Raw genomic sequence first — 144179 nt, 5'->3', positions numbered from 1 at the left:
GGCTGAGCGTGGCTCCGAGTGCATCAGACAGCGACTTGACGGGCCTGGGTTGCTGGGGGGGCCAGGTGGGCACGGCTGGCCGTTGATGAAGGTGTCGGCGGAGAAGATAGGCTCTGGAGGGCTGGAAATCTCGGGAAACGTTGTTGGCAGGTTCTTCGGAGGCACCTTGGGTACTGGGGGCAACCCCATGGCTAGCAGGTTGGTCCCCCTGTGGGCGTTCAGCGCAGCATCCACCCAGTGCGTGCCTTTCTCGACTACACGCGGCTGCTCTGGCAGTGGGCCTGGCAGAGGCCCCTCGTAACTCAACTCTCTCTCGGCTGTCTCCCGGTCTATGGGGACGCCACGGAGTGGGATAAACTCCCCACGCACCCACAAGCAGGGGGGTTGCATGTCGAAACAGAGCCTAGTTCCGAACTCCTTGAGAAAGTACCCTCCTAGGTTCAGAGGGTGTGAGAGATTCCGTACCACAGTCACGTGATACAGATGGAGTATAAAAGTGTGTGAAACTGCCATATATAATTCATATAATTTTCCAATTACCTGAAGGGGCTGCCCTTCCTCATTAGCAGTCAGGATTTGGGTGTTGTCTGGAACCAACATGCGCTGCACGCCCATTGCGTGCATGAGGTGTTCAGAAATGACGGCAGACCCTGGTACACGGTTGCCAGAATCTACCATGGCATCAACCTGTACATGCTGGGCAGGGTCAGGAGTAGGAAACCTCACCCTGATGTGGCAGGGGAAGTGGAGGTCCTGCCCTTGAGACAGGGGGGCCTCCCGCTCGGCTGGGGTCGGCAGAAACTTCGGCGGTGGCCGAACCGCAGCTATGGTAGTATCGCTTACCATGGTGTGTGTGTAGACCGCTGGTGGTGGCTTATACTGTAGCTTCGAATCACTAGAGCTTATCAATTATCACTGGGTCAACAATTTTATATTTCTTTTTATCACTTGGTTGACATTTATACACACTTATGTGTAGTTATCACTAGGAGCTCTAGGTGTGATTCTGGAAGCACCGGCAGCAGGGAATGTCCGTCCTGCAAGGGTCAGATGGATGGCGGCGGCAGGGAATGTCCCGTCCTGCAGCGCCGCTGGTTCGAATCCCGACAGATGGCGGCAGGGAATGGCCCTTCCTGCAGCGCCTCGGGTTCGAATCCTGGGAGGCAGCGGCAGGGAATGTCCCGTCCTGCCGTGCCTTTGGCTCAAATTCTGCTATCCGTCGCAGTGGTAGGCCATACTTGTGTGCTGAAGCTTCGCAGCCACACATTGCCTTCTCAGGGAGACCAGCACTTAGCTGTCCGTCTCGTAGGTTTGGCCTGGGTGTCCTGGGGCTTGTCCCAGCTACACTTGCCAATTTAGACTCAGTTTTGTAGCCGTCTGAGCTAAATTATCCGATTACTGTGGCTGCGCACCTAGCGCTACTCCTACACAGTACGGAAAAACGCCGTAAACTGGCGCTTTTAGCAGGCTAAATCTGCTTGCCGTAGGCCAGAGGCCTACATAATGCGTTCAAATGATGGAAAATCGACCTAAAAAGGCCGTCTCACGGGTCAGTTGGCTTCTCAGTTGGCAGCTGACTGTCCCCTTACTTGCAAAAGGGTCCAATCAGAGGTAGAATAGGCTAATTTCTGTAGGGCTCGATTGAAACACGCTGACACCAAGATGTGGTAAGCCGAAGCGTTTCAGCTCACCGGTTGCGAGTTCGAATCCAACGAGCCCTAGCCTTGAAGTATTCTACCAAAACAAACTAGCAGGATTTACTCATACAGAAATTATATATTTAACTGAATACATTTACAATGGATGGTTACTATATATATACAAATAGATTATAACAATAGGTTAGGTTTGAAGGGGGTGTGGGAGACAAGGGCGTAGCCCGCGGCGGTAGACAGTCTGTGGGGGTAGCTGTGGTAAAAGGGGAGGCACCATCTCCCGGTTGTATAGTTGCATGAGGGGTGCGTGATTGCTGCGTGTCCGTGCCCCTCCCCTATTTAGCCAGTCCAGTTTGACCGCTGCGCAACGGGGTCATCTGCGGTCATGAGGTGAATGGTGATATAATAGGATTAGTGCAGAAGGCTTGACATGATAAGCCACTGCGTAGCAACTCTGTAAACTACCCGTCCGTCTGTTGCCGTATTACCACATTATAACCCCCCCCCCTTCCGAATTTCTTTTAGCAAAGCTATTCTTTGAATTACTTTGTCTGTTCGTCTTTACACTTTTTTTGTAAAAGACATAAAAACAACAATAATTAATAGTGTGGCGACTATGGTTTATGATTTTTACCTTTTGCAAGAGTTTAGTAGAGTATAGATAGAACCTTCTGACAACAGTACTGTAAAGGAAGCAGCTACACTAATATCCTAAAATATTTCAATTGCATTTTATGATGAAAAAAAATATGATCGTTTTTAGGGATAGAAGGTTTAAAAGTATTATGTTTCTAGTCGTTTGGGGGTGGTCTAACCCTAAAGTGTTCTTCTAACCAACGTAATTACTACATTTAATTGTATTTTCAACGAGTTCATTTTTGTTCATTTTGGATGAAAAGTATTTTTACCCTTCACTAAAATTAGCTTATACATTATTGCAAAGATTTTATATTATCTATTTAGAACTTTTTTGACTTTAAAGGGAGATCATATTGGAAAAATTCATAGAAAAATTTCGTAGTCTAGGACAGGGGCGTCCAAGCTTTTTTATTTGGGGGGGGGGGTAAAATTTTGAAAATAAACATTTTGGCACCCCCAAGCTCATTTTTTTTTGGGGGGGGGGGGTAATCTTTATTTCATAGAGGCATTTTTTTATTTGGGGGGGGGGTAAAAATTGAAAATCCAAATTCACTTGGGGGGGGGGGGGGGTAATCACCCCATTACCCCCCCTTGGACGTCTATGGTCTAGGAGTTAAAGTTTCCGTTTTGTCTACAAAAGCTTTCTTGGAGATAAAAATAATTATAAATTATACCTAAATGAAAGAAAATTTTTAAAGTTGAATATAAATTTTAACCTTTAGATTTTGTAGGCATTCTCTTTTTACCAAATCAAAGATATCTCCATCTGTTAACCTAATAAAATAGAACAAGATAAAAAAGGAAAAAATAATATGCAGAGGTTTGAGCACATTCAATGTTTGAACATTTCCAGTTTCAAAGCAATATAAGGGGTAAAACTTAACCCAGTAGCTAAGTTAAGACTTACGCAAAAAAGGGTTAATTAGGTATATATCAGTATTCAATATTAATTTCTAACTTTCTAATTTTGAGCATTTTTTGTAGCTGGACAAAGTGTCTAAAAAAAATCAGCCTTGTGACGTCATAAAAATGAGGGATTATGCATCTCTTTCTTTCCCATTTCTCCTCTCATCTCCCTCATTTTTATGACGTCACATGGCTGATTTTTGAGACAGCTACGTATTTTCGCTTTTTATTAATTTGTTATGCTTTCTCTTATGATATCCGTGATATTAGAAGTGGGGGCAAAAGACCCCGCCTTCCCATCAAGAAAGATGGTTAAGCTATGAATTATACAACTTACCTAATATTAAAAAGTGAAATATTCTCCAATCTTGTGGCATAGAGAAGATGTTTCCAACACGACTACAAAACACACAATGTTAAATCCTATCGAATCTCGCTAACCACTGAACCAATATGGTTCTCCTTAACAGTGAAGCCTATTATAGGTCAAGGTTTTTATTTTTTTGGGTGAGGGTGTATTCGCCCTCCCAATGAAAAATGATCTTATCAAAAAAATATGTTTTTTTACTTTTTCATTTTAGAACTCAAATTGAAGAAGGAGGAGCGTCGAAATTTCCACCCTCCCACATTAAGTGCACCTAGAGGCTTATAGGGGTGTATCCGCTAGTATCATATAAAGACGTAAGGTTCTCTGTTTGTACGTAATGATTTCGCTTATTTCACTGAACCCATTCACACAATTTCTCTCAGTTCTCGATTTAAAAGAATTTGCATGCAGGACTTTGGATGGTTGTTTAGAAGCTCTGCATGGATTACAGGACGATCTCACCTAGTTTTTGGATTGTTTTATGCTATTTTATTGCTACATACCCCTCCCATTAGAACATCAAGCCAACGGATGCTTAGGGCTAAGTCGCTTGTACAAGAAAAATATAGGATTAATAACTGTTTCAGTTCCTGTGAAACAGAACAGAAACCCTATAATTTTATATATCAATATCCGCGGAAAACTGTCTATAATACAACCCAATTGATAACTAAACCTGTTCGTCTCTTCTAAATGTGACATCTTGTAAGTAGAGGCTTGTGAGTCTAAATAAATAATGCAATAGTTAAGTATTATATTTTCATTTAAGATTTGGTGATTATTTAATGGTAGGTTTTATTCTAATATCAGCAGAAAGCTGTCTATAACACGATGCGATAAAAAACCTATTGTTGTTTTTAATTTAAATTTTTACCTTGGAAAAACTGAGGACATCTTTTTTGGAACTTCAAATCTCACAACTAAAAATAAATATTTGCATTAAATTTACTTTTTCATCATTGCTCCATGTGTGTTTCTATTGCTTCAAATATTTAGGGTTTTAGAGGTTTAATTAATCTGCCATTGTACTATCTCTTTTGCCAATAATATGTACATTGATAATTACTAAATGTTGCAAAAAAATATATGTTTTTGATTGTCGTCTTGCTTTGTTTGAAAATAAAAAGAAACATATTTAATAACATTTATCTTGTTAGCTATTGTCTCAAGAGATAAAACAATGGATGATAAATTAATATACCCTATTATGATAAACCAAATTTTCTTTTCTGTAGATAAAACTTATTGGTTGAAAAGTTTGAACCAACTATTAAAAATTAAAAATAATTAACCAAATCACTTATGGTTGGTACTAACAAGCATAGTTCATTTTGTTTATCATTATTAGGAGTGTACATCAATTGATCGCCCACCCAATGTCGTATCCCTGGATAAAAGTAAGATTGCAATGGTGGAATCCCCTATTCTTTCCTAGTAGATAATTTACTTGGCATGTTCGAGTGAAGGATAAGCATTGATAGGTTAGGATAGGTTATATTAGGTTAAGTTAGGTTGGATCAGGGTGAACTAACCAACCTAACCTAACATAACATTATCACCCAACATCTCCAATAGGATAGAGAATAGGATTCCAATTGAACAGAGCTGGATCTTTAAATCATTACAATGGTGCGCCAAATCGGGGTGAGCCAACTTTCCACCAATGAGAGCAAAGCATTTTTCGAAATGCCGCGCTGTAATTGGCAGAAATTCGGCGCACCCCGATTTGGCGCACAATTGAAATGATTTCAAGATCCAGCTGAGAGCTAACCTGATTTGGAGACAGAGAGCATAGTTAGATTTGGACAAATTATTGCAAGTTCACCGATATCCAGTGTCTTCAATGTACTCGAATACCTAAGATAAGATAAGATAAGATTTTATTTCCTCTAAGGTGCATATAATTAGGGCGAGTTACTAATAAAGTTTACAATTTTAACTATAGGTTTCTTCCTGAAAAAGATTGCATGTTAATTTAGATACTAGATTTCTTCCTGAAAGAGATTGCAGGCAAGATAATAAATAAATTATTACATTATACAGTTAAATAAATAATCAATTAAATTGTAATTTATTAGCAATTTTAAGATCCTGTAGTACATTTACTATTTATGTACCTAGCTCAGGGTTGTAGTGAACTTCTCCTTCCCCGTTCACCTACATTTTACATTTTACTATACAATTTTATTATATAACTGAACACTGAGCAAGCTGTGAAGCGAGTGGATGGCTTAACCCCGGCCGGGGTTGTTGAACCGCAGTTCTTCGCGGCGCTTACCAAATCGTTTCATAGCTTTTAGAAAATAGTTGTAACAAATTGTTTTAGTTACATATTGACATATATAAAAACATATATAAGACTACTATACTAAGGTATGCTGAATATACCATCTAACAATCATTCCACTAGAATCCATACGGGGTTTCCAAAAATAAGACCAATACAATTATGTTATCGGTGCCATGGAAGTTAGCCATGTTTTTTTTCCCGTTATAGACCGCGACTCCCACCGCCCTAACGTTCCCGGATTAAAAGATTATAAGAACTGAGTAATTTAAAATCCTGTGGGATTCCAATCCCACACTTCTTTGATACCTGTAATTTATTTCCCAACCCGTCACCATATTCCTACATCCCTGATGGCGTTTATTAAATAAGAATAAATTTACATATTTGAGTTTTTTTGTTGGGTAAAAACTAGAGGGCTTGATGGATTTTAGCCACATTTAAACATTTAACATTGAACATTGCAATAACAAGGAATACATATGCGCGGTAGGCGCGCATATGTACCTAGTACGTGAAGTAAAACTTAAATAAAAACCAAAGTAAAAACTAAACAAAAATATAAAAATTTAAGATTTAATAAGTATTTTAGAGAAAAACTGATTTTATTTGTATTTTTGTCAGACGTTACAGGTGGCGATGTACTTAGGTATCCTAAGTTGATCGTGTATTCAATATTGGCTAAGCTAGTTGTAGAGTGGCTTTGCAGCTTTGAAGTTAAAAATCTTGTTAAGTTTGATATTAAGAAATTGTTTTTGCTAGATTCAATTTAAGAAGGCTAAAAATCATTTTTAGAAACACATCAGTTTACTAGCATTGTTCTTCAAGTGAAGGTTCTTTTTGTAAAGATTTGTGAGACGTTAAGACGTTAAGATGCTAAGACGTTAAGACTTAAGGAGAAAGGTTTGGACTGAGGTGAGGATTTGGCGACAGGGACTGGACTAGAGGTAAAAAGAATTAGAGAAAGAGAGAGATGGCAGGTTTGGTGTTCGAGTGGCTGCGCACCAGAATTCTGACCGAGGCAGTCGGTCCCTGGAATAACTTATCTGAGCGTTTAACAAACGCTTCCTTGTTGGCAGAGTTCTACCTCTGGGAGGTTTCAATTGAGGATGCTGTTTACCTCGAAATGCTTAGGATTTATGACGAGATTAATGAGCTGCGCTCATTTATCTTTGTCAGACAACCCCGTAGCTTGACAGGCTGCCTGTCCGGGTTGCGCTCTTTGCGGCGCACACAAGCCGCCGTTCCTATCATCGAGGAACGGCTCATGGCGTGCGCGGAAAGATGCGCTCAGACTCTTAGTGGGCGGCGTCGGTCACCTTACCTGCCAGAGATTGTTGACGCTAATGAGGATTGAATGACTGAGTGATCTGATTTGGGGAGGAACTGACCGACGGTATGGCTGATAGAGAGGAGTGTGAGAAGAGTGGGCAACAGACTAAAGACTATAAGACTGAGTGATGGATTTAATTTAATTTTGGTTGAACCCTATGATATTGATACCTAATTTTGTAGTGAATGAATGTACACGTGAAAAAGTATGTATCAACCTATCGATTATATATTTAGATGAGTCTGCTAGAGCCACCCAGCTCCAATGCTTATTAACCTGTAACTGCAGCAACATATAAAATAAATAAATAAAAGTGTTTGAGTTAAATTTGTTTGTGATAATTGTTGAAATAAATATTTTCTCCAATTTAATGGATTAATTTTTATGTCAACAACCTTTCTGTTGTTGCAGTTGTCAGTAACCTGTATCGCTGTGTCCCAACCTCACGCCTAAGCTTAATACTCAATGACTTAACAATTTAAAAACGCCAACGCTGCTCTATAATAGGATGTTTCCGTGCGTTCAAATATAAGACTTTCCGGTCTCAACAAAAAACTATAAATGGATGACAATGAAATTGGTGAAATTATGGATGATGGAAAAAAAAGATTTTGGTGAAAAATTAATGATGTATGATGAATATAATGAGTATGAAAAACATAATTAAATTTGAAGTTAGAATGTTAGAATGCAAGAATTTGGTGAAGTTTTGTAGAAAGCACTATATACCCCCCTCCCCCCCCTCCTTAACTACCCGGGTGAGAGTTCGGATCTTACAGATCCTATTTTTGGATTTTTGAGTATAGGACATGGATGAATAAAAATATTGATAGAACACTTACCATTTTTAAGTTTGTTATTTTATAGGTACCTATGTAAAATCTATTTGGTTAAGAAAGTGAGTAAAACATTTTCTATTGAATTCTTTTTCATTTACTATTTGCTTTATATTATTGGGGAGACTGTTAAAAATTGTGGGAAAAGAATGAAGGGGTGAATTTAGTAAAAAAGTTCTATTTACTCCATTTGCATATGCAAAGTTGTTTACATTTCTTGTATTATACCTGTGGCGATCACGGGAGATTTCCCAGGTATTATTAAAAATTTCTGGCTGTAAGCCATGTAGGTACCTATACATAAATTTACAGACGTTAAATTTTATTAATAGATTAATGGGCAATATCCCATTACTTTTAAAATATTCTGCTGTGTGTGCTCTGCTAGGTAAGTTTTCTATAATTCTTACTGCCGCCTTCTGTATCTTCAAAATGGGATCTAAAAGATAGGCTGGACAGGCTGTGAACAGAAGGCAGCAGTATTCCACACTAGATTTAATATAGCTTGTATATAAAATCTTTAAGTGTTTCTTATCAAGCAAATGGCGCATGACACGCATAGAGTAAATAATCTTTGAAATTTTTGCATGTACTTTTTTAAGGTGATAAGAAAACTTTAATTTTGTATCCAAGCTGATTCCTAAGTGCTTTACAAAACCCTCATTATTATCATCTACAAGGTTTAACTTTGTGATCTTTTCAGGGATGCTTTCACCTACGTTGTTCATGTCTATGAAGACATTAAATTCCGTTTTTAATTGAATTTCTTCAGGGGTAAGATTTTCTCTGGGGGAAGTAAAGACCATAACTTTGGTCTTGAGGGGATGGATTAAGAGTTCATTTGCGTTATACCAGGCGGTCAGTTTGGGGATGGTTACTTTTGCGAGTTCAATCAATTCTGCTAATGAGTTCCTTTCCATGAAGGTTAGGGCATCATCAGCAAAAAGATTAATAAAAACATCTAGGCTGCAATTTGCGAGGTCATTTATGAAAATCAAAAACAATATTGGGCCAAGGACTGACCCCTGTAATACGCCTATGATAATCTCTTCCAACGTAGATGAAAACAACCCCTTAAAATACACCTTTTGACGTCTATTGCTATAATAAGAACGGAACCATTGTAATGGTAATCCCCTTATCCCTGCATTCCTTAACTTTTCAAACAACAAATTCCTAGGGATCATGTCGAAACACTTCCGTATGTCCAAAAATATGGACATACAGGAATTGTTTCGACCTAGACACTGAGTGATCATATTTGAGAGGTCAAGGACATTATGGTAAGTTGAGATGTTTTTCCTAAATCCAAACTGTCTGCAGTTAAAAAAGTTTTTTTCATCCAAAAAATTTACCAAGCTATCGCATACGTACTTTTCCAGGGGCTTGCTTAGGTTATCAATCAATGAAATACCACGGTGGTTATCCATTTGATTGAGTGAACCTGATTTGTGGAGGACAAGAATTTTGCTTACTTTCATACCATCAGGAAAGACGCCAGATTGGAGGGAAAGGTTATAGACGTGGCAAAGGGGGTGTGCGATAACATCCGCACAACGAGAAATTAAAAACATGCTGACATCATTGATGTCTGTGGACCTTTTGGGCCTGATGTTCCTAATAAAATTTATTACTTTAAAAGGGTAAAGGGGTTCAAAAAAGATTGAGTCTTGAATGGGGGGGGGTAAAAATTCTGCAAAGTTTTTTTCTGTTGTTGGGATCTCAGGTTTAAGGGAGGTTCCAATCTGACTAAAATAGGAATTGAATTCGTTAGCGATAGCTTGGTCACCCTCAACTTTCCTATCCCCGACCTCTAAATATGAACACTCAGCACTCTTTTGATCAAATCCTAGCATATCTTTTAAACAACGCCATAATTTTTTACTATCTCTGCCGCAATTTCTTATACTTGACCTATAGTATTCTAGTTTTGCACGACGTACATTCCTATTATAAGAGTTTCTATAAGAGTTATACAACAGCTCACTTTCCCTTGTTCTTTCCCTAAGAAAATTGTCGTGGAGGGTATGTTTGTGTTCCCTCATTCTTAAGAGGTACTCGTTCATGAAAGGCTGCTGGGGCTGGACCCTAGAATTTTTTTTGACTTTTACAATGGGGCATGAGATGTTATATAACTCAAGAAACTTAGCTATGAAATTACTATAGGCAACGTTGACGTCATTTTGGTTAAGTACATTTGACCAATCGGTACTGAAAAGTGCGTCATTTAGTGAATTAATGTTGTCATCGCCTAGCAATCTTTTTTCATAAGTATCAGGTTTTTTTGGTTTTTTGTTAGCATTAATTCTATACGCATTTATCAGCAACAAGTGATCACTTATTTGTGATGTTAAGACACAAGACAACATAAGATTTGGAATAAAATTACCAACGCCGAAAATGTCAATCAATGTTGAAGTGTTTTTTGTGATCCTAGTGGCCTTGGTAATTGTATTCAAAATGCCGTTGAAATTTAGCGACTCTAGCAGACGCATACTAGGGCTGTTGTTTTCATTAATCCTGAACAAGTCAAGATTAATGTCTCCAACAATAAAGAACGGTAGGTTGAGTGACATAATCCTATCCAATAATTCAAGGTAAATTTCAAAAAATTCATCAAGTTCAGCACTACTTTGATTAGGGGGTCTATAGGTGTTCAACACTAAGAATTTAAATCCATTAAACGAACATTTGAGACAGATAGATTCACATATACGTTCTTTGAAGGAGATATTGTCAAACATTCTTACTACTTTATAATGTTTTTGCACTAGTAATCCCACCCCACCCCCCCTTTGTGTTTTCCTAAGGTTGACATGCCAGTTATAGCCTTCAATATTATACACGTCAAAATTTGCATTGGAATTTTCCCAGAGTTCTTGACACGCAAGAACGCTGGGCCGTATTCCTTTGCAATTAAATTTATCTATACACGCCACCAATTCATCAAATTTAGAATTTATCGATTGACAGTTTAAAGAAAATAAAATTATCAGTTGTTCTCTAAAAGATTTCAATTTTGTTATCGCTTCATTTTCTGACATGTATTGACAATTAATACCAAATTCTTCGTTAAATCCATCAAAATGTTGGCCATATATAGGGTTTAGGAGGTCTAGTGTAGGGTTAAGATTTAAATTAGCAGGTACCTGTTCATTTAATCCATTAGGGAGGCTTGTAGGGTACTGGTGTGGAGTCTAAGTTTATCGCAGGAGGATTAGCACGTATATCAACCAGTGGGAACGACTGAAAAACAATATATATCAGCATACATAAAACATGAATATATTTACAATAGTAATAATAGTGAGATAGATAAAACATTTAGTTAGGAGGTGATGTGCCTCCGCTCTTTACTCTTTCCCCCCCCCCCCGTGGTATTAGCTAGATACAAAAAATCTTTTAATCAATATTTTTTTTATCTAAAAATTGGCATAGGGGGTAGGTAGGTAAAATAGAGTTAAATTCTTTTCGTTTTTAGTTTTCGTTTTTTAATCTTTGACAGACGATGACATGACATTATATGACAAGAAAAATAAACGGATTAATTTAGTAATTAATCAATAAACATTCATAATAAGGACAGTAAGTATTTGTTAACTGCAAGAAAGTACTATCTAATCATTTTATCTTACTGTCGTTGGTTTTCTTTGCAGTTCTTGCAGGCATAGATTTCAGCGGTGGTAGCGGCTGCTGTTTAGGTGGATCCGCTTCTGGCTCTCTGGCTGCTGGGCGGGCTGCTGTTGTGGCAGGGGCTGGAGCTGCTGCTACGCTGGGTGCAGTTGTTGGAGCTGGCATCTGCTCGGCTGCGTTCTCATCCCCGGCCTCAGGGACATCGGCGGCTGCCGTGTCAGAGGTGGTTGCGGACTCCAAGGGAGGGAACTCGTCCATGTTGGCAGCGTTGGGAGGAGGTTCAAAGTTATCCTCAAAATCATCCTCTGTGATGAGGGGATTGCAGAACTTGGAGTTAGGGAAGAATGATCCTCTGTCTGCATAGGGCACGCTGTTGTATTTGATCAGGGGGGGCTCCATTGATGTGCTGAACAGGTTCTCGGTGCCAGGTATTGGTCTTGTCATACCGATTAAAGTGTCGGCAAATGGATTCAGAACTTTTTGCCATCTGGTTCCTGTCTTGATCTGAAAACCCACAGTTTCCCCCATTATTTTGGTACGGGAGATCAGCTTTGTTGAATGCAAAAATGTCTGGACGTTTTTATTCAAACGTGTTGTGTCGTATTGCATTTTTATCATTCTACCTGGAAAATAGGGTGCAGGGGACACACTTTGGCTGGCTGTCTTGTACTGGTTCAACTTAGCTGTGTATTCCTCGAGGACAGGGCGCTTGGATATCATTACCGCTTGGAGGTGGACGCGGGAATGAAACCTGAAGATGGCCTGTGGGACTTCCTTCTTCTTGGGGTTAAACGGCAAATGATGCGCGTACTCGATGACGTCCCCCCAGTACTGGGGGACGAAATCGAGTAGGCCGTTACGGTGGGCTATTTTCAGTGAGGGCAGAATGAGTGTGTTGTATATCGACAGCATGGTGATCTTCTCTCGGCTGTGGGGCGACTGGAAGTTCGTCACCCTCAGGGACCACGCCCTACTACGCTGCTCCCTGCAGGAGTTCTGAAAAAAACGAATAGCGTTTAAAATTGTCATCGTTTTTTGCTTGACATTCGAACTTACTCTGGAGGACCGCAATACTATCCTTAATCGCTTTTAAAGTTTCTGCCGATATTTGGGCATCCTTAAAATTGTCAATTTGCTCAAGAACAGAGATTTTTTCACTAAGTTCGGAGAATTGTTTTTTTACCGCATCTATTTCTATTTTATGGCTAGAGATTGTGTTAAAAACTTCTTCATGTCTTACCTTGGCTTTATTTTTATCGTATTCCTCAAATTTTTTGTCGAAAATCACTTCCATTCTTTCCCAAAATTCGGGAGATGATTGTTCCGGCAACATTTTCAAGCGAGTGAAGCCGTGTGGCTAAGATGGTGGTGATTTCGAGTTCAACTAGCCAATAGGAAGCGAGGAAAAATTGATGACTGCCAATAGCGTGGTTTGTTGTGGACGCTACTTGCTTACTAGCCAATGAGAGAGCGACACTGGTTTGGCCCTCGTGTGATGTGGCCAAGTTTTAAAAATAGAAATAGATAAAAGTTTTGCGGATTTTTATTTCACTTTATTAGGCGATTATTCACCCGGATAGTATTAACGGTTTTACACCGGCGATTTTGCCTAGACGGCGGTGTAAAATATGGTGCCAAAACTATATACGAGTTTGCCCATGGCTACCATATCTTCCCAGTACCAACACGCGGAGGGACCACGGACGTGGGGTAAAGGGGAATTAGTAAAGAGCGGGGGGTGTGCTGTACAGACTAGTACATACACATGGGCTAGAGAGAGAGAGATGTTGTTCGCTCCACGCTCTGAACTAAACAAGCAATAGAGAATCACATGAAAAATAGGTACACCTTATATACAAAGACATAAAAAAAAAACTTTAATACCTTAAGTAATAACCTTTAAGACAAGTCCATACGTTGTACGATCCATTTTATAGCGATAAATGTATTCACAGTTTAGGAGGGGCAAAAAAATCAACTTTATTTTTTTGTTTTTATTTTGGAAGTTTTAAACTACCCTCCACCAAATTAGATAGAACCTATCTATGAACTATTTATTTACTGTTAAGAAGAACAATATTATTTAAAAGAGAAGTTTTGCTAATATAAATACAAATAAATATATTAAAGTAAAAGAATAGAGGAGGTCAAAACTATAAGTAACATTCCCTACTAGGTTAATGCGCTGTCCAGATTTTGTATTGGGTCTTTGAAAACCAGCTGATAGCAGGTAAAGCAAAAGTAAATTTTACGTTTCTGGAATCATATCAATGACAGGCCAAACAAGAGAACAACAGGCAAAATATGACATTAAATGTTTTTTAAAAATTACTTATTGATCTTATAAAGCTGACAATAACATATGTAGATAATCTTAAATACTACACACAAAAGCAGTTGAGAATGAGTTAATTTTCGTATGCTAGCTACGGGCGATTTCTCTTGGAAGGTTTGAGGTACCCTCCCCCAAATAGCTTTAATCATTCTCAGGACCAATGGGAAGCTTCAATATATAGGAGAAACATTCGGTACAGACAGACACACAGACGAACGTCCTGTTACTTTTATAAAAGGATTATAAATATTACCTTAGAATCTGAATATTTTGGCCAACAGGTCCCTTTAGATGAGCTAAAATATTCGACATCTCCACATCACATAGGTTCAACTCCCTGAAAAAAAAAATATTTTGGACGGTGAACCGGACCACGTGAACTAGAGTAGATACTTATTGGCTAGAGGGGACTCTATACTGAGCATTTTTACCTTCTTAAATGTTGTAATTGAAAGGCCAGAAAATTGTGTAACTGTAGCTTGCATTCTATTAAAATGAGAGGCAAAATTCATTGGATATAATTTTTATATGACCCCCCCCCCCCTCCCAGGAATAAGGTTAAACCTTCCTTACCTAAGTGATCTAAAATTTCCAAGCATTGCCATATTATCTGTACCATCAAGAAAGGTCTCGCTTCTGAAAAATATTAATATGTTATTTAAACAAGGATGGCGACATTAATAAAAGCTAAACTTAATAGATTACAAAGTCAGACAAACTAATATTAACAAATATTAAGTATCAAAGCATTTTAAATTCTACATTAAATACTTAGAAGTTTGAACAAAAATTAAGTATAAATCTAATTGAATACAACATGTTTAATAAGAACATACATTGTAAGGCTTATCATAGAGATGCTACACAGGGAAATATGAATGTCGATATTATGTCAGCGACAGCCCAAACCACTTTCATTAAAGAAATTCACATATATGCGACATGACATCTTCAAATTTCATGTCGCTATAATGTCAACTGTATCAACAGGATATAGTCGACACAACAATTAAATCTGCATGTCGACTACATTTCAACAGAAAAAGAAATAAATTTCAGTATGTCATCTTAATTCTACCCTGTTCAAAAGGGATAGAAAAAAAAATTATCGAATTGTATTATAGACAGCTTTCCGCGGATATTAAAATGAAAAATTTTAAGATTAAAACCAGTATTAATATTATGATTTATATTTTAATATTTGTGGAAAATTGTCTATAATTCGATGCTATACATGATTTTTCAGTATGGCTAAGAACTAGTTCTAATCCACCGAATATTAATCGGTTTCGAAGACGTACTGGAATATAATTTACCTGGTATAATTATTAAAACTGAGTTTCTCCAAATTAGGGAAAAGTCTGTAAAGTTGGTCGACAAAATATTCTTCAAATTTCATGAATTTAAGAATAAAAATATGTTCTCTAAGTCGCTTTAATAAAACCCCATCACATGTTAAAAATGCATTGGCCTAGAATAACCATTGTTAACACTTCCGAACAACAAAATAATTGTAAAAATATTCTTCTGTAGTAGTCTATTTTTGGGAAAACTTGGGAGATTATCATTGTCATTTTCCAATATCTTTAAATAATCTTTAGCTGGCAAACTAAGAACTATATTTTGATCATTTTCAAAAAGGTTAGGTATAGCTTCAATTAATATAAAATTATATAGTTTATCAAAACAGAAAACCAACCATTTGGTTTCACAATTGTAATGCGTTACACCTTTTCATAGGCCAAGGCAAACTGCAAACGTCACAAATCTGTTTTAAGATTTAAACCAAAAACCCAGGGATCTAAAGGGACAAGACAATGACCGATAAAAATTGATGTACATCCCCAACGATGTTACACAAAATTAACCCTGCTGTAGATACCATTAAGTGGTTGAAATGTTTGAACACGCAACTTTATGAACTAATCTTTGGGGATATAAATATAATAAACAGGCCAATGCCCCCCCTCCCTCTACCAAAAACCAGTGTTATTCAGTTTATGATTTAAATTAATTGAATATTTAGTTTCCCTGAGCATGTAAGGAAGAATAGTGAAGGTATTCTGCTTGATATTTATACTCTGTAGTGGTAGGTTTGACGGATAGCACTCTTTGCATTCTAAAATAGTATTGGGTTAATTGTAGAAAATCGTAGTTTTTTATTCTTATACTAGCGGCTTCGCCCCTAGCCTCTAGGGGCTTTGCCCCAAGAGGTTTGATCAACCTAATTTTTGTATTTTAGATTTAAAAAGAAAAAGTAAAAAAAAAAATTTTTTTTTTTTGGGGGGGGGGGTATTTTTCATTTTTTGGGGGGGTTGACTTTCTATGTGAAAAGCTTCTTATATGTCCAGGGAAGGTTAAAAACCTTTTAAGGATAGGGTACATCCATCCCCAATCCCTTGAAGATAAATATCCAACAGAAAAAAAATAACCCCCCTCTTCAAAACTAAAAACTAACCCCCCTTCTACCCTCAAGTGCCCCTACATTTGCATAGGGGCAAAAACTGTAGTCAATCCTTATAATAAAGTAAAAGAATCTTTGTCTGTCTGTGTGTCTGTCTGTTTGTCTGTCTGTTTGTTTGTATCGAATGATCTCGCTAACCGCTGAACCGATCGGGTTCTCCTTAACTGTGTAGCTTCTCATAGGTACCGGGAAAGTTTGTAACTATTTTGGGGGAGGGTCTACCACCCTCCAAAGAGAAATCGCCCCTAGAAAAAGAAATACCCCCCTCCCCCCAAAAAAGTTCATTTCTTTTAACTAAAATTAAAAATGGGGGGGGGGGGCAACCCCCACCCACCAATATTTTTTTTTTACTTTTTTTAAATTCTAAAATAATAAATTCGGTTATCAAATTCGACTCTCCCCTCCTCAAGTGCCTTCAGAGGCCTCTAGGGGCGTAGCCGCTAGTATATAATACACAAGAAAATATTATACTATAGTATGTCCAATAAGAATGGTATCTAAAGAATTTACTACAAATTGTTATTATATGTAATACGAATATTTCCTAAGAAACTTATGATATACACTTGTACAGTGTTTTAAAGCGAATCTCCTCTACTTTTAAAATGTGTCTGTAAAGCTCGGATTTTTTACTCCATTGCATTGGATTAGAAACCATTTAAACAAAAACCCATTAAATACTCTTAAATAATATATTTTGAAAACAGTAGTTTTTCTATGATTTTGATACCTCTTGGTACAATTATTGCTATATGGTTAAACGTCCTCAGACAACTAACCCATTATCTGGAAGTCTTAACTGTGCATGGTAATGTGTTGTGCCTGTTTTGTGCCGAGGATTTTATACTATTCTTAAAACCTGACATCTGCAGCAGATGTACACCTTTAGGGGCGTCGTAGCTCAGTGGTAACGCACTGAGTTACGGTGATGAGAGTTCGAGTTCAAGTCCCCATGTGGCAACTCGAATTCTCAGTTGAACATATTTAAACAACTTTCCCTGGTTGTGTAAGAAGGGAGATTATTAAGTGGTTTGGATACTTAATAGTCACGTACATAATATCTGTACAACCCTTATCCCAAGCTCCTCTGCGGAGAGCGTCATTCATTACGGTGACCTAATTTTGGGACACCTGCCATACTCGGCGAGGGTGAGGTAATAAAGAGTAGCTCCCTTGAGACAGCGGGTCAAGGCATAATGTACTTGGGCGTGGAGCTTGATATCCCTCATGGCTATACAAAAGTGTCTCGTCCTTCTCCATGACTACTTAGGTCCAAACACTAAGAAGCTATGGCTACACAAATACACACACATGTACACCTTTGACCATCTTCACATAGTTTTGGCCGAGATTCGATAGTGGAAAAGGTGATTTTGCACCTGAATGAACAAGAAAATGTTGCCATGTTTGTTCTTCAGCCTCCAATTTTGTCAAACTTCTGTATCATGCAAAATTATTCCGGGATCTTTAGGGATAAGACAATGAATAAGAAATTGATAAACAAAATTATTGTTTGAAAAGTTTGGAACCCAAAGAATAATAAGAATATGATTACGTTGTTATAAATCTTTAAGAACAATTGTAATGGGTTATTTACAGTCCAGTGTACCCTCCCTCCTTAAAAATTATTTGCGAGATACTACTGCTCTACAACTAGGGTTTGTCCATACTTCAATCTACTTACAAAATTACGGTGATGATAATTCTTTCTCTAAGAGTGCCTGTCGATCACTGACACCCCACCCCCAATCGTTTTGTATAAAATAAAGGGAAAATAGAGGGTTGGGGCGGGCCGGGGTGGGGGGGGGGTGGGGGATTCTATATCTAATAAAATTAGAGTGCTGTTAGAGAAAATTTGCACATTTATAATTTAAAGTTATAATTTTTTGCGCTGTTCCTGAAGTTTTGTACAAGACATTCAAGCCCGGTACTATCAGTGGACGTTCCTCTGAAATAAAGATTAATGAAATTAATATAGAAAGTCTAGATCATCAAATAACAACACAGTCATTAAATTATTAGTTAGGAAGTTATTTTTGGTTGGTAGGGACGGTTCTGAAGAGATTCTAGTATACAACTTGCTTTGACTGTCGGTCCGTCGGATTGAAACATAAAGTTTAGTGATTTTTATCAGTCCTAATATCTTTTAATTCTTTAAACATTTGATTGACAATTTATTTGTCTGTTCTTTAATCCATGATTTTTTTGTGCTTCGCTATATTGTTATCAAAATGAGTTTTTTGAGTAGTTTAGTGATTTAGATAGATTATTTTAGAATTTATAAGATAGCTTATATTAATATTAGGATACACAAGATTGTTATTGTATGCAAAGTAATTTTTAAGTAACCTCCAATATAAATAGTTTGTAAACTTTGTACTCTTTGGTTCAATTTAGTCTACAATACTTACTTTTAAGATGTTTACAGAATGTTTAATGAACTTTGGAATTAAAAGTTTTAAGATACATTTGAAAACCTTACAAAAGACCTACTGGCTTGTGGTATCATTTAAAATTCTCTAATACATGGGTAATGCATTGGCCCATAAACAGATACAACTATTTACCAAATAGAGTTAGGAATCGAAACAAATGTCGTGCAATCAAAGAAATGGTTGTCTTCTGGTTTGGTTATTACGAACTTGCTCCTCTAAGATTTCCTCATAAACTACAGCCCCAGCATTATACTGTACTAGTTCCTTTAATCCTAACCTCAAATGGAGGATAGGGGAGGTGAAAAATAGCTTTAAGCCATTAAGACATTAAAAAATATTACCTATTCAGACCAGTAATTTACAAGATATTAAGCTACTGGCAAAAAAAACTTACTACTTTATATTATTGGATTGTATTTTGAGGGTAAAGTAAAGTAACGCTATACAAATCCCAATACAAGTTTTTCATGGTAAAGTTTTGAAAATACTTTTAAAAATTTTGGATGGAAATGCAAATAATAAAGTTTATAAGATAAACACTCAACTTATTTTGGGGCAAGGATAATATCTATGACTAAAATTTGAAAATAGCTAACTGTCTTTTCATCTATAGACATGTAAACTCCAAAGAATGATTGAAAATTATACAATAGCAGTTTGATTGCAAATTTTTAAAATGCTTTGGTTAGCTTTTTTCGATTTAAAACAAAAATCATTCTTGTTTTACCTAGCATATATAGATCTCTATTTTAGAGAGAGGAGGGAGAAAATAGACTAACACCATTCCAGGAGCTATTGAGAAACACAATCAATCTATACTGTTTATTATAAAAATTTTATTTTTTTGCGAATACTTTTATCAATCTTGCACTTGATATGAAATCTTGGTTATAAGGATAACAAAGCTAAAATTAGTAGAATACAAAAATATATATTGTTAACAAGCAAAGCTTGTTCTATAAGCCGTTCAACCCTTCTATATATGTAACTGTGCTATGAAGTATAAAATATAAATATTAATTTGTGTAGGTTATAAATATTAAGTGAAGAAATGATCTATCCTCCTGTTAGTAAGATATTTTTTGTCTATTGAGATCTCACTAACCTCTGGACCAATTGAGTTCTCTATTTTAGAAATACCTCACATATTTCCCCCCACAGGATATTATTATAACTATGTATTTATATGGTTTAAGGCAATTTTTTCTGTCGAGCTAGTAAAAATAAAACGCTTACTTAATATTAATCTGTTTCAGTGTTTTCAGCATCCCCTGGGACGTTTGATGTTGGGCCATCAGGCTGCTTAGTTGGCTTGGGGTAACAGGACTTCCCTAGATAGATAGATAAGAATAGCTGGATTACTGCTAATATTGATATTCTTATTCTAATGATTTTTTTTGATGGGATAACATTAATATTTTAGAAGCAAATTTCAACAAATGCATTTTTAAACTGAAAGATTTTCTATAAATAAGGTATGTCGTCAAAAAGTCCAATCTTTTTATAGAAAGGGCAAAAATCTCAATATTGTGAAGTAATTGGTATTTGAGGAGTGTAAAAATATTTTACCCCCATTAAAATTTTTACCCCGAGAGTGAAATTTGCTTGAGGGAGGCAATTACACCCCTTTAAATGTATTGAGGGGGTTGAATACAGCCCCATATTCTGTTGTAGGGGTAAATACTACCCCAAAATATGTTGAGGGGGTTAGTTTCATTTTGTAAAAAAGTACTTACTTAATATATGTTTATTAAATAGTATGATGACATACTGATATTCAAATATTTTGTGGATAGTCGTTTCAATGATCTTTTTATCTATGCTTTCATGGATGCTGTCATTCTTGTATCTTAGATTTTAAAACTTTTGAAAACGCATTAAACTTTCACCCAATATATTATCGCAATTTTTGGACATTTGCATAATTTTATATGTGTAATTTTTGTTGCATAATAGAATATGTCTTACGTATAAACCAAATAATAGGAAATTTAAGTTTTGTTAGATGATTTTTTTTGCATGTGCGTTTGTTTAAATTTTATGATGAGAAAAATAACTTTGTCGATGTACTCAACCGTTTTGTTAAAGTTAAAAGTACATTAATTATGAAAAAATGAAATTACTCGAAAAAAGTCTAAAACCATCACATGACCTAGAGAACTTAATTAGTTAAGAGTCTTAAAAGACATTACATTTTTTTAAATAGGATATATACTGTGATTGCTTGATTAGTTTCTTTATTAGTTTTATTCATATTATGATTCAATAACTTAAAAAAACATTTAAAAATGGAATACCTGTAAAATATTTCCAAGAAGCTTTTGTCCTTCAGAACACTAAAAAATCAATTAAAATCAAAAGATTCTTTATTTTGGATCTTAAATAAAAACTACGCTTTCAAGATACGCTTTTAAATTGATATAATTAATTATTCCAGACATTAAAATCAAATTTCTACCATAGACATGAGGAGGCCAGGGTTAAACCAAACGTTTTGAGCCATGGCACACCCAACTTAAGACAAAACTTTTCGGGGGGGGGGGGGAATAATATGTACTATATTTTTAAAAATTTTGGGGTCTTTAGGCATCCCCAAATTTGCTAACCCGTTAACCCCAACTTCGCCTTAAACATCAATGACAAACATACTCAACCTGCTTACCTGGGCAAAATGAGTGGGTTTCCAACCAGCCCTTCCAATTACCATTCCTCCATGCTGTCCAGCTAATGCTGATAACCCCTAAATTATTATATAATAAGGAAAAATAGATAGGCAATGGTGAATGATTTTTTTGAGCCTATTTCAAAGAGTGTTTAATCAACAAAAATACTCTCTTCAGTCAATCAAAAAAAATCAATTAATCAATGAATATATCTATCTAACAATAAAGCTATCTATTTAATTATATATCTATCTATCTACATATTATCTACCTATGCACTATTCAAGCTATCTATCTTCTTTTATTTATATCTATATTTAGCTCTTCATTTATCTATTTATATTTGTATCTTTTATCTATTTAACTATCTGGCTGTCTGTATACCAATAAATATCAATATCTATCTATCTATCTCTACAATTAGCTATATATTAATCTAACTACGAATCCAACTATTTAACGATCTATCTATCCATCTATTTATCAATAAATCTATCTATCTATGTATCTACCTGGTTAGTGACCGCCCAGCTGCCCTCAATGTCAAGTGATTCCAGTAGCGGACAAACTCCTCCTCCTTAAATACAATGAAATAGCTTATAGTGCCTAATAAAAATTTTTACCTACTGGCCTATCATTGGTTATTTTTATGGTATGACATCATTTTCATTATGTACTATAAGCTGTTTTAAATACAATACATTACATATGTAAAACGAAGTAGACTGCAAACCACAAAAAAATAAGCAAATTCGAATTTATCAGATTTGCGGCTATTATATCCAATCCATTTTCATTACTTGTACTATAAATATGATATGTAGATTAAGATATATAAGTTGGAAGGAATTTTAATGTTAGAGGGAGATTTGAAATCTGCATCAAATTTTAAGGATTTTTTATAAAATTCGTTTTTTGTGTAATTCTTTATCTAAAAGCTGAAATACAACTTAGGTTAATTAATTTTGACCAATAGGATAGGTGGATTGGAAACTAACTGCGCTCTAATTGGTTGAATGATGTACGACACTTAAGCTTCTCCAATCAGAGCGCAGATAATTTTCAATAAAAGATGTCAAAATTAATTAACTTAAATTGTATTTCCGCTTTTAGATAAGGAATTATACAATTTTATAAAAAAAAATCCTTAAAATTTTATGCAGATTTCAAATCTCCCTCTAACATTTAAATTCTTTCCAACTTATATATCTTACTGTAGATGATTCTTTTGTTTACTAATATCTAATATCATTTTTCTAATAAGACAATACCAATGAAGCACAAAATATCCTTAAGGGATAAAATAGTTGAACTAAAAAGATATGCAAATCCAAAGAACTTTTTATTTTATACTTTTCTCCTTATTTTAAAGCAAGACTTTATAAAATTTAGGATTTTAAAGTAAAACCATTAAAAATTAATGGCGCAGCCGATAATGTGACGAACCTATATTTGTTTATTTATTTGGTTTCAGCTGTAAGGGAGTACTGATATGTCACAATTATAATGTAGATGCGCTACCAAAATTTGAAAGTAATTCAGATATATCTGAAAATATTAATATTCAAGGAAAAATAGTTTTAAAAGTTTTTATACAGTATAATGTTATATATGTAAGATAAGTTAAGAAATCTTCTAGACTAAGCAATTTTAAAACTTTTAAGATTTTTAAAACAAGGATAATAATATTTATATAGGAATAGATAACAAAATAGTTAATCATTCTTAATTGTAATATTATAATTTAGACTAACTCTACCCTGAAAAGTTAGGATATTGAAACAATGTTATTTTAATTAATGGAAGTGCCAAACATAATTTGATTGGAATATAATATATTTTAAGTTTTTTCCCATGAATTAAAATTAATCAAATTAAAAAGAGATAATTTTGTTACTTTTTATAGAGAAGCTTCTATTATCGAAATGTATAAAGTATAGAATCGGGATTAGAGAAAAGTATTGAATGAAAATTTCTGTAACATTATTGTTTAATTTAACTAATTTTCTTCTCAATTTAAAAGTCCTGTCACTCTAAAATAATATTTACGTTAGTCCGTCGGTCTGATTTCTTATGGGTTGCTCTTGTGGATGCTATTGAAAAATGAGTATTATAAAAATGTTACTCAAACAATATTCTAAAAACTATATTCCTATCCGTGGATATGTATTATGAAAGTTTGAAAAAGTTCACCACTTAAATTATCATTACATTTTCATCATAAATTTTTCAAGTCAAGGATATGCTAAGATATGAAATTAAGTTCATCAAGATTAGATAAAATTAAACATTTTATCCGTTGGGGGCATTTGGACGTGCCCTAGAATAAGAATGATATAGTGCCCTTTTTAAAATGACTTTTTATATGTTATTTTAGGTTAGGTTAGTTCATATTAAGTTAGGTGATTGCCCTACAGGGTTAGAGCCCCCCGCAGTGGATAGAAATAGAAGAAAAGCTACTGTGAAAAATACGAAGAATCGCCCCAAAAGTTGCGATGTTACTAAAGGGACTATACCCCCCTTTTATTATCAAGGAATTGTCAGAGCTGGATCTTTAAATCATTTTAGTGGTGAGCCAGATCGGGGTGAGCCAACTTTCCACCAATGAGAGCACAGCATTTTATGAAATGCCGCGCTGTGATTGGCTGAAATTCGACTCACCCCGATCTGGCTCACCACTAAGATTATTTAAAGATCCAGCTCAGGTTTCCAGGTTATAACTTATCCTTGTAGTAACGTTTTTATATGATAAATTCAACTTTTAGACTAATCAACCCCATCTCTTTAACTTTTAAGATTTTAATTTACATTTTACATGTAAAACTTAATTTATCGGTAAAATAACGATAAAAGGATAGAAGTAGACTGATAAAACTTTTTTTATAAATATATTTTGTTGTTACAAGCGGCTGGCAAATTTGTCGAAAATAGACAGAAAGTTTAAATTAGCTTTACATTACAAATAAAGTCATTTTGTTTATCTCAATTTGGGGGGGGAAAGATTATTTCATCTTCTTTTGTTGTACATGAAATTGGTCTTAAAATCGTGGTTTCTCATTAGTTGGCTTAAATTACTTTTATTAAATCTTGATTGTATGGAACTATCAGTATCAAATCTTATCAACAACAAAAAAAACTACAGAAAGGGTACTCCATATGGGATGTAAATAAATTTATCATCCATTGTCTTATCCCCTAAGATCCCTCTTTATATTTACCTAATTTAGCCAGAATTTCATCATCAGCAATGGCCGGCAGCACCAAAACTTTAAGCTGCGGAAATTTGTTGAAAATGTTCATCAACAAAAATTTCTCAGAAAAGTGGAGTTCCTGGAAGAAATATATTTTTATATTAATTAGTTGTTACATAATTGTAATTTTAACAAAAACGATTAATTCCGTTAGAAATGCAGTAAACAATTTTTCTGATAATGACAAGAATGAAAACATTCTTAAAAGCGAATCTATGAAATAAAACGTTAGAAACATAAACACATAAAAAAATAACAAAACTTAATGAGCAGAATATTAATTTAAAACAAAAATGTTCATATATAAACTGGTTGCAAAATTATGGTTCTGTTTAGGAACATACTTACAGTTTTGGACATGGTATTAGAGATACTTCGCTTAAATCATGGTATCTTATTGTCTTATGAATCATTGTTTTATAGACCAGATGAATAGGATACAAAAAAAATGTTGTCAAACGATTATAGAGTTGCTACGCTTTCTGAATAATGCCTAATTTTTACTGGAATCATTATTCAATATTTGAAATCGATAGCAAAATTCTAATTTGCCTAAATTATTGAAAAGAAGTTTGTGACGTATGGACGTTCAGACCCTAATTATAAAAAAGCTTTAAAAGTTTACAACGAACGTTAACAAATAAAAAGTAACATCGAATTTAAATTTAAGAAGTTTGTAAAAAAAAATGTTTATTTGTCGCAAAATTGCTTACATTCAAATTTAAATGCTAAGCTCGGACGTAATTACTTTTTAAGATCTTATCTATTTATTAGAGAGAAGTTTTGCTTCCATTTTAGAATAAAATTAAAAATTCATAAATTTAAAAAAGGATGCTATTTTCAGTTTCACAAAAAAAAAGAAACATATAATATTTATTGAGAAGGTACATTCTGTTTGTTTGTTAATCATAATGTAACTTTCAAAGCAAACTAAGATAACCACATTCATTAAAGCGAGGCTAAACAATAAGACAGTATACTGGTGATGCTGTGAGTATTGGTGCAAAAAATGGGGACATGATTCCAGTGACGTCATATTTTTCTTTCCTGAAAAAGGGAAGGGGGGAAGAAAATCTCTTCAAAAGAGATGGGGAAAACCCCCTTTTCTCCCATCCCTTTTTTTTCTTCCCCCCTTCCCTTTTTCGGGAAAGAAAAATATGACGTCACTGGAATCATGTCCCCATTTTTTGCACCAATACTCACAGCATCTATACTGGTAAACGAACATTAACAAGCACTCTCTTATTAATAGAACAGAATATCAAATGAAGTATTTTTGCTTTATTCCTCATTATTCAATCTCTGTTTCCCTGATTTTAGTACATAAATAATTTTAAATTGCAATATGTTAATTAATTCGCTGTAATTTAAAAACAAAAGTTTTGATGGATTTTCTGTAATAAATACAAAAGTTACAATTCTATCTTTTTGATAGCAAGATAATCTAAAATATATCAGGCATTTGTTGAGAATGAAGGTGGTATCTTGAACCACACAAATAGCCAAAAACCTGTCTAGAACCAATACTAAGATTCCCAAAAAAAACTATGCGCAGCCGATTTTGTATAATAGTCTATAGTACAACAATGTAGGTTCTTAGAAATAAAAGCTCAAGGTCCAAGACCGACTGAGGTTTAATGTTTCTTTTTAGAATCTGTAACTTCCATTAGTTTCGAAGTTATCAAGCTGGGACATTAAGAAGAACCCAAAGTTTTGAGCAATGGAAGATAGGGACAGTCCAAAGTCTTTTTCCACCTGACGATATATAAGTATTTTTAATCTTGTTTATGTGTTAAATGCTAGTCTAATGTCTAACTATCACTAATTATAAAATACCCTTATTAATGCATTTTTCTTCTTTAAAGAAAATTAAAAGGTTAAAGAGGGATATAAAATAGAAATTTGGAATACTAACCCCCTCCCCCCTTACCTATAATTAAAACTTAATTTTTGAAAAACAAGATTGGATTGTTATAGTAATGCACGAATAAGTTTCAAATATTTGCAATATCTTGCAAGAAGGAGCAGCTTGGATAGTAGATTCTAAATGTATTAGGAGTACTGTTAAATTTATTTTTATATGTCAACTTTCTACATCAAAGAACACACCGTGTCAACTTAATTAATGAAACATAATAGAAAAAGATAAATCATTATAGATTTATAAAAAAAAGATTAACAATTATTTTAAACAATACAAACAATAATGAGTCAATGAAGAATCCTCAAAATATTTCTTTGGAATTATTTTTTATAGCGCAGCAACTCTAAAACAAGGTATGACCGATATTAAGATAAAAAAGTGAATATGTTTCCGAATCCATATGCAAAGTGAGCATTAAAGAAAATTAGAAAAAAAACTGCAGTTTGCTTACAACATCTTAATACAGAAGTTTAGTGAAATTGTATTTGTCTAATATCAAAAGGATCTTTTATATATGGGGCTTTATATTCTAAAACAAAAATAACAAAAGAAATTATATATTTAGATAAAAACCACCATTATTGCGTCAAAATTAATTAGTTAATTCGAAATATATAAACCTTAAAACTATTTTATTTAAAATGTTTATTGTTTCCCTAAATTCTAATATCATGAATTAAATAACAATTGTATTTTTTCACCGAAATTTACGTTAATAAAGGTACAATTTTTTTTCGACTGAAACCAATTAATCTCATTTTTCGCCAGGGAAAAAATCTAAATAGGTGTCAGCAAAGAAAAATGCAATAAGTAAAATAACAGTTATACTTGACTGGTTAAAAGTTCGTGTGTTGGGGATCTGTTTCGTCTGCTAGCAAAATGCTTTCTGCTCTTTTGAAACGATTTTGCTGTGTTACTACTCCCGACGCTATTGGTTAATTTTCAGATATCCAATTAAGGGATGGGGTCATACAGTTATTTCACCCCTCCCCGTTTCTGTTTTATTCTAATGTCTGAGTAAGGTATATTCTTATATATTTTTTACCTGGAATTGGAAAATTGGCGTTCTGTAGCATGAAAACACAAGATTTCTTACTCCTGAAAAATAATATTTGTAAGCTTTCAGTTTTATAAAAATTTTTTTTTCTTTTTACATTAAAGGTTAAACTCATGCAAACTTCCAAAAATGATGAATACACAGCATTACTTTTTTTAAAACAATCAGACTATCTAATTCGGAGAACTTTAAATAATAAAAACTTTATATGAAATAGTGATAGTCTTAGGGGTGATTTTTTCTATTTTCAAACAACTAAAATCCAATGAAACAAGTTTTTTTTAGAAATTAATATCAAAATCGATTAAAACGACTTTTTCCTTCTTTTAGAGGCTAAAGGCAAAGCCTTATTTGTGATGGCAAAATTACAAAATGCTCTATATTTATAAAACTTAACTTCTATTTTGATTTGAAAATGTAAGCTAGATTACAGCTTCACTTTCATGTTTTAAATATATACATTTGTATATATAAATGTATGCATTGCACAACAAGTATGTCAACATCCATATAAGAAACAGAATATTATTTCAAATCTGAGCAATTAATGTAAATGCATGGAAAGGGGGAAATTAATTCAGTTCTATTGATCCAGCAATTCCAACAAATGTCAGACAACTTTTCGAGAATTTATAATTTATGATAACAACAACACCAAAAAGTGAAAAATTGATGGACACAACAATGCATAGGTCATCAGGTTTATATCTCAACTAGAAGTTGAGAAAATCACATTTTCCCTTGGCATCAAAGACAGACGGACAAGTGGACGGACAGAGTATCGCTGCTTCTAAAATATAATATAATGTGTACAATATCAATAGTAGAACCTGACAATAATGCATTTAATATTTTAATTTTTCTCGCTATTTTATTAGTGAAGCTTTCTTGAAAAGAAGTTAGAATCTATTTCAAGATTATTTCGCGTATAACAAAATAAATCAAAACTTCCATCAATTTTCCTTTTTCAGAAATTATACAGTTTCTGAGTTTGTCTGATTGAAAGGTTTAAATAGAAAATGGAATTAGGAAGAAATTCTTTAGAAGAAATGTTTTGTTTGTCTGCCCCTGCTTCATTAGGCATTTGTCAGGGGAAAATGGAACAGGAAATGACTAAAATAAGAACAAAAGATGGTTCATTTCAGAGAATTTTTTTTATCCCAGATTAATTTTTATTTTCTTATGAAAAACTGCCAATTATAGTATAACATTTGATTATTTTCACAATCATTTCAGGGATGTTTAACATTATTAATATTGGTTTGGATTTAAGCTTTAATAAAAGATTTATGTCTTGGGATAATTTTGTTTTGGTATGTTTTTAGGACTCTACCTATCTACCATCGTAGAGAGTGTTAGAGGAGCAATAGACCTATTCTCTGAGAAGCACAACCTTGTTGCTCTACCGGTTACAGAGATCTTAAGCTTTAGACACAAACAAGGATGGATGGACAGACATCCTCTTACTTTTATTTAGAGCGTAACAAGGATGGTGAAATATGTAAGAGGATAAGGTTCATGCTTGACTAGGATTAGACCAATGACTTTGCGACTATAATTAGTCTAGAATTGTATAAATCTTCCTTTCCTTATTCTTTGTGACTGCGACCTTCTAAACTTTCGGAGGTTAATGAAGGGTCTTACAGTACAGTAAATTTGGTTTTAACTCATGTTAAACAAATATTATAAAGGTTTATACACTAAGATGTGCAAATTATGAGATTCCTAAAACTGAATATTAATGAAACTTTTGGAACTAGTATTTTAGTAGTTGTTTGTCATTTAAACATGTGTACAATGTACATTCTTGGTCTACTGGGTGTCTATTATCTCTAAACTAGAACAATTAGTGACTGGCTGAATAAGAATCCTATAGTCCATTAACCTTGAAGTATGACAGCAAGGTTCAAGATAACATCACTAGAAATCATATTGTCATAATGGATTATTTGATAGTTTTAGAATTTAAATATAAGACGAGGCTTAAAGTAGTTAAGAGGATTTAAAAGGAAAATGTATAAATAATCTAAACTTTACAATCAAAAAATTCATTGATGCTCATTTAAACCTTTTAGGATAAACAAAATATCCACTTATGTAGATTAACGTTGTTAGTAAAATTATTTGAAACTGAAGTTGTGTAATCCCAAAATGAAGATTTTCCCACTGATTTTAAGCCAACCTTATTTTAATTTGCCATTTTCCTATGACCTATTGTATCCCTTTCTTAATCTTTATATTATTATTTTCTTTTCTTTATTTTAGTTTTCTTTTGTAATGCCCCTTATCTATCTTTTCATTTGCTTCTTTTGAAGCAAAACTTTTCTATAGTTATAGTCTGGACGTCATAAGAAGAAGACAATTTACTCTCATTAATCACAGGTCCTCATTTTAACTTAAAAACAGCCATTATTGGCCTATCCTTTAGCCTGAGATGTATTTGATATTGAACAGAGATAATTCTGCTGAGTAAATAAGCAACTCTCAGGTGTCATAAGGGATAAGACAATAGATGATATTTGATTTACATCCCCAATTGATGATAAACATATTATTCCTTCTTATTATTTTTGGTAAATGAGGGGAGGTATCAGTGATCAACAAGCACTTTGTGTGAAGAATTATATCCAATATTTACATTCCCTTCCCCCTAACTATCATAGAATTATCAAGCTTACAAGACTATCCCTGTGTGGGGGAAACTGACCTGACATAATTGAATGAAGCAGGTGGAGAAACTTCATTCTGGCGTCCTGGTGCCAGTGTAGATCTGTCCATACCTGGATAGATAGATATATAGATAGATAGATAGTCCTGGTGCCAGTGCAGATCTGTTCATACCTGGATATATAGATAGATTGTCCTGGTGTCAGTGCAGATCTCTCCATACGTGGACAAGCACAGATAAATAGATAGATTGATATAGAGATGGATAGAGGGATAGATAGAGGGATAGAGGGATAGGTAGATGGATAGATAGATAGATATATAGTTTGTTGGATAGATAGATGAATAGCTTCATTTGTAGAAGGTTAGATAGATAGATATTTTTTGGTTAATTGAAAAATTATTGAGAGGAAAGTTTGAAAGAGGACAATAAAATACAAATTGATAAAATTATTATCAATTTTTCCCAAAGCATTATAGGTTAATTAGTCTATCATTATTGTGGGAATATTTATCCATTGTCCTATCCCTGTATACCCACAAAGTTTAGAACTCACCTCTACTGTATTCATATTAGGAGAGTATAGAATCTCCGCCAGTGAAGATATTAGAATTGGAATTGTGGATGAATTGTACGGTGTTACTCTAAAATGGATATAGATTAACTGGTTATTGTGACAATGAAATTTGTCGTCAATTTAGGTTGCTAATATAATCCTCAGAGATCAAAAAATCCGTTCCTCCATGGTTCTATTAGGTAATGGGTTAGATAAACGCCCCAACAAGAATATGCAAGGTTTAGGTGGAGGAAAAAAACTTTTCTCCAACCCTCTTTTATTCAATTAATTTTTTCAAAATGATTTATGTGGTGAATATGAATAATGATATAAGCAAAGAATCTTTATAATTCAAATTTTAAATTTACCTGGAAGCTGATCTCAGGATGCCCTTGACTGTAGTTTCCAGTAGGTCCTGACGGATCAGAGGTGGTAATATCTCCAACCATTCTCTTAAAACAAGAATAATTTTCATATGCTGTAATAATGTTGTTTACATAAATTCTTGATTTACCAATACACAATTTCCGCTTTGTAGATTAGAATTATTGGGGGGGTTGAGGGTAGTTTTGAAAATATCTTTAGTATTCTGTTTTCTCTTTCAACATTTCAAAACTGTTTCATAACAATATATCTATAAAGGCAGACAATAGTTTAAGGTAAGAATTTCTCTCTCTTTCTCTCTCTCTCTCTCTCTCTCTCTCTCTCTCTCTCTCTCTCTCTCTCTCTCTCTCTCTCTCTCTCTCTCTCTCTCTCTCTCTCTCTCTCTCTCTCTCTCTCTCTCTCTCTCTCTCTCTCTCTCTCTCTCTTTATCTTTCTAATGCTGTTAAGTTTTACCTGATTCCTCTTTCAACAGGTTCTGGAATATAGATTGACTGGAAGTTTAATGTTCCCCGCCATACTGTCTCAATAACCTATGCAAAACAGTAATTTTTATGTGAAAAATGTGAAAAGAAAATATGTTTTTGTTTTTTGTAGCTGTCTTTAGTGCCCTGTAAAAATGGATGGGGATAGATGACAATGCTTTTGGCCTACCTATTCTATTAACATCATAATATACCATCTCCATTTCTTTTCTAGGGGGTTTCTTTCCCCCTTCCCTTTCTCTTTCCCTCTAGAATATGTAAGCAAAATGTTGTGACATTTATCCCCATTTTCCCAGTGCACTAAACACAACTACGTTTTTTTTATCTATAAATGATATCTGCAATTTTTTCAAACCTTAAACGTTAAGTTGCAAACTCAACAAAATTTATCAGAATATTCAAGCTACTTGTTTTTCAGATAACCAAGGGAAAGTGAAGAATGGGTGCATGAAAAAGTAGGTTGGAAGAAAGTTTTCAGTTGAGTTTAACCAAAAGCCTGGTTTCTTGTCCTAGGCTAGAAATAATTTAAAAATGGAATACTTGTAAAATGTTTACCTTCTCTGAAACTTGTTGAACAACAATCTCCCTACAAAATATATATACCCATTAATATCAATTAACAGCATTAAAAAAATAAGGGTTACAAGGAGCCATAAAGAGCGAACTTATACCATAATGGTTAAGTTATTATTTTTATTTGATATTTTTCAGTATCAAAGGTATTCTATAGGTAGGCACTTAAAACAGAAAGTAAATGTGTCCTTAGTCTAAGTGTGCCGCAAAATTTTAGATTCTAGAGATATTGTTACTTAAAAATGAGCTAAAACTTCCAGAGCTACTAAATAATGTACTTTTAAACTAAAATATCAAAACTCTCCCCTTTAGAGATTGTTTAACTGCCCCTCCATTAATACTTTAATATTACACATTTTACCATTTTATAGCTGTTGTATATTTAATGAAACATCCAAAAATTAAATCTAATTATAATTTTGTGTTTGTCTCTCTGAATGTAATGAAAAGGGATTATCAGATTCTATTTTATAATTGCAGATAATTGACATTCCTATTATCTTGTAGGTCAAGCTTTAAATTTAAAAATTTGAATTTAATTTTACAATAAGATGTTTAATTCACATTAGATGTTTGATATACAGGAGTTTTTGATTGGTCAGTGCACTATATGAACAGGGCGTTTACAAGTGGTTTGGCATATCAGGACAAAACTATGGCCAACTCCTTATTCCAGCTTCTTGTTCAAAACCTGCCTACACTACAGTATGAGAAAAAAACAAGTCAGAATATTATTAAACACATATATTTGAGAATGCAAAACACAAAAATATAATCCAAAAGTTTGTGGACCTAAATCAATGGACTATTATTTCAAAATCTGTCTTTATTGCAATTTTAGTAATTACTTGATTAGCTTCTTATTTTTGAAAAAGTTAAGCATGAGAATACAAAGTTCAAAGAGGCCAATGACAGAGAGCCCAAACCAAAGACCCAAACTGCTTCCAAAGTCAATCAAAAAGTTAGTGAAATGATACGTTACTATTTTTCCATTGTATTGAACATAAGTATTGAAACTTAGCTTGATTTGGTTATCCGTTTGGCCATAAGCTCGTATTCTAGAGTTAAATTTCTTTTCAATGCAAGGTTTGGAGCAAACATTTTCAAATGTTGTATCTTCTTGTTGAATAATTTGCATAGCCTTTACATAATAGCCATCAGTTATGGAAATTGTTTTGTTCTTGCACTGGTCCTTTTTGGATAGCCAAGGTGGGTTGCAACCGATTTCAGGTTTGATCCAGTTATGCACTTCATCATCAATACAATTTTCAAATTGATCATTTTCATAATGAACACAACCTCCTGAGGTTCTAGGATCCTTGTTGTTGTTTATGATTACATCAATTACATACCAAACTGTTATTTTTTCACTTGAGACTATCTTTTCACCAAGCTGAGAATCTATGTTCAGAGAAAAATAAGATCTGATGGTCATATCTGATATATAAACTTCCAGTAATTTTCCTGATCAAAATGATTATAATTGAAAGGAAACTTTTAAGCCCTTGAAGGAAATTGAAAACAAGAATTATCACGGAACTAAAATTCTCAAATTGCACTGCTAAATGTATTTACTGAACATAATGAAAAATAGTGTTATTGGTTTAAAAACTTGCCTTGGACTTATTAGAAGTTAAAGATTAGCGTTGCATTTTGAGTATTTTAGTTGCTTTATAATTATCATTTTAAATTTTCTGCTTAAAAGTTTTGCGTTATTTATAATCATTTTGTTCCTGATAAACTGACAATACTCAGAATGCCTGTTATATCATAGTTCTCTAGCTGCCTACAGTATCCAGAGAAGCCAATATAGAATTTTCTCTTTAGATCCTTGTTGTAATTTTTACTGTAAAATTTTCCATCTTTAATCATGCTAACTGCCAAATCTGCATCACCATCCAAAACATATTCCAATAATTCTTCATAAGTTTTGTTCATATCTAATCCCCATGATAATTTAGAGGTGCCATTATCTTTTTTTATGCCCATTAGGAAAGTAAGAGTGTGGCCGGTCAAATTGTATGAAAATCCAAGTTCTTGCACCTTAGATTCATTCACTTGATCTTGCGGACAAATAGTTATAACAGGAGGCTCAATATTTTGCAATATGCCATTTTCTGTGGTGTCAGCTACCTGAGGGTACAACAGATTGAAAGTACTTATGCCTATCTGGTACACAAAGACAAGAGTAGAAACTATGAAAACTAATTTTCTTAACAATTGTTCAGTTTTGTATTTCATGTTTAATGTTTCAATATGAACTAACTTTCTTTAGCCAAGTTGTACAGTTTACTACAATAATTAAATCGATTACTGATATACATTATACATAAATGATAATTTATTGGTTTTTATTGGATTGTAAAGTGTTTTTATAATATTGAGGAACTGTGTGTACCGAAGGATCTTGCTAACCTCTGAACCGATATGGTTCTCCTTTTAATTCTTACAGGTCCTAGTTAGGTTATAACTATTTTGCGGGAGGTTACAACCACCCCCCAAAGAGAAAACGCAACTAAAAAAATTCCCTTCCCCCTAAAAAAACTAAAATTGAAAATGGGGGGGAATATGACTTTTCAGGACGGGGAGGGGAGGGGGGTTGTGGTCGATCAGTGTTATGAGATATTGCAAAAATTATATTATTTACAATAAAAATATTTGACATTTTAGCATAATTTATAATAATCAAACTGTTATTGAAAAATAATTTATTTTCGACAAATATTTTTACCTAAAATTTACAAAAATGATAATACTTAGAAAATTGCGTATGGTAAGGAAACTTGGAAATTATACTAACTTCCTTTTTAAAATCTATTTTTAGTTTGTCATTGTTCATTTTTCCTTCTAATTTATTAAGCTTTGCTTCTATGCATTTTTTTTTTAAATACTAGCGGAGTCAAAAGGGTAGGTAAGGGGCAGAAAATAGCCCTAAATCATTCCAAGAATTGAATTTCAAATCAAATTTGCCTAAAACGATCCGAGGTACTCTGTAAAATTTTTCTATAATGGAGAACTCAATCAGATCATTAGTTATTGAAATCTTAAGCTTCAGACCCCAAAAGCTTAATACTTTGTAATGATGTTAAAAGTTATTTAACAAAATTTCGATAATCATAACTGGCAGAAGATTATTTTCTTGGGGTTCTATCCTCTTGACCTTGTTCTTAAAATTGTAATATTAAATTCAGAGAGTAAATATTTGTCGTTTCTAATCTTAAGAACCTTGAATGTTTTTATTATTTTCAAGATAATCCTTTGGTTTTAATGGAATTATTTATGCACTGCTACCTCAAATTCAAAATATCCGTCTATTCAGCTACCTGGCCGTTAGAACTGTTGAAAAAAATATTAATTTTTTTTGGGCTGTTTATCTGAACAATTAACTACTAATCTATAACTTCATTTTTATGTACTTTTTTATCCTTGTGTTTAGTCTATCCCAGGTTTGACAGATTTATCTTTAAAATTATGTCAAGGGTATTTTATTTTTGAAGAATAATTTAGTTTAATAGAAGATAAATTGTTTTCCACTATAGATATACCAAACATTTCATTTATATCGATTGACAAAGAGGGACATTTTTTCGCGTAATTCTGTAAAGTTGGGGTTGTAGTCAAATGCTCTTATTAAGTCAAACTTTTCTTAATTATGGATCATTTCATTTCTATACATTTGATTATAATTCAGAACACTTCGACTTAATCAGAGCCTTTGACTACAACCCAACACCCAACTTTACATAATTACGCGAAAAATGACCCTCTTTGAAGCTCAATAAGAAGATTCTTTTGGTGTTAAGCATTTTTTCTTAGATAATCGTAACTGGACAAAGTGTCTCCAAAATCAGCTATGTGACGTCATAAAAATGAGTTATTTTCAATTTCATTCAAGAGTTTTCTTTCCCACTTCTCCTCTCATCTCCCTCATTTTAATGTCGTCACATGGCTGATTTTTGAGACACTTTGTCCAGTTACGATAATCGATACCGGGAGCATTTTACCGTTAACTGGACCTGATCCACTTATCCTAGTATCACCTACCTGAGAGTGGCTGGCTGGCTGTGGAATTTTTCTATTACTTCATAAATCATTTTTTTGGTCTGAAAATTTTGGAAAATGTTTTGGTAGATAAGCAAATACTTTACAGGGATAAATGGATGCTAAACATAACCATATTCAATAATTAATAAATTGGGGGGGGGGGGGGGGTAGGATAAATAAGATTATAACCCCCATCCCCCAGATTTTCAGGGCTTTAGATAAATTGCATGACAGGTAAAGTTAAAATTTAAAAAAAAAATAATGGCACAAACATGCAACTTTTAGTTAAAATGAAATGGGATTTATCTATCCTGGGGGGCTGCTGGTAAAATCCAGATAAATCCAAGTGTAACATGTAATATCTTGTGATGTCAATTAGTGGAATTAATAAATACCATGTCATACAAGTGCATTTATGTAGGTCTATAAAAACTAGTAAACTACATTTTTAAGGAAATGTTGATATTTTTTGCATTGATGATTTAGTTACTAAAACCGACAATGTTTTGCCTAAAAAAAGTTGTTGACAGTTATACATGGCACCAAGTGCCCAGCACCTGGAGCGTTCTGATCACTTTGAACGGCTGTAAAAAATATTCAGCTGTAATGTTCTTTTGTTTCTTAGTCTACAGAAAACTTATTTAATGTCATTAAGGTTTTTTAATTTTTTTGTATAATTGATGCTACTCTTTAAGTGTCTGTTCGTTCTTCTGACTATACAGATACACCATAATTATTTAGTAGCTGATCTTATAAAACTATGTAAATTATAGAGAAGCTTTGCTACGTAAGGAAATGAAGTATTCTTATACAAGATGGTATGTCGATATTTTAGAAGGAAAATCAATGATACTTATAAGCTTATAAATATTTTTATTCTATATAATATTCATTAGAGATATGCGTTAAATAACAATAATAAAAAGTAGCCTTGTTCAAAAATGTTATTTAGAAATGAACAGACAAAGTATAAGTTACATAAGACACAAGTAGATTTAAATAATTCAGTAGTTTAGAAATCAAATGTTTTTTCATTATATTATAGACGCCAAGACAGTGATTTATAGATTAGTTTTTGGCCAGAGAAATCTTCACAAAAAAATAAGTTAACTTTCTTTAATAGCAGCCAGATTAATCCAATAAGAGCATTAATTATCGACGGATGATTAGTACTTTTCTGGGAAGTTTGATAAATGTCTTAGGTTTTAGGCTATTTTTCTGCCCTCAACTTGATGTTAAGGGCAAATCAACTTGTCCTATTTAATGAGTTAGTAAGATTCTTTTGTCTGTTTTCTAATTCTTCAACTAAAGGAAGCTTCAAATAGGTCCTAGGATGTTTTTTAAAGTTTTGGGATGATTTAATGCTATTTTCTGCTTTATCTGACCTTCTTATGAAGAACTCATATTTGCTAGGGTCGCAACCGCTAGTCAATATATGAAGCATCTATAAATCACTTAACAAATATTGCTGTTTCCAACAACTTTAGAGAAGTAACTGCACTTTTAACAACACTTTTTAAAGTAAAACATCACATAACAGCGTAATAAGACTGAACAATGCTTTAAAAAGAGCATATGACCGCTCGGCTATCACATTTGACACAATTTTAGAAAGTAAGAAATATTCTAAAGAAAAATACAAGCAGTAAAAACTTATCAACTCTATATCCATATTTATATATGTTTTATCTAAATTGATAATGTTTTACAATTCTGGAAGTGGTTTTCATTTGTTTCTGTTTTTTTAAATAAATTTCTCCCTTTATGCACTTCATACGGAAGTAAATAGATTACTTTTTTAAGTGTACGCGTTTTTAACTTTAAAATTGCTCACTAAAGTCATTTTAAATTTAGTATCACAGAAACATTTTTTGTTAAAAAATACTTGTTATTGTTTTGGATAAAAATCTGTAGAAACCGCCTTTAGTCATATGTTTAGACGAAGTTGGCCTGCTTAGCTACTAGGTAGAAACTCAAGAAAAAAACGGAGGAAAGGGAAAGAGACAAATAGGGAAAGAAGGTAAAAAGGGGAAAGTCTTTTATTGTTGTTGTTGTTTTTGCGCGTCAGTGAAAGGAGAGCAAAAGAGAGCTTTTATCTGAAACTTTTGATACAAATTACCACATGCATGTCTATTTTTAAAAAAATTAAAATATAATGGTTTAAAGCACAGCAAATCTATACATTATATTTGTTTTTTATTGGCTTTTATATATACAAAAGTAATTTATTCATATGTGTTAAAGGGGGGAGGGTATAACACTAAGCCTCTCAACTCCCAATAAGGTAATGATTAAAAAAGAACTTTTGGATTATGAAAAGAAAATGGAGTAGCAGGTTTTGTCGTTTTTTCACAGTAGCTTTTCTCGTATTCCTAGCTCCTTGGGGGGGGGGGGGGGGGGTTCTGACCCTGCAAGGCCTATTTCCTAACCCTGCAGGAAATTCGTTAACATTTACCGTAACTAAAATACGACAAAACCTGCTACTTTGTTTTCTTTCCATGATCAAAAACTTTTTTTTTCAAAACAATTGGGTGTAGGGGATTTCTGTGCTCAATTAAACATTTTGTGGAAAATACTTCTGTTAGGATATAAAGTATAGAATAGTTATTTATGGCATTGTATTATACACAACTTTCCACAGATAGTAAATTATTAAATAATAAGATTATTAGTTACAATTTTGGATTTTTTTTTCATTATGGCTAAGAACAGGTTCTCATTCAGAAGAAATTAATTGGATTCAAAGCCATGCTAAAAAGCTTGTCATTTTTGTTACTACTTGAAATAGTTTACTTAATGATTCTTAGGAAAAGCACAAACTATTATGAAAGCATAAATATTAGTATTTAATTTGAAAACAGTGTTAAGTTGTTTTGAGTTTGTAACTAATTTCATAAGCCAAGTTATGTAAAATATGCATAAACTATTTTCTCAACTTTTCCTTGTTTACCTCACATTTTTGAGCAAATTTAGAACTAACTTTCAAATCAGAAAGTAAAGTCCCAAAGATGTAACAATTCTCATCTAAAATTAATTTTAAATATTTAAGTTGAAGTAATTGTTGTTATGAAACTTACTTAGGTGTATGGATGAAAGTTAGATTTTTGAACAAACTAATCTTAATATGAAATAATACAGGAGCTGTTCAACAGGTTATAAAAACAAACACATTGGTCAGACACAAGGCACCTAGAACAGTGTTTAAAGGAACCCTGCAAGAAATACCGCGCTTTAACTGCTTAAAGCCTGCCACAGGTAGACCAAATACCCAAAATTTGAAGCCTCCAGCTTCAATAACAATAAAGTTACAGACATTTCAAAATGATTCTTTTAGTACAACGGAAATTTTGAAAGATTTCCAATGTACTAAAAGAAAATTTCAATATTAAATTACATCGTCTGGAAGCAAAATTAAAAGCTTATCTTTGTCAGAATTTTAGACTGCCAGTAACAGATAACATTATTGCAATAAAAACGCCCTTTTTTATAGTCAAAATGTCTTTAAAAAATTCGGTTTAAATTGTGTTTGAAAGCGTAAAATCATAGCGAGAAAAAAATAAACTAATGTAACTAATACAGATGCTCAGCTGTGATTGGTTGTTCAGTGGACTTAGCGTAGACTCAGGCTTCTGATTGGCTGGAAATCCTAGAGGCTGGCATTCTCACGCTACAGTACGATCAATACATAGCACTGTAAACTGAATTTTTTTTAACGATTTTGACTATAAAGAAGATTGTTTTTATTGTATAGACGTTATCAGTTACTGGTATTCTAAATTTCTGCCAAAAATAACCTTATAATTTTCTTTCTAGGCGACGTATTTTAAAAAAGAAAATTCTATTATTAGCAATCAAAAACTTTTAAAATTTTTACTGAACTAAAATGTGATTTTGAAATGTCTATAACTTTTTTGTTTTTGAAGCTGGAGGCTTCAAATTTTGGGTATTGGGTCTACTCGTGGCAGTCTTTCATTAGTTGAAGCGGTATATTTCTTGCATGGTTCCTTTAATTGTTAAAATTGAACCGAAATGGCTAGACTCAAGACGTCCCAGAGGGAGATTTTAGCCCCCCTCCAATTAAATAATAATTTTGGCTTTTCATGCCATGGTTTAATACCCTTCTTTTAAATCAGATAATTTTGGAGTATTCAATTCCTCAAAACTATGTAACCTCCCAAAAACTATATTATTTAAGATACTAATTACCCATGCAAATTTTACCCTGGAGGAAAAAAAATTCTTCACACTTTGCGTACCAATTTAAGATTTCAAGTTAAGTGATTATTTAAGCACCCCTAACATAAAAAAAGGCATGCTTGTCAAACTTGTTTTTAAAAATTCAATCCATTGTCTTTTAGTTACTTTCAACTTTTGCAATTCTAAGATATGGGTAAGTTGGAAAATATTAATGACTCATTTCAAATTTTATTTTTTTCTTAATTCATATTGTAACCTAAAAAATTTTAAAAATTTTCAAAATCAAATGTTAATCTCATTATCCCTTTTCTAAAAGTTGTATGTATTTGTTTATAATACAATTGAAATTGTGTAGTAGATATAAAAATGTTGTAAAAAGCGTAACAAAAAGAATCAGCTGCGACCTATTTAGATTTTTATTATGTTAATTTATTTCGCAATAGACTCTGATGTTTTTTTTTAAAAAGACCGTTTAAATCATATATTTGCCAAAGTTCAATTAATTAAAAACTTCAAAATTGTAATGTAAAAGTTTCAATATTTCAGTTAAGATAAAAGAAATTAAAGAAGGGTACGAGACGAAAACATCTTCTACTCGTTCAAAAAGTAAACATTTATTCTATTTTAAAGTTAGTATGTTTTTCAACCTATTTTAAAAAAATTACACTATTCTAAGACATGAAGATATATTTCGATTTTAGCAATCATTTTCAATTTATTTTGTCTCTTGTAGAAGTGAATCAAGCAATATTAGCTTGGTCGTTTTATTTATTTATTCTGAAAGTAAATAAGGTGTAAATGATTACATCTGAAATACGAATTCTATCTGTCTGCCCCTCTATGGCATAAGATTATGTATTTTATTTATTCTGAAAGTAAATAAGGTGTAAATGATTACATCTGAAATACGAATTCTATCTGTCTGCCCCTCTATGGCATAAGATTATGTATCTATTTTCTAAAGTAACTGGATGTCTTTCTATCTTTAGAAAGAAAATATCTTGTTTCATCGACATGTGCCTCTTTACAGAGAAGCATCTCATAGGCCCTATTTTAATGGAGGAAGGGTAACTCCAACCTCCAAAGAGAAATCGCTGAAAATAAAGAGCTGAAGCTCCCCCTTACTTTTTTTATAGCCCTCCACTAATTTCCCCACATTTTAAAGTGCCCCTTGAGGCCTCAAGAGGAGTAGTTGCTAGTAGTTAAGTAAGTATCAAATGTATGAAAAAATATGGAATGAAATTTTCAAAGAGACTGGATTTTAACTAAGTTGGATTTATACATATAATTCTAGGAAAATGATCCTGCCATCTTTCAACTTTTGTCCTGTTTTACAAGAAAGTGCAGAAGACTTCTTAACAAGGATGACAACATCCACAATCATCAAAGCCCCAAAAATCATGGATCGATTGACGCAAAAAAAAATGTTTAAAGAGCAGTGGTCACAAAACAAAAATGAAATACAAAAATCACGAAACCTTACACATATCTCCTATTTTTTATTATTTATATTTGACTGACAGACCAACGGACCAAGTAAATTATAAACTAGATGCTCGTAAAGAATCTTTAAAAAAAACAGCAGTCTATCTTAAAAAAGCATCCAAGAAAACACATTTTTATAGCTTTAGACGACAATCAGCCAAAGGATAAAAAGAAGGGAATTAAAGATTAGCTTTGCTTCTTAAAAATCCCAGCACTCATTTGAAAATAATTACTTAAAATAAACAAAAAAAAGGCATTATTCCCAATCATCCTAGGATTTAAATCATGTAAAAGTTTATAATCTAATTGGTTTGTCTATTCTAGCATGCATTAATTAAACATTAGAGTTACTTGATACGGACGAACTTTTACTAAAAATGTAGAATATATTTGCTTTTAAAATTGATATCAACCTTGTACTACATTTTCTAGGATTATTTAAAGGAGTGTTTAGGATAAAATGGCAGTGATATTTAAATGGGTTAATCTAGGGATATAGTTTTAGAAAGGACATTACGCTTCAAGATACAGGAATAAATATACCTTGAAACAAATATTTTATTTGTCAAGCACTAATAAAACCCTTTGGGATAACCCTTTAATATGGCGTAACACGAAGCTCGTTGTCGGGAAGATGATTGGTTCGAATCTCAACCCAACACTGCGACCTACATAAATAGTTAGAGTAGCAGGAATACTTTGGACCAAAACAGGCGCAACTCACCACTATGCACGGTTAGGACTTCTAGAAAAAGGCCGTGCAATCAAAGTGTTGGTTGTCATGTGGCCATATTTATTATTCACAGCAAATATGCAAGATATGGTTCATAGATGCACCAAAATAAGATCTCGTGGAGCATCCCGTCCACATAGGATATCTTTAGGCGAAATCTAGTGTGATATTTCATATTTTCCTTAACCCTTTTTCGGGTGATAGGATGGAGGAAGGGGGGGGGGGGTTATCATTAAATTCTCCACAGGATCCAGCCGAAATTGGTATATTTTTTAAGTTGTCAAAAATACTAAATTATATTCATTGTGCCTTTTTTTTGTTTCAAAACTCAAAGTAAAATTAATAATTAGCTTAATTAAGCTTCTTTTTTACCTTTAACAGTTGGGCCCCTTAAGGCACTTTTTTTCGGTTTGGGGGGGGGGGCGTTGAACGCCCTCCCCCTATTATCTCAGTTTCTATTAGAGCTAGACGACTAAAATTTTTTTGTGCAAGTCCCCAGTTTAATAAATTTCCGACCTTAAGTGAGTCAAATTCAATTTTCACTTCATTCACCCTTTTTTCCGGGAAAACGGCGGCGGATCTTTATGAAATTTTAATACGTTTTGTAGGCATATCAAAAAAGCTTAACTTTAAAATTTGAAGTCTCTATGTCAAAATTGCGACCACAGGATCATATTAAAGATTTCTGGAGACCTGAAGGATCAGGATCTGCAGGATCATACCTGGAACCTAAAATTGACATGTACACCTGTATTTCATATAAGGAGGTACTACTAGAGGATATTTTAGTATTTTGGTAAGATAAAATGCTTTGTTTAAGTCAAAAATTTGCTCTTTTCCTGGTTGACCATGCCAGGTTTGCTGGCATCATGTGCACGCCAGAATGAAAATATTCAAAAAAATTCCAACTCTCAGTTATGTGTCAGACCCATACTTAAAAAGTCACGCAGTTTGGGCTCTTTATCTTTCATGCACAGAAATAAGATAGAAAAACCGTTAAGGGTTTTTGAGAGGTTTACCGGGCACCAGAAGTACCTGGTACCTACAGCATCCTGCTGACTTTAAATGGCTATAGATGATATGCTACAAAATCAAATAAAAGTGTAGATATTATGGATCTCGATTATAAGGCAAATTCCAAGAAAGGAAAGGGAATAAAAGTCTATGGCTTTACTAAAGTCAAAAAGAAAGAAACAAAATTATGTATTACTTGATGACTAAAAGAAATTTTTTAATATTCTTCAATTGTTGATTTATTTTTTACTATTTATGATGGTTTTCTGGCATTAAAAAAAGTACTTTGATCACTTAAACAGGTTTTAGCCTGCTATCTTTTAATGCAAATGAGAATTGGTTTAATAAGTCAGAACTGAGTTTAATTCTACATTCATATAAATCTAATCTAATTTTATGGCCCACTGGTATGCAGTTAACTTTGCCTTATTTCAGGGCTGTTCCTAATGTCTTTTACTACATAAATATAACTGTATGGTAGTGTGCTAACAAACTAACAAATTGAAATGTTATGATGTCTTATCAGCAACCATTGAAGCAAATTTTAAAGGATTTTCCTTACAAAGGGATTATTAGACATATCTAGATTTTCTATGTCTATAAATAGATAGGATCAAATCTAGTCTTTACATGTCTATAGATAGAGTCAACCTAATCTAAATTAAACCAAGAATAGTTCAATTCTAGTGTATTTTTAAAAGCGAATCTTTTCTATAATTAGGGTCGGTCCGTCCGTCCGTACTTCCGTAACGGATAGCTTTTTTCGTTAATTTTGGCATGTTCAGAATTGTTCTATCAGTTTCAAACTTGCATGGTGATTCCTTTAGTAGTTAGGTACGATTTAGAAAGCGTAGCAATTCAAAATGTCCGTACGTCCATATTAAACAGGTTGATTTTTTTTACTTTTTTAACAACAAATTTTTATGTGATCTAATCATCCGATTGATCTGAATTTTAGTATATTGATTCCTGGGACATCAAAGTATAATGTTATAAGCGAAGCAACTCTATAATCAAGTCCTAAAAATGTAAGTATGTCCATAAACATTAACCTGTATCAAGCAGTTTTTCAACAAATTTACACACAATTTTGCTTTGACTCTTATTGATTGATTGATTAGCCATAGTCTCTTAGGGTTTGGACCTAAGTAGTCATGGAGTAGGCTGAGACACTTTTGTATAGCCACTAGGGCTATCAAGCTCCACATTCAAGCACATTATGACTTGGCCCGCTGTCTCATGAGAGCTACTCATTGTTACCTCACCCTCGCCGAGTATGGCAGGTGTCCCAAATTAAGTCACCGTAATGAATGACGCTCTCCGCAGAGGAGCTTGGGATAAGGGTAGTACTGATATTATGTACTTGACTATTAAGTATCCAAACTTACTCAATAATCCCCTTCTTACACAACCAGGGGAAGTTGCGTGAATGTATTCAACTGAGAAATTCGAGTTGCCACATGGGGACTAGAACTCGAACTCTCATCACCGTAATTCAGTGCGTTACCACTGAGCTACGACGCCCCTTTTTTGACTCTTATACATTTATATGCTGATTATTCAGTTCTGACACTATACAAGTGTTAATGTCCGTTTGTCCTGCCGTTTCAGTGCTTCGCTTTTACGGATGTTGTCATCCTTGTTTAAACTGTTATCAAATGTGTCATGTTAAATTCTATTTGTAGCAAAGCTACTTTAATAAATCGGAATGCTTGCAAGTCCATCGGTCAGCTTAGTGATTTTCCCTGCTTCTATAAAGATGTACACTGTACAGCTAATCTTTTTTGTGAAGATCCAATACCAAAAATACCAAAAAATATAAGTATCAAAACATATATGAAAAGATTCTTGATTCACTTTAATCTATTTTTAATTTATAACCACTGCACTGACAATCTGCTTTCCGTGATTTTTTTATTGGAATACAAGTCTTCCCTAAGGTCCTAAATCAATCAGGATTCAGGACTATGTTAAGAGAACAGATAAATGGAATAATACTAAATAAATTCTCGAGGATTATGGAAAGATAGGATGTCAGATATAACTAAATAATATCTAATTCTTATCCTCATTATCTTTTTTAGACTTTGCTCAAATTTACAGACTTGTCCTTCACAAACCATACGGCTATTACTAGGGGCAAAGCCGCTAGTAATATTTTAATTTTAGATTTATGTCACTTTAGTTAACTTTACAAAATATTAGTTGTCGAACAAGTGTTAATTCATATAAGGATCTGGAAGTGAATTTTGGGAAAGATTTATTTTTCCTTTATTGATCTATCCCTGCATGACTAAGTAGACATTTTAGATAAAGGGGTTAGTAGGATGCAATAATGGATATAGGATATTCCTGGATATATAGACTGTAATCAATTTAGCTTGCTTATATGGACCCCATTTATTGGCCAGTTTGTTCATCCAGTAAAGGGAGAGATAATGGGGTTAAGGGGGATGGATTGTGAGTATTGTTATTTTAGCCAGCTGCAAGCATGATTTTATCAGAGTACATGAAAATCTGCTGCAACATCCAAGTAAAAATATATCGATTGATGCAATTTAAACTTTGTTTATTGTATCACAAATTGATATTAAATTATAAATTGGAAATGAGATGGTTCTTTTTAAAAAAGAATTTTGTAGTTAAATCAACTTATTTTTTAAAAAATCTTCTAATATTATTTTTAAAATCGTCAAAAAGTGTTTATAAATTTTAGAACATTTGTCCACTTTCCATAGAAAAATTTAATATTAAATAAAGCTCTCTGCCATAAGTGTTAGCATTCTGTCACTCGCACACGCCCATAGACCAAAAAAGAATAAGTATTAGACTTCGGATTGGCCTTTTGTCTTTCAAATTAAAAAAAAATGTCTGGAATTTGTTTAATAAAGGAGATGATATTGTTTTGCTGTCAAGAATGTTTTTAATTAAAGGCAACCTATTTGACTTATTAAGACAGTAGAATAAAAGCATATAATAAATAAAAAAAACTGACTAGCATGCAGGAATAAAGATTAGTAAGTATGATGTTGGTCTGTGGGTGATGCACCTCTATTGTTATAATCCGAAACTGGTCTATAACTAGGGTTAGGAAAAAACCACAGAGTCAGTGTCATGCAGACCTATTATGACGCTTAAAAGGGTTGAATAAAAGGGTTTTAGGGTTGGATTAAGAGATTATACCAAATGTCAATTTATGGGCTGGTAATTGCACTGGTACTCAGAGAATTTAAACCAAGAACTCAAAACTTTGGGTACTTTTACTTATTCAAAAGTTACAACCAATAATTTAAATCTACAGATGGGGTAATTTTGTTTAGCATCCTTGGGAATGTATATCAATTTATCATCGATTATCTTATAACTTCGTTTTCCCTCAAAATGACTTGTCAAGCACAGAAATATTTAGAAAAAAAAAGAGAGAGATAGGATTTAGTTTTTGCGAGACATTTTTTTCTGTCTACTAACTTAACCTATATTCCTGAAAGTATCAAAATCCTGACAAGCTATTATGCTATTCTGAAGATGTGTCTGATTCTCTGAATGCGGCTTAACATCATAATTGGTTTACATTTCATATGGTGCTTTCTCACAAAGGGCCAATGGAGTACAGATAACTCCCCCCACACACACACTATTTTTAAAAGCGAAGCTTTTCTATAATTAGGGTCGGTCCTTAGAATTGTCCTATCGATTTCAAATTTTGCATGGTGATTCCTTCAATAGTTAGGTACGATTTAGAAAGCGTAGCAACTCTATAATCATCACCAAAATGTCCGTACGTCCATTTTAAACATGTTGATTTTTTTACTTTTTTAACAACAAATTTTTATGTGATCTAATCATCCGATTGATATGATTTTTGGTATATTGATCCCTGGGACAACAAAGTATAATGTAATAAGCGAAGCAACTCTATAATCAAGTCCTAAAAATGTAAGTATGTCCATAAACATTATCCTGAATCAAGCAGTTTTTCAACAAATTTACTTACTCTTATACATTTATATTATGATTATTCAGTTCTGACACTATGCAAGTGTTAATGTCCGTTTGTTCTACCGTTTTAGTGCTTCGCTTTTATGGATGTTGTCATCCTTGTTTTAATAAATTTTAAAAAGTGGAGAGAGGTTTTTTTTCCAATGCCTAATTCCAGCGGGACCAAAACCTGCGGTAATCTAATCCTGTGGTTCTAAACAGTATTCAATATAACCTAACCTAACCTTCCTAAACAAAGGAAAAACCTCGCCTCCCTCTTTTTTACAATTTATTTATAGTTCTCAATAATGCACTTTGTGTTAAAGCTCCTTTGATTTTAGGGTTCTAGGAATAAGTAAAGCAAGGCAAAAAAATACTTTTATGAAGTAAATGGAAAATACCAAATGGAAAACTATCTCTCTGATCTGCTTTTAATCATTGTCTAAAAGTCAATTAATATTATGGTAAATTTTTAAAACTGAAGCTTTTCTAAAATAAGGGTCTGTCTGTACGTCCATAACTTATTGATCATTTAGGCATGTTAGTATTGTCCTATCAATTTCAAACAAGACATGATAATACCTGTAAAAGTTAGGTACGATTTAGAAAGTGTTGCAACTTTATAATCAGAACTAGAAAGTCCGTACGTCGATTTAATGCATGTGGATTTTTTAGTTTTTATCTACAATTTAAAAGATATAGTTATCCTTTTCAGAGAGCAACAGTTCTAAAAATGTAAGTATGTCCTTAAATATTTTAATCTGTATCTAAGTTATTTTGCAACAGATTTACATAAAATTATATTTTCACTTGCTTTTTTCTTTTCCGTATCCATGGAGGACTGTTTAAAAAAATATTACAAGAAAAATCCGGGCTCGTCAGCCGCGCTAAAGCCTCTAGTTTAAACCCGAATATGTTTTTTACAAAACAGGAATTACCTTAATTGGGTAAGTTTTATACTTCCAGGTAATGTTTGGAATTGTAAACGGTTGATTTCCCTTAGCTTACAGGCACCTGACGCGCAGCTGCCGAGCCTTGGAAATATGATACAAGGAATGTTGAATTTTTAAAAATATTATTGCAGATTATAAAAACAGTATAAAAATAATAGGATAATATCAAATGTTGGTTTTAATGCAATTTTATTTGATTCAACTTAAATATTTTGTGAAAAAAATGCATTTTTATTGTTTTTAAGTTTTCATACTCTTGGGATGAAAAAAAGGATATTTGCATTCTTAGGAGTGAAGCTTAGATTGTCAAAACTCTGAAAAGCATTTTTTAAAGAATCTTGTCATAAGACTGGTTTTGAGCTATTTCTGCGCAAGGTTTGTGAATTGTTAAAAGGACTGAATATTCTTTTTTTTGTTTTTGTTTTTATGCGATATATGTAATTAACTTTAATTAGTAAACTTAGCGCGAAATTTAAATTTTTATGTATCACTTTTAAAAGAAAATTGCAATTTTTTTCCTTTGATGTTACATTACTGCACTTCATTAAGGAAACAGATGCTTTAATAATTGAAATAATAATGCTTCTTTGAAGATCTTATTTATATGTATAATTCCTCATTTATCTAATTTTTAAGAAAAGCTTTTTGATAACCAAGTCTATTTAATAAAGCTTGTTCCAGGGAAGATTTATGGTACTTTTTGATATAATTTATTTGCAGGATGGATGGATAAAAAAATCTTTAAAAAATATTGCATGTTGATAGGAAAGTCAGAAAATTTGCTACTGTATCTTTCACACAAATAAATTAGAATCAAAAATTTAAGGGCTATCTACCTAACAATACCCCCCCCCCCCCTCAAGGAATAAGGTTAATATATCACTTTCAATGTGTTTTTTTTAATATTAAGTTTTGCTTTTATGGATATCAACAAACTTGTTTCATATATTTCCTGGCAACCTTAGAAATTGTTGATAAATTAGTTGGATATATAATATGCAAAAAAAATTCACGCATCTACTCTATATATGAGTATATTTTATCAGTAAGAAACTACTTCGGAGTAATTTTAGGAAAATACTGAAAAAATTATATGTATTTTTTAAGCCATAACTTTTTTATTTTAAAATTTGTTGCTGATGGAATTATTGTTGAGAATATTTTTACATTTCCAACCTGGAAAGTTTTTTATTAGTTAAGTTTACGCAGTATGTCAAACTATGCAAGCATTGCACTCAAGTAAACATAGGAATAAAAAACATTTGATAAAATTTTCAAAGAACAAGGATGACAACATCCATAAAAGCGAAGCTCTGAAATGGAAGGACATTAACACTTGTAGATTGTCAGAACTGAATTAGCAGAATATTAAATGCATCAGTACAAACAATATTGTAAGAAAATTTGTTGAAAAACTGCATAAATAGATGATACTGTTTAAGGATATACTTACATTTTTGGGACTTGTTTATAGAGATGCTTTGCTTATAACATTCTACCTTGTTGGAATAGGAATCAGTTTTTAAAAAATCAGAAGAATCTGGTATTTTTAACATACAAAAATTTGTTGTCAAAAAAGTTCAAAATCAAATGAACGTACGGACATTCTGGTATTGATTATAGAGTTGCTATGCTTTCTAAATTGTACCTAACTACCACAGGAATCATCATGCAAAGTTTGGAATCGATAGGACAATTCTAACCTGTTTAAATTAACGAAAAGAGCTAACTGTGACGGACGGACAGACCGACCCTAATTATAGAAAAGCATCGCTTTTAAAAAATAAAGTCAAACATTGTTGTTCATGTTAATCTTTATTTTATGAGCCGGTAATGTTGAAATTTCAGGGTGGGTGGGGACATGGAATATATATTATACTAATAAGTTTATAAATACATTTTCTCATTAGTTGGCTCAAAAACTTTATTTACATTTATTAATTCTTGATTGATTGGTTCAAACTTTTCAACCAACAATTCCAATTTACAGAATTTCTAAGATCCCTATAAATATAGTATTTATCTATTATATTTAGCAGCAAACTTTTTCGAAAGTTAAAAACCCAGTGATATGATAAATGTTAAGTTTTATACTTGCAATTTAAATACCTAAACATTTCATATCGTCCTTCAAAAAATTTTGCCCCTTTTTTTTCGGGAAATGATATTATGGTCAAGAAAGAGAAGCACATTTTTATGAAAATGACAGTAAAATGTTAGTATATTTTATACAGTTACATCAACGTGTAAAACCTCTTTGAAAACCGCCACGAATGTGTATGTGTTCTCTGAGAGACGGAGCGGAGAAAATGGTCCAAACCAATATCAGTCTTGTGTCGTATGTTAGGCCGAGCGGTCTTGTGTGTTCAAAAGAGTAGGAACGTATTTTTTTAATGATAATATTAGAGCTGGACAGATCAAAATTTAATATTAAGTTTGAATTAGGTGTTCAGAGAATTAATAAGCCTTCTTATTTACAGAAACTTGTTTCTTTTTAAATCAAATTATTTACAATAATATTTGTTGGCTCTGTTCTATAGTTTTTATATTGCATGTTTTTTTTATAAATTTTAACTGGGTATATTTTAAAGTAATAGAAATCGAGTCTAAATCTATTGCAATAACGTGTTTTTTATCATTTCTGAAATAATTTTGAATATTAATATAAATTATTATATGTTATTATGTAAATCCATTAGACCGTTGATTTTATTTAGATTTACATCTTAGCAAATTAAAAAATAATATCTGTGACTATTCCCCCCCCCCCCCCCGCCTCTTGACGAGGGCTACAGAGGTCAGAAAAACAAAACGTAAACTACCCAAAAAGATTATAAAGCTTCCCTGAAAAAAAACAACCCACTCGAACTACCAATTTTCGAGGTATCTGCATCAGACAAAAACTTAACCACTATAATTTATACTAGCGGCTACGCCCCTAGGGCCTCCAGGGACACGGAAAATTGTTTCTTTTTAATCTATTTATAGCTAATTGCAAAAAATGTCCGCAGGTCGGCGTTTTTTTATTTTTGTCGTTTTCTTCTGGGGAGGATGGTGGTACCCTCTCCTAAAATAGTTATAAACCTTCCCGGGACCTATGAAAAGCTACCCTGTTATGGAGAACCCGATCGGTTCAGCGGTTAGCGAGATCATTCGTTACAAAAAACCTGTTACTTTATTATATGGATTTCCCAAGTTCAATTTCTAACTGCCAATGTTATTTTATTGTGCCTGTTTTTGGAACGACAAAAATTCCCTACCCTTACTAATCTACTCCCACATATGACATAGCAGCAGTAGGTATATCTAAGTAAGTGGTCTTTATTTTGGTAAGATGGCAGACAGCTTCCTGGGTAACAAATTGTAACAAAGCTACGTCACTTCTAAAATGTGATGGAATTCATAAGAATAGAAATGGACTTATTAATACATGATAAAATTTTCAGATGGCACGCAATCAAATGCTATTGTCATATCTAAAGAAATAATTTTAAGTTCATTATATTTTACTTTTACTTTCATTTTATCAGAAAAAAAAGTCGGCGCTTTCCCACAAAGTGCCGTTTGGGATCTAACCAACCCCCCCCCCCCTCCTTCCTTTTAGTAAAAAAATCAAAATAAGTGAAGATAAATAACCCCTGCGAGGGGAACCTACCCTGCGGTTTCCTATCCCTTTTAGGCTACTAGACCTGTCCTAACCTGACATAAAGTACTAAAAAACAAACAAACGAAAAACTAACCCTCAACCCCTTATTTTCAATTAATTTCACAATTAGGAGTGGTTGGGTTATCAGTGCTTTAGAGGGTTCTTTGTGATAAAATAGTCTAGAGTATTTGATTTAATAGCAATAAAATTATATTCTAAAGTTGACCTATCAAATTGTCTAATTAACTTGTAGTTTTCTAAATAATGATTACTAATTCAAATAAGCACATTATTATAAACGTAGCCTCTCTAAGATTAATTAACTTAAATATTTCATTCTAATCTAGATGCTTTTCTTGTAATTTTTAAACAGAGGTGAATTCTTGAAAAAAACTTTTTTGGGTCACTGCCTCACTAAAATAGTGAGGCAAAATTATCCCCTCTAAAATTTTAGCGAGCCTTACTAATTTTAGTGAGGCAAAGAATTTTTAGTGAGGCAAAAGTTTTTTAAGAATCCACCTCAAATTAACCTCCAGGATAATTTTATCCAATTCAAAAGCTCAGTAACACTATATTTGTTGGATTTTATTAATTCTATATTGTCTGATTATTTATGGATGTTTTTATTCTTGTTTATACATAGACATTGCAATTTTTTCAGGAGAAATAGAATTTGCCTTTGTGTAAATATGTATCAATTTACATTTCAAAGCAAGTTGAATAATTTAATAAATTAACACAAATATTATGTAACTTAGATTAAAGCAAAACTATGTGATAATAAAAAAATAAAAAGAGCATGACAAACATTTATTTGCAGATTTCAATTTTGTTACATGAATCTTTTTGTCATTGTTATAATATTACAACAGTTCTGACATATCAATTTATCGTCTATTTTATTATCATTACGGGAAAAATAACAATAAATTTTAATAGTTATTTATCGCATTATATTATAAGCAGCTTTCCGTAGATAAAAATGTACATTTCTATAATGTTAGAAAATTGAATGTAATACGATACGCTACATGATTTTCCAGTGTGTCTAAGAACCGGTTCTCATACACTGAATATTAATCGGTTTCGAAGCCATACTGGAAAAACTTCTTCTTCATAAAAATTAGCGGTTGAAATTGACGTTTTAGGGACAGACCGACCCTAAATATAGAAATGCTTCACTTTTTATCCTAACTTAAATGTTTTCTATCAATATTGTCTTAATTCTTGATGGTGATTATTTTTGTTGTAGTATGTGGGTTTGACACTTTTAGTATAGAAGCTACTTTATAATTCACATTGTCCGTTCGAACATCAGAAGATAATTACAGTCCCTCCACAGATTATGACGTCATACGATAGAATAGCAAATGAGTGGCCAGCATACACTGTAATGGTAAAAGTTATGCTGGCCTCTCATTGGTTATTCTATCGTATAACGTCATAGTCTGTGAAGGGACTTTAATCATCTTCCGGCAGTCAGACAATCCAAAACGCCACGTGGGAATGGATTTATTTTTGATTGAATGTTACACCAGTTTTTCATGTTCTCTAATAAAGTGAATGGCGTAGCGGGCTAAAAAAAGATCTCACCCTTTACCCCAGCACCTCCCCTCCTACTGGATGAACGGCTCGACCAATAAATGACAGGGGAAATAGCAAGTTAAATTGACGACAATTATTCACCTGTCATAGTATCCATTCATATGGGAAATGTGATTTTCTTGGTTTCTATTTAAGATAGACTGCTGTTTTTGAGCATCTAGTATATAATTTACGTTGCTCAGTCACACTATAGAAAATATTCTTCATTTATAATCATTGAACATCTGCTCTTTCCTTCAACCATAGTTTTGTGCTGCGCTACTAAACAATGTTTTCATCCTTGTTTATCTTACATTTATCTTTATTGTCTAATCTTAAGTTAAAAGAGAAACACCATTATTTGGACTTAATAAACGACATTATATGGTTATGAATTACATTATATCTACCTTAACTGTTATATGCGTCAACATAGTGCCTCGTCTTCGGCGTTTCTACCTCTTATGGAAGGAATGCCTTGTATCTAAAAAGAGCATGACATACTTAGAAATTGATGCTGTGAGTATTGGTTTAAAAAATATGACGTAACAAAAAAAATTAGCCAATGAGAGTCCACTACGCATGCCGCCATTGGTCAATAACGGCCTCTTATTGGCTAATTTTTTTTGTTACGTCATATTTTTTAAACCAATACTCACAGCATCTTAGAAATTATAATAAAAATCAATCCAGTAAAACTCTAAGACTTTTTTTAAATGGATTGAAGTTTCCCTTTGACTTTTGACCTACTTTCGTTTTCTTTTCATGGAAAAAATAATTGACAGAAAATTTTAATTTTTGGCGTGAAACTTAAGTATTACATTCGATAATGTTTTTCCAAGGCATTATTTTACAATTCAAAGGATCAAAATGTATTTTTTTCTGGCCTAAGGCAATTAGTGTATCTTATATTTTTATTAAAATTACACACAACATCCTTTTGATTGCTCGACGTTTTTTTTTAAATTGATAACTTTGCATGTCAATAAGTTGTGTACTTTATAAATGGCATAAATGTTACTTTTTCCTGCTGAAATAGTGCTAAGAATGGCATAGAAATCAGTAAGTTTAGCCTAGGTCAGGTTAGGTTGAACTGGGTAATGGGAATTCCCACAAGGATAGACACCTTAAGAATAGCAAGAAGATAGCACCCTGGAAGAAACCTAGTAATAGTGTCTAAATTTTTATCTTTGTGACGTAACAAAAATCCATCTGTTTTTTTGGGGTTTCCTTTCCTTCCTCCCCTCTCATCCTTCGATTTTTGTTACGTCACAAAGATAAAAAGTTAGACACTATTACTAGGTTCCCTGGAAGGATAGATTGTAACTATTGCTTTTTCCCTGATTTTCTACACTGCCAAATGTTTGTTATAGGTAAAACCTTTTAGCTAGTAACAATAAGAATAATAAAATGAATGTCAATAAGCTAAGGATAAGACAATAATTGTTAAATCATTTCAATAAAATGTGTCTTTGGTAGCTAGTTGAGGTAACAACGGTTTGTGAAAATATTTGTAATAGTTATTCATCGCATCATATTACAGACAACTTTCCGCGGATATTAAATTATTTAGGATTAAGACCATTTTTGTTAGGCTTGAGGGGCCGAAGGTTCGAGATAACAAAACTGGTATCAATTATATTAATTTTATTTATCATTCGTGTAAAATTTCCGGTGATACATGATTTTTCAGTATGGCTGAGAACTGGTACTAATCCAGTGGATATTAATCGGTTTTGAAGCCATACTGGAAAAGTTTTTTAGAAATTATTGGTTAAATGACAAACATTTTAATCACAATAGATATTGATTTTAAAAAGTTCATGTATATTTTTATCCGCATTAAATATTAATAGTTTTCATTGTTCATTAATGATTAATTTTACTTGATTTATTGTAAATTTTATAAGGAAATAACTTTAGTGCAAACTTATTTTTTCATTAAAGGAAACCTATTACGAATATTGAAATAAAGATCATAACAAAAGTGGTTGTTTACTTATAATTTTTCATTTTTATATCCACGGAAAGCTGTCTATAATACGATTGGATAAATAGCTATTATGGTTTTGTATTGACCTCGTAATATTAATATTTATAGTGTAGACTTCCAAAACGCTTGGGAGACAATTTACATACTAAATATATTCATACAATACAGTAAATATACTAAGTTTGTTGTAGCAGAGTCAAATATAATTTACAGCTGTAATCATTATATAATATGTAGTAACTGGATGTCTATCCGTCTGACTGTGTGAATGTATGTCTATCTAAAAGGATCTAGCTGACCAATGGACCAATAAGGTTCTCCTTCAAACTGAAGCTTCTCATAAGGTTAAAACTATCCCAAGAAAAATCGCCCCTGGAAAAAGTGCCGCTAAAACTAAAATTTAAATAATATTAATAAAGCAATGACATCTGTGTCTTATATCTTACAGACAACATCCTGTAAAATTTGTCCTGTATCTGACAGACAATATTCTGTAATATTTGGCCTGTATCTGACATACAACAACCCGGTAATATTTGTCCTGTATCTGAAAGATAACACCCTGTAATATTTGACAGACAACACCCTGTAATATCTGTCCTGTATCTAACAGACAACACCCTGTAATATTTGTCCTGTATATGACAGACAACATCCTGTAATATTTGTCTTGTATCTAACAGACAACGCCCTGTAATATTTGGCCTGTATCTGACAGACAACACCCTGTAATATTTGTCTTGTATCTAACAGACAACACCCTGTAATATTTGTCCTGTATATGACAGACAACATCCTGTAATATTTGTCTTGTATCTAACAGACAACACCCTGTAATAGTTGTCCTGTATATGACAGACAACACCCTGTAATATTTGTCCTGTATATGACAGACAACACCCTGTAATATTTGTCCTGTATATGACAGACAACACCCTGTAATATTTGGCCTGTATCTGACAGACAACACCATGTATTTGGGCTGTATCTGGCATACAAAACTTTATATGCATAATATTTATCATTATACACGAATATAATGGATTATATTTCCTACTGCAGTAAGAAAAGCAAAACAAGGCTAATTTTTTTTTTAACAAGTTTGGCCTATCATGTCCCTTTACCATTAAATCTTTCATAATTCTTATGTACTAATTCCTTGGCTGAATATAAAGAAAAATAATTATTACCCAATTGCCTGATACCTTCATGCCCCATCATTTACACTTTTAGTTTTCCCATGGTTGTTTATTCATATTTTATTCATACAACCAATGCACATATAGATAGGTAGGTAAATAAAAACAAAAGTAGGTAAATAATAGATAAAACAAGGATGACAACAGTTATAACAACAAGGCTCTAAAATCCGACGGTACGAGAAACGAACATCAAAAATTATTTGCTTAAATATACTTATATTATTGAGCTTTGATTTCAGAGATGAATCATTTATAGAATTGTACTCCTAGGAATCATTATTCTAAATATAGGATAAATCGAATAATTATGTCACACAAGAAGTTTATAACAACATGTTCAAAATTGGCTAAATTGGCTTACGGACTAAACGATTACAGTTGTGCTATGCTTTAGAAATCGTACCTAGTTATTATAGGAATCCCCATGCAAAGTTTAAAATTAATTTATCATTTCAAATTTTTTTATAAAAAACGTGTCCTAACTTTGTGATTTTGGGTCCCGTGATTTTGTTTTAACCCGTTCGTGACGAGCACTCAAAGTTCAAACCAGTTTTGATTAACCTAGCTTTATTATTATTCAACATAATTAAAAAATAAGGTGTCAAATTAAAGATCTTGCTATTTTTGTTCAAAATGGCAATTTTCTTCTTTTATTATGGCGTTTTAGGACCTTAAGATCAACTTAATTTAAAAAAGAACCTAATTACTTCAAAAATAAGAGGTCTACAAAAAACGATTGCATATCTAAATTCTATCTAAAATCATTATACATCTACTACTTACGGAAAACACCGACTAGCTATTTTTTTTAAATCACAAAAGTTAGGACACGTTCTTTTAGTTTTGATAAAATTACAAACAAAAAAATAAAATGTTTTATTATTTAACTAAAAGACTAGTAAGGCTTTACTCAACATAAATCAGGACTCGGCAGCCGTCTAAGCCTCAAATAAGAACCCGTTTGGATGCTTTGCACTTTTTGTTTATACTAGCGGCTTCGCCCCTAGCCTTTAGGGGCTTTGCCCGAAGAGGTTTTATCAAACTATTTTTTTTTGGGGGGGGGGATATTTTTCATTTTGGGGGGGCTAGGGGTGTCCCACCCCCAAGAAAATAGTTATAAACCTTCCCGGGACCTATGAGAAGCTACCCTGTAAAGGAGAACCCGATCGGTTCAGCGGTTAGCGAGATCCTTCACTACAAACAAACAGACAGAGAGACAGACAAACAAACATCGTTCTACTTTGTATTATAGATGAAATGTGGGATTGCCATATAAAGGTCAGGTTTAGACTTCTAGCTTATTTCTTAAAATTGTAAAAGATTGATCTCCACAATGCCTACAAACGGCTGACGTGTGGCTGCGGAGCCCTGACACAAACTTTAATTTAAATAACATTAAGATGTAAAGTTTAATTCTAAGATAAAAACTTTCAAATTTTTGAATTTTTTCAAGCTAAGATTAACTTCTAATAGTGATTCTGTAATTTTTTATGCAGAAAAATTGAGAATATATCTTTCTTATCTTTCTTTATAGTAGATAAGGCAAGTGGCTCCGACCATATATTCTATAAATGAAGTATGGACTTTAGGGTAACGACTATACATTTGCTACGCTTTTAAAATTGTACCTGACTATTAGATGAATCATCATGCATAGTTTGAAATAGATAGTACAGTTCTAATATGCCTAAATATAAGAGCTGTCCTTTACATACAGAGGTACGTACAGACCGACCCTAATTTTACTTTTATTATGAATTATTCTGTAAATCATTTCTCCCTGCATTGCATAAATTTCAGGAAGCTTTCATATAGATTTCTTAAGAATTGAATCAACTTTACATAATTTTTAGATTTTAGAATTTAAGCAACACTACTTAATAAGAAGCTGTTTATAGTGTCTATAAAAAATACGTCATACAATACAAACGACCAATGTTAGGCCATTACACAGATCAAATTACCAACAACAAGTCATTATACATTTTAATTGATCAATGGTAGGCCACTATGACGTCATTTTTATCGGCACAATAAAAAGCTATACTAAAAGTGACAATTAAAAAGCCAATTGACATCATTACATTTAAGAGTTCTAAATTACAAAAAAGAAAATTACAAAAGAGGGAAATCCCTCCAGGGACATCCAAGGGGGGGGAGGGATGATTACCCCCCCCCCCCGTAATGAATTTGGGGTGCCAAAATTTATAATTTTTACCCCACCAAATGCTAAACCTTGGACGTCCTTGTCTATATGATTTAAAGATTACCCCCCCCCGCCCTCCCGACTAAAGTTCTTGGACGCCCTTGAATCCCTCCATCAATCTTAGGGGCAAAGGCAATTGAAGGGGGTGGGGGGATATTATCCGAATACTTTTTTGTTATTTATTTATTTCTTTAATCAGATTTGGGCCTTTTTTCCATTGAGAAAGATTATTTTTTTAAGCCGTCATTGGTATTCTATTTTCATAATATCCGTTGTAAAAAAAAAGATTTATGGATAGGCAAATGGAATATAAAATAACACGCAGGTACGCCCCGAGAGGCCCCAAGAAGCTTATCAAAATTGTTAAAGCTTTGCTTCCAACATAGCATGTATGTAGATATTATGTCAATTACGACCACTTTTTTAAAAAGCCAATTAGTCAACATAAAACCTTGAAAATGCATATTGGTGTAAACAATTTTTGTATTCTGAAGCGCTGAAAAGTGTCATTTATGACATCGTAAAAATACGTCTAAAATCCATCTCTTTTTTTAGGGGTTTCCTTTCCCATTTCTCCTCTCATCCCTCCTTTTTAGGCGTATTTTTATTACGTCACATATATGACACTTTCTAGCGCGTCTAGTATTCTAAATATTGATGTAAATACGTTTTGTATCGACATGTCAGTGCTAATTCACCAATATCTAATCTTTTATTAAAGGCCAGCTATGATAGGGGAAAAGAATGTAGAGTATATGTGGATATTTTGACAAAGGGGAAAATTGGCGTCAATTTATCTTGCTAACATGGAACTCGTTCATTGGTCAGTTCGTGTATCCTGTAGGAGGGGAGGGGATGGGGTATATGGGTTGGAAGGGTGCAATCGTATTTTAGCCCGCTGCAAGTTTTTTATATGAAAATCTAATTTAAGATCTAAGTAATAATAAATCCATTGATAGGGAAAATATTATTTTACCTTCATTGGCCTATCCCTTAATTCCTTATACCAACTGAATAGGTTAGTTACTTGACAATCAAATGACAGGGTTTTTTTCAGATATTTTCAAATTATGTAACAACAGAAATCATATATAACCACACACTCAATCAAAAGGGAAAATATAAAATCTTTTTTAACACAAGGTTGACAACATACATAAGTATTTAAGATCATAGTTGTAAAATAAATAGGACATACAAGTAGATTGACGGAAAGATGAAGAGTAAACGTATATTTTTTGTAGAATATCAATCGAGATATCTATATCTAATAGCAGCTAAGAACAATGTATTTCCCCAATAGAATATTCATCTCAATTACAGCATTATAGACAGACATTACGAGTTATAGAGTAGAAGATCTGAATTTTATTTTCAAAAAAAATAAGGATGACAACATCCATAAAATCGAAACTCTGAAATGGTAGGACAAGCGAACATTAACACTTGTAGGGTGTAAGAACTGAAAAATCAGAATATAAATGTATAAAGTCGTAACTAAATTTTAAGTAAATTTGTTGAAAACTGCTTAAATACAGGATAATGTTTAAGAATATACTTAAATTTTTAGGACTTGATTATAGAGATGCTTCTAGGAATCAATATGCCAAAAATCAGATCGATCGAATAATTTTATCAAAAATTTGTGTTGAAAAAGTTAAAAATCAACATGTTTAAAATGGAATTACAGACATTCTGGTTACAATTATAGAGTTGCTACGCTTTCTAAATCCTACCTGACTACTACAGGAATCACTATGTAAAGTTTGGAATCGATAGGACAATTCTAACATGTCTAAATTAACGAAAAGAGCTAACCGTTACAGACTGACGGGTGGACTGACGGACAGACCTTAATTATAGAAAATCTTCGCTTTTAAAAATTAACATTTTATCTTTGAGAAAAGAAAGAAGATAAAACTATTTTCCACTAAAAGAGTAAGTCTTCACAAAAAAAATTATTAACTAGATTGGGACACCGTTCATTCATTCTTAGTTTTCTAATGCCCATGTGTATATGTGAATGAATAAGACCTATTATTTTTCTATTGATGATTTCTCATAAAATAAAAGCGGTACTGGCGTCCACCCTCCCTAATTTTAAAAAAGATTAAATGATGGGGGGTGGGGATAGCTTTTTTTCCAATGTCTGTAAGGGGTGGAGGTGTCTAATCCTGTTGGGATAAACCATTAACTACCCCCTCCTCTTCCCCCTTGATTTCAATTTATTTCAATAATTGTAATTATGCTCAAGAAGGATAATTTATGTTTTATTTTTTATTACATGGTACCTGTTATTAAATCGTGTCTAAAGTATCTGGAAAGCCAAAATAAAAGACAATTTGGGGCATAGAGTAGATGCTCAATGCTCTCATGGAATCATCACTAGAAAATTTAGTAATATATTTAAAATAGCTTCTGAGGTAATCATGTTTAAAATTAGCTTAGTTAGCTTTAAGGGTAAACGATACGGTCATTGTAAATTAAAAAGTAGCTGCACTACTGCTGTAATGTAAACAAGGAAGATAACATTCATTAATAAAAATCAAACGGACAAAGTAAATTATAGACCAAATGTACAGCTTTAAAAAACCTGTTCAAGAATGTTTGTATGTCTTTTAAAGCCAGACTGACATAACCAAAGTAATAAGAAAGATAGAAACTAAAAGCTCTTAGGAAAGGGATATATTCACACAAAACAATCAGTAATCAGTAAAAATCAGTCCGACTGACGGACAGACAAAATCAATGATAGAGTTGCTTCGTTTCAAAGATTATTACACATACATATAACATTATTGCCTAATTAATGATGAACGTCTGTGATTAAATGGCTTTCTCAGCTTTTTTTTTCTTAGCTTTAATACCTTTAATTGACAATGGAAACAAGTCAAGTTTAGCTGATATGTACAAAAAAATCGTCCAAAATATTTGTAAAAATCCTTTAAATTTAATCTAAATTTTTAAATGTAGTTTTGAATTGACATCTAAAAAGAGCAATCATGTTCGAAAAAAATGGTATGTCTGAATAAATATGTAAATTCATATTTTGTTTGTGAGTCAACCTCTTATTTTTTGTAGAAATATTATATTTGTTTATTATTGTATTATTAATTGGGTAATTAGTGTTCCATTTGTCATTTACGGGATATTGATGTTTGTTTTTCCTACCAGGATAATTACATAATAAATAATGATAATAAATAAGATTTACAGGTATAGGAAAACTTAGTGGCGAAGCTGCTGATAACTTACTTTGTATGATTTTCTGTCTGACAATATTTTGGTAATACCATAAAGGATATTTCAATTACTCGGCTGCTATTAGAAATATAAACTTTTTTTGAAAATTCCTATCACAGATATAATTCTAAAATTTTGGTGAAGATTTTGCTGATCAAAGAGATTCTTCTTTAACTAACTTAGTACGCCAGTCTATCTTTAATGTTTTTTTTATTTTTTAACATTTCCATGGGAAAAATGTGTTTTTTTTCTCAGCAACTATTCAAATAGATAACTGTATTTTTTTGTTAAGATACTAATTAACTAACTTTAGCTGATTGTTAATAAAAACAGACAACAACCCAAATATAGCTGCGCTACTCTTAGTATAGGTTTTATGCCTTTGACAAACTTTGATATAAAATCTAAATTAATTAATCCTAAATAGGTCGCACAAATTAGTTCAATTATTTGCCCATGTTGATTTTACATTAGGCACAAGTAAAAATACAAAATATTAGCCTATGCTAAATTTCGCATCAAAGTTCTGAATCCGATTTATTTTTGGTGGATGCAAACCCGTTTTAAATTATATTTATATCCAAGAAAATGAAAATAAAAATCTTGATTATATAGTCATTTTTATTGGCCGAAGCCTTTAGCAACCACCGAAGGGGGTGTAAAAAATTGAGACTGTACATTTATTTTATCATTTTCCTATCCGTGAACTTCTGTATTTAAAACCATCAGATAAATATACCTATGTTCTAAACATAATAAAAAAAATAATAATAATTTGTTGAATTGTTTCTTATGGGATCAAATCAATGATATTAATTTCCATTTTCATTTTCGTTTCTAAAATTTCTATAAAATCATATATACATTCGCTTAGTTTTCATTGTGGACTTTTTTTATAATCTGCAATTTACCTGTTCCAATATTACTGAAATTAAGCTTATTTTATCCCGGCAAAACTCAATCAGACTAGGGAGAGACATTTCTACAAAACTTGTAGATTTTTAAATATTTTAGAAAGGATGTTGGATGGAATGATTAAAAACCTTCATTTTCTTAAATGAAGTAAATATCTAATTTAAGTTTTTAAAACCCTTATAAATTTTTGATAATTTTAGCAATGGAACCACAACTAAACCCCAAACCCTCCACCACCCTCAAAAAAACTAGATATTTTCCTTGCAGGGAATACTGACACTGCGGTTCTTGTTACCTGCAGATTGCTATCCCTAAAGGGAATTCATAACCTTTACCTAACTTTACCTAACCTAAACTAGGTTTCTCTTAAATTTTCATTTAGGGTTTGTGAAATTAGAGTGAAGTGAAATCAACAGTAAGTCTTATATTTATTTGGTTTAGATAAAGTAAAAGGGGAGTTTCTCCTATGAAATACAGAGAGGGGGGGGGGGAGGTATTACACCCCCTTACAGGATTTTGTATAAAACCAGGAAAATTGTTAACGTGGGAGTTATAAAAGTAATTTGGTATAGCAGCTACGACTATTAATGCAAATTAGTCTTCCTTTTCCCCATATAGTGCTTTAGCAGGAAAAAAAATAATTTCCGTGGATTATAACCTGTTCTCAGCCATACTGAAAAATTATGTATTGTATTGTATTGTCGACACTTTTCCACCAACAATAGAATAAAAATCATAAAATCAATACCAGTTTGGTTGACCTGCGGACACAGGTTAAACGGGACCAATTAAACTGGAATTAATCTTATAATTTTCAATTTACTATCTAAGGAAAGCTGTCTATAATACGACGAGATAAATAACTATTATCGAATAAAAGTAACACTCAAATAAGGTTTTACACATACCTTTGGAATGTACTTTATCTTTATGTGCTGTCTTGTTTCTTTGACATCTTTGTGCGAACTTGTAGAAAATGTGATTGTCTCAATCTGTGTTCAGATGATTGAATACCTGCAAATCTAATTTCAATACCTATTTCCAAGAATAGAAAAAAACTGTAGAATCTTAGTCTAAAAGCACCTAACTTTAATGTTATACCAGGGGATCAAGAGTCCTTTGGAATCAGCTAATATGTTTGTCTCTTTCAATGTGTGGTCACAAAATTACAATCAAACATAGAACTATAATATGAAGCACTATTATTTTGTCCTTTCATCTGTCTCTTAAGATCCTAATATACAATTTATTATTTGTGCCGAATATTTCCACAGTCCTCAAAAAAAAGGAGTTTACTATTTTGTTCTCCCTTCAAGAAGCCAAAAAAATCCCTAGAGACTAACAGCAAAGTAGATATTAAATACCATTTGTGAGACACTCTGTTTTTAAAAGAATGTGTGTGTCTGTGTATATTTATATATGTATGTTGTGTGTGTGTGTGTGTCTGTGTGTGTATGGGGGTATTTATGTTGGACTTTGCAAGTTTTTGTTCGCGAGTGCCAAAATCAGGCACAGTGGTAAATAAATGAAATTAACAAGGAAAATAATATCCATAAACAACGTTATAATTTTCCTTGCAGTTTCTTGTGAGGCAATAGTCTGAATTATGTGACCCTTGGCAACTTGTAAATTATTTTCAATATCTCTATTAGCTTTACCAAAAGATACTTATTGTTGATGGAATTGCTACTCAAACACTTGATTTGTCGGTACGTCTATATACCTATTTCTATGGTTCTCTGCTGATCGTCTAGTGAAATATGATTTCATTTTTTGTGATGATTCTACTGAACATAAGATTCTCCATTCTTAGTCTGTAAGTCTGTCTGTAATGCTTTTTTATTTTTGTCTTTCTTTTTGGGTGCATTTTTTTCCAACTGTGAAAGGTGTTTTGTCTAAGTCTATGAGGAAAGTTTGTTTTGGAAGCAAAATTTAGGAAAAGGATGAAAATTAATCCTGTTTGGTTCCCATAGGACAACAATGACAGGGCAATTGGGGATAAATAAATCTTTCCCTCAACTCAACATATACAATGTGGGGAATTCTAGGGGAAGCTTGTTTATATGTCATTTATGTATTCTCTCCATATTCCTAGATCATAATTTGCAATCCTTTTGCCAAAAGGATATTTTCATTTATTTGATTATGTGAAAGAAAGCTTTCAGTACACATAATCATGTATTTTATAAATAGGCTCTTAACAAGCTCCTGTATACATATATATAATAATGCTTGCTGCGCTTATATGTTATTGTACTTGTTTATGTTAAATTAATGGTACTAGTCCCTTTCGTGGCATCGCATCTTAAGGGGCGATTTGTCGTATTTTTAAAATGGCTTTTTATAGGTTGTTTTAGGTTAGGTTAGGTGATTGCCCCACAGGGTGAGGTAATTGGCCCCGCAGGGTTAGAACCCCCCGCAGGGGCTAGAAATAGGAGAAATACTACTATGAAAAATACTAAGAATCGACCCTTAAGGTGCAATGTCACGAAAGGGACTATACCCAAATTAATCTTTAAATTATATAACTTTAACATTAACAATGCATTTGACGAAGCTAGTTTTATTTTATATTCGCTACAAGTGCGTTCAATAAGGGTTGAAAAAAGTGAAAAATTTGAAAGGCTTGCATTGTATTTTATTATCCGCGTAAATATAAAATCCTTGTGCATGCATGGTATAAGTTATATTTTATCTTTGACTTCTTTATATCTACATCCCTTTCAGGTCTTCAGACTTTGGCACATTTAAATTAAAATTTAGGAGAAATACTTTTTTACTTTTTTTCTTTTCCTACAAATTAGCATTAAGGTTTATGTAGAGAGACAAAGTGAATCATCCATAAAAATGAAGGATTATCTCTCTCTTTTTTAGGGGTTTTCTTTCCCACTTCTTCTCTCATCTCCCTCATTTTTATGACGTCACGTGGCTGATTTTTGAGTTTCTTTGTCCCCCTACTGGTTTATCCTTAAAGATTTATTATTATTATTATTCTATCTCACACCATTGAATAATGTAGAAAATCAGGCATAACTTTTTTATTTAATAATTTTTATTTTTCTGTGGTGCAATATGCAGGGATCTTAAGGGATAAGATAATGAACGATAATTACTATACATATCCAATGATTATATTCCAACTTACTCCTTAGGTAGATTAAAATTATTTGTTGAAAAAATTGAACACTAATCATTTAGAATGAAAAAATTAAATAGAATTTTAAAAAGTACCCAAAGTTATAGTCAACAAATAAAATGACGTGAAGTAAAATTTTGAATACCATTGTAATTTACAACCCAATTTTCTTTCCCTCCCTGTTGCATATACATTTAATAAAAATAGCTACCTGCCCAATAATCAATTATTGTTGTTCCATGCTCCCATCCTTTCAATGACTCGGAACTTTGTAAATTTTCATCCCATTGATTCTTTAGACGTCGCGGTGCACTCTTTTTGGATGAACATGAACATAGATTGTTAATAAAATATATAATTGCTTCCTAAATACAATAAACCATTTTGATTGCTCAACCTTCGGGTGCTTTCCAGCGTCTGCACTGAACCCCTTCCTCTTATTATTTAAAATAAGTTTAAAATAGGGTATATGATATGACAGTTTTTTTAAGTACCATATTCAATTTCAGGCACTTATGTCTAAAAAATATATACAATTATATTTTAGTTTAGTTTAAAATTTTAAGAAAAAAATTCTGAATTTATTTTAAGGATATTCAACCTTTCCTTGCTATTCCAAAGTTTGCATTTGAAAGATATGAAATCCTTTGTCTAAAGACTTTTATATAGTTTTTAATAGCGAAGCAGGTTTGAAGATAATTTAGCTGATTTTTTTTGGAATTTTCTTGATACCTCTTCCAATGAACATCCAGTATACAATTTACCTTCTATGTTGGTCAGTATCTTCAAAAATATTATTAATAAAACCTGCAGAAAAACACATGCGAAAGGTTTCGTGATTTTTGAACTTGAATGAAGTCTGTAAGATTTATATGCTAAAGGAAACAATTATTATTTTCTCTAGTATAACACATAGATTAATAGCCTACAACTTTTCACTGGTAAAATTAAATTCCTTTGGTGATAGTAAAATTATTTTTCTGCATAAAAGATATTCTTTGTAATATGAAAGCATTAAAATGAAATATTTCCTTTATTATTCTTGCGATTTCAGGAATGTAATGATATTTATGTAGGCCTAAAAATTTATCACTTTTGATTGTCAAACTTTGAGCATCAATACCTTTACGAGTTATTTAACGTAACACTTGATGCACTAAGAAACTTTCCCTAATGGAATCCATAAAAGTTGTCTTGACTTTAAAACAAAAAAAAAGGTATTTGTGAAATAAAAAACTGTCAACAATTTACCTACATGCTATTTCATTAGTTGACTGTTGAAATTTTTAAAAGTTTTTGTTGGCATAATATCAACATACCTATATTATAATTTCATGATTGGCTATTGTCAATGTCTTTAAAATGGCTGTACTAATAATTGGCTACTAGTTGACATATTATCATAATATTCTGATGACATTATGACTTTAAAATAGGCACATGATTTTTATGTCTATTATGCATCAGACATAAAAAAAATCTTAAATGACATTCTAGTTAGCTCTCTTTTATTCCCTTGAATCTTATCTTTTTAGATTTATGATTTTCATTCAAACCCTACAACCCTGGAAGTATGCATAGATGTAATTTATCAAGTATGCGTTCAATTCTAATAGAAAACCTGAAAAGGATTGAATTGATACCTAAATCAGAGTGTAGATACTCTAGATTTGCTGTATATCACTAACTATAATAGAAAACATGAGAAAATATTTATACCTACAAAAAATTAAAGTAACCCTATAATAAGTTTTAAATATGTGAATGAATAAGTTAAACTATTACCCTTCCTAGGTTGTGAGGACTACATAACTTCCAATTAAAACAAGAAATATTGTGGTATTAGATTAATGTCCTAATATCTATTACATCATTAATAATCTTATGGTAGGCCTGTATTAATTAACTGCATCATTGTATTCACAAGGATCTATACCCTGCTAAAACTGAAAAAAGGGGGTAAAAATCAGGATAAAAAGTCCAACCACTCTTTGCAAATTAATTAACCTAACAAAGGATGTTTGTTTGACTTTTGTTGGTTTTGTAGGAAGAGGTTAACCTAGGAAGTTGTATCCAACCCTCTGATATATCACACTTTTATAAATTTTTATGATATTGAAACAATACCAAATCAACCGCCTATGCAGACAAATTCATAATAAAAGTAAATTAGATTTACTTTTTAAAAAAATACATTTAGATTTAAATGGTCTAATTAAGATCTAGACAGAATGTTTTAATTTGCTCTTATAAAATCTCAGCACATACAGTACATTTGAAAATTCTGACAAGAAGACCTTAAAACTAGGGCTGGGCTGGATATCCGGCCAGATACCAGATATCTAAACTATGTGGTCAGATATTTTATATTGTACATCAGTAATCCCTGTTATAAAAAGTCACAAGCATTATTTCTTACATTCTTGGAACTACTTTTAAGTTGCATAGTAAATGATTTGAGTTTTACCTATCTAAGAAATTAAAATTGAGTCATTTGGTAGTAGTAGTTACTTAGATTAATTGCTTAGAAGCAGGATCAACTTAATAGATATTAAATTTTTGATTTTTAACCTTTTTTTATATAATAAAGCACTATTTTATGAAGAAAACTTTGTTTACTACTATTAATATATCTGATTAACTGGCATTAGAAATCAGCCAGATATCCTGTATCTGGTATCCAGCCAAATATGTATCCAGCCCAACCCTACTTGTAACATCACCTTAGTCTTAGTAAGACTTTTTTGCAGAGAGAAAAATGTTGTAGCAACTAATAAATTATTCCAATTAGTATGGCTTGCATTTTTATTTGGCTGTTATTTCATTAGCTTAGCCTAACAGCACAAAAAAGATTTAATCACCTTTGAATACAATTTGCTTAGAATCACTAACCTAGCAACTGAATAACCAGTTAACTCTTTTCTCTCAAAGTTCTGGGTTTAATTCATCGTAAACTTTTTTTGTAATGTCATTATTAGGATAGTGTTAGATGATTATAGTTATGATATTGAGGTTTATTAAAATTAACTCCTGCATTCAAAGCAAAAAAACTGACCGAATGACAAACAATGCATCAAGGTTTTGACAGGGATGAGATTTACAAATATCAAAATTTGATAAAAGGGTAAATTTAGCTTTGATTAAATATTTTTTATTTTATTTTTATCTAAAATAAGAGCAGAGAATAAATTTGAAACATTGATGCATTTTTTACCAAGCGCTCATGTCAAAAGTGCAGTGATAAATATATAAGAAAATTGGTTTAAACTCTGTAACCCTTAGTCTAGGTTAGGTCGCCTGGCAGGTTATGAGCCCCCTGCAGAAGTTAGGCATCATATAAAAAAATTAATCCCTGCCCCCTTTCCTAATTTTCAATTTATTTTTAAAATCTATGTTCATGGTTATTGGTGTTCAACAGGTTCTTTGGGAGAAAACGACCTTGTTTTAAAAAAAAAAATTACTGACTCTCACAGTGAAATGCAGCACCTATATAGTTTTAAGATACATTTCACGCCAGGCTAAAATTGAATCAAGACAAAAGTTAGTGCCGAGCTCTGGCTCCTATGTATGGAGAAATCTAACACCCAAATCTCTATGAAAAACTTCTACACCCTGTAAATACTATGACCAATAATCATTTAGTTGTTTATTTACTTTTTCCTTTCTCCCAGGGAGCTAAAAACTGCATCTCCAAGTAAGAACATTGAATTATGAGAATGACTTTAATGCATTTTTATAGCGCAGCCACTCTAAATGCAATTATTCTTGTTCAATCCTTTTTTAGTTTTTTTCTATCAGAACATGGACAATTGTGCTAGTTGTAACTTAATCAAAATCTATTGGCAAATTAAATGAATGTAATATCAGTAGACAACACAATTTACAAAGTAAAATCAAATGACAGTATGTTTTTTCTGTCTTTTTTTGACAAAATGTAATGTAAATCTGCTTTATGTTCCTACATCTTACGGGCTTCGCCTTTAAAAGAAATTTTCATTCTTTTTGTAATAACTAATTACATATGAAAAAATATTAAGAAGGACCAAGACAGAGAAATTTACTATAACTAATGAAACATTATTTCTGTAGATTACACAAATTTTTTAAACCACATTCTTTCATTCGTTGGATTAATGACTTTGGATTTAATTTATTAAATATTGATTGTGTAGTTGAAACTATTTAGTCTATTTAGCAGTGTCCAAATTATTGATGAAATAAAAAATTTTAACAAAAAGAAACTTTTTGTTAATCATTATTGAGGGTGTGCATATGCAGTAATTGATCTACATTGTCTTAAAAGCCCTGGTTAGTTTAAATTAAATAAGTTCTTAAGGGAAAAGATTTTTCTTCAGTTGTATTATCTATTTCCCTGATAATAATGCATTTTTACATCCACTGAAAACTTATCAAATCTAAAAAACTCTGTGTCGACAAACAATGTTATTACCACGTATTTTTTAATAAATTTGTGAGTACTGACTTATTGTCGACATTTCCTGTTATCAGCTATGTATATTGTATATACCATAAATAGCAGGGAGGGAGGGTACATTAGACTGTTTATTACGCTAGTCCCAAAAGTTTGATAGAATGGTTTCATAATCGATAGTTTAAAACTTTGGGGACTTTTATTAAATTTTAATTTGATGATCATTAAGTTGAGTGTCCAACCCACTATTACTGTAATCTACAAAAAGGATAATATTGTGTATTGTTAATGTGGGTGTACATCAGTTTATCAGCCATTGTCTTATCCCTTTAGATATCTGCATAAATAGGCTATATATTAATGAAAAAATACTTATGTTGACACAATAAGTGGGCACTAGATTTACAGGGAAAGCGTGAGAGAAAATCAACTTTCAAAATATTTTTAATCAATTATTTCTATTCGAATATTAAAAAGATCTAAGGTATGTCATAAAAAAAACTTAAAAGTGTACCTAAATATTTACAGAGATAAAATTTTTTAAGCGTTTTAAAGATCTGAATTTGCACAAAATAAGTCGATTATGCGATTATTTTTTTTTCTTGGTTTTACTTTCTCTGGATTTTTTCAAATCTAATTTTCAATTGCAGATGCATGCATATATTTAATTCTGTAAAGCGTTCAAGCATTAATGAATTATTATATATTTTTGTAGCAAAAATAATCTACAATTTATTATTACCAACTTTCCTATTTTTCTATAATAAACCAACGCTTACATTTATAATATAAATCTAATATATGAATTAGTAAGGTTTTTTGTTTGTAGCTTAAGATTTCGAAAACTAATGAAGCGAATAAGCTCCCCATAATAGTTAATCTTCACATCGGTACTGGGATAGTTTTAAGCTATTTTTAGTCCAATCCTACCCTTTCGAATACATAGCCCCTAAATGCTAGGGACATGTCTGCTAATAATAGGGTTATAGTTATTTCTCTCATTGTATTATAAATAGCTTTCATCGGATATAAATTGTACAGTTATAAGAATAAAACCAGTTTTTTAGCCCCGAGATGCCGAAGGCACGGGCTGAAAACCGGTTCTTATCCACCGGATATTTATCGGTTTCAAAGCGATACGGGGAAAAGTGTTCTTTTAACTTTTAAAGTCTTAAAAACCAATTTTAGAGAATTACTGAAATATTTCTTTTGGCTTTTGTTTCCAAGTAAAATGAATTCCATGAATTTTAACTTTAAAGAATTGAAACACAGGGAGGCAATAAAATATAACAAGAACAAGTTGACACAGGGGAAGGTCAATCGATGATAAGAATATATTGATGTAATATTGATATTGAAAAATTAAGGGGGTTGTGCCGACAATAAAAGAATTGTTTTCTAACTTGACAATCATTGGGCTGCCAGGGACTTCATCGGAGGGGGGGGGGGGAGCTTTAAAAACTTTCAGTGGGATGTTTAGATATGTACGAGGATGTATCAGAAGGGGTTAATTCAACCCTTTACATTCCTATTCTATACGTATCTTCTAATAGTACTAGCGGCTATGCCTCTAGAGGCCTCTAGTGGCTTTTTAAATATTTTTTTTGTGCAAGTCTCTACAATACCTCTTTGTGTTGTATAGAAGTCTCCAGGCGAAAACATTTTTTTCGATTTTTGTGATATCTCTTGGGAGGTTGGTGGTACCCTCCCTCAAAACAGTTATAAATCTTCCCGGGACCTATGAGAAGATACCCTGTTAAGGAGAACCCGATCGGTTTAGCGGTTAGCGAGATCCTTAGGTACAAACAAACAGACAGACACACATCGTTCTACTTTGTATTATAGATTAAGTACGTACTGTTCAGCTGATTAAAGTAAATTAAACGTTTAATGTTTTTTAATCTAAAACTTTTTTGTTGTTTGCATCTAGTGTTAGAGAGAACATACACTAATCTGTATATCAGGGATCAAAGGGATAAGACAATGATTTACACTCCCATTATAATAATAAATTTGATTGAAAGTTTGGGCCATGGCCCCTGATTCTTGAATATGTACCTCAGTTAAGAATTTTTAAAGGCGAAGCTTTTCTATAATTAGGGTCGGTCCGTTCGTACGTCCGTCCGAGATAGTTAGCTTTTATTCGGTAATTTAAGCATGTTAGAATTGTTCGATTTCAAACTTTGTATGGTGATTTCTGTAGTAGTTAGGTACGATTTAGAAAGCGCAGCAACTCTATAATCGTTACCAGAATGTCCGTACGTCCATTTTAAACATGTTGATTTTTTTACTTTTTAAATAACAATTTTTTATGTGTTAAAATTATCCGATTGATCTGATTTTTTGATTACTGATTCCTATTACAATAAGGTTCAATATTTGTTTCGGTATGTATTTCTTGTATTCCCTGGCAAGTTCGAACCCATTAATCCCTGTTTCCTTACACCAAATTTCCTAGAGAATGAGTGTGTTACGCGGCATTCCTAACTATCTCCGCGCGGCGCGTGGCTTGTAAACGGACAAAAGAAACGCGCACTTTTCCTTTGATTAGTCCCACGTGAGGAGCTACGTGAATGAAAATAATGTATTGCTTGTATATACATGCGCTCTGATGTGTGGAATATCTCAAATAAGCCTTCCTGCTTAGTTTGACATCATATGTGGTAAGAATTTATCTTTTAATTCTTGAAAATAAGCGTAGAATGGTATAATTTTATGAAGAAATTTAAATCATTAATTTTTCAACAAATAGACCATTTAACTGCTAAGTTTTGACATACGAATATTTTCCTTTATATTATTGATCATTTTATTCCAAAATTATCAATTTCTGATGCTGTTTAATATGATTCGTGCCAATTTAAAGTTTTTAAGAAATTTTATATTTTTTATTAAATTGAAATCACGCAACCTCGATGTTACAAAAATAATAAGCATTAATTTTATGTATTTAATTCTTATATTTTTGTTTTAGACTCACTGTTTTCATGGTAATAAATACACATTTGTAAACTTCACTACGTTGGTCATTCGGAGGGCTTGAGATTAAGATTTCGAGAACGGCTAGGTATTGCGTTCCGAAACAATGAAAACAAGACAGAACAGATGGAACTAAGAACATTCTGTGAAGTTTTGTAAATGTGTTGGTTGTGATACCTTACCACACATTATTATTATAGTCATAATCAGTACAGTTAACTTTAGTGACAATTATGGGTCCTAAAAAGAATAAAGGTGAACAGTTGAGTAAGCGGCTGCGTCCAGCCGTTGATGCACTAACCAGTGAGCTAAATAGAGTGATGAAGTTGGTCAGTGATACTTCAGAACTTAATGTTAGACATCTCACTAAGGAGTCAATCCTTGTCCATGACAAGTTCGAAACGTTCGACAGCATCATGGGCGGTTTTAGCAAGCTTGGTTTGAGAATCCAAGAGCTTGATGAGTTTAGTGACATTTATTCTGATATAGTTACTGTACAAAAAGACTATAGTGCCTTGAAAGATGCTCTTGATGCTATAGAAGCTTAGTGACATTCAAAGTGTTGTTGATGTTGTTGGTGATAATTTGCCTAACCATCAGGCTGAACTTTATGATCGATGTTTGAAGATTGTGAAAGTTATTAAAGGGCCATATTTTCCCTTGCCTGATGCAATTATAAACACTTTGTCTGCTTTGATGAAACGGCTGGCTGAGGTTAAGCTTGAACCTGTGAAGCCACCCACGACGACGGCGGGTGCCTCGACAGCATCGCCATTTGTGTCACCGTTTGGCACATCACAGTTCGCCGCCGGTTCTATGTTCACGCCAGGATATATGAATCGTGTCGACGAACGTCTTCTTCCATCTTTCGACGGCCTGGAAGCATCCTACGTAAGTTTTAAAGACACTTTTAAAAAGCTTACTGTAGGACAAGACCCGTCGTATTTGCAGTTATTGTTGAGCAGTGAGAAGGTCTGTAGAAATAAAGAGCTGAGACTCCAATTAACTCAGATTCAATCGCATGAATCTCAGTGGGCTTACCTTGACGCGCGTTTCAAGTCAAAGACACGTCAGATGCTCTGCCTTTTCAACCAATGGGAGAAGAAGTCTAAACCGTCGGACTCCAACCAGATTGTGACTATGTTAGCAGAGTTTGGTGGTGCAGTTAGCCAGCTGGAGCAGCTGACTAAAGATGATGAAGATGATGAAGTTACCACTAGCCAGTGGTTGACTGTGATACTTCTGGAAATGTTATCCAAGAAGTTGCCACGTGATTTTCAAGATAAGCTCAATTTATCATTGGGCTCGATGGATGTCCCAAACGTCCCAAAGCTGTTGAAGATTATTGAAGAACAGCGGGGCGCCATTTTAATGAGGTGTTCGACTGATATGGACACCCCCTCTAAGAAGAAAGGTAACCCTGCGACAGCCGCTACCGCCGTAGGTAAACCTGGTAAATCTAAGATGAAGCAGTCATGTTTTTTTAGTGGCTGTAATGATATGCACTTACTTTACAAGTGCCCAAAATTTCATGACCTGTCAGTGTCAGACAGGAAGAGTATTGTGGAGAGTGCTGGATGCTGTTGGATTTGTTTGCAGAAAGGGCATAAATCTGTGGATTGCCCGAAGGCAGATGTAATAGGCGGTTGCAAAGTGGACAATTGTGGTCAGGCCCATAACAACCTTTTGCATGAGAGTGTTGATATGGCTGCCGCCGTCTATGAAGTACATACTTCCCCTGAGGCGAACCTAATGTTAATGTTACAGCAATTAGACGTCGTTGATATTAATCGCCAGAAGGTCCCAGTGAACGCCATGTGGGACACTGGTTTAACTACTTCAATGGTAACCCAGTCACTTGTTAATAAACTTTAGTTACCTTTTACTGGACGTTCAGCAAGAATTTCTCTAGCTGACGGTGAAGTTAAATGTTTCCCGACGGTCAAGCTATGTTTAGTTGATCGACACAAGAATTATCACATGTTGGAACCTGTGGTAGTGCCTCTCATTGGTCCTGAAGAGGCGATCTGCTCCATAAATCCTGTGGAGGCAGCTGTTTTGTTTGATATGAAACCTGAAGATTTTACTTTGGTTAATGGGCAGGTTGATTTGCTCGTAGGGCACCTGCACCCATCGATGTTTCCCTACTCTGAACGTTCAGTAGGAGAAACCATGCTTTACTCCAGCCTGTTTGGATCTGGATATTTTGCTGTTAGTGCTAATGGATTAGCAAAGAGTAGGTATGTTGTCTGCTCAGATTTCGAGTTGGAAAGTGAAGCTATAGGGTTTTTAAAACCAGAAAGCTCAGATGTTCAGCCGCAGCCGACTGTTGGTGCTGCTTGTGATGATATTGATGAACCTGTTGGTTCTGCTTGTAACGCTGCTGATGAACCTTTTGGTTCTGCTAATGCTGCAGCCGTTGACAACATGGCTACGGCGGGTGTTGCCGTGGCTATTACTGATAATGTTGTTAGTTGTGCTGCAATTATTCCTGATGATATTGGTGAGGATACTGTCGCCGTTGATGACATTGTTACGGCGGGTGTTGAGCCGCTGAATGATTCAGTTCCAGCCGGACAAGAGCCGACGGGAGTTTCGGTTCCGGCTGGACAAGAGCCGATCAGAGTTTCAGTTCCAGCTGGACAAGAGCCGACGGGAGTTTCGGTTCCAGCTGGGCAAGAGCCGATAAGATATTCGGTCTCGGCCGGACAAGAGCCGACGGGAGTTTCGGTTCCGGCCGGACAAAAGCCGGTAGATGATTCTAAGTTTTATAACAGCCACACTTTTATTACGTGCCCTGGTGGTGTTATGAATCAAGAATCGACTTGGTTGCTGCCAAGCTGGCCGCCCGACGCAGGGTAAGAGGCCTGCCAATGGCGGTTGGAAATATGGCGGGTGTTGCCGCCAGAAAGTCATTGAAAATATTCAAACCACACATATCTAATCTACAACATAAACTATTTATGTGAAAATGATCTTTAAAGAAAAAATATTACAAGTTATATATTAGGCTTGTGAAGGGAACCAAAATGGGTTCTGTAAAGAATAATTATTCATTATTCAACTAATTTTATTGTTCATACCTAAGCACAAAAATTCTACAAAACTGTTTAGACTTTTAAAGCAGATTTTAAAAGATTTTGTTTCTTTAAGTATGATTTGAAAAGCAAAAGTTCGTGTGTATTAACTAACAAATGAATTTTGCAGAATAAAAATACCTCGAAAAAGTATTTTTTATGGTTCACATTTACTTAAAAAATGTTATTTCTCAGATTCTCATATGAAATAATGCATTAAAGTAAAGAACACAACATGTAATATTATTATGATAATGTTTAAAATATTCCTCGTTATTATTTTAAAAGATTATCGCAAAAAATCAAGATATTTGTTTAAATTTGTAAGCAAATCAAAGATTTTCTTTCATTCCGGAGGCAGAGATTCTTAACAATTCATGTACAAAAGTTTTTTTTTGTTCACTCCGGGAGCTGGGATTCCTATTAATCCACGCGTAAAGATTTTTTTTCATTCCGAGAGCAGAGATTCGTAGTAATATACGTACCTAGCGATTTCGGACAATTTTAAACCTTGAGAAAATACTTTTAGCAATTATTTCCTAGGTACATATATTTTCGTTCATGTTTAAGCATTTATAATAATGAACACGATGTATGGTATTATTAAAATATTGATTATTATTTTATATGAATGCCACAGAATTAATTTAAGATAAACCATGCATATTTTAAATTAACTCTACCTTCATTTTTATCGCATATATTAAAATACTGCTTCAATGTATTTTTTTTAAGAAAGAAATGGGTAATTTCATCATTTCTTAAGATTTAAAAGTAACGCAATTTTTGATACAATTTCGTTTAAACTTTCAAATCGATGCAAGATTTTTTCATTTGAAATGCAAACTTAAGTTTTTTATACGTTTACACAAGTTCTTTCAATGATTTAAGTCTTTCCGGGACCAAGGATTTTTTTTCGCGGAAAATTTCCTAGGTACCTGCGCAGATATAAACATTTTTATCCTTGTTGGATTGAAATTTGATATGATAAGAAATTAACAAATGAGAGTTTTACATCATTTAAATATTTCTTTATGATTTATTACAATCACATAAATAATTTAATATTACATGCATATTAAAATTATTACTATTTACCTTTGAACTGATGTATCTAAAGAAAAAATGCAGATTTTTTTCGCCGATGAATTAAGTAGATTCTCTGATATTCGTAGAATTAAGCTTAATAAGACCGCTCTACGGTGTATCTTAGCTCTGTTTCCTCGGCCAGACATACCGCAGAACGGCAAAACTAAAGCATAAGATAATTTTTTTTATTTTGATTGCTTTGATTGATGATTTTAAAGTTTCTTTGAATTATTTCATGATTCTTTTATTTTAATTTGATTTTAACATCACTAATTATGTTTATTTTCAGTTGATGCAGCCCTGCGCCAGAAATCCTGTTGGAAATTATGCAGTATCAAAAATTGTGATGGAAAGACATAACGTCCGACAGGATAGCTGGAACATGGCAATTAATTATATTTGATGGATTTGTTAGTTTGTATCTTGAGGGTTCATTCTAACTGAGGCCCCAAATTGCCTTAATTATGACTGTTTGAATATGTATAAGTTGCTTTCCTCTTAAAACAGAGAGAAATTGCAAATTCAGCATTTAAAGAAGTTCTTTTCTTATATTGAGCTTTTGTTTTATTTTGGTAAATTTAATTTGCATATTTCAATTGCAATTTTAATTTTACGCAATTTTGATTCACGAAGATTTAAAATTATGAAATTTTAATTTTCCGAAGTTTGATGATTTTTTACAGTCATATTTTATTTAGATTTAAGTATCTATTTTATTAAACATGTTTAGATTTAAGGATCTTACTTATCTTATCTGAGAAATGTTTAGATGTAAGCACGAGTATTTTTCCGCCGGAGAAAAATTCTAATTATTGAGAAGTTTTTTATGAAATTTTACTTTTCTTTTCTAGCAAAAAGATTTAGTAGAAAAAATGTCATTATTTAATCTTTCTTTCTTTTGATGAAAAAAGTTTGAGTTGATTATTTAATTATTGATGCGATTTTTAGTATAAAAATCATTTGCCTATTTTATTATGTGGGTACCTAATTCAAGTTTAGGTACTAACGATTATTAATTCATGTATTCGCAATTACATGGTCTGTAATTCTAATTTTATTGAGATTATGAGGCCATGATATAATGAGATGTGTGAGTGGTAAATGTGCAATTCATGTATGTTGAATGCTTTTCCCATTCCTTATTCCTATCCTTATGTGGTAGTGGAGTCGGTTTGAGTTATGTGGTATTCGTAAGTTACCATAACCAATTTTAGGCCTGATGGCCACGACATTTTAAATTCTTGTAATTTATGCGTTATGAGATTGTGACTTTGTGGACACTGTCTGCACGCATGATGCTGAGATGAGGTAATGTGTTCGATTCCCAGTGACTAGACGGGTGTGTTTCGGTATGTATTTCTTGTATTCCCTGGCAAGTTCGAACCCATTAATCCCTGTTTCCTTACACCAAATTTCCTAGAGAATGAGTGTGTTACGCGGCATTCCTAACTATCTCCGCGCGGCGCGTGGCTTGTAAACGGACAAAAGAAACGCGCACTTTTCCTTTGATTAGTCCCACGTGAGGAGCTACGTGAATGAAAATAATGTATTGCTTGTATATACATGCGCTCTGATGTGTGGAATATCTCAAATAAGCCTTCCTGCTTAGTTTGACATCATATGTGGTAAGAATTTATCTTTTAATTCTTGAAAATAAGCGTAGAATGGTATAATTTTATGAAGAAATTTAAATCATTAATTTTTCAACAAATAGACCATTTAACTGCTAAGTTTTGACATACGAATATTTTCCTTTATATTATTGATCATTTTATTCCAAAATTATCAATTTCTGATGCTGTTTAATATGATTCGTGCCAATTTAAAGTTTTTAAGAAATTTTATATTTTTTATTAAATTGAAATCACGCAACCTCGATGTTACAAAAATAATAAGCATTAATTTTATGTATTTAATTCTTATATTTTTGTTTTAGACTCACTGTTTTCATGGTAATAAATACACATTTGTAAACTTCACTACGTTGGTCATTCGGAGGGCTTGAGATTAAGATTTCGAGAACGGCTAGGTATTGCGTTCCGAAACAATATTATTAGCGAAGCATCTCTACCCAGCATCTACTAAAGTGGTTTTGTTTCTTTAGAAAGGTCGCATTGACATGTCGTTAATTTTCAATAGGTCTTTTTTGTGACGTATTTAAAGAAAATGACTTATTAATATGGCCTTAACTGTTTTTTATTTGCCATTATTTTTCTAAAAAAAAATTACAAATTAATGCCTGATTAAATATAAAAATTAAGGTTGTTTCAATACGTCATTTTGTATTTTTTCCACATATTAATATATATTGTATAATTACATATTCATGTCACAGTAAATAAAATAAATAATACATATTAATGTTACAGTAAATGAAATAAATAATGCGGCATTTATACGTCCTTATTGTGTAATGTGTCATCTTGATTAGTTAAATAATTTTCAAGAAACTTTAGGAAATAAGGAAATAAATCAATTTCTAATTATTAATTAATTCTAATGATTTAATTCAAAAAATATTTATTTGATTCAATAAAATAATTGTTTAATATTAAATCTAATATTTTATTGATACACATTAAATACCAATTTTGGCGGCCATATTGTTTTTTTTGACGTTTTACAGTAAAAAAATGACGTTTTGATATGTCTTTATTTAAAATAATATTTTTGTTATTTATATTTTTTAGTGACGTTTTTTCAGAGTTAAGGCCTCATTTTTAGGATTTAATAAAATATTATTATTTTTTAATTAATATTTAAATTATATTGTTAGTTTGGCGGCCATCTTGTTTTTCTGGACGTTTTAAAAGAAAAATTGACGTTTTAATGCGCCGTTATTTAAGATAACATGTCATTAAATTCAAAATATTGTTATTATTTATATTTTTATTTGGTGACGTTTTTTTAAAGATAACGACGTATTTTTGGTACACAAAACGTCCTTTAAAAAAATATGAAACGTCATTTGTATAGTAATAAAAAAGTTACATCATTAAGGACGTATTAATGCGACATGTTTCTTAAAATAATGCGATAAAAGTATATGCTGGGTATAATCAAGTATTAAAAATGTCAGTATGTCCTTAAACAGAATTCTGTATTTAAGAAGTTTTGCAACAAATTTACCTAGAATTTTGTCAAACCTTACAGCATGACCCTCAAAAAAGTATTTTTAAGCATCTGCAGCCCTTATTTCTCAATGAATTATTAAAAAATGCATATGTCCTTGTTCTCTATAGTATTCCACGTAAGTAGATATAAAAATATTTTTTTTGCCTCCATTAACACCGGAGATTTTTAGTGCTAAAGTTTTGAAAAAGTGACTGAGGAAAAAGTAACTTTTAACATGAAACGACTTTTTTAGCAAAATTAAGCTAGAAATCCTTTTATTTTTGTTACTAGCAGAAACTTTATACAAAAATGAAATAAAAAATTTAGTTTTTGAGTAAAAAGCATTTTTTTACACATATTTTTTGAGTCTTTTTAGTTTAATGATATTTTGAAAAACTTACTTATTAGGCAAAATTGTTTAAGATTAAAAAAACAAATAAATCTCTATGAATATAGCAGGAAAATTGTTTTTGTTTCACAATCCTAACTTTAATAACAAAAAAGTTATAAAGAAAATAAAAATAAAAACATAATGATTTTTTAGTCTAAAAAGCTTAATTTACCCCCTATTAAATAATTGAGATGTCAGAAAAGTAGGCGGAGCAACTGTCATAATTAATCTTTTTTTATAAATAAGGGTTAATAAATAACCTAAAATTTGCAAATAATCAATTCATTCAGTAGTATTTTTTGCCATTAAAAATTTATATTTTTTGGTGGAATAAAAAAGAAATATTTAGTTAACTTGTTTTCTTTGTGTCTCATTATTCAGTTGCCAGAAAAACATAATATAACCATCCAAAAAATAAGAGAAACAAAAAAAATTCTTTTTCTCAGTCACTTTTTCGAAACTTTAGCTTTAAAAATCTCCGGTGTTAATGGAGGTAAAAAAAATATTTTTATATCTACTTCCGTGGAATACTATGGAGAACAAGGACATATGCATTTTTTAATAATTCATTGAGAAATAAGGGCTGCAGATGCTTAAAAATACTTTTTTGAGGGTCATGCTGTATATTTTCATGTTTTGTATATTCAGTTCTGACACTCAACAAAAGTTAATGTTCGTCTGTCATATCGTTTCAGAGCTTCGCTTTTATGGATGTTGTCATCCTTGTTATGGTAACAAATAATAAAATTTCATTTCATCATAATAGTCAATTGTCTTATCCTTGAACATCCTGTATTGAAGCAGCCTAAAATGCCTATTATAAAATGATGTCATGCGATACAAACGACCAATGATAGGCCAGTATGCATTATACCATTGGTTAATTACAATGTATACTGGCCTATCATCTATCATAAGCCATTTGTATTGTATGACGTCATTTTTAAAGCACTTTAAGTTGCTGCTGCCTTATTATTTAAATGACTCAAAAAGAGCTCTTCGGTATTGATCTAATTTTGTAATATCTTACATTTTTTCAAAAATAGTTTTTTCGTGTATTTTCAATTGAATTGCTTTCTTGAAGTTTGCATTTCAATATATGTTTGAACTTTTAAAAAGGAATAAATCATAAATAATTGAAAACATAATAATAAATTTCAATTATTATATCTTTTTTTATTAGTATGATTATTATAATTTTATTTTTTATCATATTTAAATTCTTTTATATTGGGGTTAAAATAATGATTATTTTTGTAATTTCAGATGCATACAATGGATAGTTTGCCGCCTATATCAAATGATGAATTTACTTTCAAAAAAGGGGTAAGATCTTATTTTCGGAGTTTTTCCTCAAAGTGCCTAGCGAGCACAAAAAACCCTTTCCCTTTTCCCTTTATGTATAACCTAACCTAAATTAAAAATGAAACACAAAAAAAAACCTCCCATTTTTCTGAGGCTTTATGTGCTCTACAAGACCCTTTGAGGGAAACCGCCTTTTTTTCCAACGCCAAAAGTTACTAAATAAATACTTTGATGTTTCTATGAATGCCAATAGTCAGTAAAAAAGTCTTTAATAGAAAAGCAAAAATATTAACAAAATAAAAGAAACCAAAACTTGTAGAATACACAATTATCAATACATCATTTTTAACAGGCATATCGTTTTCTAACAATCACCTGACATATTTCTGTATATATAATTCTAAAAGCATTGGGACAAAGCACAAACTGTGTTATATAAAATTGTAACAAAAATTATTCATGTGCCGTAATAAAAATGAGGGATTATCCATCTCTTTTGTAGGAATTTTTTTCCCACTTCTACTCTCATCTCCCTCATTTTAATACGTCATTTGACACTATTTTAACACCATTTGGGCTTGTTATGATATTTAACCTATTGGATTTTGATGTCATTTTAATGGAAGTTTTTACATGTATTAAATGTTTTGATAAATCACTTTAATAGTACAAGGATAATAGATTCCAAAGGTAGTAAAACATTATTAAAAATAAGTATAAATTTACTGTTTGTTACCCTATTGTCCTTTAAGATCTTGCAACTTGCGGGCCAATTTGTCAACATTTTTAGAATGTTTGCAACTACGGGGAATACACAACTCCTACAAGAAGAAGAGAGAAAGAGACAGACAGAGAGAGAGAGAGACAGACAGACAGAAAGACAGACAGACAGACAGGGAGAGAGAGTGAGAACCGAATAGAGAACAGCATTACGCACACAAATAAAGTACCTCTGAAACACTAAAAATTGGATAATGGAAAAATAAGCACAAAATAGGAAAATATACCTATAACGTTACAGATAGGGTTCCCTTTAAGGATAGCTTCGCTACTAAAAATGATAAATTGCAGCCGATATTAACACAATATATATCAGGGATCTTCAGGGGATAAGACAATGGATGATAAATGAATGTACACCCGTGATTACGAAACAAAATTACCCTGCTGAAGATTGAAATTATTGATAAAAAACACTGATAGTATGAACCAACAAATCAACATTTATTCAAAGTATTCAAAGTTTCTAAGTCAATAAATGAGAAAGCACATTTGGGTACCAGTATAATATACAATCCAATGTCCCATCCCTCCCTGTTATCTATCTATAATACAAAGTAGAACGATGTCTGTTTGTCTGTTGGTTTGTTTGTAGCGAAGGATCACGCTAACCGCTGAACCGATTGTCTTCTCCTTTACAGGGTCGCTTCTCAAAGGTCCCGGGAATGTTTATAACTATTTTCTAAGGGGGTGGGACACCCCCAACCCCCCCAAAAAATTAAAAATATTTATAAAAAAAAATTTCTTTTTAAAACTAAAATTAAAATAGTGAGGACGACTTCCCCCCCCCCTCCCCCCCATAAAAAAAAATTCCCCCCCCCCCAAGAGAATTTTTTTTTAGATTTATTTTTTAAAATCTAAATTACGAAAAATTGGTTTGATCAAACCTCTTGGGGCAAAGCCCCTAGAGGCTAGGGGCGAAGCCGCTAGTTGCAAATATTTTAATACCTAAACATGTATTTATCATTGAATGATTAAACGACAGAAATATTTATGTAAAGTAAAAATCATTCTAAATATATCAAATTTAAATTGAAGCGCATGTATAACAAGGACGTAAACTTTCATAAAAGCGAAGATCTAAAATAAGACAATAGGACAAACAAACACTTGTAGGATGAACATCAATACTTAATAAGCATTATATTATTCTCCAAGTCTAAACAAAATTGTATGTTCAAAAATTTGTTGTAAAATTACAAAAACTGTTCCTACAATTCATAAATTGTACCTAACTATAAAAAGAATCATTATACAAACTTTGAAATCTGTAGGAGAATCCTAACATGTCTAAATTAAGTCATATTCTTTACGTACGGACAAACGGGTGGACTAACCCTAATTATAGAAAAGCTCATCTTTTGTAAGTATTTATCTATCTTTTTTAGTATCTATCTATTATGTAGACATTTTAATATTTTTATTTTATTTTAGACAAATGGATCAACATTCAGAAACAATTTTACAAAAAGGTAATAAAGGGGCTTTCACTCAAAGAGCTTAGCAAGCAATAGAACCCCCCTCCCTTCTCATATTTTTAGATAATTTGAAAATAAAGGGATAGATTTTTATAGTTATACCTAAAATATTGGGAGGGGGGTTGTTCTGTGTTCGACAAAGCACTATGAGGGAAACCACCATTATAAAAGTTGAACAAACAAGGTTTCTCGTATTCATTCAAATCCGGTGGATAGGAACCGGTTCTCATTCATACGAAAAAACTATGTCTAGCATCGTATTATATCCAGCTTTCTACGAATATAAAAATGTACAATCATAAGATTAAAACCAGTTTTTTTTGCCGGTGCCTTCGGCACCTCGGGGCTAATTGTACATTCTATATCCGAGGAAAGCGGTTTAAAATACGATGAAAGAAATAACTATTATTATGTCCTAAACTAGCTTTTAAACAAACAAGGACAGTAATGCGTCGATTTTTTGGGCGGTTTCTAGCTTGTAGGGTGCAGATAAACTCCTCCAACAAGTTTTAGACTTTATCTTAAATTGGAGGAAGCTTCAACGTGAAGGTGAACTATATCGGTTCACCGATTACCGATATTCTACGCTACAGACAGACAAACATATTATTTGATGATATTATTTCATTATTGATAAACAATAAAAGATCATTTTTCCTTGTATAAAAATAGCATTAATTTGGATTCTTTGATAGATCTATTATTTTATACTATTTGTTGTTATTGACTTTTCCTGTATTGCTAGAGAAATTCTTAATTTCTGGGACAAGGAATAAGATTTCTTACAAATAATGATTTAGAGTTAAGATTTATTACCCTAGATGGCCAATTAATAATTTGTACAACAAAAAAAGGAATTTATAACATACAAACATTTATTTTATATTACATTTATCCTATATGTTTCAATTCTTATATAAAAGTAGAATGATGTTTGTCTGTCTGATTTTAACGAATGATCTCGCTAATCGCCTAACCGATATTCTTATACACCATGTAGGACGTAGGTCCTATAAAGTTTATAACTATTGGTGGGGAGAGTACCGCCACCCTCCCAAGAGAAATAGCCCCTAGAAATTAATTACTCCCTCCAAATAAAGTTTATACTATGTAATGGGTGGAAAATAGATTTTTTACAGGTGCAATATCCTTATTTCTGAAATATATGTGTATATTAATAAATTATTTCTATCTTTTATTTATATCCTGTACTGCGGCGTTTATTGTTATTGACATTTTTCCCTTGTTTGTGCACCTACCAGGGGCGTCCAAGCTTTTTATTTTGGGGGGGGGAATTTTTTTAAGGGGGGTGGTAATTTTTTACCCCGGGGGTAAAATTTGCTTAGAGGGGGGGGGGGTAATTACCTTCCCTGAAATCTGTTGGCAGGGGTAAAATGTTTTTAACCCCACAAAAATTTTTGGGATGGGGGTAATTTAATAATGTTACAAGGATGACAACATCCATAAAAGCGAAGCACTGAAACGGTAAGACAAACGGACATTATCACTTGTATTTTGTCAGAACTGAATGAGCAGAATATAAATGTATAAGGGTCGAAGCAAAATTATAGTAAATTTGTTGAAAAACTGCTTGATACAGGTTAATGTTTATGGACATACTTACATTTTTAGAACTTGATTATAGAGTTGCTTCGCGTATATTATTGTACTTTGTTGTCCCAGGAATCAGTATACGAAAAATCAGTTCAATTGGATAATTAGATCACATAAAAATTTGTTGTTAAAAAAGTAAAAAAATCAACATGTTTAAAATGGACGTACGGACATTCTGGTAATAATTATAGAGTTGCTACGCTTTCTAAATCGTACCTAACTACTACAGGAATCACCATGTAAAGTTTGAAATCGATAGGACAATTCTAACATGCCTAAATTAATGAAAAAAGCTATTCGTTACAGACGTACGGACGGACGGACCGACCCTAATTGTAGAAAAGCTTCGCTTTTATAAAGGTACCTACCTAATTATGAAATACTATTAAATATTTAGGAGTAAAAATTTACGTATAATTTTGTCAAAACTTTATATTTTGTATATTCAGTTCTGACAAGCGTTCGTCTGTCCTACCGTTTCAGAGCTTTGCTTTTATGAATGTTGTTATCCTTGTTTTGGGTGTTTGTTAATGTGTATGTATGTGGTGGGTTGGTGTGGAAGAAAAAATGGTAACCTTTTAGCTTTACTCCAAGAATCTAGGAGCTCTGTAATGAAAGGGGAAGGGGAGCAGTAAAACCATCCAAATGTGTTAGAATTACAATAGACAAAACATTTCTAGTAGCTTTGCAAAGCTTGCCTTAATTGGGGTACGAAATCGGATCAATTCTGTAAAATGAAATTCTCAATTGAATCATGGAAATTCTTTAAGGTCTCCAGGAGAAACACCAAAACTTTTTAACACCAAATTTTAGGTTTGTTTATCTGTGATTTTTTTTATCTAAATCGTTGTCTTCTCTGTTTCATCACAAAACTTTCTATTTTTCTTATCTCTGGAGCTGGTTGAAAGTTTTTGTCTGTATCCGCAAAATTGGCGTATTTGCACACATGAAAACATTTTCGCAAAACTTACTGTATTTAAATTTGAAAGTTTTGTTGGAGCTTTCATGCAAAGTACCATGTTGAGCACTGATCCCCCCACCCCTCCCCAACTGTATTATCAAAATAAAGGGATGGAGGGGTAGTCTTTCTATTTTTGTTTATTACTTTAAGTTAGATTAGGTTACATAGGGTATTATGTGGCCTTCCAGGGTTATTTAAAAAATAAAACAATAGTTTATCAGTGCTAAAATAGCACTTTGTTTGAAATCATCGTTTTGTTCACCAATGATCAAAAAATTTCAGGTATAAAGCTAACGCACGGAAGAAAAAGGAAGCTTTACAAATTGTCTTAAAAAATCTGCCATGTGACGTCATAAAAATGAGGGTTTGAAAGAGAGAAGTTGGAAAGAAAACCCCAAAAAAAGAGATGGATAATCCCTTATTTTTATGACCTCACATTTCTGAATTTTTTAGACACTTTGTAAAGCTTCCAGAGAAAGTTTTTAATTTTGGGGAGAAGTATCAGCTTCTGCCCTGATTCTGGATATTTGTATAAGAAAACTTTGTCCTTGTTAACTTCATGAATGTAAAAATTTTTCAAAATTACTTTTTAAATCGATGAAAGAAATTCCTGTGGTAAAAAATTTAAAGAAAAATTCGAATGAATTCTTTGAAACTAATCAAAGTTAAACTCTTTTTTTTTATTTGCACAGAAACTATGTTTGTATGTTTGTTCCTCTGTATGCTCAGGTGCTCTAAAGGATAGGCAACTATTTTTGTTGTTGAAGATTCTGATTTGAAAAGATTTCTTAAATTCAGTTAGACTTTAAATTATTGTATAACATTTTTATGAATGAATTTTATTTGAGTTTGTGTTTTAGACATTATTGGCCTTGTTCTCATATGCATTGAAAGCCATTGGTTGTCAATGGTTGATAAAATGCTTTTTTTATTTTGATATAGTTTTTATGGGAATATGTACCATGCCCCATGTTGTTGTTGTTGTTGTAGCCATGATTCTCTGAAGTTAGGACTCAGATGCACACGGAAACTGGGAATGAGAATCCTTTGGCCAATCTTAGATTGGTAAGCTTCGCGCAAAGCTGATTGTATTCTATGTTACATTACAAGCTGACCCGCAATTCTCATGCCCCACACACCCCCTATCAAAATCACTATTCATGCGCCTTTTATAATTTTAATAACATAAATAAGGAATACATAGGAAAATTGACACTAAATTAACCTTGCTCTTAAGTATGATATCAAAAATTATTAAAGGAAAGTTTGGAAAATATTAATTTCTAAAAATCTGCACAAAAATGATAAATATTTCTATGTTTCAGATTGACGAAAAGACGTAATTCCGAAGCAGTGAAATTAGTAACACAGTCAGGTGAAAATATTTTATTTTTAATGAGATTGGTACCCAAAGTTTTAAAAATTAGCCAAAATAAGAAAAGTTGCGTTGGTTCAGGTACCCAAAGAGTAAGACAACCAAACAGTGGTGTGCACAGAAAATTTTGACACTTCCTTATACCAAAATCGATGGGTGTGTAATACAGACAACAAGAAGTGTGTTATTTTTTTGCATTAAAAGTCAAACACTTTATTTTAAATTTAAGGGGGGGGGGATTTTTTTGGCTTGACACTGAATTTAACTGGTTTTGTGAGCCGTAAAGGGAGTTGCAGAATCTTGTAAATAGAGCTTGGTGTAGATCGGTGTAGGAGGTTTATCTACTTAATAGAAAGACATACAAAATACATAAGCTTTGTATAACACACTATGCGTGTGTTAAGATCGACTTTTTTCCTGTAACATAAAGTTGGAATTTTTTGTCTGAAGATTAAGATTTCAATAACTTCTAAACTTATCAAGTTCTACTTTTTAGGGAAGCTTCATAAAGGTCCTAGTATGATTTTATACTATTCTATTCCTAGACTCAAACCGTTGAGCAATTTTAGTATATTTTTCTGTCATTTTCTTACCTCTTTGAATACAAAGTTCTAGAAGCTAGAGATATTATTAAAAGAAACTTTTCATCTAAAAATTAACATTATTATTCTATGGAAAAAGTACATGGTAAGCATTTTCTCTGAAATGAAAATCTATTGAATGTAATTGTACTCAAGACCAGGCGGTGTTTATTCATTGACGTGTCCGCGGGTTCTTGAGTTCTATTTAGTTTGACATAGCATGTGTCATATTAGAGATGTTAAGAATGTAAATTTCTACTTCTGTAATATAAAAACTTATTATATTATCACTTAAAGGTGCCTACAGCTGAACTATTATTGACTTATTTCTATTTTAGTGAAATCATTGATATTATTTCTATCGATTAAATGGTATAAATATAAGTGGTCTTACTCACATATTATCGACATCATGACTAATTAATAACGATTAACTACGCTAAATTTTAAAATTGATAATTGTTTGCCTTTTTAGTTATTTATCGCTTCGTATTATAAACAGCTTTCCACGGATATAAAAATGAAAATTATAAGATTAAAACCAGTATTGTTCTATAGGCTTTCAAAACTAGTATTAATTTTATGATGTTTTTTTTAATATTAGTGGAAAATTGTCTGGAATATGTATGTTATGAATGATTTTTTTGGCTGAGAATCAGTTCTAATCCAACGGATATTAATTGTTTTCGATGCGTTATTGTGGAGAAAAAAAATTTAAATTTTGCTAATTTTGGAGACCACCAAAATTGATATTGAGCTCGCATTTTAAGAAAAGTAAACAATCCCAAACATTTTATACAATTTTATTGCTTTTCTTATTTTACCAAGAGCACAGCTGCACTACAAACAGTGTGTAAACGTACGTCCGTTTACAAATTGTTTTATTCAAGTTTAGAATCTTTAATTTTATACATAATTAGTAGGGACGGTGGGGACCAAAGTTTTATGATAACGTTTTCTTATTGCTGGCTTACCAACTTTGGGGACTTTCATTGAATTTTTATTGGTTGGTCCAAACTAGCGGTGTCTAAACTTTTCAACCATAGTTTTAATCTGCAGAAAGGGTAGTTTGCTTATCATTATTGCAGTTGGGAATCAATTTACCGGCCATTTTCTTATCCCTTAAGACCCCTGCCTAATTAGGCTCTTTTGGATCAGCTGAAATAAATTTCCTATTCGAGCCCTAGTTTCCTAAAATGTACAGCAGATAACCCAATTATTGCAGACCCTATTTTCAGCGACTCCGGTCAAATGGAAAAGCGATTTAATGTATAAACGATTTATGCATTATACATTCAAAAATTTTAATTTTTCAAATTTTGATTTTTTTTTAGTTTGAAGCTTATTTAACTAGTAGCAAATATTAAGATAGGACGCGGAAGCTACGCACACTTTCGGAAACTAAATTCAGTTCATCCTCTTTTGGTATCATTTCCAATTTTCCAGGGTTCGGAAGCCGCGCCTTTGCCGCGCATAAGCCTCAGTTTTAAACCTGCTTGTGAGCAGAAAAAGAAATTTTTGAAAGAAGGATTGTCTACTAAAGAGACAGTTTTATACATCCAGCTAAATTTTATAGTGATAAAATGAAGATTTCACTGAGGCTTACACGCGGCTTACGCGCGGCTTCCGATCCCTGCAATTTTCTTAATTTTAAGTGGCTGCCATCAAGAAAATTGTAGAGTAATTGCTTTAGCCGTTTATTAGATCATACTGGACATACAAATTACACACAAGGTTTAAAATGACAGCGTCATTTGGGCTCTGTTTTAGAAAAACAGCCCAAAACCACCTTAATGCATGACTGAATCTTCACTCTACACTTTTTTGTATTTGTTTTGCATAAAAGCATAGATAGTACATACATATGTTTAAGATACAAAAATAAATACAATTATGTCATATGTATTAAAAAAAATATACAAAAATAGAAAGCATATTTTGCAAGAAATACATTATTCAAGATTCTAATACATATCAATATAAAATATGTATACTAGCGGCTACGCCCCTAGAGGCATTAAAATGTTTTTTTTTTTAAATATCTAATTTGAGAAATAATTTGTCTATGTTAAATCAAATGCTATGTTAGCGACACTATGCGGCGGGAATATTTAAAGAAAAATTCGATTTTATTTTGATTTCACTTGGGAGGGTGGTGGTACCCTCCCCCAAAATAGTTTTAAACCTTCCCAGGACCTATGAGAAGCTACCCTGTTAAGGAGAACCCGATCGGTTTAGCGGTTAGTGAGATCCTTCGGTACAAACACACAGACAGACCCACAAACAGACAAATAGACATCCTGTTACATTAGTTTATTGAATATGCTTTATTTGAAGCTTCAAAAAATTAGATTTCTATCTCTAAAAGATCAGTATAAATCAGATTTGTTTATTTCCTAACACTGACAAAATGACGGGCAGACTGACGGACCAAATGAGCTATTACTTAATGGTATGGCAAAGAAATTTATATTTTCCTCTAAAATTTATATTCAGATAAATATTTCAAACTATAGAGTAGCTTCGCAACACTTTGAAGATTTTACTTTGATTTCTCCTTCTTTTTTATGTTTCCTAGCAATTGTTTCACATTATTTTCAACATTAAGCAGAAAAAGATTGCGTCCATGCCAAATTTACTCTAATACTGCAGTTAACAAAACAAGGATGGCAACATCCAGAAAAGGGAAACTTAATATAGAGATCTTTAAACCTAACTTTTAGGAATATTTTAAGTAGTACAGGTTAACTAGGGAGATAGGGGACAATTGACATTAAATTATATTGGTATCCAAACCACAATATCTTATTAGTTTGCACAAAATTTGAGGACTTTTATTGAATTTTGATTAGCTTTATTCATACTTTTTAATCAGTAATATAATCTACAGTTTACGGGTAACTTTGTCTATCGTCATTACTGATTTACATTAATTTACTTTTATTTGAGCCAAAGTTTTCTGAAACTAAAATCTTTTAGGTCTGTATTCAAACCTCTCTCCTTCTTTTAAACTATCATTAATGTGTTGTAATTCTTCTACGAAAAAGACACTGAAAACCGCAGAGAATTTTATGTTCTTCAAATGTGCATTACAAGCATATATGTAGCCAAAACGCATGGGGGCCATTTGCTTTTACAAGGTTTAATGGACAGAAAAAAAACTTTCAGAACATTTAAAAATTATATTTAATGGTTTTTAAAACAAGAATGAAGATCTGAAATCGCAACTAAGCAGTTACTATTACTGGTTTGTAGCAATGTCACTAAAAGCTAGAGGTAAACGAGATGTAAAAATAAGGTTGATTTTAAGGGGAAAGGGAGAATAATTAAAGGGATGGGGAAGTGAATATGCCCTTATAATAAAAATTTGGGCTACCATAGCACTATGTCTTTCCGAGTGTAGCCAGCTAAATCTTGTAAACAACAAAACAGAATGTTTAAGGAAGGTTAGGATAGGTTTGTGGTAGGTTTCAAGTTATTTTAAAGTAGAGTAAGTTAGTCTTTAATTCTGTCTTACAAATTAAATAACAATAATTAATCTAGTAAAGTTACAAATCTTAAAGTATTTTAATTATTCGGACAGATTTGTTCTAGTTATTTTGAGTTCTTTATCCCCTTATTCGTTAAAGCTAATATTCATGAACAATTCATTAATATAAAATATTCATTAAATAGTCGACCATATTGCTTATTCTCAAGTTATTTATGAAAGTTATAATTTATTGTAATTAGATTTGGAGAGATGATTATTCAAGCTCTCGTAATCTAAGGATAAAGATTACTTATTTTGTACAAATAAAGCATAAAATGCATGTGTAGCTTTCTAGAAATTTGTATTACTTAAGTATAATTGACTGTCAATTATAAATATTTGTAAAAATATAATTTTAATATCATATGCATATTGATTGGTCAAAAAGATTTAGTTTTTATGATTACTAGATTTCTTCTACAATAGTAACCTCTCCCCTTTCAATGAATGTTTTAGATTTCTGGTTTTTAATATTACCAGCGGCTGCGCCTCTAGTATCTTGAGACCCTGTCTTTAAAGGGATAAGAAGGGAGCAGAAAAACAGCTGAAAACTATCCCAATGCAAAATAGCCTAAAAAATCGAATAGCCTAAAACAATCAAGGGGCCTATGTGAAGCTTCCTTAAATCTGAGAAGAAAAAAATAGTTCTTAAATCTGAAATCTTAAGTTTCAGTCTTATAAACAAAATAAAATAAGTTTTAAATGATTGTTAAGGTATATCATGTAAAAAATCAAGCTATTTGAAAAATAAAGATTTTAAGATAGGGTAAAAAGCAAGGAAAAATGTAAACAAAAGTTTGTATCTTAATATTATTTATGTTTTGTTAATCAAGTTAATGAATAATTAGAGGATTAAAGAGGAGAAATACAAGTTAAGAAGTTTATCAAATGAATAATGTACAAAGATAAGATAATTCTTTGTTCATAAAAAGTTGTAAATTTTTCTACATCATAAAACAAGACCTTAACATACAACAAGTAAAATATCCATATAATTAGTAAAATAAACCAAAAACGTAGATTATCATGCTTTTACATTCTTCTTTCAAAAAGCGGCAAAATCAAGCCATAAATCTCCAATATATTTGTTATTAAGACGTTTTTGTTTGATCAAAATAGCTAACGGTGCTCAAAAAATGTGTTTCTATCCAAGCTTTAAGGAAAAAATACTTAACAGACCCTTAAAAAAAACTTATCTGTGTCCATGTTTACCATATGAAATGTACTAAAGTTAGTTGTGTGGTTTACTAAGTTTCACTCTATTTAATACTTCACTTTACCCTTTTTATTAATTAAAATGCTTTTAAAAATTTCCATTGTAGAGAATTAACATAAAAATGCAGAGCAGTTCCCCCATTCCCCTTTCCCTTTCAGATAAATTAAAAATAGGATAGATAGGGAGGATAGTTTTTCTTTTCCTTTGAGTCAAGTTTAATTGGGTTTAATGTGTAAACCCGCAGGATTGGGTTCTCGCAGGGTTTCGGGATGAAGATAATAATACGTACACACCATCTCACTTATTTTCTTTCTTTTTTTGAAAAAGTGGTCGATGCTTGCTATTACCTTCTAGGGGAAGCACCAAATGTAGCTTTGGTTTTGATTTGGCAAGATTTTTTTCAATCAAAATTTAGGCATAAGCCTAATTGGGACTTTTTGCTGTAAAAATTCAGCCAAGTTTGGCAAGTCTTAAGGGCTGGAAAACAGGGCCTACTAAGAGTACACCTTTTATACACAGCTACAGACATATATTCTATAAACACTGTTCCTCCTGCTGAACGACTGCTAGTGACTTTATCACAGAAAAAATACTTCTTTTAACTTTAAGTCCTACTTCTTCTAGCAGCAGAAAATAAATAATTATTTATATTTACATAACCGCAGAAAAGTCCAAAAAATTATAGAATTTAATATTATCCTGAATATTTATCTCTACATTCATGAGACTGAGAAAGAAAAAGGTAAATTGAATGTTGCCGCCTATTTTGTCTCTAGGGGAAAGAGATTGCATAGGACCACTCATAAATCATCAATGTCATTAACATTCAATCCTTATACAGCATGCATGGGGTTCCCGGATAGGTTAATTAAAGACAATTTATTCTTCTCAAATTTCAATTGTAAATAGGCAATTGTGGGGTTAGATGAAATAAAATCAAATTTATGACATAATTAAATAATTGTAAGGTCTATTACAACATCGTATCTGTTCTCCATCAATTTTTTTCTATCTTATTATTAACTACATATTATATGACCATAAGTTTTCTGTGTGTAAAAGAAAAATGCCTGAAATTTAATAGTCTAATAACTTTACACGGCTAAACGTTGAAAATTAGGGATCGGCTGACGCGCCTCTGTCGCGACTAAGCCTCAAATTAAACCCGTTGGATGCTTTGAAAATTGGTTTGAAAACCATATTTGATTCAGATTTAGACTTTTTAGCTGATTTCAATGAGGCTTACAAGCGGCTGACACGCGGATGCCGTGCCCTGTAGAAAATCTTTGAATATCACTCGCCCAGCGACCTGTGGTAACCATAAAATCTTGCCGGGTCATTCAAATATAAAAACATGTGTTTTGACTTTAACAAAGCATTAAAAATGGCTAAATTAAATATCTATCAAAATACTATGGATTAAGTTTTTAACATAACATTTAAACTTTAGAGATTTCTAGATTAAAATCGACTACCTACCTTACCCCTTAATATGCAGTATGCAACCCAACCCCCTTCAAATTTTATTTAAGGGTACTTCAAATCATCAGGCTGAGTAATAATCTTCATTCCAATGGCAAAATCCTGTGCACCAGACAGAGTTGTTGTGAATATTTGAATCCCATATTTTTCCTTGTTTGTTTATGCTTTAAAAGACAGACACCAAAAGTAATATCTTTGTTTTGAAGCTAAATATTTGATATTTATGTGCTGTTTTATGTTACATAAAATTGCAATTTTACAAAATCCCTATTGAAGTAACATAACATTTATTCAATTTTAGCAAGGTTATAGACATATAAAAATAAAAATCATTATCAATTTTAACTCAAAAGAAAGGAATTTAAAAGCTACTCTATAGTTGAATTATCATATATTTCTTTGTTTAAAACTTCTAAAAAAGAGCTTATTTCCAAATTGCATACATTTTATGTAATTCATCAGTAGTTTTTTTATTAGCAAAGCTATTTCATAATTGACGTTATCTGTCTGTCAATACGTTAGTCCATAAAGCTATGGGCAAAACGTGATTTTTTAGATAGATAGCTGAATTTTTTGAGAAGATTCACCATACCAATGTGTACCAAGTAAACAATTCACGTGATACGTTAGACTGTCACTCATGCAACTAAAGTAAAAATATTCTTTTTAAATATTTATTGTGCTTGGCTACTTCTGGATGTTGTAATTATTATATTATTATTAAACTTTGAACAAAAGAGCAAGAAGGCCATTTCTGAAATGCTCTAAGTTTTCCTTATGTTTCTTATATATTAGACTTCAAACATTTTTGAAAAACAATATTTGTAATCGTATATAAGAAGCCAAATAATTCATAGCTTTCTTCCTAAAAAGTTGGAAAATTTAAATAAATATTGTATATTTGCATATTTTTATTTCTTACATGAATGATTATTTAACATAGTCTTTAATTGTTCTGAGGCTACTTTATAATTGTTTGTGTCAGTCTGACCTTCTGAGGGTTGAAAATCATTTTAATTCCCTAAACTTCCCCTTTCCTCAAATCCCCTTCTTTCCCCCTTCATTCCTTCTCTTTCTTTGACCCTTTCAATGTTTATTTTTTGTTTATATAAATAGTTAGAAATACTTTAGCAACTATTGGACGTTATCGTATTTATTGAATTTTAAAAATGGATATATTTTTTTATCCGAGACTATTTTGTCCAAGATCCTAAATAGGATTATATTTTGGATGTTACACAAGATTTTCATGTTCTTTAATAAAGTAAACCTCGCAGCGGTTCACCCCCGTAATCCCATCCCCTCTTCTCCTACCAGAAGAACAAGTGGACCAATAAAAGAGTTCCATGTTAGCAACCTAAATTGACGACAATTTTTCCCCTGATATAATATCCACATATATTCTATATCCATTATTTTAAATCTAAATATTATTTTTGTTTAGAAATGTCTGGTTTTCTGAATGGTGTTACTACAAGGAGAAGAAGTTTAACACAGGTATTTTTAGGGATTTATGGATAGGTCCATTGAAAGTTTTTTTATCGCATCGTATTATAGACAGCTTTCCGTGGGTATTAGAATGAAAAATATAAAGATTTGTGTTTTGTTAGACCCGAGGGGCCAAAGTCAGGGGCTAAAAATATGATTATAGTTTTATGATTTTTATTTTGTCATTCGTGGAAAATTGTCTGTAATCCGATACTTTTACATGCCACAGATTGCAAAAGAATTTCACGTCTTCTAGAATTCAGTGGCATGCATCATATAAAATGCATTTTCCTTTTTCTTAGGCAATATGATTTTTAAAAATCTTATTCGCATATTCCTGCTTAGTTTTACTTAGACTTTAGTTAGTTCAAGTGACAAAAATAATGTGTACATATACTTCAAACTTGAAAATTAACAAAATTTAGAGAGGGGGGGGGGGGACAAAGGACTTTAAATTACTTTGGTATCCAATGTTTTATAAGCTGGTTATCTTATTATTCGCTAAATCAATCACTTTTATTGAATTTTGATTGGTTGTTTCTAAACTTTTCAGTCAATAATTTCAACCAACAGAATGTAAAATTTGGTTATTCTTCATTTTTAATGGACATCAATTTATCTTTATTTTTTTAGGAGTTTACAAGTGACGAAGAATTATCCGCCCGTTTGGCCAGATGTCAATCTAATGATAGAAAATCAAGGTATTTGGTTTAAATGGAAATAGGAAAACAGTAAAAGTGTCTGACTATGACATCAGAAAAAATTAACAATTAACCAATGAGAAGCCAGTTTTCACAATGGTAAAATATATAGCGGCCTCTCATTGGTTAATTGTTAATTTTTTCTGACGTCATAGTTAGGCACTTTTACTGTTTTCTAGAAATAGTATTACTTTGATCTTACACCAGATTTTCGCGTACTCTAATAAGTTAAACACCCAGCTTGATAAAACCACAAATCCACATTTCCACCCCTTTCCTCCTCCTGGGTGAAAGAACTAGCCAATAAATGAATTCCATGTTAACAACCTAAATTCAAGACAATGTTTACACTGTCATAATATCCACATATATTCTACATCCATTTTTGTTGTCCATGATCCATTGTCTTATAAGCAGGCAGGGGACTGTGGACTCTAAATCAAACTGGTTTTCAATGTTTTATTAACACGCTCATCCTTCATTAGCTTAAAGTTGTGGGGGATTGTGATTAGATAGTATAAACTAGAAGTGTCCAAGCTTTTTTATCAATAATTGGGAATGAAGCTCAGTTAAAACATTTTCATCATAAAAATAATGATTAGACGAAAACAGGATTAAGATTAAAGGACCTCTAAAAGATTGGTTAATCAAAAGCACTTTGAACCTGTTAATCAAATAAAACAACTTTTAATTAGCAAATAAAGTATATATTAATATTAATTAATTTAATTTCAGTTCTAAAAGCCAATCTGAAGTTAAGCAAAGTTCCTCAAGACGTCAAAGCAAAGAATCAAATTCTCAAAGGTATTTAATTTTATTAACAATTTGTACTTTCTTTAAATGTCCAAAGGGGAAATTAGATCAAATTAGCTTCTTTGCAAATTTAGATAAAAATTTTACAAAATCACTTTTTTAGTATTTTAAAATTGTTTTTAAAAATTGCATTACTAGTTTGAACCAACTAATCGTAATTTAATAACAGCTAATTGAACTATTTTTTGTAAAAAAAAAAAGCTTTGATCTTACAATAGATTTTATTCAGTGACCAAACCTCACAGAAGCTGACCTCTGGTGGCAGCCCAGCTGTACCGACCCACCGACCTCACCGCAGCCAGTCCATTGTTGCAGACAGTGCTGCAAAATTACCGCGTCAAACCTCTAAATCTGTCAGCCGCGTAAAAACCGAACCAGAATTTCGCGCCAAACCTTATTCGTCCAGTGCAAAATCAGCTGATAATGAATTTCGCGCCAAATCTATTGAGAACAACAATAGTAAACAACATGGCGGTCATAACTCAACTGATCATATGACAGAAAATGGTACAGATCACAAAGGTGAGAATAACAATTTTAATGATTTAATGAAGGAGAGAAAAGCAACAAAGTACTATATTTTCCCCACAAACTTTATGCACTGCACACGTTCTGTCATTGGTAGATTTACATTGTTTGGGGAGGGGGGTTTAAACAATAGAAAATAGAATGCTCGACTTCAAACTTTTCTCACAAAAAATATTGCTACGCCTTTAGTCGAATTGAATTTATGAGAATTGTCCTTATGTAAAACAACAGAGTATACTTTACAGTTGGCAATTTATTTGTTTATAGTTTTTTTCCTTTCATGAAGGCACTAAGTTGAAACAAGATAATGGAACAGAGTATAAAACAAGTAAATCAAAAGGTGGAAGGCGTAGCAGCAGTGCAGGACTGGTATCCAGAGGTCACAGCTCGGAGAATGATAACAGCCTGGCTGATCAGATTTCTGAAGTAGATCATGAAAAAGAACTGCTGAAGAATCCTACACAGTCAAGGAAAAATCTTTTGAAGAAATTCAATTTTATTAAAAACTTTTCAATTGATGACCGCAATCACTATTAATAAAAGTTAAATGATGTAAATATGCAATTATATATTTCAATAATTGATTTTTATTATAGAAGTAGTTCAAGATCGCCAAGACATTATGGCCACAGGAACAAAATGTCAGACATCTTGGTAAGTAAATTTTACATTAGCTTTGAATGGATACAGGTACAAAATGTCAGACATTTTTGTGAGTAATACTTAGTTTAACGTAGGCATAGCTAAATAATAAAATGTCAGACATGTCGGTATTTAGTATCATATTAATTGTGCTAATAGGAACAAAATGTCAGACATTTTTTAATCAAACCAGATTTATGCATCTTTGTGTCTTATGAACTTTACTTTAAAATTCAAATTCATATCTAAATAAAAATGTAGAAAAGTAAAAATTCTAAAAAGCTCTTTATAGTTTCTGCATTTAATGTACAAACATGGGGTTTGAATAGAATAAGAAATTCATCCATGTGTGTTCGGTCTGTGTGTGTGTGTGTGCGTATGTAATAGAGATAATCTAGAGAAACACTCTATGTAACAGCCAATAGGATAATAGTGGAAGATCAATCTGGCCATTTTATTGGTTTATATGTGTACCGAATTAGTTATGGAAGGGCATATTTTTTTATTTCTTTTGCATAATGAGTCAGCTATAGAATATTATGTGAAGCATATGACAAAACATATAGTAATAAGCTATATGAAGCTATAGTTGAATTTCTTAAGATAATGTTAGCTTTCTAGAAATTATATCTAAAAATTCGTTGCTCTAATATTACAAAAAAATAAACAAAAGCGTTTGTCTGCTAGGGTTTTTAAAGTATGACAGATTATTGGATCAGCATGACCATCTATATAAACTATTTCTATTGTGAGTGTTTCAACATCTAAAAGTTAGGTATAAGTTAATTCCTTGCAGGATTCATATAGAAAAATAATAATAGAGAATAAATTTAAGTATATTCCCAATTATTAGAAATAGCATTACCCATTAGTAAATTGACATTATTTGTGGAAAAGTTGACAGTCAACTAAACAGAGTAGGCGCTTTTTGATCTATGGGTTGGTTTTCTAAACTTTTATTGATCTCCATTGACATAAGAACTTTTTGAGGTTATCTTTGTTACGAGAAGTCGACTTGTGTACCCTGCTGTAAAACCTAGAGGCGAATGCAAACATTTGAATCAATGTTTGAAAACCATATGCTATGTATAGATGTCCCTATCATTCAGCAAATTTTTAGTTAAAAATATAATTGAAATATTCATTAATAAACCTTTTAATTTATACCACAAAACAATAAGAAGAAAAGACAGCCCCAAAAATATTATTTCGATAATTTGGTTTTGTAGAAAGTATGGTATTTATTGAAATAATTTTTCAAATATTTTCGTCGTCATAATGACCATCAAAATTAAAAATGGTATTTAGAAGTACTTTTTTGATACTAAATGTCAAATCATTTTAATTTCATAGAATATTTTATAAGGGGGGAAACAATAAACTATCTGTTGAGTATTTTTGCTAAAATTAAATACCTCTTACGCATTTGAAGCAACACCTTATGAATATTGTGCTCTTATTTCAGACTTTGAAAATATTTTTTTTTCATGCACAGACGTGCTCTATAGCATAACATGTTAACCCTTAACAGTCGGGCCGTAATTCTATGGGTCGAAGGGGGGGATTAACGCCCCTTCTGCTAGTTGAGCTTCTGAAAGAGTTAGAGGGCTAGATATTTTTGTGTTGGTTCCATTGTTAGACAAATAATTTCCAATTACAAGACAGTTAATTTCATATTTTGCCTAGTTCACCCTTTTATTTAGCAACTTTTGTTTTTAGGAGCTCTTTTTCAAATCTTGAATCGACAGTATTTTTTTGTGACGACTTTTCACAAAATCATGTCATGTATTGTTTCAAATTTGAAGTAATGAAAAAAATGTGGGTAACTGGAGATGTTTAAAGTTTGCTGGAGACCTGGAGGATCATCGCCTGCAGTATCATAACTGGAACCTGGAATTGTTTTGTACTATTAAATGATATTTCATTATTTGGGCAAATTAAATGCTTTGTTGGAGTCAAACAAAAATGCCCCCGAGAGAGAGAGAGAGAGAGAGAGAGAGAGAGAGAGAGAGAAAGAGAGAGATAGAGATAGATAGATAGATAGATAGATACATAGATAGATACATAGATAGCTAGATAGATAATTAGATAGATATATAGATAGATAGAGAGAGAGAGAGAGAGAGAGAGAGAGAGAGAGAGATATAGAGATAGATAGATAGATACATAGATAGATAGATAGATAAGTAGATAGATAGATAGATAGATAGAGAGAGAGAGAGAGAGAGAGAGAGAGAGAGAGAGAGAGAGAGAGAGAGAGAGAGAGAGAGAGAGAGAGAGAGAGAGAGAGAGAGAGAGCATGAAATAGATAGAGAGAGAGAGAGAGCATGAAATAGATAGAGAGAGAGAGAGAAAGCATGAAATAGATAGAGAGAGAGAGAGAAAGCATAAAACTAACAAAGAGAAATAACAAGGATGACAACATCTATAAGTAGCGAAGCTCAAAAATTATGAATGGATATCCGGAAACTTTATTGCAGTTCATAAAATATACTAAACTAAAAAATCACGAAACCTTGTACGATTTATAACGTGAAAATCTAGGAATCGATCTAAGACTAGCACCTCAGCAAATTAACAAATCTTAATGAAATTTTGTGTAGATTAGTAAATTGTAAACTTATTTAATCCTTAAAAATATCAGCCGTCTATCTCAGATAGGAGTAAAGAAAATCATGAAAACCTAAAAATCTAGGAATCGAACTAGCACCCCAACCAATAAGCAAATCTCGATAAAACTTAATTAAAGTATGCAGAATATGAAAGTATTCAATCCCTGAAAATTTCAGCCGTCTATGTTGAATAAGAGATAATCATGAAAACTTAAGATTGTAGGAATCGATCTAGCACCCCAACTAACTGACGAATCTTAATGAAACTTGGTGAAAATATGAAGATTGTTAACATTGTTAATCCCTGAAAATTTCAGCTCTCTATCTTTTATAGGAGCCGAGAAAATCACGTTTCCCCCTTCTGTCTCAGACGGACAGATGGACGGACATTTCGAATTATAGAGTAGCTTCGCTAATAAAAATAGGTATCTAAATATATATAAATCGTACTATAAATCTTGAATTGAGTTTATTTGCCTTTCCTCAATTCAAACAATAAAGATTAGATCCAAGTAGGAGAATTCTAATAGTTTTTGTAGCAAGCTAAGCTACGCTAATCGATATATTATTAATTTGATGTTGCATCAGGTTTTTCATGAACTCTGATAAAGTGATGCTCGTTGTTGGCTAAAATAATGACACAGACACCAATTTTTATACTGTCGCCTCTCATGGCCATGAAAATATATTGTCGAATTTCTGAGGACTATATTAGCAACCCAAATTGAAGACAAAAATTTTAAATCCATTTATGTATGTCATATTTTAGGAAAATGGAACGAGTAGCAAATCTTCCTCTAGTGGCCAAAACAAGAATGAGAAAGATGGATCAAGGCAATTGTTTAATTTAAATATTCAAGTTTTTACAAAACCCTTTAAAGTCAGACCCCTTGCCACACCTTAATCAGTCGGGGGGGGGGGGGGGGGGGGGGGGGTGCAATATTTAAGCTCCTATTAAATAAAATAAATTGTACATGTCCTCTGTTTGATAAAGAACTATAAGTCAACCAAAGTTATACTATGCTTCCTTCAACCTTTTATTTTACAGCCTTTGGTTTGGTCCATTTATACTTAAAAATTTGAACAGCTGTAATTTCTTATTTTGAAGCTAGAAGAACAATTTTTATGTTTTTTTATGTAAATTTTATATAATTAAATTTCGGTCGCGGCAGTTGTAATAGTTAAGAGTTAGAAAGTATCCTATCTATCTTAAAACTCATACCTAACAAGGATGGCAACATCCATAAAAGCAAAGCTCTAAAATCAGATGGTGACACCAAATTTAACAAGCAGAATATCAATTTATAGACTTAGATATGATATAAATTGTCATCCTTATCCTATTATATAAAGTAGTAAGCGTTTTTTGTCTGTCCCGAAGGATCTCGCTAACTGCTAAACCTATATTGTTTACATTACCAGTAAAGCTTCTTATAGGTTCTGGGAAGGTTTTAAACTTTTTTTGGGGAGGGTGTCTTTACCCCCCTTCCCCCCCCAAAAAAATATTTTTTACTCTTTTGAAACTCAAATTTAAAATGGAATGAGGTCAAATTTTCCTTCTCATACCTTAAGTGCCCCTAGAGGTTTCTAGGGGCGTAGCCATAGGCGTCCAAGGGGGGGGGTTAATGGGGCGATTACCCCCCCCCCCCAAACGAATTTGGGGGTGCCGTAGGCACCCCTAAAATTTTTTGCATTTTACCCCCACCCCCCCCATTTAAAATTTACCCCTACCCTGGGGATGCCGTAGGCACCCCCAACCATTTAGGAGGGGGTATTTACCCCCCCCCCCCCAAACAATTTTGGGGGGGTAAATACTCCCCCCAAAATAGAAAATCTCTAACAAAAAAAAATTTTTGCGCGCTTCGCGCGCATTTTTAATACTAAATTTTTGATAAATTTAACTTACCCCCCCAAAAAATTTTACCCCGGGGGTAAATTTTGGGGGGGGTAAACAAATTTTACCCCTGCCAACAGATTTCAGGGGAGGTAATTACCCCCCCCAAGCAAATTTTACCCCCGGGGTAAAAATTTTGGGGGGGGGGTAAAAAATAATTGCGGCGCGCTTCGCGCGCCATTTTACCTTCCCCAAAACCGAATTGCCCCCCCCTTAAAAAAATTTTACCCCCCCCCCAAAATAAAAAGCTTGGACACCCCTGGGCGTAGCCGCTAGTTTTTAAAAAAGTATAAGTCTTGTACTGTACACTATAAACTTGCAATTAATATTTTTTTCAGTGGGTTAATTTAATTTAAATTAGTTTAAAGATTGATTAATTGTCCTTCACTTCACTTCATTCAATTAAACTGGGTACATTTTCTTCAAGACATGTAAAGCTTCTGTACCCAAAATTTTTTAAAAATAGGTTATTTTTGAAAATATGGGTTGAATAACATTTTATCTTTATTTTATTAACTAGAGGCTACACCCCTGGAGGGAAGTAAAGATGACCCACCACTTACAATTTAAGAAAAAGTACAAAATATATATTTTTTTGAGGATTGCAGTGCCCTCTTTCAAAATAGTCATAATCCTTCCCAGGACCTATAAGAAGCTACCCTGTAAAGGAGAACAACCTCAGTTCAGCTGTTTGCGAGATCCTTCGGTGCAAACAAACAAACAAACATACTTTTATAATAGAATATAAGATGACCAATAAGTTTTCCTCACAGTCTTATGGATAGAAAGACTAATAGAAAATCTTCTTACATAAATAAGTTTTTTCTTACTTATTTGTTTTTACTTTCAAATATCATTGTTATGTTGCTGTTGAGTTGAGTAAATTAATTTACATATTTGGATAAAGTCTTCAGTTGAGCTCAGATTAGATGCATCTACCAGTTATGTTTCTTCAATAATATCAAATAAACAAAGGGTGTCATTTTTTGCGTAGTTTCTAAAATGTTGTGTTTTTCTGTTTGACATAAAAACAACAACAGTTTGACTTAATTAGCGCATTTGACTAAACAATAACACACAATTTAATAAAAATACGCAAAAAATACCCCATATAATTCACAATAATATCTATGAACTGCTAGGTTCAAAATTGTATCAATGGAATTAAGTTAAGATCAAGATATCCATTATTTGGTAGTAGCCCACTGATGTTTTGTTTTTTTAACGTCCTTGTTGGGTATAGTTGGTTATTTGGACTAATAGTAACACAATTTGATCTATTATTGGATATAAAATGTACAATCTTTGACTGTTAATATTATATTTTTATACATTATAATTTTTCTTTTAAGTTGGACGGATTACTATGTCTGGTTTTAAATCAACCATTAAATTAACGGAGTTTCAAATTATCTATATTCTCAAAAATTCAAATATTTACGATGACGATTATCTTTAAACTACAAGCTAATAAATTAAAAGATATCCATTTCTAAAAAATATCAATGAAAATAAAAGAATAAAAGATTCAGCACTTAAATATAGAATTATTTTGTAAGTATGTGTGCACATAGTAAGATTGGATTGATACAAGTTTCCCTAGTTAACTTTTCATTTGTTGTGCAACATGTAAGAGTTAGGCAGCCGCAGTCGTATTTAGTTACATTAATCTTTATTTTACCCGGAAGAACAAGGATTTCCAACGAGGTAAAGGGGTGATAACCCCCTCAAACTTGAACTACCCTACCCCCTCTTTTGTGATTATAAAATTAAAAAGCCTGGACGTCTTTGATCAAGAATATATGGAAAATCAACAGCCAGCTGTCATTTTTGTATTCTCTACAGATGTAGTTAACTGCCAGGCCCCTTGTTTTTACCTTCCCCATCTTTCTTTTGGTGACTGTCGGACGGAAGTACGGTTCTGTCCTAGTTAAAGAATAGCTGCGTAATTACAACTTTGTTTTATCCTAATGCTAAATTTACATTAGATAAAGTTCAGTTATATAAGATAGATCTTTCAGTTGTTCATAAACTTTCAATAAAGGACAGATATACATCACTCTTAATCAATTTAAATATTATATATGCTTCTCATCAGGGATCCCCTATGGTAATACACAAAATTACCCCTTCTGTATTAAATTGAAACGTTTGAACACTCAACTTAATAAAACAACCTATCAAAATTCAATAAAAAAAGAATACATTTCTCTAAAACATTATTTAAACAATCAAATAATCCACAGGAAAAATTCCATTGAATTGAATGAAATTCGCGAAACACTGTGTGCTCTGTCTGACCGAAGGGCTAGCTGTTCACAAGAGAGAAAGCACAGCTGTTCTAGCTGCTCCAGTGATAAAGGTAATCTTTATATAAAAATAACTGTCTGTTAGTATTTAGTTTAAGATCTTGCTAACTGCTGGACCGATATGGCTTACGATGGATCTTTTTATAGGTACAGGAAAAATTTCAAAACTTAGGTGTCAACATATAAAAATGGTTTTAGCGCATTTTTCTTTAAAAAATGGATTTTCTGTAGTCGACTTTGGGGGGCCAGTACTCCCTCCCTGGTTGAGATATGACCTTCAAACTTTGATATGTTCTAGTACATGTCCCTAATAGTATCTGTATACATTTTTAGCTCTATATCTCAATTTTGAAGTGTTTAGCAGCCATTCTTGCAAAAGGTTGATTATTTGAGCATAAGAAAAATGCGCTAAAACCATTTTTAGATGTTGACACCTAAGTTTTAAATTTTCAACTTTACTGTACTTTTTAAATAAAAACTGAAATATTTTCTTGTTGTTCTATTAATTGCCTTAAAAAACGAAGAAAATAAGCCATTAATCATTAAATTCTGATAACTATAAGTGGGGTAAAATTGCTTTCAAAAAAGTTCTCATAAAAAAAAACACACTGTATTTTAGGTAAAGGTCGACATTATCAACAAGTCTTTATATAAAAGTAACAGAATGTATGTCTTATTACATGTGTCTAACAAATAATCTTGTTATAAGCTGAACTTGTATGGACAGTAAAGCTTCTCAAAGGTCCTCAAAATATTCTATAACTCGTTTAATGGTATGCACTATCCCCTTTTGGAGTAAAAAAACAAACCATTGTCTATCCCTGCTAACCATCAAATGTTTAGATGAACGAAGAAGGTCAACAGAAGAAAACAACGCGCCATTTTGGAGGAGAAAATCTGACGAGCAACAGAGTCAGGAAAATTTACAGAGCACCCGACGCAAGATGTCGGACAACCAGAGTCCAGACAAACAACCCAGCCCTAGAACAGCCAGTGGAGATCTTGGAAAGGTAAACAACATGATTATTTTTGCTGTGGTACTAGTGAGCAAGAAGCTATGTTCGCTGACATTATGATCAACCAAACTATAGTTCTAGTTTTTAAAATTACAAAAAAGATTTGTGAGGTGATTCAGGAGTATTTTTCCTAGTTTTTTTTGTATGGTTTGGAGTACACTCCCCAAAATTAAACAAAAACCTTCCCGGGATTTATAACACTTCACTTCGAAGAGTCATATATATTTCGTTGCTAACACACAGGCAGACGGATGAATATCCTGTTTCTTTTATATTTTTTCAGGCAATGGCCCCAGAGCCACGAAGAAAGTTCAGCACCTCATTTAAAATTTCCACAGGATCCAAGAGCTTGGAGAGAAATCAGGTATTAAAAAAAATTTGCTCTAATTATAGACATAATTGTCCATGCTATAAATATATACCTGTGATTGTAGCGCATTTTTACTTTCCTCAAATCTCGTCTGAAGTTGAACAACATCATAACTGAGAACAATAGCTATATTTATGCTGCTATGCTATTAATAGTAAGAGTAGGGATAATGTTTGGCCCAAAAGAAGATCAATGCGTCATTATTTAGTTAGGACTTCAGACAAAGGCCGTGTATTCAAATAGTCTGTAATATTTAGGATGTTTTATTGCCTTGAGACCTACGTCCTAATACAATACTTGTTATCCCGGCCTTAGAATGAACCCCCCCCCCCTCCCCCCGAATTAATAAGTATAATCTGTACACCTAATCGGACAGTCAGACAAACGTTTAGACATCTATTTACTTTGTAGTAAATATAATCACCCAATATCCTAACTGAATAATTTAGGGAGAGGTAACCCCAACCAAATCTAAAGTAAAACAGAGATGGCAAATTTTGAAGCACAGAAGAAAATCCGAAGGCAGTGCACTCAAAAAATCAAGGTAATTTAATTTGGAAAACTAGCGTCTAGGTGCTCTAATATTAAAAAGGGGGCAGGAAAATTGCCTAAAATCATCTATCTATCCCGGGACCTATATAATGCTTCCCTGAAAAGGAGTACATAATCAGTTGAGTATTTATTGAAATCATAAGCTACTTTATATAATTGACTAGCGGCTTCGCCCCAAGAGGTTTTATCAAACTAATTTTTCTTGTTTTAGATTTTTTTAAAATAAAAAAAGATTGTTTGGGGGGGGGGGTATTTTTCATTGTTTTTTGGGGGTTAGGTGTGTTCCACTCCCCAAGAAAATATAACCCGATCGGTTCAGCGGTTAGCGAGATCCTTTGCTACAAACAAACAGACAGACAGACTAACATCGTTCTACTTTGTATTATAGATTATTAAGCAATTTCACTTGAATCAAAGTGTACCACTATGTGCTTATTTTAAGTAAAAGTAAGGAGGACTATAAAGGGCTAATGCCACGTATGGTCTAGAAATGTGTTTTTCAAATAAAAAATAACAAAATTTTGTTGATTTGTGGGATTATTGAGATTTTTTTTGATAATTAACAAACCTCTGAGATTGGCCTTTAAAATATATATTATCAACATACATTTGTTTTTTATCAAATTATTTATTTCTTTTGAAATATTGAATTACAACTCATTGCAAATTTTATAGTTTGACTCATTAGTTTGCACAAGTTTGGACGGCAAAAAATGTCTATTCTTTAATTTAAAATTATGAAATAAAATCCTCAATGTAAGAAATCTAAAAACTTCAAAGTTGTAAGGGGTTGAAATAAGGATATTAATATCTGAAGAGTAATATTTTCTTGACCTTATCTGTTTTTTTCCGGATTTTTTTAGATTTCACTTTTTAATCTTTCTATCAGGGGGGGGCGGCTGTTCTAAAACCTTCCCTAGGCCAATGAAAAACGTTCTTGATAATTGTGGAACGAAAGGTCAAGCTCTTTGCTGACATGTATTTTTTCAGATAAACATCCTGTTACTTTAGAATATACTAGCGGCTACGCCCCTAGAGGCCTCTAGGGGCACTTGTGGAGGGGGGAGTCGAATTTGATAACCCAATTTCTTATTTTAGATTTTAAAAGAAAAAGTGCCCTCCCTCATTTTCAATTTTAGTTTTAAAAATTAAATTTTTCATTGTGGGGGGGGTATCTTTCATTTTTTGGGGGGGGGTTGGGGGTGTCCCACCCCCCACAAAAATAGTTATAAACCTTCCCTTTGCCTATGAGAAGCTACCCTGTTAAGGAGAACCCGATCGGTTCAGCGCTTAGCGAGATCCTTCGGTACAAACATACAAACACACAGACAAACAAACATCCTGTTACTTTAGTATAAGGATATGATCAAATGTAATCTTATCTTTACAAAAAGCTTCAATTATGTTTCATAATGCTTTTCCTTGCCACTTGCAATTTGTTTTTTGCAATGGTAAATTATTGTTGCAAAATGTGTAGTTGCAGACATAGGCTTAGGTTACAAAACAAACAAAAGGACAGTCATGCATTTTTATCATAAAATAAGTAAAATTTTCAAGTGTATGAGTTTGTTATGTATGTATTTTCCTAGGTTATATTTTTAATAATGAATCTAACAACCATTCCTTTGATTGTACAGCGTTTGTCTGAAAGTCTTGAACGTTTATGGTGATGAGTTGCGCCTGTTTATGGGCAAAATTTTTGCTTCAAATTTTATATATTAATGTCACGGGCTAGAATTTGCATCCTTTTTACTTCCTCCAAATGTTTTACCCCTGTTGTTTTTTGGAGGTCCCCCTCTCCCCCCCCCAAAAAAAAAAAAAAAATTGAAATTACCCATCATGACCTAAACCTTCCCCACTATTAATTAATTTTTGTGAGTTCAGAAAATCTTTGAAATTGGTTTTTCAGAGTTTGTTTGTTTTTGTAAAGGGAACCTGTGATTGTTCAAACAAAAAGGGGCTTTAGTAAGCTTATTATCAATCTTTCTTTTTGTTTGAAGCAAAAAAGTCAAAAAGAATGTGTGATTTTTTGTCACCATTAAAAATTTACCTGGGTTATATGGATTTTGTATGGCTTCTGTAGCCGCCAGGGTGAATAGATGAATGTCAGAAAATTTTAAAACTTTACCTTTCACACAACTAATATTAGCTGTCAAAACCTAAGGCGGCTTAGGGTCGATATAACCCCCACCCCCTAAAATATAATATTAGAAAGATTATTACACAATTCTGACAGTATAGATCTACTACTTAAGCTTTAGTTTTCGCATGCAATCTGTAAAATAAAACATATTTTGTCAGCAGTCTAGCAATGTTTTTGCTGGGTGCAGGGATGCGGCTCCTGAGAAAATAATCATATTTAACCCAGATAGTAAAGGATCAGACAAACAAATAAAAAGATGCATACCCTACGATAATGATAAACGAAATGACCACTCCTAAGGATTAATATTATGGTTGAAAAGTTTAAAGTTGTTTGTTGGTAGTATGTACAACCCAATCTTGATCTAACTAACACTCAAAAAATGAGGCGACGTGTACATATATAAAACTTGCAATTTTTGCAATTGAAAAAAAAAATACAAATTTTGATTGTTTTTTATGCAGGATCCACATCCCTGCCAATGATTTTGTTGATTACTCTTTTCTTTTCAAGTTTTGTTGGTTAAGTAATAGTTTTTTTTTTCAATGCTACTAAATTAGAAACTTATTACGAAATAAGGGAAAACGGCTTTAAAATATATAAAAAAAAATTTTGATTTCTTAACAAGTCTTTGAATAATATATAATATCCAAAAACGTCAAAGCTTTATTGGAGGGGGGTTTGTTGGTATCATTGAAGTTGATTAATTACCCCCCAAAAAGGTACCAAAAACCTGTAACCACAACTTAAAGTTTTTTTTTTTTGGGGGGGGGGGATAGATTATTTGTTTCACTTCTCCAACCCCCCCCCCCCCCTCCTTAAAATAACGAACTTCTAAAATATAAAATCACAAAATAATATATTTATAAATCTCGTAAAATTTACATTTATATAAGTTGTTTGTAATGATAATAGTAATATACTTATAATAGTTTTATTTTTCAGCCCAACGGAAGGGCGTCGAACCTCGTACCCTCTGCACCCTCTACTAGACACATGTCAACTAATGGGAGCTTCTATTCTTGATTCATATAATGTTGATAAATCCATCAGGTTAGTATAGATTATTATAAAAGTGTAAGGATGTCCATCAGTCTTAACTAAATGAATAAATAACCACTGAACTAATCAGATTAATTATAAAGAGTTTTATATTAACAGACTATGGAAACTGACAGTTTCATATTTTTTAAATCAACCAGTCAATTATAAATAGCCACTCCAAAATGTTTCGGTGTTTTTCTTCTTAGGGAAGCTTGCTAATAGACATATGCAGTCAACGATAGGGGAAATATATATATAGAGAGCTATTTATCAATGCAGCCTAGCTAATTTCAAACAATATTGAACATTATTCTCAATAAGATTTCAAAATGTAAATTTATTGTAATATTTTATAGGCAGTTATCCGCAAATAAGAAATATGTCCAAAAAATGAATGATTCCTATAATTTTCATTTTTATAACCCTTGACAACCGTCTATAAAACCCTACGATAATTTTTTCAAGGATCATAATTGTACATATCAAACGTTTTGCTAAATTCAAACTGTTATAAAACAAAAATTACCCAATAAGGGAGAAATAGATATTTAGCGCGAGAATAAATCTGTTTAAAAAGTAAAAAAGTTTATAGGGTGATTGAGAATGAAAACCCTAGTTTTTAAGATATATATTTGGCCTGTATAAAGGTGTTAATTTGATAAAGCAGCATTGGGTTGAGATGGATCAAAAGCTTTTAAAACTAATAGATATAATGTTTCTGTTTTCATAATACTAAGAGGTTTCCAAACTTCAAATTATCGACTGAAAACTTTTGTAACATTCTGAACGTAAATGAAAAGTTATAAACATTAGCTACTTTTTATCTTACTTATAGCATTTTTTTCTAAATTCTAGATTTACATCCTATTGTAACCTTTTATGAAAGCTACTTTTTTTATTTCCTATGCCTTCTTTTTAACTTACTATATCTAAACTGTAAAGTAGGATGTTGTTTGTCTGTCTGTCCGTTTGTTTGTTCTTATCTTATCAATTGATTACGTTGTGCTTTTCAAGGAGAGTTTCAATTAATCCTGTAAAAAATGTTCAAAGTTTTCAACCATTCTCTACAACTTAATTAGTTATTTAAAACCTCGCCACTATATTACAACCTTTTTTAATTCCATCACTTACATATACAAAGAGTTATTTTATATAAACCATGAAAAAACCTTTTCTTTAAATCAATCATAAACTTGAGTTTTCTTGAGTTATAAAGATAAATGATCAACACTGAAAATTCAGAAATACAGGTATCCTTAGAAAACAACCCGTTACCTGTTCCAATCTCTCCTGAACATTGCGTCATAACTCAAGACATTAATAATGATTTCCTACTGCTGCTATGTCAGTTATCCCTTACAAACCGACCACGTAAAGCATCCACTCGTTTTTGGTAAGATGATAGGTTCGAATCTCGCCCCAAAACCACTTTCTCGTGGTATATCCCATCCCTGATTTTGTGAAGGAATTGTAAAAAAAAAACAAGGATAACAACATCACTAAGTAGCAAAGCCCAAAAAAATATGAATGGATATCGGAAAAAATTTAACTATAGAGAAGTTTCATAAAAAAAACTTTGAACTTGATAATCCTTTAAAATCACGAAAACTTAAAAATCTAGTAATCGATCTAGCACCACAATTCAAAAAAATCTTAATGAAACTATGTGAAAATTTGTAGAATGTGAAATTTTAGCCGTCAATCTTAAAAAGTAATCGAGAAAATTTTGAAAACCTAAAAATATAGGATTCGATCTAGCACCCCAATTATTGATGAACTTGTTTAATCCCTAAAAATATCAGCTGTCTATATTGAATAGGAGCCGAGAAATTCACACTTCCCTCATTTGTTGTCTAACGAATAGACACTCAGACGGACATTTCAATTATATTGTAGCTTCGCTTCTAAAAAGTGTACTTTAGTTATAGTACTTATTTATGTACAGAATTTCAAAAATAGATCTATATAAAATGAAAAATTCAATAAAGCTTAATCACATTAATTCCTGAAAATAAAGGAAAATGATATTTCATCAATAATTTAATAAAAATACCTTGAAATATTTACAATATGTTTACGTAATCTCATGTTTTTAAAAAAATGCAAGAAGATTAACTTGCCTCATACTGTATTGTATGTAAGTAAGTAGGAATGTCGAAGAATAACGATTAATATAACTTTTTAGTGACATATTTCATTTATAAAAAAAAAAACAGTTAATATTGGTGTGACTACTCTACAAGTTTTTGTATCCGTCTTTTATGTTTAGGATTTACTACTGCTTATTGAAAATATTGCATAAATAAAAACAAATTTAATTTTGCGGCTTTCCGGAAGGGGGGTGTTCAACGCCCCTCCCCCCCCCCCCCGGACCGTTAAGGGTTAATAGCATGAAGATTTTTAACTTTTTTGACAATTCTTTTTTGTATTTTTGGAATTCCTAGGACAACATGGTATATTAATCAAGTCATAAATTGAAAGTATGCTCTTAAACACAAGCCTGTATTTAAGCAGTTTTTCAACAAGTTTATATACTATTTTGTTTTTCCTCTAAATCAATATTATAATCTATTTATTAAGTTTTGTTACTCTTCGCTTTAATAGATGTTATTATCCTTGTTCTGTTTAATTAATCTAAGCTGTCCTAATACAAATCGAATATTTATAAATTCAATCTGAAATAAAGAGTACATTCTATAAATAACATATCATTTTCTTCTACACTGCACTGTAAAGAAATATTTAATGAAATCATAAAAAAAGAAAAATTAATTGATTTCTTTATGTGACTTATATATACAAATAATGATAAAAGGTTATGAATTCTTTTTTTTTATTTAGACATTAAAACTATTTGAGCATGTTTGAGTTCTATCTAAAGTGTTATTATAAATATATCTTTCAACGCTAGATGGGGTTAGTTATGTTTTTTTGGTTTAGTTATTTACCAAAAATATCTGCTAGGCGGCGTAATTATATTTTTTTGTGATTTCTCTTCGATGGGTGGTTGTACCTTCTTCCAAAATAGCTATAAACCTTCTCGGGACCTTTGAGAAGCTACACTGTTAAAAAAGAATTATATCGGTTAAGCGATTAGCGAGATCCTTCTGTACAGACAGACAGTCTATCTGTTACTTTTATGTAAAGGTAATATATTATAATCTTAGTGACGAACATGCTATAAGTCTGATAAAAGTATTGCTTAAAATGATGAAGTAATTTTTTATAGTGTAAATGGATAAAGATTTATGCAAATGGATAGATATAGATTTTCAATAGATTATTGTTAACTTAATTCCATCATTCGCATATATATGATTATCTACCAAAAGATTTGTTGTTAATCTAATCTAAGTTACTTAGATGATGGGTTCGAATCTCGGTAATAACAAAAGACGTTGAAATGTATTCTACTGCTGCTATGTCAGAAACATGTGATTGTTTGTCTGGGAAGAGAAAATGTCTAGGCCCAAAAATAAGGCTCAACTTTTTACCTATGATACTAAGGACTTTCAGACAAAGGTTGTGCAATTAATGGGTTGGTTGTCTGTGAGGTATGATAATGTTAAGGCTTATTTTTTTGCAAAAAAAAGTCTTCGTTAAAAACGAGATAGTTAAAAATGACCATATAGTAATTCTATATCTAATGTACCTTTTTAAAATCTGCTATATCTAACCTATCTTATCTATATCTATTTTGGTGTGCGTTTATTTCTGCCTAAATATTAAATTTATATTGGTGCGAAAATTAGCAATGCAATCGTTTGCTTTTTTTAAAGCAAAAATGCTTAATAATTCATAATGACCTCAGTCTTTCCTTGCGTCCAGTATGATTAACATAATTTCTCAGCTACTACATAAGATAGACGTCTGATTTTTGTGTAGATTCACCATACTAATGAGTGTATATGATCCGTTGCTCTGTTGGTAATGCAATCAGTTATTTAAGATATTAGACGAGAAATTGATTTCTTGTATTATATTCATTCAAATCTGGTGGATAGGAACAGGTTCTCATCCATACGAACAAACTATGTCAGCATCATATTATATCCAGCTTTCTACAAATATAAAAATGTACAATCATAAGATTAAATGAAATAGTTCAAATGAAAAAACTATGTCTAGCATTGTATTATATCCAGCTTTCTACGAATATAAAAATGTACAATAATAAGATTAAAACTAATTTTTTAGCCCGTGCCTTCGGCACCTTGGGGTTAAAAAAAACTTGCTTTAATCTTATAATTGTACCTTTTTTATATCCGCAGAAAGCTGTTTATAATACGATGCGAGAAATAACTAGTACAACCCAAATTATCAAAAATAAAATCACTCTTTCTGTAGTTAAAGTTATTGGTGGAAATGTTTCAACACTGAAAGATAATACAACTAAATCAAGATGCAATGAGGTACCCAAAGTATTTAGGCTAATCCTAGATTATAATGAGAGATAAATTATTTCAATTATCAGATTTGTAGCGGAAATGTTAACATACCATTTATTTGTAATAGTATAAATGTAAGCACATGAATGTACATATTAACATCAAAGAACTCGCATATCCAAACTAATGTAATGAGTTAAAATTGAATACATATATATATAAGTTCAGTTTAATTTAAGTGTATTTTTTATTTTCCCAACTTTTTATATATTTTTTTGTTACAAATGCTTATCGTCTATAGACTTGATTGTTTGGCCAAACTAATGCAATTGAAATCAATCAAAAATATGTTTGAAGTAGTTTTTTTGTTGTTTTATTCAGTGTCATAACCCCGCATGGCTACCTAGTACTTAATATAACCTAATCTAATCTGTAAGTAAGGGAAGGGGGTTTCTTGGCCTGAAAGGCACCTTGATGAACAGGAAAATCTTCTTTAAAAATTTAGACCACTTACACAAGACTAATGTAAAATACATTTCTCTCACAGAAATCCCATTTTAAGCAGCAAATCTGCCCTTTACCTCAAAATAACTGTCTGGCTGTCTGTAGGAAACTGTATGTGATAAATGTTATTCTCTGTTACTATTCAAGATATACAGTTAAAATTTGTTGTGAAGATTCCCTTTACTGATGAGCACCCAGTATATAATTCACTTTGTCATTTAGTCAATTGGTCATCAGGGGCATCCAAGCTTTTTATTTTGGGGGGGGTACAAATTTTTTAGGGGGGGTAAAAAATTTTTTTGGGGGGGGTAATTAGTTTTTGGGGGGGTAAAATGGCGCGCGAAGCGCGCTGCAAATTTTTTTTACCCCCCCCCCAAAATTTTTACCCCGGGGGTAAAATTTGCTTGGGGGGGTAATTACCCCCCCTGAAATCTGTTGGCAGGGGTAAATTTAGTTTACCCCCCCCAAAATAATTTTGGGGGGGTAAATACCCCCCCCAAAATAAAAAATCTCTAATAAAAAAAATTTTTGCGCGCTTCGCGCGCATTTTTAATACTATATATTCAATAAAATTTAAATTACCCCCCCCAAAAATTTTACCCCGGGGGTAAATTTTGGGGGGGGTAAACTAAATTTACCCCTGCCAACAGATTTCAGGGGGGGTAATTACCCCCCCAAGCAAATTTTACCCCCGGGGTAAAAATTTTGGGGGGGGGGTAAAAAAAATTTGCAGCGCGCTTCGCGCGCCATTTTACCCCCCCAAAAACTAATTACCCCCCCCAAAAAAATTTTTTACCCCCCCTAAAAAATTTGTACCCCCCCCAAAATAAAAAGCTTGGATGCCCCTGATGACCAATTGACTAAATGACAAAGTGAATTATATACTGGGTGCTCATCAGTAAAGGGAATCTTCACAACAAATTTTAACTGTATATCTTGAATAGTAACAGAGAATAACATTTATCACATACAGTTTCCTACAGACAGCCAGACAGTTATTTTGAGGTAAAGGGCAGATTTGCTGCTTAAAATGGGATTTCTGTGAGAGAAATGTATTTTACATTAGTCTTGTGTAAGTGGTCTAAATTTTTAAAGAAGATTTTCCTGTTCATCAAGGTGCCTTTCAGGCCAAGAAACCCCCTTCCCTTACTTACAGATTAGATTAGGTTATATTAAGTACTAGGTAGCCATGCGGGGTTATGACACTGAATAAAACAACAAAAAAACTACTTCAAACATATTTTTGATTGATTTCAATTGCATTAGTTTGGCCAAACAATCAAGTCTATAGACGATAAGCATTTGTAACAAAAAAATATATAAAAAGTTGGGAAAATAAAAAATACACTTAAATTAAACTGAACTTATATATATATGTATTCAATTTTAACTCATTACATTAGTTTGGATATGCGAGTTCTTTGATGTTAATATGTACATTCATGTGCTTACATTTATACTATTACAAATAAATGGTATGTTAACATTTCCGCTACAAATCTGATAATTGAAATAATTTATCTCTCATTATAATCTAGGATTAGCCTAAATACTTTGGGTACCTCATTGCATCTTGATTTAGTTGTATTATCTTTCAGTGTTGAAACATTTCCACCAATAACTTTAACTACAGAAAGAGTGATTTTATTTTTGATAATTTGGGTTGTACTAGTTATTTCTCGCATCGTATTATAAACAGCTTTCTGCGGATATAAAAAAGGTACAATTATAAGATTAAAGCAAGTTTTTTTTAACCCCAAGGTGCCGAAGGCACGGGCTAAAAAATTAGTTTTAATCTTATTATTGTACATTTTTATATTCGTAGAAAGCTGGATATAATACAATGCTAGACATAGTTTTTTCATTTGAACTATTTCATTTAATCTTATGATTGTACATTTTTATATTTGTAGAAAGCTGGATATAATATGATGCTGACATAGTTTGTTCGTATGGATGAGAACCTGTTCCTATCCACCAGATTTGAATGAATATAATACAAGAAATCAATTTCTCGTCTAATATCTTAAATAACTGATTGCATTACCAACAGAGCAACGGATCATATACACTCATTAGTATGGTGAATCTACACAAAAATCAGACGTCTATCTTATGTAGTAGCTGAGAAATTATGTTAATCATACTGGACGCAAGGAAAGACTGAGGTCATTATGAATTATTAAGCATTTTTGCTTTAAAAAAAGCAAACGATTGCATTGCTAATTTTCGCACCAATATAAATTTAATATTTAGGCAGAAATAAACGCACACCAAAATAGATATAGATAAGATAGGTTAGATATAGCAGATTTTAAAAAGGTACATTAGATATAGAATTACTATATGGTCATTTTTAACTATCTCGTTTTTAACGAAGACTTTTTTTTGCAAAAAAATAAGCCTTAACATTATCATACCTCACAGACAACCAACCCATTAATTGCACAACCTTTGTCTGAAAGTCCTTAGTATCATAGGTAAAAAGTTGAGCCTTATTTTTGGGCCTAGACATTTTCTCTTCCCAGACAAACAATCACATGTTTCTGACATAGCAGCAGTAGAATACATTTCAACGTCTTTTGTTATTACCGAGATTCGAACCCATCATCTAAGTAACTTAGATTAGATTAACAACAAATCTTTTGGTAGATAATCATATATATGCGAATGATGGAATTAAGTTAACAATAATCTATTGAAAATCTATATCTATCCATTTGCATAAATCTTTATCCATTTACACTATAAAAAATTACTTCATCATTTTAAGCAATACTTTTATCAGACTTATAGCATGTTCGTCACTAAGATTATAATATATTACCTTTACATAAAAGTAACAGATAGACTGTCTGTCTGTACAGAAGGATCTCGCTAATCGCTTAACCGATATAATTCTTTTTTAACAGTGTAGCTTCTCAAAGGTCCCGAGAAGGTTTATAGCTATTTTGGAAGAAGGTACAACCACCCATCGAAGAGAAATCACAAAAAAATATAATTACGCCGCCTAGCAGATATTTTTGGTAAATAACTAAACCAAAAAAACATAACTAACCCCATCTAGCGTTGAAAGATATATTTATAATAACACTTTAGATAGAACTCAAACATGCTCAAATAGTTTTAATGTCTAAATAAAAAAAAAGAATTCATAACCTTTTATCATTATTTGTATATATAAGTCACATAAAGAAATCAATTAATTTTTCTTTTTTTATGATTTCATTAAATATTTCTTTACAGTGCAGTGTAGAAGAAAATGATATGTTATTTATAGAATGTACTCTTTATTTCAGATTGAATTTATAAATATTCGATTTGTATTAGGACAGCTTAGATTAATTAAACAGAACAAGGATAATAACATCTATTAAAGCGAAGAGTAACAAAACTTAATAAATAGATTATAATATTGATTTAGAGGAAAAACAAAATAGTATATAAACTTGTTGAAAAACTGCTTAAATACAGGCTTGTGTTTAAGAGCATACTTTCAATTTATGACTTGATTAATATACCATGTTGTCCTAGGAATTCCAAAAATACAAAAAAGAATTGTCAAAAAAGTTAAAAATCTTCATGCTATTAACCCTTAACGGTCCGGGGGGGGGGGGAGGGGCGTTGAACACCCCCCTTCCGGAAAGCCGCAAAATTAAATTTGTTTTTATTTATGCAATATTTTCAATAAGCAGTAGTAAATCCTAAACATAAAAGACGGATACAAAAACTTGTAGAGTAGTCACACCAATATTAACTGTTTTTTTTTTTATAAATGAAATATGTCACTAAAAAGTTATATTAATCGTTATTCTTCGACATTCCTACTTACTTACATACAATACAGTATGAGGCAAGTTAATCTTCTTGCATTTTTTTAAAAACATGAGATTACGTAAACATATTGTAAATATTTCAAGGTATTTTTATTAAATTATTGATGAAATATCATTTTCCTTTATTTTCAGGAATTAATGTGATTAAGCTTTATTGAATTTTTCATTTTATATAGATCTATTTTTGAAATTCTGTACATAAATAAGTACTATAACTAAAGTACACTTTTTAGAAGCGAAGCTACAATATAATTGAAATGTCCGTCTGAGTGTCTATTCGTTAGACAACAAATGAGGGAAGTGTGAATTTCTCGGCTCCTATTCAATATAGACAGCTGATATTTTTAGGGATTAAACAAGTTCATCAATAATTGGGGTGCTAGATCGAATCCTATATTTTTAGGTTTTCAAAATTTTCTCGATTACTTTTTAAGATTGACGGCTAAAATTTCACATTCTACAAATTTTCACATAGTTTCATTAAGATTTTTTTGAATTGTGGTGCTAGATCGATTACTAGATTTTTAAGTTTTCGTGATTTTAAAGGATTATCAAGTTCAAAGTTTTTTTTATGAAACTTCTCTATAGTTAAATTTTTTCCGATATCCATTCATATTTTTTTGGGCTTTGCTACTTAGTGATGTTGTTATCCTTGTTTTTTTTTTACAATTCCTTCACAAAATCAGGGATGGGATATACCACGAGAAAGTGGTTTTGGGGCGAGATTCGAACCTATCATCTTACCAAAAACGAGTGGATGCTTTACGTGGTCGGTTTGTAAGGGATAACTGACATAGCAGCAGTAGGAAATCATTATTAATGTCTTGAGTTATGACGCAATGTTCAGGAGAGATTGGAACAGGTAACGGGTTGTTTTCTAAGGATACCTGATATGAAAAATTAACAACATATCAATTCGACCCTGGATAAATGTCATACTTCGAATATAGAAAGAAAACTACCTGCAAATGAGGGCATTTCTAAAAAGTGTTTGTTTTTTCAAATCCATATGTAATATATAATTCCTACACTTTACACTTACAACAAACACACCAAATCTTTAGACACACTTAAGTATTTCACCTCAACTTCATCTCACCTGTAGAGTTTATAGGTGGGTATTGATAAATTAGTATAGTAGAAAAAAAAATTATGATCCCGAGGATTATTATTTCTTGTTATTCTAACTTTAACCATGTGAATTTAGGCCTGTTTTTCACATGGTTACAGACAAGAAAAATTACCTCATCCAATAGAGGGTCAGTATATAACCTAAACAATATTCTTGAGGTGAAGCTTTCGGTAGTCTGCCCATTAAAGCATTCTGCAGTTTTCATTTAACAAGCCACACTTATTTATCCAGGGATAGATATAACAAACAATGGATTTAATTCTAAAATAATATTTAGGGGGCAAATAGAGAGGTCGTCAATATTACGATGTGTTGCCCCCCAACGACAGCTGAAAAACATGTATAGGTTTCGTGACTTTTCCCCCGAATTAAATTCGTTATTGGTATAAGCTGTTATTTATCCATCATTTACAGTTTAAAGTTCAGCTTTGTATCCTTTACACAGTTTTAATCAGTATATATTTAGGATTAGTATTGACCTAATATTTGTATCATAAACATTTTTGTAATTTCTTAATGACCCTTATTTTTTTTCTAGAACTTACTGAAGTTCTATCTTTTTAGTATAAAATTGACATATTTTGAGAATAGATTTGTTGAATAAGTCTTGACTTAATTTAAATGTACACCTTTTATGATAAACGGCAATTTTTCTTTCTCTTTTTTTTACTTCTGGTTTACAATCAACTAACACTTTTTTAAAGAGAATATCTTGGAATAATCTTTGTTTAATATTGTTATAATAACTCTTATAATTCAGATGTAAACGTTTTTATGTATATAATTAAGACAAATAAAGAATCAAATAATAATAATAATGTATTTCTGAATTTTCAGTGTTGATCATTTATCTTTATAACTCAAGAAAACTCAAGTTTATGATTGATTTAAAGAAAAGGTTTTTTCATGGTTTATATAAAATAACTCTTTGTATATGTAAGTGATGGAATTAAAAAAGGTTGTAATATAGTGGCGAGGTTTTAAATAACTAATTAAGTTGTAGAGAATGGTTGAAAACTTTGAACATTTTTTACAGGATTAATTGAAACTCTCCTTGAAAAGCACAACGTAATCAATTGATAAGATAAGAACAAACAAACGGACAGACAGACAAACAACATCCTACTTTACAGTTTAGATATAGTAAGTTAAAAAGAAGGCATAGGAAATAAAAAAAGTAGCTTTCATAAAAGGTTACAATAGGATGTAAATCTAGAATTTAGAAAAAAATGCTATAAGTAAGATAAAAAGTAGCTAATGTTTATAACTTTTCATTTACGTTCAGAATGTTACAAAAGTTTTCAGTCGATAATTTGAAGTTTGGAAACCTCTTAGTATTATGAAAACAGAAACATTATATCTATTAGTTTTAAAAGCTTTTGATCCATCTCAACCCAATGCTGCTTTATCAAATTAACACCTTTATACAGGCCAAATATATATCTTAAAAACTAGGGTTTTCATTCTCAATCACCCTATAAACTTTTTTACTTTTTAAACAGATTTATTCTCGCGCTAAATATCTATTTCTCCCTTATTGGGTAATTTTTGTTTTATAACAGTTTGAATTTAGCAAAACGTTTGATATGTACAATTATGATCCTTGAAAAAATTATCGTAGGGTTTTATAGACGGTTGTCAAGGGTTATAAAAATGAAAATTATAGGAATCATTCATTTTTTGGACATATTTCTTATTTGCGGATAACTGCCTATAAAATATTAATAGAGAATAATAATGATATTTTATTTCAGTCCCAACATCCTGAACGCGCCTGATGATTCTACAGTGCAATGCTGTTGTGGAGATATAAGTTGTCCATTCTGTAACCTGCTCATCAACTTGGAGCTCACCTGTCCAAGTTCCATTGAATAATTTTTCTCTGTCTACGCATATTTTTGGCCTGAGATAACCCCCAAACAACATAATCTTTTTGATAGCCATACTATGCAGAGAGAGAGAGAGGGGACAATGAAATGTTTTTAACAATTCCCAAAGTTTTATAGTAGTGTTTTCTTATTCGTTGGCTTAACAACTTTGGGGACTTTAGTGAATTTTGATTGGTTGGATGATTAAGTTAAGTGTTCAAACGTTTCAACCACTTTTTAAAATCTACTATAGGGTAATTTTATGTATCATCATTGTGGATGTACATCAATTTATCCGTCATTGTCTCATCCCTTTAGATCCCTGCATACTATAACTAATAGGCTTTGTAATTCTTAAGGAGCATATTGGGGTTATTTTTAATGCATGAGGGTTATTTCAGTCCATAATTAGAAATCAAAACAAAATTCAAGTGTATGTTAAATGTGAAAAGCCACTAATAGAAAAGTGCAAATCTATACGGACGATAAAATTGGCTAAACTAAGACTAGCACCTCCGTTATTTGTAAACGAAACGTGTTATGTGAATCAATGAATGTCGTCTTTATTATATTTGAGTAATTTGAAAGACTAGCACTCTTTTTTATTAAACATGTGTCTTTGCACATGTGGAGTCATATTAAATATAAATTTAAATAAAGTGAATGTTAATTGCAAGCCACTTTTATTTTGATTTAAATCTGACTTCTTTTGTTGTTGATTCAAATTTTTAAACTATTTAATTTTTTTTTAATTTTCTTTTTATTTTCAGATATATACAAATTACTTAATTAATTTTTGAATTTGTGTAATGTTCTATTTTTATAACGGTATTTGTATTAACAGTAACAATACTTCTAGAGACCAGTAGGTACAGAAAAAAGGAAAGGGAGGGAAAGAGGCGAACCAAATTTCATTTTTTATCTTGAAAAACAGTAAAAAATATTTGGGGATGGTTTTTACATTCAGAGTATTAAGATACCTACCCCTCTGTAAAAACACAGTGGTTAGCATAATATCTCTTTACAAAAGCATGGACAGACAAAGATTTGTACTTTTTTTCAAAGAAAAAAAACACAGTAAAACTGTAGTGGCAATTGTTAGATTCAATTATTGCAATATAGATAGGTATTTGGTCCAGGGGGAATTCAATACTCAAGCCAGGGAAATAGGGATAAGATATAAGTAAGAAAATAAGTTGGGCTTAACACTTTTATTATTATAGAACAAGTAGAATGTCTGCCAAGATCTTTTTAAATGTCAAACAAATCATTTGGCCTTTATAACATATTATGAGTAGCTGGCTACTCTTTAATTCACTTTGTTTGTACGGGTGTCTTTCTATATCCAGCATCCAGCATAAAATTTACTTGGTCTGTTGCTACTTAAGATGGTGTCATCCTTGTAAATCTTTCAAGTGATTTCAAAAACTATTTTTAAAAAAATACAACGCGGCATTTAAAGGATATATGTCGGTTGATCTCTATACTGTGCGACACTTTAATGTTGTAAAACCTTTAAGAAAATAAGTAATTTTTCGAAATAGTTAATTGAAGGATTTGGTAAAAATAAATTTTGTGAATTATATTTTTTACCTAATCCTTCTGTTACTAATCCTAGTTTTGGTTGGATAGATAAAATACATTTCAGGTGTTAGTAAGTGTGTGTGTGTGTGTGTGTGTGTGCATGTATGTGTGTGTGTGTGTATGTGTGTGCATATGTGTGTGTGTGTGTGTAGGATAATATTGAACCTTTTCAACAAATGGACAATACAGTTTTATTTTCAATTTATTTTTGGTTTATCAAAAAATTGATATTGTATTTTACCTTAATTTAAAGGCTTATAAATTATGTCAAATGCTTGATGTAGCGTTAATAGGTAATATTTTGAACGTGTCTGGTTTAAAACGGTGTAATCTAGAAACTTGAATATGACAGCAAACAGCATGAATATATATAAAATTATCCTTTGTTTAATAAGATATATTTTATACAAATTGATTGTCAGTTTGAATAAAACAAAACATTTAACTACAATATATTATGTGAGTATTGGATATCTTACTGGATAAGACAATGAACGATTAATGAATGTACATAACCAATAATGATAAACAAATATCCCTTACTGTAGTATCAGTTTTAAGAATCAAGATCTAGAGGAAATTTGTGGGTTAAAATTGAAAAATAGATTACATCGATTTACCTAAGTTTTCGTACATTTTTGTTTTTAACCAAAGATTCCATTATTTTTTCATTATTTTAAGTTGCGAAGCTTCTCTAAAGTGAGTTCATCGATCAGTAGTCTTAAAATATATAAATGTAAATGCAGTTATATATTGGCATTTAAATTACACCTGGACCTTAAGTTTTATAACCACGTTAGCTCGTTGGATGAAAAATGTTTTTTTTATTCAATTTTGTTTGATTAAGGGTAATTAAGTTCATCATCACTTGGGATGTAAATCAGTATATCGGTAATTATCTTGTCCATCAAGATTGATTGATTAAAGAGAATTAAACACACAATTAACTTAGCCTGATTGAGTCAAATTACAACAAAACTGGTGATTTTATTGTCAGGCATTGTAGAATGAGGTTTAAATTTTTTAATGCGGATTCTCCTAACTATAGTTCATGTTTGTGCATTTCTTAACATTTTTAGTCAGGCTGATAAAGAGGAATTTTTTATTGATAAAAACCTTTTTTTGTTGTGTCTAGTTTCCTTCTTTTTATCTTTCTCTCACTTTTTTCACTTTTCCCCCTTCTCTATATCTCACCTCTCTCTATCCTCTCTCTCTATCCTCTCTCTCCATCCTCTCTCAATCTCTCCCTCTTTCCATTTGAAATATTGTAAACATACAATGCTGCGCTACTTATAAACTATTTTTTTATTTTTCCTTGTTGTTAATTTTGATTATTAAAGTAAACTTTTGCAACAAATATTTTGTAATATGTAATATCAAATAAGGTTTTAATTACTTCTGTCAATTCCACTCGACACATTGAGGAGTTTTTTTTCAGAACTTTTTTAGCATAATTGAGAGAGAAAAAAAATAATTAATTTCTGTTTATGATAATCTTTCATGAACTCTTTGTCCAAAACAAGGATGACAATATCCATAAAACCGATTTATCAACATTTGTTAGAACCTAACAAGAAAAATATCAATTTATAAGTCTAATCAAAATTGTTAAATTGGCTTTGTTGCAAAATTTTTTGCATATACATATTAAGGACATACTTACATTTAATGACTTGATTATAAAGACGCCTTGCTTATAATATTATACCCTGTTGTCCTTGGAATCATTATATCAAAAATTAATTATACATTTTTCCATTGTACCCAGCTTTCATAGGAACCATCATGCAAAGTTAAGGACAGTTGGACGGACCCCAATTATAGAAAGCTTGGCTTTTAGAAAAGGAAAGTCAGCTGTTTATGATTGGAAAAGGATGGGTTGTGGACTATTTGGCGGCTGAGATATCAACAGCTGCTGGCTAGAGCCGCTTTTAGCAGCCCAGGATTAAATAATCCGAAATTTTAAAATTTGTTTCTTACTAATGTTTGACAAAAGTAGTAGGTTGAAAAAGATATACGAATAAAATTATATTGACGTCTTTATTTTAGTCTTAAATTACTTAATTTTTTAAATATTTTTTCATTAATATTAATATTGTATTGTACTTAATTTGTATAATAAAATGATAGTGAAAATTATATTTTTATTATGTTTTGGCATTTTTGCTAAAAAATTTGTTAACTTGCTGATAAACATTAAAAAAATGTACCTTGATGTTTAAAAAACGAAATAAATAATATTTATGTTTTCTACTTAATGTTTTTTTATAAAACTTTAAAGCAGCTCATTTACAAGTCTCCGGAGTTGGTAGGTTTGTTGTTTGTTTGTTTAGACCAGGAGGAGAGAGAGAGGATATTAAAGTATAAATCATACCTGTACCCAAAGTTATATAAGCACATTTTTCATTAATATTCATGCAGATGGGGCACAATTAAGGGTTCTTGATACACCGCCAGATGGTTTTATCCCGGATCTTGGACTAAGTAGCCTCGGACATTCATACATAGGTTAGGTTAGGTTAGGTTATAGGCTAGGGGGCCGAGCGCCCGCAGCTAGGCAGGCCAGGGGGCCGAGTGCTGCGGCCATGACCTTTATTAACAGTGGAGGCTACTTTTCTTAAGTAAATCTCCGGTTGCTACTTTGTCCGGTTGCTACTTTGCCCGGAGGCTACTTTGTCCGAGGCTACTTTGTCCGGAGGCTACTTTGTCCGAGGCTACTTTGTCCGGAGGCTACTTTGTCCAAGATCTTTTATCTCTCTATATCCCCCTAAAACAGCTAAGGGGGGCGTAAAGTTAAAAAATTTTAAAAAAAATTGCTTGTGATAATTGTCTTACCTTAAAGTCACTGGTAAGGTCTCTTACACCTAATAATGGTTTACAAAGGTTTAAGGAGAGTGATAATCTAATGTATTTCTAAAACATTTTGGGAGTGTGAACACCCCACCTGTACTCACTTTGTCCGTCTGTCTGTCCAAGATTTATGTTACTTATGGATGTTATTATCCTTGTTTCACAACTGTAAGAACTAGAATAAATATATCTAGCAACTGTCTGAAAAATAAAGAGAGGTAGGGATGGAAAATATATGATAATCTTTCCATTCCCAATGTTTTCAAGCAAGCAAAAAAACTTAAAATTTCTTATCAAGGATTATTATTTATATTTTAAGTATTTCAGAATCAACTAATTGGTAGCCCTGAGTTGAAATTTGAAATCTAATCGAAACTATTGAAACTTTTGATTTTTTGCCCTTTTAAAATTTGTGTGCTTGAATTTTCCTATTATCATAATTTGTTACAGATTTTCTTAAAGGTATTATTATTAAAGCATCGTATTATAGACAGCTTTCAGAAAATATTATAATGAAAACCTTTAAGATTAAAACCAATTTTGCTAGCCCAAAGGTGCCGATGTTTTAGTTTTTTAGGCTATGAGCCGGTTCTAATCCTGCGGATATTAAGCGGTTTCGTAGCCATACTGAGGCTATGTGGACCTTTCCTAAAACTCAAACAATTAAAATCCTCGCTACTTTATAATTGAAAAATGAACATATTCCTGCATCCCTGGTGAAACATGTAAGAACTGTTAAGAACAAAAACTCTTTCAAGTTTTAAATTAAAAACATTTTTTTTCTTTATTCACCACACAACAATTCTATTTGTTTAAGTGTGGTTTTATCCTTTTTCTCTCTTTGTTGTACAAGCAATGCTTCTCTATAAATATGCAGGGATGTAAAGGGATAAGACGATGGCCCCAATGATGAAACACAAAATAACCTTTTCTGTAGATTAAAATTAGTAGTTTAATAGTTTGAACACCCAACTTAATAAAAATTTACTAAAGTCCCCAAAGTTGTTAGGCCAACGAATAAGAAAAGGTTATCATAAAACTTTGAGGACTAGTGTAATGAACAGCTCATTATCCCCTTTCTCTCTCTGTGATAAACATACCATTCTGACGATTCTATTTAATATCTGATTTTTTTGTGTAAATTCACCTATATAAGAAAGATGCATATTGATTAAGCAAAGAAAATTATAATTGTTCTTCAATTATCGGAAAAATTCTCTTTTTATATATAAATTGCATATCTAAGCTAATTTTTTTTTCTCTGAGGGTTTAATCAAATGCTTTTTAAGGTTTTGAAAATAAAATAAAAAGTAAAACTTGATTTAAATCCATTATACTTAAAAGAAACATTTTTGCATTCCTTTTCCTCAACGCTTTTTGTTAATTATCCATAAATTAAAATAAGAGGGAAATATAAGGGGGGGCCGGGGGGGGGATTAATGCAACCATCTCGTAATCAGTGAGCAAATGGCACTTAGAATTCGAATTTCGATCTGAAATTTTGCATGAGTAATCCTTGGGAGGTCTATTTACCGTTTAGCCGTTTTTTGGCTATTTTTAGGGCAAATCTGCCATAAATTATGTAGGAATCAACTTTTTGAAACATATTTTTGCTTTAAATCATGTGAAATGATACAAAAAAAACATTTGCCTTGAAAATAGTTTTTAAAAATGGCTAAACGGCTGAGCCGCCAGCCGTTAGCCGTTACTTTTCCAACTTTTTGTTCAATTTAGGGAATATAGACCTACCAAGGATTACTCATGCAAAATTTCAGATCAAAATTCGAATTCTAAGTGCCATTTGCTCACTAATTACGAGATGGTTGCATTCCCCCCCCCCCTTTATTATCCTTTAATTTTTCTTTTTAAAACTTAATTTAAAGTGGGAGGTCGACTCCCCCCTTTACGTAGTGCCCCTAGAGGCCTGTATTAAACGTAGCTGCTAGTATATAATAGAGGAAAATGGATTTATTTTTTAATTCTTTCAAAATTCACGAAATCTTTAATTGACTAATAGGATAATTTTAATATGCAATAGTTTTTAAAAGCGAAGCTTTTCTATAATTAGGGTCGGTCCGTCCGTCCGTCCGTACGTCCGTCCGTCCGTCCGTCCGTCCGAGATAGATAGCTTTTATTCGTTAATTTAGGCATGTTAGAATTGTCCTATCGATTTCAAACTTTGCATGATGATTCCTGTAGTAGTTGGGTACAATTTAGAAAGCGTAGCAACTCTATAATCATTACCAGAATGTCCGTACGTCCGTTTTAAACATGTTGATTTTTCTACTTTTTTACCAACAAATTTTCAAGCGTTTTAATTATCCGTTTGATCTGATTTTTGGTATATTGATTCCTGGGACAACAAAGAACAATATTATAAGCGAAGCAACTCTATAATCAAGTCCAAAAATGTAAGTATGTCCATAAACATTATCCTGTTTTTAAGCAGTTTTTCAACAAATTTACCTACAATTTTGATTCGACATTTATACATTTATGTTCCGATTTTTCAGTTCAGATACTATACAAGTGTTAATGTCCGTTTGTCCTACCGTTTCAGTGCTTCGCTTTTATGGATGTTGTCATCCTTGTTTTAGTTAAAAATTGGTATGTTTTTTTTAAAAATACGAACTTTCTGTTTATATTTACTTATAGTTTTATTAATCGTACTTATTGTTGCAGGAATCAATTTAAAATCAATAGGACAATTATAACATGCCCAGATAAACGATAGGAGCTTCCGTTACGTACATTTGCTCGGGCGAACCCTAATTGTAGAAAAGCGTTGCTTTTAAAAAGAACAGTTGATAAATTATTTACAAAATTGTGATTTGAAACATGCAATGAGCGAAAAGTTTTATGTTTTGATTTGACATTTACGTGTTTTCCAGTAGGTGTCTATTAAATATATATATTCTTTTATTGCTCCAAAATATTAATTGATTTTCGATGGATTAGAACCTGTTTTAAGCCATACTGAAATTTTCCACGAGAAACAAAATAAAAAAAAGTATAAAATCAATCCTTTGTCCACTTTGGGCCAACAAAACAGGAATTAATCTTATTATTTTTCATTTTACTAACCGTGGAAAGCTGTCTGTAATACGATGTGATTTATAACTATAGACTTTCTGTGAAACTGTTTCACACTAGAGCAAAATTATTGTTTCGCGAGTTAGACTTGCGTTTTGGTGACACAGAATAATGTTAGGTAAATAATGTATGTAAAAATACCTTTGTGTTCTTTTTATATCAGTCAATTTTATTTGGTTCCATACTAAGCTCTCTAAAAGAAAAGGTTAATTTTTACCTAAGTTATGACTTAAGCTAATGTCTTTCCTACCTTTGTCCTTGAAAGTCTGACAGGGGTAAGATGATGGATATATAATACGTGGATATATTGACAGGGGAAAATTTGTGTTAATTTAGTTTGCTAATATGAACCTCATTTATTGGTCAGTTTGTTAATTCAGTAAGAGAGAGAGGATTGGGTAAAGAAGGTGGATCGTTTTTTAGCCAGCTATGAGTTTCATTTTATTAGAATACATAAAATTCTGGTGCATTGACGTGTAGTAATAGCAAGAACAAACAACTAAATATTCTAATAAAGTGTATTAATTCAAGACAAGTTAAACATACAATAATAATATTAAATATAATAACAAGTATTCACTTTTATGTTCGTGCCGAGTTGCAGAGCAATGTCTTGCTCCGAAACGGTTGACACAAGAACTAAAAGCTAATATACAAAATACATACATTGCTCTCAAGTCAGGAAGAAAGGGACTATACATCACATTTCTCCCTGGCTTTAACATGAACATGGATTTCGAAACTGTCATATTTTAGATTGAATATAACAATATGTTTATTACATGTTAATTATCATATATATTATAAGTAGCATTGAATGCTTATTAAATAGATAATAATTGATCTGGTATGACACCTGCCATATTTTTTATTTTATTTTTTTTTATTTTATTTCCAGATCTTTAAACACTTCATATACATTTTTTTTTATTATTTTGGTTCCTTAGAACTCTTTTGTGTTTTTTTTTATATATTCCTTTTTTCTTTATGTGTTTTTTTTTTCTTTTTAATATTTTTTTTTTAAAAAAAAACATTGATTAACATATAATCATTGAAAATGCATTGATTAACATATAATGCATTGATTACATACAAACATTGAAATGCATTGATTAACATAGTTATTATAAATGCATGATATAAAAAAAACACTGATTAACATATAACCATCAGATTTAAACCATGGCATTATAGAGCATTAATATAAAACATTAATTTTGAACCTTTTCGAGACTACTACTGCCTCAACAAATATTTAATACATAAAATAAAATGAAATATGAATTAATACACAGTAAACTATAATTATTACTTTCTTTTTCCAGACGCTCTGCCTTTCTTGCCAGATTCTTCAATGTCCATAGGCATGATAGCTTCATCATCATTCACTCCAAGTTTTGCGGTCTCATCACACAAGTCTTGAGGCATCCTTGCCTCAGTATCACCAAGCATATGTAAGCATCTTTCAAATCCGCTATTAACCGCAACTGAAATCGAGGTTGCAACGCTATCAACCTCCTCCTGATTATCCAAAATCTTTTGATGCTTACGACTAACCTCCTCCCCAAATTTATCAAGCATCATCAATATTCCAGGCGTGTGCTCCATCCTCATTTCCTCCATCGCTTGTTCATCAACACGCCATTGCTGACCTGACAATTCAAGGTCCAGACAAACAGGAATGTTCGGATCCAAAGGCTGATCCTGCTGAACACAAACAGGACCCCCAAACCGAGTAACCAACTTGAAATCACCCTCAAACCACTCATTTACTTTGTGTTCAGGATTAAACTTCCACTCAAGATTGGTTGTCAACAAACTTGTATGAACTTTTCCATCCAACTCCAATCTAAGTTCCTTTACTACATTCTCTAAAGTAGTATCTGGATCACATAACAATATCTGCTTGGCTAGAGTCGGACGGAGACGTTTGCAGCGCATCTGCATTTCCCAGGTCAAAACTCTTGCGTCTACTTTATCATTCACCAAACTTCCTGTATATGTAGCACTCACAAGATTTTCAATTATTTCTCTCTGTCCATCCAATCTAACATAACGTATCTCAGCTGGCATCTCTCCACTGGTGATTAAACTCACCGAATTCACGTTAACGATGCGGGGAATGAAAACCGATAAGTTCATGTATTCATTCACCTGAATAGAGTCAATAAACACTTTAGCACTCAAATCCTGTTCAGACTTTCCTTCAAGCCAATCTTTTTGTAACTCGAACAAAGTTGTGGATGGCATCTGTTTCAGAATAAAGGAGACTTTATTCACAACGTCTTTCCAATGTGCCAGGAGCCGAATAGCTGACACAACCTGCGTCTTCAACCGCGCATCAATGCTATTACCCACCGTTCTCAGCACCGTCTGAAGACTCATTCGACCATCTGCAGGTATGACGTCAATTTTTGAAAGTTGATACCAATCATCTAGTTCCCCCATATGTTTGATTATGGGTAACAATTCTCCCAACGTTTGGCAGCTTTTTCTCTCATCTCCATCCAGGTATTCAATCTTGGCAAGCAACACCAAACTTGGTAACATTTCGCAAACAAGCTTAGAGAGAAATATAGTTGCACTCAATTTATTCAAACTAGTTGTCTCATTCCAGGACAACTTTCTGTTTATAGCTTTAGAATGCTCACCAGCCGCCATCAGGTTTAAGTGTCTTGAGTTCTGGCTGGTAAAGATAGGGATCCTGTCCACAGCCCAGTCTATTGAGTTGATGCATCTCCCCATCTCTAACTGCAACGAAAGCATGTTTATTAAGTTCAATTTAAACCTTGGTTCATTATCAATAAGACGAGCTAAATCTGCAAGTGGTATGTCCTCACTGCTCAAAAACACATTCCTCGTCGATCTGCCCACACTCAACGTCGGCAGCTCGACGCGCGACATTACCAACACCAGCCGAGATGCAGAGTTGCTGACCAACGCAGACACCGGTATACCAGGTTTGACTTGATTTCCTTCATTGACAGATTGTTTGTGGCGACCATCTTCTTCGTTGCTCAATAACTTTTGATTCATTGTTGCCGCCGTAACCAACCTGCAAAAATACAATATAATTAAATTTCAGCATAAGAATTTAAAATCTAGCATTAAATTCTTCCTCAGTAAATCTTTTTTTATAACACCATGAACAACAACAATACAAAACTACCAACATGGGAATTATACCTATCAACAACATTAAAACAATCAATACAAACTTAGCAAACAATGGTAGTATATCTTTAAACAAATGTTCTAAACCAAACCAAGAACCTGTAACCTGTTCGAAAAATGACAACTTATGATCAACAAAATCCAACTTAGAAGCTTGTCCATTAAAATCCTCAAAATCCTCTAAACCCTGATATCTAATAGTCTTATTAAAATCAGCAATAAACACCTTTTCATCATTCAGAAAAATTTTTTGTCCCACATGTTCAGATTTCTCATTGGCAATGTGCAGAATTTCGAGTCCCTGCCCCTGATTCCCAAGGAACAAATTAGCTGTCAACTTCAAAAATACCGGACTTTGCGAGCAATTCAACAATTTTATGTCCTCTACTGTAACAATCATTCTACTATATTCTTGTATTCCAACTGTCTCACCTTTATATTCCACCAACAAATGTCCTACTGCACATCCATAATCCACACCTAACTTTACTGGAATTTCAACCGCTGTACATTTTTCATACTTAGCAATCTCTCCCAGGTATATAATTCTGAACCCATGATGCAACTGTACATTTGATCGAACTTCTGTTTGAGCACATCTAGAAATACTAAAAAGTTCCATCATCCTCTCATTCCTTTCTCTACTAGCCAAAAACATAGCATTCAAATCAAACCTGGCTTCCTGTTTTAACAAATCCCCAAAATAACTTCTAACAGCCGCCTTCGGTTCCTCTAAAAACTTGATACCCTCCAATTCTGTTACAAAAATATTAAAATCTAGATGTTGCAAAGTAAGTTTCTCTGTTCCCATAACTTTAACTAAAATATTTCTTTCCGAGTTAGAAACAAAAAGTTGTTCATTCCACGTAGTTAAATTGAATGTATCTTGAAAAACTACCTTAAAATTACTGGCCGGTTTTCGTACTACATACGGAAAATAAGGTGAAGTTGATGTTGCCCACAAATGCTTTTCTTCAAAGTTCGCCACAATCGTCTTTTTATCATAATCCATAACAACATTTCCCTTGATCAAAACTGGAGTATTTTTTACTAAAATATGCAAAGTCCCAATAGCAAAACCTAAATTGAACCACATGTTGTGCGCGTATATTCCCAGTGTCTTGCATTGAATATTTTCACCACCAACATCCCAGAAAGGTGACAATGTTCCATTAACCGTGAAGCTGTGAACAGTTGGCAAGTCTATGTTTACTTTAAAACTAACACCATCATGCTGATACTTGCCAGAATGAAAAACCCTTCTACATTCATCCATACTCAACTCTACCTGTTTTTCATGTGGCACGTCTAATACGTGCACATGACTCGTAGTGCCGCAAAACCAGCGCTCCAACTTTAGCCTAACCTCACAACTAATAGCCTCCGACAGTATAAAATCGGTTTCTGCTAACCCCAGTAATTCCACAGATTTGACCGGTTCCATCCTATCATGCAAACAGGCAGCTGATCTAAGTTCAACATCACTTATTTGAGAACAATCATAAGCCGCTAACCGTGGATCCTGTGACGTATACATACCACCAACAATAATAAAACAATAGGTCTGCATCACAACAACAAATAACAAAATATCCAAGTACCTGACTCCTCTATCATCCTTGGATTTCTTCACAGGTATTGGTCCAGAACGTCCACTTTTTGAACTAGCGTCAGGTGACCTCTTTCGCATACCACGATCTCCATCTCGTCTATTCCGGTCATGTCTGTCACCACCGCCGCCTCCTCGCTTGTCGTCACGCTCCCGACGGTTATCATGGTAATCTCTTCTCCTGCAAATATTATACAAATTATTACAAATATTATTTTTTAATCAATTTTGCGAGGTTCCGAGTTACTACATCTGCTACAGAATAACGTTCTAATCTATCTTTATCTCTATTCTGTCTATCCTCATCCAATTTTTGTAATTGTACTTCATTTGTAGAACCTTTAGGACGACCTTTCACAGGAATAGTTTCAGACATTTTTTGCGATTTTGCATTATCTAACGATCTATCTAATTCATCCTCCTCAACATCCCTACCTCGTTTAACACTTCCCCTTCTTTGTTCCAAGTTTACAATTTTACTCTGAAGTTTTGGAAAAGTGTCCTCTAAAATACTCATTCGAGACTCTAATTCTCTAGCAGATTCCATGTTAATATCCTCTACACCCAAACTGTTGTCAATTAAACTATTATCAGACGCATAATCTCCATGAAAAACACTATCTTTACTAATAGTAGAATATGTAGAGTCTAACTTAGTTTTGTCAGTCGTATCATTCGTATCTATACTGTCAGAAATATGGGTACTTTCCAAAGTATCACTAAGATCCTCAACTAAATCATCTAAATTTTCATTATCCTGAGATACATTTGACCTTTGCTGTGACAACCCAACACCCAAAAAAGATTTCTCCAAAAAATCTGGTGTTACCTGTCCATCCTTCCGCCTTCCAACCACCTCTGGACCACAACTATTCTCCTCTTCAGAAACGCCTGAACAAGATAAATTTCTTAAAGTATTGGGAAAGTCGTAGTTTATTTTCAAGTTATTGTCCACAGAGAAAAACTCATCTGTAATCACTAAGTCAATCTTTTCATCTGGAGTCAAGTCTAGAGTACTCTCAATAACATATATTTTATCCCTTGGCACAATTCTTACCCCTTTGTCTTTCAATCTACACTTTTCTAGGGGTTGAACCTCAAACAAACTGTCAGAAATTACTTTTGTCACTAGACACGGACCCACCCATAACGAACAGAGTTTACGAGCTACACCAATCGTTGTGACGTCATAATAAATATAACAATAGGAATTTATAGCTATCGGCCGACCTATCCTTTCTGTATTTTCTACCTGTAAATACTTCTCAGTCCTCTCTTGTCCAGTTCTCCAATTTCTGTCAAGACACTCCAACAACTCTGAAAAATTCATATGTTTAATTTTCGTGCGTGTTAAAGGATCAAATGCGTCAAGCGGAAGTTTAGGGTTTCGTAGGAACATCTTGAAAAACGGGGAACATCCTAACCTCCGATTAAAAGAAGTGTTCATACAAAATTGTGTAGCTTTAAGTTTATGAGCCCAATCTCCATCTTGAGAACGTAAATCAGTCTTAAGAAACGAATACACCGATTGGTTGTATCTTTCACTAAAATTCGAATTAGCTGATCTGGGAGGGATAAAAATTTGTTCAATTCCCAACCTTAAACAATCTTCCCTAAAAACTTTCGATTTGAAACTTTGTGCATTGTCAGTCCTGATTCTCTCGCACAATCCCCAAACAGAAAATAAATTAAACTTCAAACATTCAATAATTGTTTCAGCTTTAACATCCTCAATAGCAAACAACCACACATATCTAGTACAACTGTCAACTACTATTAAAATATGCTTACAAATGACTCCATTATATTCACACTCATTCAAAGGACCTATAGCATCTATGGCCAACTCTGCCATAGCCTCCCCAGCCAAAGGAGAAAATTCTATATTATGATTATGTTTTGGATTTTTACGTCTATTCAAACAAATGACACAATTTGCAACTGCCGCCGCTACATATTTAGACACATAGGGAAAAATGAAGTGACGGTTAATCCTGCTCAAAGTCTCCAGATAACCCCTATGTCCCGCTGTAACATCTGCATGAGCTAACAAAAAAACTTTATTGTACATTCCAATAGGTACCACTACCCGTTCTATAAACTGAAATTCCTTCTGGAGCTGCATAGGTGAAGTCAAAATAATTAAACCATCTTTAAAACTCAAATGTTCGAAAAACCTTAATATTTGTTTACCACGATAAGGCATTTGAGACAATTCTCTGGACGTGGGTTTGACATTATTTACAATAAATTTCCTCACCTCAACTAGAACAGGATCCTTCTCCAGACTACGACTGAATTCTCTCGCCTTCAATCTGGACGCTATTTGACTGGCCGTCTCTGCTCCAATTCCTGCAATAAGACATAATTTAGGATCTTCTAATTGATATACAGTATCCAATATTAACTCTCCTTGTTCGTCCGTCGATAATTTAGATATCCTATCTTTACTATCCTCTAATGCAGTACGTGACAATATATCAACATTAGTATGCATCTTGCCCTGCCTATGTACAACCTCATAACTGAAGGTGGATAAAAAATTTATCCACCTTATGGTGAGGCCAACAAAATATCCGTTCTGTCTCCAAGTAGATAGATGTTTCAGTGCAGCTGAATCAGTTCTCACGATAAATTTCTTGTGTCTCAAATAACATTCAAATCTTTCAACAGCATTTACTAATGCACATAATTCTCCTTTATGCGCTGCATAATTGGCTTCATGAGTTGAACAAACACGTGACCAACACGATATCATTTTCTCTTGACCATTTTGTTTTTGACTTAACACTGCAGACATAGCTGTAGATGACCAATCTGTATCCAACACAAATGGTTCATCCTCCATCCTCCAATCTGGAAATGATTTACTTATTTCTTCACAAAACAATTCTCTAGTCTTTGTAAAAGCTTCCATACTTTTTTCATCCCATTCTATTTTACTACTGTTTCTGAATTTGTTCAATGGTGCCGTAATATCAGAAAAATTCTTGAAATATGAACCATAATAATTTATGAAACCAGTAAATCTTTGAATATCTTTACCTGTTTCAGGTACTGGCCAATTCTTAATTTTTTCAATATATGCTTTGTCCATGAATATGCCTTCTGCATTTATAATATGACCCAGAAATTTCACTTCCTCTGCAAACAATGTACATTTTCCAAGATTAATCTTGAGGCCTGCTTCACAGAATGTTCGTAGTAGTGTATTCAGATGCTCCAGATGTTCCTCCACATTCATGCTATACACAAGAACATCGTCCAAATAAACTAGACAAAATGCCCTTAATTCAGGACTCAAATCCATTACTCTATCCATCAATTTTACAAACGCACTTGGAGCATTGGTCAATCCGAACGGTAGCCTCTTGAAGCAATACTGCCGTCCATTAGAACAAAATGCTGTATATTTTCTGACAGATTCCTTCAAGTGCATTGAATTATATGCCGAAGTAAGGTCAATAGACGTAAAAATCTTCTTTCCTCCAAGTTTGTCAAATAGTTCACCAATGTTAGGCAAAGGGTAACATATTTTCTCAGTTATCTCATTTAACGAGCGATAGTCCAGGACAAACCTGACTTTCACCTCGTTAGTGTTTCCCACTTTCTTCTTAACAGCAAAGATTCCAGAATTAAACGGTGAATTACATTCTTCTATCACATCTGTTTCCAACCATAAATCAATCTGTTCTTTTAGTTTCTCTGCATGATGAGGATTAAGTCTAATCATTCTATTTTTGAAAGGTTGAGCTCCAGGAACTAACTGAATGTCATACTCCTCCAAAGTACAAGATCCAATATCCGTAGGATCAATCGATAACGCCTTAAAATTCTTTAAAAACAAACCAACTATTCTACCTTTCAAAGAGACGTTATCTTTTAAAAACGGAACTTTATCCAACTTCAATTTATCTTTAATAAAACGGATCTTCTTTAATGTTGTTGACACATCTTCTTTAACTCTGTTCTCTTGCAACATCGCAACTTCTCCGCTAAAAACAAATTTCCAACCAAAGTACCAGCAGGAACAGATTTCTTAACAGTTTCAAAATTCGTAATTTTAGTCATAATTTTACCGTTTTTTCCCACCTCCGTAATTCCTTCATTTATCAACAAGTTATTCCGGCTACAGTATCCTTGTCTAGGAGCTATATAACACAACTGTCCTTCAGGCATATTTCCCTTAGTTGAAACTTCTACCACCACTGTACTTAATGCTGGAATTTCTATTCGATTTTTCAATGAACAAATCCATTTTTGGTCTTGTAACTCAGCTACATTAATCTCAGGTTTCTTAGTTCTTGCCTTCTCCAGTTTTTCCAGAACCGTATGAACCAAATTCTTCACTACAATTTTTCGTTTAGCTTCCAAATTCACACTGATTCCATGCATCTCAATCCTGTTGCCATCCTTGGCAAATATCGTCTTCACGTGATTTTTGTTCAGCCAATGACTGCCTAGATTCATAGGTACAGTCATGCCAGAAATCACAAAGCAATCTTCTTGAAAACTGTGGCCTCCAATCTGAAATTCAACATTCCGAACAACACCATCAATCTTGATGCTGGAACCCTGCACGCCTGTTGCTTTCGAATCCGTCTCTTAAATTATACAATCAAGCTTTCTAGCCAACACTTGAGATATCAGGCAGCCTCGTGCATTGCCGCTGTCAACTAAGGCCAGGATTTCCATGCCACCAATCTTCGTTGGAACGTAGACTTCAGCCGCTCCAGCCGCCATCTCAGAATCTTCATGAAACTTATAAAACAGCTATCTAACCAACACCAGCAGTTATGAGGTTGTAACTATCCAATTTTCTATCAAATAACTATCTATCTGTTTACAACAAATAACAGAATAACGGAATAAAACAAATCACTCACCGACAAAATTTCCTCCACCAACAGAAACGTCCAAAATATATCTTAATCCACAATCAACAAAACTTCTCTCCGGCCAATCTAAAATATTACAAACAATTTTAGATGCCAATTAATAGATAAATCACTTTAAATAAGAATTAATATCGGTATTAATATATATACAGCATGACCCTCAAAAAAGTATTTTTAAGCATCTGCAGCCCTTATTTCTCAATGAATTATAAAAAAATGCTCATGTCCTTGTTCTCCATAGTATTCCACATAAGTAGATATAAAAATATTTTTTTTACCTCCATTAACACCGGAGATTTTTAGAGCTAAAGTTTTGAAAAAGTGACTGAGAAAAAGAATTTTTTTTTGTTTCTCTTATTTTTTGGATGGTTATATTATGTTTTTCTGGCAGCTGAATAATGATACACAAAGAAAAACAAGTTAACTAATTATTTCTTTTTTATTCCACCAAAAAGTATAAATTTTTAATGGCAAAAAATACTACTGAATGAATTGATTATTTGCAAATTTTAGGTTATTTATTAACCCTTATTTGAGAAAAGGATTAATTATGACAGTTGCTCCGCCTACTTTTCTGACATCTCAATAATTTAATAGGGGGTTAATTAAGCTTTTTAGACAAAAAAATCATTATGTTTTAATTTTATTTTCTTTATAACTTTTTTGTTATTAAAGTTAGGATTGTGAAACAAAAACAATTTTCCTGCTATATTCATAAAGATTTATTTGGTTTTTTAATCTTAAACAATTTTGCCTAATAAGTAAGTTTTTCAAAATATCATTAAACTAAAAAGACTCAAAAAATATGTGTAAAAAATGCTTTTTACTCAAAAACTAAATTTTTTATTTCATTTTTGTATAAAGTTTCTGCTAGTAACAAAAATAAAAGGATTTCTACCTTAATTTTGCTAAAAAAGTCGTTTCATGTTAAAAGTTACTTTTTTCTCAGTCACTTTTTCAAAACTTTAGCTCTAAAAATCTCCGGTGTTAATGGAGGTAAAAAAAATATTTTTATATCTACTTATGTGGAATACTATGGAGAACAAGGACATATGCACTTTTTTATAATTCATTGAGAAATAAGGGCTGCAGATGCTTAAAAATACTTTTTTGAGGGTCATGCTGTATAACTAATTGTTTACAAGACCAATTTTCGAGCAGCAATATATATAATAGTAATCAAATATTAACAGCATAAAACAAAATCTTAACAACTCACCATCAAATAAATAATGATAACAGTATCTCTCAACCACCACAAATACTCTTCTCGGCCAATCTGAGAGCACCTTCTTGCGCAGCTCTGCTTCTGTGCGCAGCTCAACTTTCTGCGCATGGAACGCCCCACGCCTGATAATCATTGCAGCTACCTCTCTACACCACCCCATTTTGCGCATACCAGCTCTGAGAGATAGTGCAAACTTCTTTGCAAATATGTTCACTCCCCCTTTCTCCTCAAACAAGAGAGACAGCTCCACCATATTTGCGCATACCAACTCCGAGAGACAACCCCTCCCTTCCTTCATAAAGAGAGAGACTACTCCACGATTATATCTAATGCATTTTAACAATTTTGCTTCATGAAATTCTAAGCTTCATAAAAAATTTTGCTGAATCAACATTACTAAATCGCAATATAATTGTTTTAAAATTAAATACTTAAAACCACAATAACTGACTCAACTTTTAAAACAATTTTCCACATTTCATCAAAATTTAATACTTTTCAAATATCTAATTTCACATTTTTATCAAATTTAATTCAATTTTAAATTCAAATTAATATTCTTTCAATAGCAATTTTACAAAATTGTATTCCTAATTCGTTTCTATTTTCACTTTTTATTATTCTTATCTCTGTTAGACTCCACAACAGTCTGAAACAAAAATGAATTTTTCTAATTTCAACAAAACATAATCAAAAACTAAATTAATTATTTTGATTTCTTATTATAACATAATCTCATAATTTCATATACGGTTATAAACAATATGTTATCTTTTCATAATTCAAATAAACCATCAAAATAAATTGTCACAATATTAGAGTTGCTTCGTTCACTCTTTATCATTAATTTTGTTTTGTTGTTGTTTATTTACAATGCGCATAAATCAAAACAATGCCGCGTAACAAGTAGAAAATGGAATAAGGTTTTAATGATCATAATACATACAAAACATTAATACCATAAAATGTCATCTATAATAGCATTATTCCATGCCTCGACTTCCGCTACAAGATCATCTTCATAATCGCGTGCCCCTAAACCATCGACATACGCCACTTCCTTCGTATCTTCCTCTTCTTTCACCTCTCCTTCAATTTCACCAACCAATTTCTTTTTATCAATACTATTTTCATTCTTTTTAAAACTCTTTTGCCCCGTCTTATAAGGAACAAAAGGCTTGTTTCCCCACCGCAAAAAGTATTTTACTTTAGGATTAGGCAACTTTTTATCTCTAATATCAAAGCAATCCCTCATCATGTGACCTTTTCTGTTGCAATAATAACAAATAAAACCACCTTGAATTGCGCCAATTAAAGGAATAAGTTCAGCTGGTCCGCCAAATTCATCAGCTAAATCAATTTCACATTGATTTATTTCGTATGACAAATTATCTTCATCACTAACCTGATCAATAGTTACAGGATTTGACTTGGAACCAACGCCACCAACCATCGTTTTAGCCAAAGCCATCTGGTTTGTTGTACATCCTCTAGCCATTGACCCTGAAATTTGGTTAAATTGTAGCCCTTTAACAATCAGTTGTGCTTTAACTATTAACTCTGTCCGAAACTTCGTTATCATTCGCACTTGTCCGTCACGCTCCAAATCCAACGAAAATTGACGCATCTGATTAGCCAAAAGTGGAGATAAAATCACATTACACACTTGAGAATAGAAATCCATAAACATATCATCAGTTGGTTTCGGATACGCACGTTT

General features: G+C 32.4%; 3 protein-coding genes across 3 annotated transcripts in view; 1 reads left to right on the top strand and 2 right to left on the bottom strand.

Moving 5' to 3' along the window:
* Positions 1-41444, bottom strand: part of LOC145305230 (uncharacterized) — a 49699-nt gene extending 8255 nt beyond the window's left edge. Inside the window, exons 1-25 of the mRNA XM_080146819.1 lie at positions 41416-41444; positions 36493-36553; positions 32431-32461; positions 31847-31923; positions 31378-31461; positions 31010-31097; positions 30493-30565; positions 27774-27826; positions 24772-24883; positions 22066-22130; positions 21553-21630; positions 21188-21226; positions 20127-20221; positions 18356-18403; positions 17835-17896; positions 16026-16110; positions 15308-15355; positions 14565-14627; positions 14245-14328; positions 5339-5424; positions 4442-4487; positions 4244-4292; positions 3538-3599; positions 3011-3068; positions 2290-2366 (exon numbers count right to left, since the gene is read on the bottom strand). Of these exons, the coding sequence (XP_080002945.1) occupies positions 2290-2366; positions 3011-3068; positions 3538-3599; positions 4244-4292; positions 4442-4487; positions 5339-5424; positions 14245-14328; positions 14565-14627; positions 15308-15355; positions 16026-16110; positions 17835-17896; positions 18356-18403; positions 20127-20221; positions 21188-21226; positions 21553-21630; positions 22066-22130; positions 24772-24883; positions 27774-27826; positions 30493-30565; positions 31010-31097; positions 31378-31461; positions 31847-31923; positions 32431-32461; positions 36493-36542 (1613 nt within the window). The 5' untranslated portion in view covers positions 36543-36553; positions 41416-41444. The remainder of the gene's footprint in view (positions 1-2289; positions 2367-3010; positions 3069-3537; positions 3600-4243; positions 4293-4441; positions 4488-5338; positions 5425-14244; positions 14329-14564; positions 14628-15307; positions 15356-16025; positions 16111-17834; positions 17897-18355; positions 18404-20126; positions 20222-21187; positions 21227-21552; positions 21631-22065; positions 22131-24771; positions 24884-27773; positions 27827-30492; positions 30566-31009; positions 31098-31377; positions 31462-31846; positions 31924-32430; positions 32462-36492; positions 36554-41415) is intronic.
* Positions 11081-13463, bottom strand: LOC145305231 (uncharacterized). The gene is made up of 2 exons (XM_080146820.1): positions 11659-13463; positions 11081-11269 (listed from the first exon to the last, which is right to left on the bottom strand). The coding sequence occupies exons 1-2, from the start codon at positions 12683-12685 to the stop codon at positions 11253-11255; spliced, it is 1044 nt and encodes a 347-aa protein (XP_080002946.1). The 5' UTR covers positions 12686-13463; the 3' UTR covers positions 11081-11252.
* A 41685-nt stretch (positions 41445-83129) lies between the features above and the next one.
* Positions 83130-124758, top strand: LOC145305658 (uncharacterized). Its single transcript, XM_080147365.1, has 16 exons — positions 83130-83185; positions 85379-85416; positions 89323-89372; positions 97628-97680; positions 98305-98372; positions 99108-99176; positions 99415-99707; positions 100000-100183; positions 100310-100367; positions 103737-103801; positions 107108-107223; positions 108014-108180; positions 108470-108550; positions 109006-109100; positions 112197-112304; positions 123910-124758. The coding sequence occupies exons 1-16, from the start codon at positions 83135-83137 to the stop codon at positions 124028-124030; spliced, it is 1617 nt and encodes a 538-aa protein (XP_080003491.1). The 5' UTR covers positions 83130-83134; the 3' UTR covers positions 124031-124758.
* Positions 124759-144179: the final 19421 nt, after the last annotated feature.

The sequence above is a fragment of the Acartia tonsa genome, chromosome 14, assembly GCF_053477335.1.
Source record: "Acartia tonsa isolate MP-2025a chromosome 14, ASM5347733v1, whole genome shotgun sequence".
Lineage (NCBI taxonomy): Eukaryota > Metazoa > Arthropoda > Copepoda > Calanoida > Acartiidae > Acartia > Acartia tonsa.
Note: the sequence above shows the minus strand (reverse complement) of the source record. Positions and strands in the feature narration are given on the sequence as shown.

Coding starts and splice junctions, on each gene's coding strand:
- LOC145305231 (XM_080146820.1), bottom strand. CDS start 12,685: ATGACAATTTTAAACGCTATTCGTTTTTTTCAGAACTCCTGCAGGGAG.
- LOC145305658 (XM_080147365.1), top strand. CDS start 83,135: ATGGATAGTTTGCCGCCTATATCAAATGATGAATTTACTTTCAAAAAA. Junction 97,681..98,304: donor GGAGAAGAAGTTTAACACAG/GTATTTTTAGGG, acceptor TTATTTTTTTAG/GAGTTTACAAGTGACGAAGA. Junction 99,708..99,999: donor AAATGGTACAGATCACAAAG/GTGAGAATAACA, acceptor CCTTTCATGAAG/GCACTAAGTTGAAACAAGAT.